Source organism: Glandiceps talaboti, chromosome 8 (assembly GCF_964340395.1).
Source record: "Glandiceps talaboti chromosome 8, keGlaTala1.1, whole genome shotgun sequence".
Taxonomy (NCBI): domain Eukaryota; kingdom Metazoa; phylum Hemichordata; class Enteropneusta; family Spengelidae; genus Glandiceps; species Glandiceps talaboti.
Genome location: NC_135556.1, coordinates 739,813 through 873,793, shown reverse-complemented (window position 1 = coordinate 873,793; position 133,981 = coordinate 739,813). Strand labels below are relative to the sequence as shown.

Below are 133,981 nucleotides of genomic sequence, written 5' to 3'. Positions count from 1 at the left end.
GTTGGTATAGTCAGGGCATGATCAGGCATAGATGTGCTGGCGCGAGTAGTTCTGCGAGTTGTGTACATATTTGGTAGCATTGCCTGGAGGTCTCTGGGACAGTGGCTGGTGTGCATCTTTGCAATATACATGATTATTTGGCTGTTACTATGGGTGTGGTCTTGTTGATAAAACAGTTGATAAAACATAATAATTGAGATTATACCTCTTAAAAATCTTTTTAGTCCCTGTGGACGAAGTCCGGAACGGGGACTTATGGATTGGGTTCCGTCTGTCCGTCCGTCCGTCCGTCCGCAGCTGTTTCTTGAGCAGCTGTTTCTTGGAGATGCCTGGACCGATTTTTTTCAAACTTGGTACAGGGGCAACATGCTATGGCATACATATGCACATCAATTTGTTTTATGATACGATCCAATATGGCCGCCTAGCAACCATTTTGTTTGCGAATTTTCCCTGTCTAAAGCCATAACTCAGACATGCTTTAACAGATCTCATTCAAAGTTGGTATTAGGACAGTGTTCTATGACATGCATGTGTATATCCATTTTCATTGTGATACGATCCAATATGGCTGCCTGGCAGCCATTTTGTTTGTGAATTTTCCATGTCCAAAGCCATAACTCAGACATGCTTGAACAGATCTCATTCAAAGTTGGTATTAGGACAGTGTTCTATGACATACATGTGCATATCCATTTTCGTCGTGATACGATCCAATATGGCTGCCCGGCAGCCATTTTGTTTGTGAATTTTCCATGTCCAAAGCCATAACTCAGACATGCTTAAACAGATCTCATTTAAAGTTGGTATTAGGACAGTGTTCTATGACATACATGTGAATATCCATTTTCGTCGTGATACAATCCAATATGGCTACCTGGCAGCCATTTTGTTTGTGAATTTTCCATGTCCAAAGCCATAACTCAGACTCCATTTTCATCGTGATATGATCCCCCATACCCAACCAATCCTTTATTGTTGGAGGCATATTCCATGTCCAACAAGCACACACAACATACCTAAGTCTGTTTGTTTTAGGTTCACAAATGTTGTTGCGTGATCAGAGTAGTGATAATTCCTTAAAACCCAATTATAGCGGGGACTATGTCATTCTCAGTGACTTGTTAATAATACAGCAGTTAAAACAGTGGAATCTTCCATAGATGTTACCACAAATGTTTTTACAAATATAGTCACAAGGTATATGGAATCTTCTACATATATTACAATGAATAATATCATACCAGTTCATTTTTGTCATTGAATCACAACAATCAGAACAATGGGATTTTCCAAAGAGTGTACCGCAAATATTTATACAATAGTGGGATGCATATTTTTGTTTACATAATTTACATACTTCCATTTTATTTTAGATTTAAATATATTTTTTTGTTAAATAAACTAATAATATTCAACCACCAGCTAAATAAATATATTGATATAATTTCATGTTTTCCAACGGTTGATAATACTCGCTGAACCGAGGTTCATTTTTAAGACGTTCAGTCTGAGGATGATATTCTTGATATAGATTTAAATTTTGGTCAGTCAGAACCAGATTTTGTCTCGCATGGACATCTAAATTTTTTTGTTTTTGCTATAAAATCCATTACTTTTTGTCTGTGTTCTAGCTATACTTCACGATCTTTATTGAAATTTTCCAAAGCTAAATCATGTCTCTTCAATTCTTTTCCATGTTCTTGTTTTGAATCACCTGTAAGTGTCTTACCTAAATAACCAGTTCCAACAAAGGCAGTTGCATTTAAAACTGCACCACCAATCATCATCGCAATTGCCGCATTATGTATGTGTATATATTTAGATATATATAAATTATTCTTTTAAATTATCCTTTATAAGGATCAACTAGTAACATATTTCTTTGTTCTAACATATCTTTCTCCAATACTGCTGCACTTATAGCTATTGCAAGATAAGCAAACTTCTTGACTGAAACACTTGTTTTATGACTGTCTGGAGCCATTTTCATAGTTTTATCAAGTATTAAACTATTAGCTATTGTTAAAGCAGATATAACTGCACCATCATAAAGACCATTCACGATCAGTTTAGTATAGTCTGTCATTGTGTATATATATAATATATATAATTTAAAAAAATAATTATTCCATTTCAAACAGAGCATTATTTTTATTATTATCCGGTTGTGGTGTCGCTAATTGTTTAGTTACTTTGTCATTTATGCCTGATTGTAAAAACTGTGCGCATGCATAAAAGCTGATGCACCCTCTTTTATAATATAAACCAGCTACCCCAACTACTAGTGAACCAAGAGTTAATAAAGTCATAGTATTATTAAATTGTGAGCTTTTATTATCCGACTATGGTGAAAACTCAGTCACCTTTATTGGCTCCATTGACTCTATCGACTCCTTTGTCTCTATCGGTTCTTTTAACTCCATCGATTTTAATTTTTTTCGTTTTTTTGTTTCAGCTGATATTATTGCTAATTTTTTACCCCATGCAACTCTACCTGGACTTTTAGTTTTCCTTTTTATAGTCACATTCTCTGCTTGAGTCTGTTCTGTATCACTCATTTTTTACACATATATATAATACAAAATATTTTTAATGTTTTTACTTTAATTTTTTGAAACTCTTTTCAACTAAGTCAAGTTCCAAGTTGTTTTCAAGATCTTGATCAAGTTCTAGAACAAGTTCTTGAACAAGTTCTTGTTCATGTTGTCTTAAGTCACTCTTTTCAACTTTATTAAATTCATTTAAGTCATTTTGCTTAGGACAAGTATGTGTTGAAAAGTTAATGTTATTTAAAATAGTGAGACCACCACTTGTCAATGCTAAAAGAGGACCATAACTGTATGCTAACTTTCCAGTAAGTTGTTTGAATTGATTCATAACAAGAAAATTGTTCTTCAAGTCATCACTTAATTTATTCACATCATGCACTGGAAGCACAAGTCCTACTAATTTACTAAACCCAAATAAAACTCCATTTACAATATTGTCACTTACGAGAGAACTGTAAGTGCTTTCATATATTTTATAATACTTTTCAATTTCTTTATCGTTTGCTTTTTCAATATATTCGAGAGTGAAATTTTTCCCCAAGAAAGCTTTTGATTGTCCAGCAGCAATGATACAAAGTAATCTTTCTCTGTACTTAATTATTGGAGACACCTGTTCTGGTGTTGTTGAGGCTGGTGTTGGTTCAACTGGTTGTAAAATATCTGTCAACGTCTGTTCCATTTTGCTATATAATATAAAATATATTTTATTTTATAGAAATAGTATATGATAATTAATGCAATAAATAGCCATAAAATATCATTGATTAACATTATACCAGATCATTACTATAAGGTTGTCTTAATCGAAACACTAATTTGCTGTAAGGAGTATATTTTAATTGTTTTATAAATTCACTAATTTCTTTTTTATTTAATTTCATCCCGTAGTTTTCAATTATCTCTTTAACATCATTTTTACTCGGTGTGTAATAGAGAACAAGCATACCAATATTTTCTCGAAATGTTTTGGCGATACTCGTAAATTGTTGCGTAAGTACCCATTCGCTAATATTATCATGACGAGCTGAAAATGCCAATTTTGTTAAAATATTGACACGAGATTTGACATCCTTTGTGAAAGCGCAGTCATCTAGTATGATTAGACTTTTTGTATTTTTATAACATTCATACGCGAGTTGAATACTTTCATTTATTTTTTCTATGTTGGGAATCATTATAATAATGTCCGAGTCTTGTAAATAATTTTTTTATCGTAAGCTTTATTGTTTATGAACATCGGGCAGATTGTGATTATGTAATCGAAGACATTCTTGTAATGCGTTTGTAACAGTTGCATAACGAACTGTTTTACCCAAACATGTCGGAGCACTGATAAGCATATTGAAAGGGGGTTCAAGCCAGATCATATTATATTAATATATAATAGATTTTAATTTAGATCCTTCAATATTAAGCTTGGCATCCCTTATGATGAAAATATTTGCAGTTATTTTTTCTTGCGGGTTTGTAGCCTCTCGTTTAATTTCCAGTTGAACTCCATCTTTTGTATTCATGACTTTCAGACCACTACCATGATACCTATTATCTTTAAAACTTCTTAAATCAATAAACAAACAGTATTTATCCAACAAAAAGGTGGCCTCAGTTACTTTCTCTAGTTTATCAATTGCTTTACCAGCGTAGCAGCAGAACTCAGGTGCCATCTGGCTTCTTCCCAAAATTTTCTAGGAGATAATCCCTGTGCATACACTTTATTTGCGATGCCTTCTATCGTTATTGCAACAGAATTAATACTAGGATTAAAGAATAGTTCGGAGTCTAAATCCTTTTGTTGCTGTGGTTTGCTGAATAATAAGAAAATTCCTTTCAAGCTTCTACGTGGTATATTAATGTTTTCGTTAATAATTGTATCTGTACCAGAGAAGTTAATTGTTCTGAAATGTTGGATATGTTCGTAGAGAAAACTTTTACCACTATTGTAGTAACCCTTAATTTCCATAGCTAACTTTCGGTCTCTTATCATCTCATATTCAAATTGAATATTTGCTAGAGTATAATCCCAACCATCTGTGTCTTCACTCACCAGGATTTGATTAACAGGAGCAAGAGTAAGCTCCCATTCGATATGACTACCTAAGCTCGAAGGATATACAGCTCCGTGACCATTTGTTATAGGATGTAATTTCGCAAGATCGATTGCATATTTTTTACCGTATGCCTTATGAAGTGCAGCCTCTCCTAAGTAAACCCCGCCACCAACTCCATCAATATTATCACTTCTCAATTTTCTAAGATTTTCTGACTGAATTCCATACAGTGTTTTATTTGTTCTATCTGAATACAGATCTTTATATGTTTGTACTAAGTTGTAGCCTGTTAAATCTATTAAGATTTCCCCTTCGAATTTTAAAACAAGTCGACTGATGACATTGGCAGACAGGTTTTGAACAACGAAGTTTTTATTATGACCTTCTAGTTTCAGATCAAAGACAAGATTGAATTTATCTGTAAGAACAACAGTGTCCTCTAATTTTGGATATATAAAACTTCACCAGGCTTTGCATGATTTGGATTATACATTACAACATGGTGAGTTCGCTCTCCTTTACTACCGAGAGCATTTAGTTTTGAGTAATCACCTTGAAGTTCTTTATTGTAAGGCATTTTCTTATACTATACTATAATAATATACTATAATAATAAAATATTTTTTTTTTTTATTTCCGTTTAAAACTCCGTTCATAAAGGTACACTGCTATTGCAGTTGCCAACAACCAGACATGCTCACCTATAAATCCTACCACTTGCCCCACTGTTTTTAAAGCAAACGATACAGTAGAACCTATAATACCCGGCAGTGCCATCGCTGCTTTATTACCGAGCCATTTCAGTGCATCCGCAACACGTTTAATAACTGCTTTGACTGGACCACCACTACCACTGCTACCGCTACCACTAGTACTACTAGATTTGGTGGGTACTCCTATTGCAATGGCTATAGCAGTTATGACTAAACCGAAAGCCATTGCCAATGAAACGATAGTAATTCCATTGCGTTTGAAAAGAATTGTTAGCTTATCTTTAATACTGAGTTCTGGGTCTTTGAGTACTTCTTTCAAAGCAGATGTCTCAGCTAACTTATTGTGCAAAGTATTAGATTCTTTATTATATTTTAGGATATGAATCTGAAGTCTGCCTAATTCCTTTTTTTCATCTTGTGATAATTCTTCGATTTTTTGTCTGTTTTCCAATTCTTTTTTTCTATCATACAACTCTTCTAAACTCTTGACTGCCGTATCAAGCTCTTTACGCATGACTGTGTATTCAGGATTGAGTTCATTCCATTCTTCAATTTTGTTTTCAACCTTATCGATTTCATCTTTGTTACCTGCAGTATCTCTTCTGAGATAGGTCTGAAAGTCTCTTAAATGACCAATCATTGGTGGTGTACGTGAGATCTCTAGCTTCAACTTCATCCACATTTAATGGCTCTTGTTTATCGTCATTTTTCGATTGATACGAAGTGGCTAAAAAAAGTCTATTAGCAGCTTCAGTACCAATTCTACCTTTTATTGTATTATAAGCTAAAAGTTTACCTTTTCTTGTAATTCGTTGATTTTTTATTTTATCATACAACTCTCCATCCTTTCCTACATATGTATTTGTTTCCAATTCACTTTGATTAACTCCCACGTCACTTTTTTTGATAACTGCGTCAATAGTTTCCAACAATACTTTAGTTTTTAATTCAGTAAGTTTATCTACTGCAGAGACTGTAGGTCCTGCCGGGTTTATGAATGATGTTTCTTGCTGCGTTGGCTCTGTTGACTCCAACGGAACCAACCAATCCGACAAATCTATCAGATCTGACATTTTATAATCTTCATTAGGGTCTTCATAATCTACGTCTTCCTTAAAAGAATCAATATCAACAGGATCAAATTCAGTCATCTTAAATAAATCCTATATAAATATGTAACTTAAAATATTACCCCGACTATTATTCCAATCGTTGAATATTCATGAACAATGTCATGCTCTGGTGTTATTATACTCGTTTCAACTGCATGGGGGCTGTCAACTGCTTCAACTGGGGTTTCAACTGGACTGTCGAGTCGTTGTACTGGATCCTCATGACCTTCCATTTCCTTTAATGCTGTTTTTTTCACGTCATTATTTATGTTGTTATAACCGAATTTCATATCTTCTGTCGCCTGTTGTAAGAAATTGTTATAACCTGCTACATTCGTATTCAAATTTATAATCATTTTACTCGGGATTAACCATAAAGAAGGAGAAATGGCTAACTTTACCCTTGTTGCATTGATCACATTTTGGTAACAGGGTATATACTATTGTCCTCGTTGATTCCTCTAATGCAACCATTTTTTGTGTCTGCTTGACTTCCTAACATACAATATAAATAAGCTTCGATTGATCGATTCAATCGTCCTAAACCTGCTTGTGTAAAACCAGTACTGTTTTCTAAAGCAAAATAATTATATGGTTTATAGTCGGCATTTTGAAATTTACGCCAATGATAACTCCTGCGGGCCTCATCTAGAGCATCAGGTAATTCAACCATTGTACCTTGAAATTTATATTGGATTTCTTTATTATGTGCTTTACCTCCCCACCACTCATATCCGATACCTATACCATTGTTTCCTGCTTTGTCATACGTGAATCTGAAATCTGTATTATAATTTAGTCCGAATTCATCACATATTCTATGATAGGTACATCGATTAAATTATCGGCTTTACTAAATGTATCAACATCATCAGGTAGTAGGCAAGAAAGCTCATTCAATATTCTTCTTATCGTAAAGTACACGTGGAATCTAAAAAATGATTGAATTTGTTTAGGAATATTTTCATTATACAGATGATCGAGAATACTAACACCGCATCCGGTCGTAGCTAACCAAACAACAAAATTTAATTGTTGGTCCCAGTAATTCATATTTGGACCTTTCAACCATTTGTTGGCACTGCCTGCATTTTTATGAATTAATATATAGTTTTTGAATATATCTCTCAGCTTTATATTGAATCGATCAGTTTCACTTACATAAACATCCATGTTGACTAGTATGTCTCGTAAATCCATGGATAACTGTTATTAAATGGTTGATGTAGTGCATATTTAGCATTTTTATTTACTGTAAATGGTTTTGGAAAATCAGGCGGTTCTGGTTGCTGCGGTGACTCCTGTTCTGACACAGCTGAAAGAGTCGAAGGCTGTTTTTTTTACTTTGTCTTCGTTGTCACTGGTAATCCTAATGTCAACATTTTTTCGGGTTTTATATTAAAGAGTCTATATTTTTTTGCTTTGCTATATAAAACATACTACTAAATTTCCATATCTATCTTGAAATATACGTCTGTTCCTAGTATCTTGTATTAATTTAAGAACCCAGTATTCATTCAAAAATCTAGCCTCTTGATTGTCCTCTGAGTCTGGAAATAGACCTACGAATTCAATACGTTTAAAAAAAAAAATTTCGACTTCTTTACAAAAGGATAAAATGATTTGATAAAGGGATGTATCTTTCAATTTTACCCCTGTATTTACAATTAATATGTGCATATTTTTCTTTCTGAAGTTATCCCATTCCAGCTCTACATTAAAACCAAGGACGTCTTTGTACTTATTTAAAAATTTGGTTATATTATGTTCTCCAAACATGTTATCCTATAAATTATATTATATTATTTTTTGAATATTTTCAATCGGTTCCCAAGAATTGAATTTATTGTCATATCCTAACCATTTTACCAATGCGTATTCATGACCTTTGATTTTTGTCTTACGTAATATTTTTTCAACTTTATATTCTTTGGTCATATCAAGTGATAATTCTTGCTCATAAAACGTGCCTTCAATGTCTTCACCCGATAGGTCCTCCAGAGTGTAAACAATAACAGGACCAAAGATAATTTGTTTGATTTTGAAAAGTTCACGTGTGTAGTTTGGTAGATATCCTTTGACAAACACGTTCTTGTATTTGGAAATTCTCACAGTATCACCAATATTAAACTTAGGAGTTCCGTAAACAGTGAGATAAGCACCGTATAAATTGTACCAAACGATGTTTTCATTCTTTGATAATGATGCTTCCTTCAGAGTCATGTGGATTGAATTGTGATAACTATTATTGTTATAACCGTCCACTAAACGATCTAGTACGTCAATCCATTGTCTAGTCTGTCTATCAGTAAAATATTTATACATACGTGATTTAAGTGTCCTGTTGAAGCGCTCAACAACTGATGCTTATTTATCGGATCGTGTACTAAACCACTCAATTTCATGGTTTTCAAAAAGGTCTTTAACATGCTTATTGTAGAATTCCTGACCTTCGTCAAATTGAATTTTATTCGATTAACGGTCTTTGAAAATTAACTCAAAGGAGTCAGCCATTTCAATACCACGTTTTGATTTGAGCGGTATCGCCCAGGCATACTTCGATAACACATCGATAACAGTCAGGATGTAACGATACCACTGGTTCCCTCGGTAATTATTCATCTCCACAATGTCAGCTTGCCACTGATCATCAATTCCATAAACAATTACTTTGCGGTAAGGGAACTTCTTAATTGCTGGTTTGTGCATAGTGTAAACTTCTTGTTGTTCCAACGATTGTTTCAATTCCTTATATTTTATTTTTTATTGTCTTTTATGATTTTATGCCACAATTTTGTGATGCCGCTGTATGCTAAATCAGAATTGTAATACAAGTCTCGCAGATACTGATCCATATTAGTAAGGTGGTAAATTATATAAAGTAAAATATTATATTTTACTATATTTCCATTTCTGATTCCTTATCTGAATAACCATTCAGTTTGTAATACTTCAAGTAACGCTCCCAAGGGGGAGTGTAATTGGCAGCTTTCTGCATTTCAAGAGACTTCATGAATACTTCTTGGATAAATTCTTGGGGTGTTTCAGAATATACATTTGCCTGCGTGCACGTTAATAATTCCTTGAAATGTTGATATTGTAACTTCAAAATGATACTTTGTCTGTTAGCTTTAGGTTTTAGTTGACAACTGTAATGACTATTGGAATAGCAGCTAATGCACTGACAAAAACTGGTATTACGGGAACTGAAGCTAGTGCACCAGCTCCTGAAACAATCCCACTAGTAATGAGTATCGCTTTATTAACACGACTTAACAATTTGTAGGAGTGTCTATATGCACTACATAATCAATCAAATCCTGTATTGTTTTAATATTTTGGTCAATCATTTTGTTCAAGTTTTTTGGTTCGGGTTTTATGTAAGTGAGATATCTCTAAGCGTATCACTTATATATGTATATATATATTTTTTAATAAGGTTTGATAATCAAATTGGAATGAAAAGTTATTTTTGAATAACGACGATCAAAGACATTAAAACTAATAGTGACTTTAACCCTTTTTGCAGTATGAAATAACCGAGACACAGATGCTGGTATAATTTGTTTGTTTAAAACGAATGTTGAATGAGATATTTTAATTTTATCATCGAATTTTATATTAAAATTAACTATTAATCTCTCGTTAATATCCTTAAAAATACCACCGGAGTCTATAAAATGTTGAATGTGATAAGTTCCTGGGTGAATAAAGTAATCATTTCTATCACTATCAAATTTTACTTTATCCGTGTTTATTATGAGAAAATTCATTTTTTTATGATCTAATTCAATTATTGCAATTTCTTCTGTTATTATAGGTTTTGGAGGTAGTATAGGTTTTAGTTTAAACATATTATTTTCATATTTAACACCTGTGATTGGTTTCATAGATTTAAAATTCCTAAGATCATTGAGAGATAAGTTTAATGATTTATTCATTGTGTATATTAAATACTAAAATATTTTAGATAAGAAGTTATTTTTGATAGTGAATTAAAAGAATCATTTAAATAAATATTTTAAAATATATTATTATAAATATATACTATGAGATATAATTGTGATACTTGCGGTAAGTCAGCGCCTGAATTCAAATGTGAAAAATGCAACAAGCATTTTAAACATAGGCATAATTTTATTGAACATGAAAACATAAAACATTCTTGCGAGAATAAAAAATGTGAATATCCTGATGCATGTCCAATATGTGATCGTGTTTTTACTGAGTTCACATGTGATAAATGCGGGTTTGCATATAAATATGAGTGTCATTTAAAAATACATCTTAACAGAGGTACACCTTGCGTTAAAGAACCTAAAAGATATTTCAGTGAATGTGGTTTAGAATTAAGTAGTTATTTTACATTGTATAGACATATAAAGAAAAGTTGTAAATTACAAAAAACCAATTGAATAAATAATTATTATAAAAAATATGAATAAAAATATATATCTTATTTATATAATATGGATAAGATTCGGAATCCACTCACCAACCAAATGATAAAAGTTGGTGGGCGTGTGTACAATAAGCTTATACGGAATGGTGATCTACAACCTATTCTTAACACAACACCTCCGAGGAAAGAGAATATTTTAGATTGGCTGGTGCCTGATAATCTTCCTCGACCATTAACAGAAGAATACATTATTAATCCTATCACTAAACGTATGGTTAAAATAGGTAATGATACATATCAAACTCTTATTAACAGAGGTTACAGTCATGTAGGTGGTGTTATAATACCACCCAAATATCATGAACTTGAAAGAGCTTTTAAAGGATATGTGAAATCATATGAAATTGATATAACTGAAAATGAACCTCATAAACAATTCACTGAAAATAAATTGTTAATAAAGAAAATATTAAAACAAACTTTACAAGATATAGATGGAATAAAAGCGATATTAACCTTGAAGATAAAATTTGTTAAAAGTGGTAAAGCCATGGAAGAAATAACAAGTGATGGTTATTTTAATAGTAGTCCTTTACAAATAATAAATACTGACCAAATAGAAGAACAAGTGAATGCAAGTTTTGAAAGAATAATTGAACATATTGCCAAATGGCTATGTGAAGGATCTGGTTGGCAAATACAAGCACTTCTTAATTTTTATATAAATATTGCGAGATATAATCCTTTACAAGGTAAATCATATATCAAATTACCAAAAGAACTACAACATCCAAAGAAAGGTCTCGTTAATATACAAAATAATGATGATGAATGTTTTAGATGGTGTCATTTAGCATATAAATTTCCAGTCAGAATTAATAAAAATAGACCAACTCGATACAGTCAACATATTAACCATTTAGATTATAAAGGAATAACATTCCCATTTACTATAAAACAAATTCCGAAAATTGAAAACCAACATAAAATATCTATTTCTGCATTTGGTTATAAAAATAAAAAAACATATCCAATTTATGTTAGTAAACAAACTTGTGAAGATCATCTTGACTTACTACTAATAACTCGGGGTGATAAAAGGCATTATGTTTGGATCAAAAATTTTAATCGATTCATGCATGGTATAACCAATCATAAAGAAAGAAAGCATTTCTGTAGATATTGTTTACAACATTTTACAACTGCAGAGATTTTAAATCAACACATTCCTATTTGTTTTGAAATAAATGGGACACAAGCTATACGAATGTCAACTGAAGAGAATAATGGTGCTATCATTTAAAAATTACCCAAAACAATTAAATGCACCATTTGTTATTTATGCAGATTTCGAACCTATAACTCAAAAAGTGAATACCTGTCATCCTAATGAAAACACAATATTAATTCACACACCATTATCAAAAACATGAAGTATGTAGTTTTGGTTATAAACTTGTCTGTTGTTATGATGACACATTCAGTAAAGAAAGTGTTATTTATAGAGGACCAAATGCATCCAGGATATTTATGGAAATGATGTTATCAGAAGTTGACTATTGTAATGATATAAAACAACAACATTTTAACAAACCTTTGTGTATGAGTAAAAATGATGAAACATGTTTCCAAAACGCAACACAATGTCATATTTGTGAAAAATTATATGAAGAAAATGACATACGAGTTCGTGATCACTGTCACATTACTGGTAAATATCGTGGTTCAGCACATGTAAAATGTAATATCGAATTTCAAGTAACGAAAAAAATACCTGTCGTATTCCACAATTTAAAAGGATATGACAGTCATTTCATTGTTCAAACTCTTGAAATGTTTGAGGAAAAAATTAATATTATTCCACATTCTATGGAAAAGTTCATGGCTATAATGGTTGGTACCCACTTAGTTTTCATAGATAGCTTAAATTTCTTAAATGCTTCATTAGAAAAACTATTAAGTAACACAAGAGATTTCAAATACACAAAACAGGAATTCCCAAATAGCTTAAAACTATTAACAAGGAAGGGTGTATATCCCTATGACTATATGGATTCCATTGAAAAATTCATTGATGTTAATCTTCCACTAAAGGAAAAATTCTATTCCATTTTAAATGACGCTGGTATAACCGATGAAGACTATGAACATGCACAAAATATTTGGAAGCATTTTCATATGCAAACGATGGGTGATTATCATGATCTATATCTTAAAACCGATGTATTTTTATTAACTGATGTATTTGAAAATTTCCGAAAGACATGTAATGTATACTATAACCTTGATCCCTGTCATTATTTCAGTGCTCCTGGATTATCCTGGGATGCGTGCCTAAAAATGACTTCCATTAAACTCGAATTATTAACGGATATAGATATGCATCTCTTTATAGAAAAAGGTCTACGTGGAGGTATCTCTTATATATCCGCTGGTCATGTAAAGGCAAACATACATGAAAGACTATGATCCAACTCAGGAAGAAAAGTACATCATGTATTTAGATGCAAATAATTTATATGGTTGGGCAATGACTCAATCTTTACCAACACATGGATTTAAATGGTTTGATTTAGATTCGCTTGATTTAAGTAAATACACCAACGAAAGTGAACATGGATTAATCCTTGAAGTTGATCTTGAATATCCTAATGAGTTGCACAATCTTCATAATGATTATCCTTTAGCACCTGAGAAATTATGTATTACTGAAGATATGTTATCTCCGCATAATAAAAAGATACATGATCTATTTAATATCAAATGTGGAAATATAGAGAAATTAACTACAACTCTGAGACCTAAAAAGAATTATATACTTCATTTTCAAAACTTAAAACAATATTTATCACTTGGTTTAAAAGTCACTAAAATTCATAGAGCCATTGAGTTTAACCAATCGAAATGAATGTCGCAATATATTTTATTTAACACGGAAAAAAGAAAGAAAGCAAGAAATGCCTTCGAAAAAGATTTCTTCAAACTAATGAATAATTCTGTCTTTGGACGTACCGTGATGACTGTACGTAAACATCGTAGTATAACATTATGTATAACAGAAAAACAAATCAAGAAATTAGTATCTAAACCAACGTTTGCCATGCAAAAAAATATAACCGAAAGTCTAGTAGCAGGAGAAAACAAAAAAGAACGATTAACCCTAAATCAACCCTTATATGTTGGGATGAGTATTCTTGATTTGTCTAAAAGTTTAATGTACGATTTTCATTATAATTATATAAAAGAAAGATATGGATCACGAGCTAAATTATTATTCACAGACACAAATTCATTAATGTATGAAATTCAAACCAATGTCTCTTATAAAGATAAAGACCTATTTGATAATAGTGACTATTCATCAAAAAGCCCATGTTTCTTTGATTATAACAAGAAAGTAATTGGTAAATTCAAAGATGAATGTGCGGGTGTATCAATGATTGAATTTATTGGGCTTCGAAGTAAAATGTACTCTTACATAACAGAGTCTGCTTCCGCACGTAAAGCAAAAGGTATAAAAAAGTTAGTTATAAAAAAGAATATAACTCATGAAGAATATAAGACAGTACTTTTTGAAAATTTACAAATGAAACATTCCATGAATACTATACGATCGATAAATCATCCGATTGGTAGTTACAAAATCAATAAAACTTCTTTAAGTTGTTTCAATGATAAATGTTATGTTCTTGATCGTCGTAACACGTTAGCATATGGTCATGTTAATTTAAGTTGATTTATGTAAGCTCGAGTTGAAACGAAATTGGATAACCATTAAAATCTATTAGTTCTTTATTTTGATTAGTTATTCAAATTCGAAGACTAGTTATATTCATTTTTTTAATGGGTACTGGAACATTAGCAGGAAATGAATAAGTGACAGCTTCTCCTATTTCACCCCGGTCCTGTAGTGTTAAAATTTGTAAATAATTAGACCTTTTACCATTGATGTAATTAGTAGGTGTATCTATAATATCACAGTAGACTACATATTCAGTCACAGGAAGAAAATCTGCTTTGTTTGGACTAATACTCGATGAAATATATTCTTTCTCTTTAAAACCAAGTATGCTCGCAAAATTCTTAGGTCTTGAAAAGTCTACTTTAACATTATCACTGAGTACCATCTGTGTTTTTCCTGTTGGTAAAATTCTCTTAAAATTAATTAATTTCGTTCTACCAATCGCTTGTGATAATGTATCTACATTGTAATTACCTGATTCTACTTTTTTAATTGACGTTTTATTGTTAGCAGTAAAAGCAATTTCATTGTTTTCTTTCGTAATATTATACCAGGAATTATATAGTTTACACTCCAACAGTCGTATCTGTTTATAACCAGTCAGCGTTTCTGTAAAAATGATAGTGATATCATTAGATTCTTTGTTTATATACAACTTCATTGTTTTTTTGTTTGTATGTATATTTATATATATTTATTATATACTTAGTATAATATGCCATCAAATTTTGGATTAGGTATGATAGCACCACAAGGATATGCACTTAATGATCTCAAAGATGTTAACACACCCACAACGTATTTAATCGAACGCAATAATAATAAAGATTTCATCTTAAAATGGAAAAATAATTCTAAATCATTTAATTTAGAACCAGTGGCAGTTCAATCACATGAGCATACAAACAATTTAGTAGATCTAAATGATATAGATGAGACAATCGAAGAATATAAAGTAATAAAACATCATGTACCATTTGGCTTTGCATATAGCAACAGAGATAATAAGTTCTATACTTTTGAATTACCACGAGATTTTGTTGAATTGATTGAAAAACCATTAACTATTGATCATGGTTTAACTGACCGAGTTCCTTATGTGTTGGTTTATAATGACAATAATAAGACATTTAGTTTAGCTGATATCAGACACTATTTACCAGAAACAGATCCTAGACTAGACCTTCTGAACTCAAAGCTGCATTTAAAATTGGATGACGGAAGATACTATTACAATAGTGAAAGAAAATAATATTTTTCGTAGAATTATAAATTCAGGGGAATGGTATTGTAGTTATAACGTTCAAGAAGGAAATGTTAACTTATTTTATGATACACAGCTTAAAATATTGGGTTTGAAACCTGACGGCGAGGCTAAATTAAATTTGTTAACTGCTAATGAAGCGATGGCGGAAGATATAAAGAAAGTAACCAGTGGTACCATTGTTATTAAATGTATTAAATTAAATACTGAGCGTGAATATGATACTCTTTTGGATGGACTTTCAATATCATGTGAACAACGTACATTATTAAGTATTAAATTTCATATTGAAAACGAACTTATCAATGTTACTATTACAAAAAATAAAGTGTTAGCTAAAATAACACAAGCAAAGTTCATAGATATCAAAACAATAACTTTGAAATGTATGATTCTTATAGATTTTAAAATATTTTAATATTAGGCTTATTTTATAGGTATATTGTTTTAACTATAAAACGACAAGACTATGATTTGTTGTCTAACTTGAGTCTGACAAAAATAAGAGAGAATAAAAAAATGAGTTGATACACTTAATAAAAGATTAGAGATATAACATTTTCAATTTAACAAACAAAATATTAATAGTATACAAACACAATGGCACATAAATTTAATATATCAAATCTAGCAAAACCAACAAGTTGTATTCCAACTCAAGAACAATTTAACATAGCAGTACAAAAACAATCTGTTAAAAAATGGAGGGATTTACCAGTACATGAAATATATAAAGTAACTGAAGTAAAAACAATTAATAGTAAATTTAATATAAGTTATATAGGTAAAATCGAAAATGATAATTGTAAAGTTTATTATTATTTACCATCCCGTATTGATAAAGATTTAGAATTATATCAGTTCCATTTTATATAAGATCAGAAGGTCTTCAAAAATCTGAAAAAACAGGTCAACAATATTTTAAATATAGTTGTGCTAATATTTAAACAAGTTATGATTAATTAAAAATTGATAAAAAAAAAACTCAGTTGATTTTGTATATTTTGTTTGTTCTAATTTTATATTGGTTTATTTTGTTTACTCAAGAAGTTTAAGTGAGAATAAAAACTTAATAAAAGGTTAGAGATATAATATTTTCAATTTAAACAAACAAAATATTAATGGTATATATACACAATGACACAAATGGCAGATGAAATGTCTGAGCAAATGAGTATCGAAGAATTGGAGAGTATCGAAGATAAAGATCCTGAAGAATTGGAGGCAATAAACCAAATACTTAATGAATTGGCAGGTGTTTTACCTCATCCTGATTACTTTAAAAAATCTACTAAGAGAATTAATAAAACAACTAAAGCATTTAAAAATTTAATCAATCAAATAAATAATAACATATTAACTAATGAACAATTTGATATTGCGTTAGTAGTATAGAAAAGGAGAAAGCCAGGCCACTTCTATTTTAATCTATTATATAGCCAAATAAAGTCTTGTTCTTATATTAATTAATTTATTAATATATCTATATAATCTATTAAAAGGCAAAATAAATCTTATACATAAAAATTGGTTAAAAAATGACTAAATTTGTTATAGTTATTATAAGTAAATTAAACGCTTAGTGGCCTCATTGTTAAACCTTAGTGGCCTCACTGCTACTCATGCTGTTATGAGTCAGCAAATCGCATACAGTAGTAAAATGTATCTGTCTAATTGAATATGTACATGCCGCCTCTTGGCTAGGTTAATGCACTTAACATGTTACAACATGTCACAAAAATATTTCACTCGTTACATACTGTTTCCAGGTCAGATTACAATGATTACCAAGGTTAGGATGTCCAATTAGAGAGATAATAATATATAATTATGTATATACATACATGACCATTAAATTCGAAATGTCAAACTACTGTTCTGGATTTTGGATTTGTCTTATACGAGAGAATTGCCTCACTTGTGGTAGGTCGGCACCAGAATTCAAATGTGTCAAGTGTAATAAACGCTTTAGACATAAACATAATTTTTTAAAACATTTAAATATAAAACATTCCTGTGAGACTAGAAAACGTGAATATCCTAATGAATGTTTAACATGCAAACGTGTTTTTCCTGAGTTTACTTGCGATAAATGTGGATTTGCATATAAATATAAATGTCATTTAAAGATACATTTAAAGAGAAGTACACCTTGCATTAAACAACTTAAGAGAGATTATATTTGTGAATGTGGTGAAGAAATTAGGTAGTTATTCTTCGTTATATATACATAAAAAATAAAAGTTGTAAGTTTAACAAGTTTTCAATGTTTATAAGATTTACAAGTTAAGAAGAAAAAAGCAATTGAACTAATAAATTTATATATGAATATTAAAATCTTTTGATTATACAATATGACAAAGATTTTGAACCCACGCACTAAGCGAATGATAACAGTTGGCGGACGTGTATACAATAAGCTTTTACAGAATGGCGATTTACAGCATTTACCTAGGATTTATATGACAAAGATTTTGAACCCACTCACTAAGCGAATGATAACAGTTGGTGGACGTGTATATAATAAACTTATACGGAATGGCAATCTACAACCATTGCCTGAGAATATCTTAGATTGGTCGGTACCTAGTGGTCTCCCCCGACCATTAACGGAACAATATATCATTAATCCTATTACCAAACGTATGATTAAAATAGGAAATGATGCATATCAAACTCTTATTAATAAAGGCTATCGTCATGTTAGTGGTGTTTTAATACCACCAAAATATCATGAACTTGAGAGAGCTTTTAGAGGCTACGTGAGGTCATATGAAATTGATATTACTGCGAATGAACCTCATACCCAATTAATTGAAAATAAATATTTAATAAAAGAACTTTTAAAACAAAATTTAGAAGATCAAGGTGGAATAAAAGCAATATTAACTTTGAATATAAAATTTGCTAAATACAACTTAAATGTAAACAATATGGATACAGAGATAACAAATAATGGTTATTTTAATAGTAGTCCATTAGTAATTACAAATACTGATCAAATAGACGAACAAATGAGTGTAAGTTTCGAAAGAATTCTTGAACATATCGCTAAATGGTTACGTGAGGGTTCGGGTTGGCATATAAAAACACTTCTTAATTTTTATGTAAATATTATAAAATACGAACCTTTACAAGGTAACTCGTATATAAAATTACCAAAAGAACTACAAAATGCAATGAAAGGCCTCATTAACATTCAAAATAATGACCACGAGTGTTTTAGATGGTGCCATTTAGCGTATAAGTTTCCAGTCGAAAATCATAAATATAGGCCATCGAGATACAGTCAACATATCGACGATTTAGATTATAAAGGAATAACATTCCCAGTAACAATAAAACAAATACCTAAAATCGAAAAACAAAATAATATATCGATTTCCGTATTTGGTTATAGTCACAATCAACAAGCATATCCAATTTACGTTAGTAAACAAACTAGTGAAGATCATCTTGATTTACTACTAATAACTCGTGGTGATAATCAAAAACATTATGTTTGGATCAAAGACTTTAATCGGTTCATGCATGGTATAACAAACCATAATGGAATAAAACATTTTTGTAGATATTGTTTGCAGCATTTTTCAACCATAGAGATTTTAAATCTGCATATTCCCATTTGTTTTGAAATAAACAAGACGCAGGCTATACGATTGCCAACCGAAGAAAATAAATGGTTATCATTTAAAAATTACCCAAAACAATTAAATGCACCATTTGTTATTTACGCAGATTTTGAATCTATAACCGAAAAAGTGAATACTACTAACAATAATACGGTATTTACGCAACATTACCAAAAGCATGAAGTATGTAGTTTCGGTTATAAACTAGTCTGTTGTTACGATGACACATTTAGTAAAAAAAGTGTTATTTACAGAGGATCAGATGCTTCCAAGAAATTTATGGAAAAGATGCTATCGGAAGTTGATTATTGTAATAATATTAAACAACAACACTTTAACAAACCTCTGCGTATGAGTAAAAATGATGAAAACTGTTTCCAAAAAGCGACGCAATGTCATATTTGTGAAACATCATACGAGAAAGATTGTACACGAGTCCGTGATCATTGCCATATTACCGGTAAATACCGTGGTTCAGCGCATGAATCTTGTAATATCAATTTTCAAGTAACGAAGAAAATACCCGTTATATTCCACAATTTAAAAGGATATGACAGTCATTTCATCGTACAAACCCTTGAAAATGTTAATGAAAAGATTAATATTATTCCACATTCTATGGAAAAGTTTATGGCTATAATGGTTGGTACTAATTTAGTCTTCATAGATAGTTTAAATTTCTTGAATGCTTCATTAGAAAAACTCGTCAGTAACACGAGTGATTTTAAATACACAGAACAGGAATTCCCCAATAGTTTAAAATTATTAACGAGAAAGGGTGTGTATCCTTATGATTATATGGATTCCATCAAAAAATTCGATGATGTTAATCTTCCACTAAAGGAAACATTTTATTCTATTCTAAATGAGACTGGTATTACTGATGAAGATTATAAACATGCGCAAGATATATGGAAGCATTTTAATATGCAAACAATGGGTGATTACCTTGACTTATATCTTAAAACTGATGTACTTTTATTAACGGACATATTTGAAAATTTCCGAAAGACATGCAATCTATACTATAACCTCGATCCCTGTCATTACTTCAGTGCTCCAGGATTATCTTGGGATGCCTGCTTAAAAATGACTAAAATTAATCTCGAACTATTAACGGATATAGATATGCATCTCTTTATTGAAAAAGGTCTTCGTGGTGGTATCTCTTATATATCCGCTGGTCATGCAAAGGCAAACAATCCATACATGAAAGACCATGACCCAACCCAGGAATCAAAATACATTATGTATTTAGATGCAAATAATTTATATGGTTGGGCAATGGTTCAATCTTTACCAACGGATGGTTTTAAATGGGTTGATGTAGATTCGCTTGACTGTGACTTTTTAAGTAAGTACACCAATGAAAGTGACCATGGATTAATTCTTGAAGTTGATCTTGAATATCCTAGCGAGTTGCATGATCTCCACAATGATTATCCTTTAGCACCTGAGAGATTATGTGTTACTGAAGACATGTTATCGCCACATAATAAAAAGATACGTGACTTATTTAATATCAAATGCGGAAATATAGAGAAATTAACTACAACTTTGAAACCAAAAAGGAATTACGTACTTCATTTCCAAAACTTAAAACAATAGTTATCACTCGGTTTAAAAGTCACTAAAATTCACAGAGCTATTGAGTTTAACCAATCAAAATGGATGTCACAATACATTTTATTTAACACGGAAAAAAGAAAGAAAGCTAAAAATGTCTTCGAAAAAGATTTCTTCAAACTAATGAACAACTCTGTATTTGGACGAACCATGATGAATGTACGTAAGCATCGTAATATAAAATTATGTACAACAGAAAAACAAATCAAAAAATTAGTATCTAAACCAACGTTTGTTACGCAAAAAATTATAACTAACTGTTGAAAACAAAAAGGAAAGATTAACCTTAAACCAACCTTTATATGTTGGGATGAGTATTCTTGATTTGTCCAAAACTTTAATGTATGACTTTCATTACAACTATATCAAAGAAAAATATGGTTCATTAGCAAAGTTGTTATTCACAGATACCGACTCATTAATGTACGAAATTAAAGCTGTTGATCCCTATAAAGATTTCTATCAAGACAAAGACCTGTTCGATAATAGTGATTACTCAACTGAGAGTCCATACTATTTTGATTTTGATAAAAAAGTAATCGGTAAAATGAAAGATGAATGTGCCGGTTTACCAATCACTGAATTTATTGGACTTCGAAGTAAAATGTACTCTTATATCACCGAAACTTCATCAACTCAAAAAGCAAAAGGTATGAAAAAGATAGTTGTTAAAAAGAATATTACTCATGAGGAATATAAGACTGTCCTTTTTGAAAATTTACAAATGAAACATTCCATGAACACTATTCGATCAATAAATCACCAGATTGGTAGTTATACAATCAATAAGACTTCTCTAAGTTGCTTCAATGATAAACGTTATGTTCTCGATCATTGTAACACGTTAGCATATGGTCACATTGATTTAGGTAAACGTTAGTAACTATACTAGTAATGGTAAGTAACTGTTAGTAACGTTAGTAACCTTTAAATTAGCTCGAGTTGAAATGAAATTGGCCGACCATTAAAATCTATTGGTTTCTCATTTTGATCAGTTAACCAAATTCGAAGATTAGATATATGCATTTGATTGATGGGTACTGGAGTATTATCGGGAAATGAATAAGTGGTAGGTTTTCCTATTTCACCCTGGTCCTCTACAGTTAAAATTTGTAAATAATCAGACCTTTTCCCATTGATGTAATTAGTAGGTGTATCTATAATATCACAATAGACTACGTATTCAGTCACAGAAAGAACATCTGCTTGGTTTGGACTAATACCTGATGAACTATATTCTTTCTCTTCAAAACCAAGTAATTTTGCAAGATTCTTTGGCTTTGAAAAGTCTACTTTAACGTTATCACCGAGTACCATCTGTGTTTTTCCCGTTGGTAAAATTCTCTTAAAATTAATCAATTGTGATCTATCAATCGCTTGCGATAATGTTTCTACATTGTAATTACCCTGTTCTACTTTTTTAACTGATCGTTTAAGGTTAGCGGTAAAAGCAATTTCATTGTTTTCTTTCGTAATATTATACCAGGAATTATATAGTTTACACTCTAATAATCGTATCTGTTTATAACCAATCAGTGTTTCTGTAAAATTGATAGTAATATCATTAGATTTTCCATTTATATACAACTTCATTGTTTTGTAATAGTATAATATAATATAATATAATATATATATAGTTATACTATTTTTAGATACTATATTTACATACTATAATATGCCATCATCACCATCAATTTTTGGACTAGGTGAGATAACACTTCAAGGACTTGGACTTGATAATCTCAGAGATCTTAATGTGTCGAATTTATCAGGACGACATAATAATAAAGGTTTTGTTTTAAGATGGAAAAATGAACTTCAATCATTTAATTTAGAACAAGCTGCAGTTCAATCACACGAACATACCAATAATTTAGCAGACTTAAATGATGTAGATGATACAATCGAAGAATATAAAGTATCAAAATATCATATACCATTTGGTTTTGCGTATAGCAACAGAGCTGCTACGTTCTATACTTTTGATTTACCACGAGATTATGTTGAAATGCTTGAAAAGCCATTAACTATTGATCATGGTTTAACTGACCGAGTTCCTTATGTGTCAGTTTATAATAACAATGATAAAACATTTAGTTTAGCTGATATCAGACATTATTTACCGGAACCAGATCCTAGACTAGACCTGTTGAATCCTAAGTTGCATTTTAAATTGGATGCTATAAGAACAATAGTGACGGCAAAGAATACTTTTCAAAAAATTATTAATTCAGATTTAGGGGAATGGTATTGTAGTTATAACATTGATGAAGGAACTATTAACATATTTTATGATGCGCAGTTTAATGTACACGGTTTTAAACCTATTGATGTGGCTAAATTAAAATTAAGTGCTCTTACTGATGCGATGATGAATAATATAAAGAAAGTAACCAGTGGTACCATTATTGTTAAATGTATTAAATTAAATACTGAGGGTGAATACGATACTTTCTTAGATGGATTTTCAATAAAATGTGACCGACGTATATTATTAATAATTAAAATTCAGATTGAAAACGAGAATATTAACGTTACTTTTACTGAAAATAAAGCGTCATCTAAATTAGCGGAAGCATTACAGGCAAATGAAGTGTTATATGCAATAACACAAGGGTTAAAGGTTTTAGATATTAAAACAATAACTTTAAAACGTATGATTCTTATAGATTTTAAAGTATTTTAAATTAGTATTTAATATAGATTAATAAAAAATGAATAAATTTATTAACTTATCTCTCAAAGATCTTAGGGATTTTAAACCTATGAAAATAATCCAAGGTGTTAAATATCAGATAGAATATGAAAATAATATGTTTAAATTAAAGCCGATTCCACCACCAAAGCCTAAAATATCGGAGCCAGAGATTGCGATAATTGAATTTGTTCGTAAACAAATTGTTAAGGTAACAGTAAGAGAATATTCTCATGTAATAAACACGAATAAAGTAACTTTTGATAGTGATAGAAATTCTTACTTTTTAGACTCTGGTTATATTCTCCCTCAGTTGGAGTTTAAAGAAAAAAATGAGAGAGCAATAGTTATTTTTTATATAAAAATTGATGATGAAAAAAAAAAATCTCATTTAACATACGTTATAAACAAACAAATTTTACCAACATCTTTGTTTCGGTTATTTCATACTGACAAAAAAGTTAAAATTAGTATTAATTTTACGGTCTTCGATCGCGGTTATTCAAAAATAACTTATCGTTCCACTTTGGTTATCAAACCTCTAAAAAATAATATTTTTAAATATATAGTATAATTTAAGTGATACCATAAAATGATTGATCAAAATATTAAAACGATACAAGACCTAGTCGATTATCTTACACGAGTATGTAGTGCATATAGACGTTCTTATAAATTATTAAGTCGTGTTAATAAAGGAATACTTATTACTAGTGGAATTATTTCAGGAGTTGGTGCATTAGCTGCTGTTCCAGCGATTCCAGTTTTTATTAGTTTATTAGCAGCTGTTCCAATAGTTGTTACAGTTGTCAACCAAAACTTAAAATTATCGGATAAAGTATCACGATTAAAAGTACAATATAAGAATTTCAAAGAATTACTAACATATACGCAAGCAAATATTTACTCTGAAACACCTCAGGAATTTATTCGAGAAGTATTTATGAAGTCTCTCGAAATGCAAAAAGCTGCCAATTATACTCCACCTTTGGAACGTTATTTAAAGTATTATAAAATGAATGGTTATTCAGATGTTGAAAAATCAGATACGAAGTCAATGAAATAATCAAAAATAGTTAAATAATGTTTACTGTATGTATACTATACTATGGATCAGTATTTGCGAGACTTGTATTATAATTCTGATTTAGCATATAGCGGCATCACAAAATTGTGGCGTAAAATCAAAGAAGACATGAAACAAAGTTTTTTTAAAAAAATTAAGTATAAGGAATTGAAACAATGGTTGGAAGAACAAGAAGTTTACACTATGCATAAACCAGCGATTAAAAAGTTCCCTTACCGCAAAGTAATTGTTTCTGGAATCGATGACCAGTGGCAAGCTGAAATTGTAGATATGCCCAATGACCAGGGGTATCGTTACATCCTGACTGTTATCGATGTGTTATCTAAGTATGCCTGGGCGATACCACTCAAGTCAAAACGTGGTATTGAAATGGCTGACTCCTTTGAGTTAATTTTTAAAGACCGTGAACCGAATAAAATACAGTTTGATGAAGGACGGGAATTTTACAATAAAAATGTTAAAAATCTCTTTGAAAATCGTGAAATTGAGTGGTTTAGTACACGGTCAGATAAAAAGGCATCGGTTGTCGAGCGTTTTAACAGGACACTTAAATCACGTATGTATAAATATTTTACTGATAAACAAACTAGAAATTGGATCAATGTACTAGATCGATTAGTGGATGGTTATAACAATACCTACCACAATTCAATCCACATGACTCCGAAGGAAGCATCATTACCGAGGAATGAAAATATCGTTTGGTATAATTTATACGGCGCTTATCTCACTGTTGAATATGGAACTCCGAAGTTTAATATCGGTGATACCGTGAGAATTTCCAAATACAAGAAGGTGTTTGCCAAAGGATATCTACCAAACTACACACATGAACTTTTCAAAATCAAACAAATTATCTTTGGTCCCGTTATTGTTTACACTCTGGAAGATTTATCGGGTGAAGACATTGACGGCACGTTTTATGAGCAAGAATTATCTATTGATAATATAGCCACTAAGGAATCGAAACATCAACCGAAGCAATATAAAATTGAAAAAATATTATGTAAGAAAAAAATCAAAGGCCATGAATACGCATTGGTAAAATGGTTAGGATATGGCGATAAATTCAATTCTTGGGAACCGATTGAAAATATCATAAATATTTAAAAAATTAAAATAATATAATGTATAGTACATTATAAAATGTTTGGAGAACATAATATAACTAAATTTTTAAACAAATACAAAGACGTCCTCGGTTTTAATATAGAGCTAGAATGGGACAACTTGAGAAGGAAAAATATGCATGTATTAATTGTAAATACAGGGGTAAAATTGAAAGATACAGCTCTTTATCAGATTATTTTATTCTTTTGTAAAGAAGTCGAAAAAAAGAATTTTTTTAAACGTATTGAATTCGTAGGTTTATTTCCAGAACCAGAGGACAATCAAGAGGCTAAATTTTTAAATGAATACTGGGTTCTTAAATTAATACAAGATACTAGGAACAGACGTATATTTCAAGATAATTATGGAAATTTATTAGTATGTTTTATATAATTGTATATAAACCCTTTAATATACATGTACCTGAAAAAATGTGGACATTAGGATTACCAGTAACGAGAGTGAACGGAGTGAAAACAAAACTAAAACAGCCGCCTTCAGCAGACACAGCAGTGTCAACATCATTGGAGTCGCAGCATTCGCTTAACTATCCAAAACCATTTACTTTGCGAGCGTTAGCACAAGGCGCAGCAAATACTAACAGTTTACACAGTTTACACTATGCACTACATCAACCATTTGATAGTATAATGTCTATGGATATACGAAACCCTCGATAAACTAATAATTCTTTTCAAACGCAATGGAGTTACTATAGTTTCATTAGCAACAGCACTCGGTTTAGTCATAACTACCATAGCTATTGCATTAGGTATAGCTAAATCACCACCCGTTGGTAGTAGTGGTAGCGGAAGCGGTAGCAGCGGTAGTAGTGGTGGTCCAGTCAAAGCAGTTATTAAACGTGTTGCGGATGTATTAAAATGGTTAGGTAATAAAGCAGCTATGGCACTGCCGGGTATTATCGGTACTATCGTGTCACTCGTTTTAAAAACAGCGGGACAAGTTGTAGGATTTATAGCTGAACATGTATGGTTGTTGGCAACTGCAATAGCAGTATACCTTTATGAACGGATTTTAACTAAACGAGCCAAAACAAATAAATAAATAAATGAAATGAAATGAAATGAAAAAAATAAATGAAATAAATTACTAATATTTTTTTGTATTTTAGTATAATAAAGTATAATATATAGTATAATATAGTATAGAAAAAATGCCTTACAATAGAGAACTACAAGGTGACTACTCAAAATTGAACGCACTCGGTAGTAAAGGAGAACGAACTCATCACGTTGTAACGTATAATCCAAATCGTGCAAAACCCGGTGAAGTTTTATATATCAGATGTCCAAAATTAGAAGACACTGTTGTTCTAACGGGTAAATTCAATCTCGTTTTTGATCTTAAACTAAACGGTCATCCTAAGAACTTCGTTGTTCAAAACCTGTCTGCTAACATCATCAGTCGATTAGTTTTAAAATTCGAAGGGGAAATCTTAATGGATTTAACAAACTACAATTTAATACAAACATATAAAGATCTATATTCAGATAGAACAAATAAAACGCTGTATGGAATTCAGTCAGAAAATCTCCGAAAATTGAGAAGCGATAATATCGATGGCACTTCATAAGGCATACGGTAAAAAATATGCGATCGATCTCGCGAAATTGCATCCTATAATGAATGGTCATGGAGCCGTATATCCTTCGAGCTTAGGAAGTCATATCGAATGGGAGATTACTCTCGTTCCCGTTAATAAAATCCTAGTAAGTGAAGACACGGATAAGTGGGATTATACTTTAATAAACATCCAACTTGAATATGAAACGATAAGAGATTCAAAATTAGCTATGGAAATTAAGGGTTATTATAACAGCGGTAAAAGTTTTCTTTACGAACATATTCAACATTTCAGAACAATTAACTTCACTGGTACGAATACAATTATTAACGAGAACATTAATGTACCACGTAGAAGCTTGAAAGGAATTTTTGTATTATTCAGTAAACCACAGCTACAAAATGAATTAGATACCGAATTATTCTTTAATCCTAGTATTAATTCTGTTGCAATAACGATAGAAGGTATCGCAAATAAAGTGTATGCACAGGGATTATCTCCCAGAAAATTTTGGGAAGAAACCAGACGTTATTTCATGTCATCCGAGTTCTGTTGCGATAAGCTAGAGGAAATAACTGAGGAAAACTTTCTGTTAAATAAATATGGTTTGTTTATTGATTTCAGAAGTTTTAAGGATAATAGGTATCATGGTAGTGGTCTGAAAGTCATGAATACAAAAGATGGGGTTCAACTGGAAATTCAACGAGAATCCACATCCACAAACCCGCAAGCAAAAATAACTGCAAATATTTTCATTATAAGTGATGCTATGCTTAAAATTCAAGAATCTAAATTAAAATCTATTATTTATTAACATTATTAACATTATTAACATTATTAACATTATTGATAGTATAGAATAACTCTAAAATGATCTGGCTTGACCCTCCTTTCAATATGCTTATTAGTGCACCGACATGTTCGGGTAAAACAGAGTTCATTATGGAACTATTACAAACGTATTATAAAAACGTATTCGATTATATAATCATAATCCGTCCAACGTTCATAAACAATAAAGCTTACGATAAAAAATGTATTTACAAAGACTCGGACATTATTATAATGACTCCCAACATAGAAAAAATAAATGAAAGTATTGAACGCGTGTATGAGTGTTATAAAAATACAAAAAGTCTAATCATATTAGATGACTGCGCTTTCACGAAGGATGTCAAATCTCGTGTCAATATTTCAACTAAGTTAGCATTTTCAGCTCGTCATGATAATATTAGCGTATGAGTACTTACGCAACAATTTACGAGTATCGCTAAGACATTTCGAGAAAACATCGGTATGCTCGTTCTGTATTACACACCGAGTAAAAATGATGTGAAAGAAATAATTGAAAACTATGGAATGGAATTAAATAAGGAAGAAATTAATGAATTTATAAAAAAATTAAAATATACTCCTTATAGTAAATTGGTATTTCGTTTAAGACAACCTTATAATATAGATTTAATATAAATATAGTATAGATTTAGTATAATTAATCTGATATAGTTAGTATAATATGTCATTAACATGTCATTGCTGTTAATCAATGATGTTACCAATATTTGTTGGTTATTTATTGCATTAGTTATCATCTACTTTTTTTACAAAATAAATATATTATTTATATTATTATATGGTTACTATAACAAAATGGAACAGACATTGTCAGAGCTCACTATTTTACAGCCGACAGCACCGGTAACAGCAACATCGGAGCCACAGGTGTCTCCAATAGTTAAGTACAGAGAAAGATTACTTTGTATCATTGCTGCTGGACAATCAAAAGCTTTCTTAGGAAAAAATTTCACTCTCGAATATATTGAAAAAGCGAGCGATAAAGAAATTGAAAAATATTATAAGATATATGAAAGCACTTACGATTCTCTCGTAAGTGACAACATTGTAAATGGAGTTTTATTTGGGATTAGTAAAATAGTAGGACTTGTGCTTCCAGTACAAAATGTGAATAAATTAAGTGACGACTTGAAAAATAATTTTCTCGTTACAAATCAATTCAAACAACTTACTGGAAAGTTAGCATACAGTTATGGTCCTCTTTTGGCATTGACAAGTGGTGGTCTCACTATTTTAAATAATATTAACTTTGTAACACACACTGTTCACACATGTCCCAAGAAAAGTGACTTGACTGAAAAGAATGACTTGAATAGTCAAATTGAAAAAAATGACTTGAATGACTTTAATAATTTGAGTCAACTTGATCAAGAACTTGTTAAAGAACTTGATCAAGAACATGAACAAGAACTTGATCAAGATATTGAAAACAACTTGAAAATTGACTTGATTAAAAATAAAATAAAGTATAAAGTAATTCAAAAATACTTGAAAATACTTGAAAAGGCTTGAAAAGGTAAATATTTTAAATATTTTGTATTATATAGTTATTATATATATATATATATATATATATATATATATATATATATATATATATATATATATATATATATATATATATATATATATATATTAGTGTAAAAATGAGTGATACAGAAAGTGTAACACAACCCAAAGTAAAAACTCAAGTAAAAACACAAGTAGAGGCTGTTACTACAAACAGTAAAACTAAAAGTCCGGGAAGAGTTGCATGGGGAAAAAAATTATCAGTAATTTCAGCTGAAACAAAAAAACAAAAACAAAAATTAAAAATGAAAGACATGATAGTCGATAACGTTAAATAATGGGTGCAGCTGTTGCGATGATAGTTGGTGGAGCTATTTTAAATGCAACTGCCTTTGTTGGGGGTAGTTATGTAGCTAAGGCAGCTTCAGGCGGCGACGATATGAAAGAAGAACATGAAAAAGAATTAAAGAGACATGATTTAGCTTTGGAGAATTTCAACAAAGATGGAGAGGTATGGTTGGAACATAGGCAGAAAGTATTAGATTTTATAGCGAAACAAAAAAATTTAGATGTTCATGCGAGACAAATCTGGTTCTGACTGATCAAAACTTAAATTTATATCTTGAATTTCATCCAGAGAGTACACAGAGTACACTCACAAGTCTTAACAGTCTTGACAGTCTAGAAAATGAACCCGAATTTAGGGACTATTACCAACCTTCTGATGATATGAAGTTATATCAATACATTTATTTAGCTGGTGGTGGAATATTATTAGTTTACCTAATAAAAAAATATAATATACATGTAATATAATATAATAAACTAATAAACTAATAAACTAACTATACAATGGAATGTCAATTATGTAAACGAAATAGTGTAGCAACTGTAGCCAGTGATCGTACTAACATTTTCAGTACACTTTGTTGTGATTTAATGAATAAAAAAATAAATGAAGTAAACAAATAAAAACTGGTATAACATCATACATTGTAACATATGTAAAAAAATCAATATACCTCGTGATGATATTTGTAAAAACATTTGTGGTAAGATCTATGGAAGGTTTCACTGTTTTGACTGTTGTAATTCATTAAACAAACCTTTAGATGAAAACTTTGAACATGATCAAAGAAGTCAAAATAAACAAAAAAGTCGAAGCATCTATAACCCTAAAAACCACATTAAAAAAGTTTAAAAAAAATATAAACTAAATTATTATCTTTTAAGAACTGTTACTATAATATTTTTATCAATTGATGAAGTTTATATAAATCCAACACGATATCGATCACTCAACTTTAGCGTAATTATAAAAGCAATTCTATTATATTTAGGAGAATATCAGGAAGCTGCGCTAATACCAGAGTTGAAAATGGAAGCATTTTCGCAGAATCAAATTTTTAAACGATTTTGGGATATTGGAATGCAGAATATCCAGAGATAGTGAGATTTAGTTGGTGGCGTTTACGATGGCGTCAAATCTTTTTAAAACTGAAGTTAAATAAACCAAAAAATTAATATTTAATTAGATGAGAGAATGATCAATAAATAATAAAAAATATGATATAACTATTATTTAATTATTGTTTAACTGTTATTTAACATTTTTTTTCCATTAATTTTTGTTTTACTACATTAAAATCCATTAGAGTATAATTAAAATATGAATTATTTGGATTTGTCGTAGATTTTTTTAATCCACGTGAAACAACTATTAATGGGAGTTTTTTTGTATTTGTAAGAATCTCATCTATCATTCTGCTAGGAGCGTAAGTACAATAAAGTTCGTTAAGAGTTATTGGATTATTAAGCCAAATCAATAATCCAGGACCGTAACGAGAATTGAACTTCTTAAATCGAGTAATCAAAAATGGTTTTTCTATTGGAACTTCTCTCCATTTGATTGTAGGAATTTCTTGGATATTTCTTTTTTCATTTAAAATATCTAATAATAAATCCTCATCATTCTCTGAAGGATTAGCAATAGCAGGATCAAGCAGAGAACTAAGTGGACTTGATTCGATTGTGTCGTCTTCAAAAGTGATTGGTTTTTGACTGTGTTTGTTTGACATTTTGAATTTATGGTACACTTGTATGTATATACATATATATTATTATCTCTCTAATTGAACATCCTGACCTTGGTAACTATCGTAATCTGACCTGGAAACAGTATGTAACGAGTGAAATATTTTTGTGACATGTTGTAACATGTTAAGTGCATTAACCTAGCCAAGAGGCGGCATGTACATATTCAATTAGACAGATACATTTTACTACTGTATGCGATTTGCTGACTCATAACAGCATGAGTAGCAGTGAGGCCACTAAGGTTTAACAATGAGGCCACTAAGCGTTTAATTTACTTATAATAACTATAACAAATTTAGTCATTTTTTAACCAATTTTTATGTATAAGATTTATTTTGCCTTTTAATAGATTATATAGATATATTAATAAATTAATTAATATAAGAACAAGACTTTATTTGGCTATATAATAGATTAAAATAGAAGTGGCCTGGCTTTCTCCTTTTCTATACTACTTGCGTTAACAGAGCAAACTGTTAAAAAATGGAGAGAATTACCTGTTAATGTTATTTATAAAGTGATAGGTGTATATCAAATACAGAGAAGATTAGTTTTATAGGGACTTTTAATGTGGAAACAGTAGGTCTCTTGGGTACCGGTATGATGCACGACTTTTTCCAAATATTTGGAACATAACAAGTATCTAATGATGATGTAAATAGCCTACAAAGAACAGGTGACAGCTGATCAGCGCACAATTTTAGTACTTGTGCGGAGACACCATCAGGACCTGAAGCATCGTTAACTTTCAGCCGCTTCATTTGACGCTTCACATCTTCAGTACTGATAGTAATTCTAGAGTTAATCCCATCAGTAGCCTTATGAAGTCAACTACATATAGAGTCTGGATTCAGTGAAAAATTGTGACAGTTAAACCGGGCATAGAAATCATTTAGCTCATCTACATATTTTTGCCCTTTCACTTCAATTTGATTACCAGACCCTCCCTTCCCTTTATATCCAGAAATTAACTTCATGCCATCCCAGACTGCTTTCATATTAGTGGTTTTGAACTTTTGTTCTAATTTCCTCTTATATGTATCTTTTCCCCTCTTAATACAATATTTTAGTTCTTTCTGAAGTTGCTTTATTTTCGCAACATCTCTCTCCCTAAAAGCCTGTTTTTTCCTATTGATGACATCTTTGATTTCGTTTGTTATCCATGGTTTGTTATTAGCAAAACACTAGACAGTTTTCATGGGAATTATATTATCAACACAGAAATTGATGTAGTCAGACACAGTCACCACTTGTTCCTCGAGGTCGATGCTAGAATCCACAAAGATGTTCCAATCCGTAGACTCAAAGCATCCACAAACTCCTCGCATGCCTCATTTGTCCACTGTCTAATAAATTTTTCCTGTACTGGTTCACGGTGGACGATAGGTCTATAGTGTGGTAACATATGTACTAGATTATGATCAGATTGTCCAAGTGGAGGTAATGACAGACTGATATATGCGTTCCGTACGTTTGTGTAATACAGATGAAGTATTTGGTCGTTTCTCGTTGGACAGTCTATGTGTTGTTGATAACCATGCAAAACGGAAGACATTGAACACCTGTTGAAGTCGCCCGTAATAATTTTCAACACATCAGGCGACCCTGTCTGTAATTCGTTGATGAATTTCGAAATTATATCAACAGGAGTAGCTGTGTCTTTGGAAGGTTGAATATAAACAACCATTAGTATAACAATTAACATTAGAAAACTCACGTGGTAAATAGTAAGGACTTAAAGTTAATGCAATCAGTTCAATTTCAGGTGAGCAGAATCTCAGCTTCACTGATACATTATTTTCATGACACCGCTTTTTGTTCACGTAGGCACATACACCTCCGCCTCTTTTCTTTCCACAATTTGTGTCCCTATCAGTCCTATAAACTGAGAAACCCTCCATCGAAATACAAGAGTCAGGAATATTGTCATTTAACCAGGTCTCGGAGAAACACAACAGGCTGCACTCACAATATGACCGTTGATATCTTATGTTGGCTTGCAGTTCATCAGTTTTATTGAGTGAGCGGACATTTCCAGTAATTTACTGTTGGCAACACGGGTTTATATCCCTTCTTCCGATTCCTCTGACGGACCCCTCCTCTTCTCCCTCTTTTCCTTGGCTTCATTTTGGGTGGTAGTATAAAATTACCTGGAAGTCTGAGACAGGTGGATCGAAAACTCATCAGCTCCGCTGTATCTGTAGGCCACACCCGTCTGACCATGATGTCCATTGGCATACCAAAACACGACCAAAAACATTACCAAACAGATAAACGTACTACATAATCTTCCGGACATCTTGACGACAATAACGAATGAAACAGCAAAACTGATGAAAAAAAGACAGGTTCTTACGGACGAGTAAAATAACTGGCAGCCGGTCGCTAACAAAGCAGCGCCCTCAAGGCGTGCACATGTATGTCATAGAACACTGTCCTAATACCAACTTTGAATGACATCTGTTCAAGCATGTCCGAGTTATGGCTTTGGACATGGAAAATTCGCAAACAAAATGTCTGCCAGGCAGCCATATTGGGTCGTATCGAGACGAAAATGGATATGCACATGTATGTCATAGAACACTGTCCTAATACCAACTTTGAATGAGATCTGTTCAAGCATGTCTGAGTTATGGCTTTAGACAGGGAAAATTTGCAATCAAAATGGCTGCTAGGTGGCCATATTGGATCGTATCATAAAACAAATTGACGTGCATATGTATGCCATTGTATGTTGCCCCTGTACCAAGTTTGAAAAAAATCGGTCCAGGCATCTCCAAGAAACGACTCTGGACCCAATCCAATAGTCCCTGTCCTGGACTTCGTCCGGCAGGGACTAACAAGCACATCTTGTGACTTCTGTTCGCTGTATTGCTAATGAGTGATAAAATATAATATGTGTTTTCCAATCAGGGGCAACCTTGTAACAGCACATCTTCCCACTAAGCAACACATCATTCTCTGTAGAAACAGACTGACCACATTTTTATAATCATGTAATTTTAATATGAATGCAAGAGATTTGGAGTTCACACACAAATACAATGTATAATACCCTCCCTATACTGTAGCAAAACAAAGTCTTCACACACATTTAACAACAGCAGCTACAACATGGTCTTCACTGGACAATGAATGTTTTTATTCATCGTTAAAATATTATTGCTGTTACAACTAGATCATGATACTAGGCACACTTGAACATTATTTATTTTTTACAAGATATTTCAATTGTTACCACGTCTACACAACATGCAACCCTTTAAACATACTAGGAGTGGCAGGTTTGTTGTACTTATTGTCTTTGAGGATAAAGAATTTTTAAAAATTCACTAGTTGATAGATATATTTCACCACTTCCACATCATGCACTAAGAGTTCTAAATGAAATACTAGTGTTTTAGAGTGTACATGTATGCCCTACACAGGAAAAAGTTTGTTTTCTTAAGAGCTATAACTGTCCAGTACAATGTACACATATACTCGCTATAACTGACCAGTACAATGTACACATATACTTGCTATAACTGACCAGTACAATGTACACATATACTCGCTATAACTGACCAGTACAATGTACACATATACTCGCTATAACTGACCAGTACAATGTACACATATACTCTCTAGAAGTGACCAGTACAATGTACACATAATTTTACTAGCTAAATCTGACCAGTACAATATACACATAATTTTACTAGCGAAAACTAACCAGTATACTGGTGATATGAAATTTCAATTTTGTAGGGTCAAAAGTTTGAGAAGCATAACATAATGTCTATAAAAGGGTCATAAAAAGTAATGCTGTGTTGGTTACCTATTAGTGAGAAGTACAATATCACACTGTCCCTTTCTTAACAGTGTGTGGTACAATATCACACTGTCCCTTTCCTAACAGTGTGTGGTACAATATCACATTGTCCCTTTCCTAACAGTGAGTGGTACAATATCACACAGTCCCTTTCCTAACAGTGTGTGGTACAATATCATACTGTCTCTTTCCTAACAGTGTGTGGTACAATATCATACTGTCTCTTTCCTAACAGTGTGTGGTACAATATCACACTGTCCCTTTCCTAACAGTGTGTGGTGCAATATCACCCTTTCCTAGCAGTGAGTGGTACAATATCACATTGTCTCTTTCCTAGTACTGAGAGGTATAATATCACACTGTCCCTTTCCTAACAGTGAGTGGTACAATATCACACTGTTCCTTTCCTAACAGTGTGTGGTACAATATCACATTGTCCCTTTCCTAACACTGGGTGGTACAATATCACACTGTCCCTTTCCTAACAGTGTGTGGTACAATATCACATTGTCCCTTTCCTAACACTGGGTGGTACAATATCACACAGTCCCTTTCCTAGTACTGAGGTACAATATCACACAGTCCCTTTCCTAGCAGTGAGTGGTACAATATCACACAGTCCCTTTCCTAAGACTAAGTGGTACAATAACACATTGTCCCTTTCCTAGCACTGAGTGGTACAATATCACATTGTCCCTTTCCTAACAGTGTGTGGTACAATATCACACAGTCCCTTTCCTAGCAGTGAGTGGTACAATATCACACAGTCCCTTTCCTAAGACTAAGTGGTACAATAACACATTGTCCCTTTCCTAGCACTGAGTGGTACAATATCACATTGTCCCTTTCCTAGCACTGAGTGGTACAATATCACACAGTCCCTTTCCTAGCAGTGAGTGGTACAAAATCACACAGTCCCTTTTCTAGCACTGAGTGGTACAATATAACATTGTCCCTTTCCTAACACTGGGTGGTACAATATCACACAGTCCCTTTCCTAGCACTGAGAGGTACAATATCACATTGTCCCTTTCCTAACAGTGTGTGGTACAATATCACACAGTCCATTTCCTAGCAGTGTGTGGTGCAATATCACACTGTCCCTTTCCTAACACTGGGTGGTACAATATCCCACAGTCCCTTTCCTAGCAGTGTGTGGTACAATATCACACAGTCCCTTTCCTATCACTGAGTGGTACAATATTACACTGTCCCTTTCCTAACAGTGTGTGGTACAATATCACACAGTCCCTTTCCTAGCACTCAGGTACAATATCACACTGTCCCTTTCCTAACAGTGTGTGGTACAATATCACACAGTCCCTTTCCTAGCAGTGAGTGGTACAATATCACACAGTCCCTTTCCTAGCACTGAGTGGTACAATATCACATTGTCCCTTTCCTAGCACTGGGTGGTACAATATCACACAGTCCCTTTCCTAGCACTGACAGGTACAATATCACACAGTCCCATTCCTAGCAGTGAGTGGTACAATATCACACAGTCCATTTCCTAGCAGTGTGTGGTGCAATATCACACTGTCCCTTTCCTAGCAGTGAGTGGTACAATATCACACAGTCCCTTTCCTAGCACTGAGAGGTACAATATCACATAGTCCCTTTCCTAACAGTGAGTGGTACAATATCACACTGTCCCTTTCCTAGAACTGAGTGGTACAATATCACATTGTCCCTTTCCTAACACTGGTTGGTACAATATCACATAGTCCCTTTCCTAACACTGGTTGGTACAATATCACACAGTCCCTTTCCTAGCACTGGTTGGTTCAATATCACATTGTCCCTTTCCTAACACTGGTTGGTACAATATCACACTGTCCCTTTCCTAGAACTGAGTGGTACAATATCACATTGTCCCTTTCTTAACACTGGTTGGTACAATATCACATAGTCCCTTTCCTAGCACTGAGAGGTACAATTATTACACTGTCCCTTTCCTAACACTGAGTGGTACAATATCACATTGTCCCTTTCCTAGCTTGTACTCAAAGCACAAAATGGTTTATCTCAGAGTCATACAGACAGTAGGTTGCTTCAATTGCAAGAACTTCATGCACTCCCCTTGGTAGGAAAGCTGTCAACGTCCTTCAAGTATGCTGGTCCAGGAATAAATTGGATAGCAGTCAAGGAAACATGGTTATAACTGACCTTACCCATCACAACCAATTGATGAATTGTGTTTCAGAGACCTGACTGCCTTCGAGCAAGTAAGTACAAGCTCGGAATGAAAGACATCTACCAAATTCAGCAAATTTTAACTTTATTTTGACTAGAAAAAATCTTGCTGGAAAAAAATTCAAAGGGATTTTATTTCAGCAAAATGAAACTCAAAGAGCTTATAAAGAATCTGGCCTAAACTTTTATAACCTTCTTGAGTCCATTATAAGAAGTTTGGGTGTACTTTTTGTGATGAATATCTCTCAGAAGAGATTATAAAGTTTTCTCTGATTAAAATAGACTATACAACTACATAGAACATCATTCTGTATGCATTGCATAGACTATACAACTACATAGAACATCATTCTGTATGCATTGCATAGACTATACAACTACATAGAACATCATTCTGTATGCATTGCATAGACTATACAACTACATAGAACATCATTCTGTATGCATTGCATAGACTATACAACTACATAGAACATCATTCTGTATGCATTGCATAGACTATACAACTACATAGAACATCATTCTGTATGCATTGCATAGACTATACAACTACATAGAACATCATTCTGTATGTATTGCATAGACTATACAACTACATAGAACATCATTCTGTATGCATTGCATAGACTATACAACTACATAGAACATCATTCTGTATGCATTGCATAGACTATACAACTACATAGAACATCATTCTGTATGCATTGCATAGACTATACAACTACATAGAACATCATTCTGCATTGCATAGACTATACACAGAGAAACGTACAATCAAGTAACAGTCAGTACAACAATCATAGCTACATCATAATATGTAGGTTTAACATAAAAATTATTTACAAACATTTTCTCTAATCCCCTTCATATTGTTCTTGTCCCTTATCGCCATTTTTTAAAAAATCTCTAGCCTATACTACTAACAGCATATACACAGGTATATAACCACTTTGAAAGTTCAAACTTCCAGGTAACTAAGTTTAAAGAAAATCCTTGGTTATAAAATGACCCTCTTGTGTTAAAATTTACAGAAAGGAATTCTATTTCCCTGCAGCTACCACATATTCTTTTGTCACATCAAGGCTAATATACAGGTGTATACAGAACATTTCTTTCTGCTTTTAAATTACACATGGTGAAACATCATTACAATAAATATTCTGGTTTGTGAACAGTTTTTTTTTAACAATTGTAGTACCTACATGTACCCTAAAATACAGTGGAGAGCACAGAAATATTGAATATGCACTTTGAAGTTCACACCTGATTGAATTTATGTATACTTATCTACAAGAACTTTTTGTTGACTTTTCAAACCATATGATAATGCACAAACTAGTTTGTATGACTTTTTCTGTATAGTAACAAATTCTACTTTTCCTGTCTTTGGAGGTTTTTGGTACATGACTTACTAATCACAAACTGGCAGATGCCCAAGAATTTGTTACATATAACTTTCAGCAAAATATTTTGTCTCTGGTAGGGCAAACCTTTTACTTAATCAACATCAGTGAAAACAATTAACAATTACAAAGAATTAACTGGCACATGCATGAACTCTCGGAGCTGAAAATACCTTGGAACTGAATGAGCAAGGTAATCAATAACATTGAAAACATGACACAATGAAGAAAAGATGAAACTTTCAGACAGGGTTCTCATATTTCTGTAGGAAGTCTGCAGTTTTGTAAAACAAATGATGACATTACAACTGATATAAGTCACCTCAAGTTGTTAGATATTATGCAATATTATTGTTATCTGAGGGTTGTAAAAATAGCAATGACTTGGGATATATCTGCCTATATGTTGCACAACACAAAGTCATGCATTTGTGTATCAAACTATTATTATTTTGACTTTTTTGAATATGAAAATAGTGCCAATGGCACTGTGGCACAACTGTACAGTTTTTAAAATTGTTCATCCACCTGCTCATCCATGCTAGGTATATGTGTTCATTTGCTGATTGATTATCCAGTTGCCTTCCAGCCCTGTTGTTATCTTTGCAATATGTGGGATCATTTGGCTAGTGCTATGGGCATGGTCATGTTGCTAGACTTATTTGCAAACATTTTTGTAATGTTCGTTCACTTGTCTATGAATCCCTGATGTTATCTTTGTGATACACATCATTCGGCTGTTGCTATGGGCATGATCTTGTTACTAGGTATATTTGCAAACATTTTTAGAATGTTTATTCATTTGTCTATTGATCTCTGTTATCTTTACAATAATACATAATAGTTGGCTGTTGCTATAGGTGTGGTCTTGTTGCTTAGCAAATCAACATTTTTGTACATATATCTTTTTGAATGTTTCTTCACTTGTCTATTAATCCCTGTTATCTTTCAAATATATGTGACAATTTGGCTGTTACTATGGTGTGGTCTTGTTGCTAGGCATATTTGCATACACTTTTTTAATGTTTGTTCACTCGTCTAAGAATCCCTGTTGTTATCTTTGAGAAATACACCATCTTTTGGCTGTTGCTATGGGTATGGTCAAAATGTTTTAAACAAAGTCTACAGAAAAACACTTCTAGAAACATCTCACCAAACATCACTCTCATTGGCCACTTATTTTTTGAGATATAAATTTTTGACTAAAATTCATTTTTACACCCAATTTGCATATCGTTGATGAGATCATTATATACTAAAATATTTCATCTATGCACCCCCAGATGCATCCCCATTAAATTTCCACCCAATCTGCTCAATAGATTTGGAATTAAAGATTTTTTACCAAAACACACATTTTTAGCCCTAATTTGCATATTAGTGATGGAATCATCATGTCATGAACAAATCTTAATCTACACATCCCTAAGAATGTTCCCTCTAAATTTCAGAACAATCTGCCCAGTAGTTTTAGAGTTTAAGTTTGTTTGACCAAACATCACACACCAGTGGCAAAATCATTTTGATTTGAACAATTTCCCAACTAGATACCCAAAGTATTACACCAAGCAAATATCATGGCAATCAGTCCAGCAGTTTTTTACTTTTAAGTTGTTTACGCACACACATCAACAAACACACACACACACACACACACACACACACACACACACACACACACAGACAGTCACCCTGCCTATAGCACTACTGAACCTTCTCAGTTCAGTTGTGCTAAAAATCAAAACAACTATTCAGGGCTTCAGCTGCTTATGAAAATAAAAGATAACAGTTTGCATGTATTTCTACAAGGCTCCACAATTCCAAAAGACAAAGTGTACTTAAATACAGTCCCATTGGGTATGTTTTGTTCCATTGAATGTTCAAGTTTATAGATTTCATTATGCAGCAAAGACGAATATACTTGTAGATATGATGAGATGAGTCAATTCTTGTTATGTTGTTACTGTTGGTTAGATTCACTTTCAAGGAAGGATGGCATGTTCTCCGAAGGTGGCTTCAATTTAATGCTGAACTGTTTGAGGGTTGCATCCAATGCTTGTTGGTTTCCGGAGAAGTATGCTGATATTGCATTGTGGAACAAAAGTAGCTGTTTATGCATGACTTTGACCTGCAAGCAAAACACATGTTGATGATAACTTTATCAAATGTAGTTGTATATAAATCAGGGTTTGTACACTTAACGTAAAACAAAATTCCAGGACTTTCCAGGGGTATTCGTATTGATTTTGGCCATTTTGCAGGGGTGTTGAGCACCAAAGTATATTTTTTGAATGACATCTATTTGTCTGATGTGGACAAGAAGAAATTAACAAGGGTTTCCATAATATGTCACAAAACATTGGTCTTGTTGCTAGGCAAATTTATATACATTTTGTTATCTTTGTGAAATACATCACCGTTTGGCTGTTGCTATGTGGTCATGGTTGCTACGGATTAGCATACATTTTTTGAATGTTAACTAACTTGCCTACCAGAAGATGTTGTTATTTAACCAAAATATACTGCCATTTGGTTGTTGTTAAGGGCGTGGTCATGGTTGCTAGGGCAAATTTTGTCAACATGTTTTGATGAAAATCTGTAGAAGAACACTTTCAGAAACATCTCGCAAAGTTTCAGACTCGTTGACCAAGTACTTTTTGAAATATGTTTTTGACTAAAAATGAACATTTTCACACTTAATTTGCATATCTCTCGTGGAATCATTGTATCTTCGTCCATACATCCCTAGATGTATTCCCATTAAATTGCAGCCCAATCTGCTCAGTGGTTTTGGAATTACAGATTTTTAACCAAAAAGACACATTTTAGCCCTAATTTGCATATCACTGATGGGACCATCATATCATGAGCAATTCTTAGTAAAAACAATTTGAAGAATGTTTCACCCAAATTTCAGCCCGATCTGCCCCATAGTTTTTGAGTTTAAGTTTTTTGACCAAAAATCACATTTTTTGACCCAAATCACAAACCGGTGGTTAGATTATTTTGATTTGAACAATTTCCCAACTAGACATGCAAGGTAATGGACCCACCAAATATCATGACAATCGGTTCAGCGGTTTTTTACTTTAAGTTGTTTACACACACACACACACACACAGACAGACAGATGCCAGGCAATCCCTATAGCACTACTGAACCTCAGTTCAGTTGTGCTAAAAATTATTACATTGATTGTGTAACTTTGCCATTAACTATTGACGTATTGTAAGATTTTATCAGGAGTACTTACATTCATCCCAACAAAGTAGCAATGACATCCTTAGTAGTTTTTTCAAGTTATCCAACATGAATTTTAGTATGTAAGTTTTGGAAACACTTGGGGATTGTCATTAGTGTGCTCAAGAGGAATTATCATTTTTACATGTCATTGATTGAAAATCATTACTTCTATGAAAGACTTTTCTTCACTGTAAACTTGTCAAAATAATCCACCAGACAACATGTAAACATTTCTAGACCTCACAGTACTCCTTTGGGATTTACTGTATAAAAGTAATAATGTAAACATTGGTAACATGCCTTGCATGTGTACAAAATTAAGACTGTCTTGGTTGACCTTGCAGTACAGTATACATTACCCGTCTTCTGTAACTTGTAAGTGTTGTTGGCAATTAGACTGTCGACAGTCGCTCGTGCCTTTCTTTCCTACGTTTCGTCTAAACTTAAGATGTCACCGCACTCCGATCAGGCACAATACTACTATAATTGCATTCGGCCCTCAATATCAGTATGCGATTATAGTAGTGTTGCGCCGGATTGGAGCACGGCGACATCTTAAGTTTCGATAAAACGTAGGAAAGAATGGTACGAGCGACTGTCGACAGTCCAGTTGGCAATAGCAGCAAGATGTTGCAAAATGTGGACACCAACAAACTGACATGTACATTCAACATTCCAACATTGAAAGTTAGAAACTATTAAAATGATCACTGTTCCTTTTGCAGCATTTTGTACAATTTTTGTAACATTCATGCAAGAAATCTGTGTTTATGACACAAATGAAGCTTGTAAAAAAGACTGTACTGTATAGGCCTTTGCCAGCAGGAAGCTGTGATAATTTCGTTTATGGCACATGTGCAATGTACAAAGAACGTCTTCCAAGGTCATGGGTCATGAAAGACACAATACCATTTTGGAGTCGATCATTTCCCCGATGATACAACTGATTTAAAGCTGAAAACTGGTCACAACAATTTTTTTTAGAGGAATATAAACTGACATTTGTAAGCATAATATTAAAAGTTATGGAAACATTCTGAGCTAAAATTGCAGCAAAACCTACCCATCTAGTTGGGCAGGTGTTTCTGAAATCTTCCTGGTGTAGCCTGAACATTGACCAGCCAGGTCGCAAGGTTTATTACCATGTGGTCAGATGACAAATGTAGGTCATGAAGTCAGTTTTATGCTAATTGCATGTGCAGAACTCAGTTGGCGGTATTCGCACAACTAGACATACGTGGATGATACATATTTAATTACAAATTGCATGTCTGATGATTTGTCAGACTGCATATATACTGAAAGGGATTTTCCATAAGGAACCATTAGACTCAATCATGTATGATGAATCCCCTTATATTGTCAACTGAGCCACAGGTATTAGACCACTTTTTTGATCTAGTGTATACTTTCTAAAACTGTACCAGACAACTGTTTTTTTATGTTAAATTTCAATTTCAATGTGAATCCAGCATTGGCCTTTAATTAAAATGATATCAATGTCATTGCATTGATGCCATGAAATCCTAGAAAAAGGGATTATAAGCTTACCTTGTTTTCCTCTAAGAACTTCAATTTGATTGCTACATCTCCTCTAAGTTTGTCAAACTTTTCTTTGTGTACTGAGTATTTACGTTTAGATTCTTCCACCTTGGCAACTGTTGCCGAGTCTCTTGGTTGTAACTGAAGTGCCTCCATATCTGTTCTATATGCATCATACTCCACCCTGCAACACAGACAATGTACAGGTCAATAAAATCATACTCCACCCTACAACACAGACAATGTACAGGTCAATGAAATCGTACTCAACCCTACAACACAGACAATGTACAGGTCAATGAAATCATACTCCTCCCTACAACACAGACAATGTACAGGTGAATGAGATTATACTCAACCCTACAACACAGACAATGTACAGGTGAATGATATCATACTCCACCCTACAACACAGACAATGTACAGGTGAATGAGATTATACTCAACCCTACAACACAGACAATGTACAGGTGAATGATATCATACTCCACCCTACAACACAGACAATGTACAGGTGAATGATATCATACTCCACCCTACAACACAGACAATGTACAGGTGAATGAGATTATACTCCACCCTACAACACAGACAATGTACAGGTGAATGAGATTATACTCCACCCTACAACACAGACAATGTACAGGTGAATGATATCATACTCCACCCTACAACACAGACAATGTACAGGTGAATGAGATTATACTCAACCCTACAACACAGACAATGTACAGGTGAATGATATCATACTCCACCCTACAACACAGACAATGTACAGGTGAATGAGATTATACTCAACCCTACAACACAGACAATGTACAGGTGAATGAGATTATACTCCACCCTACAACACAGACAATGTACAGGTCAATGAAATCATACTCCACCCTACAACACAGACAATGTACAGGTGAATGAGATTATACTCAACCCTACAACACAATGTACAGGTGAATGAAATCATACTCAACCCTACAACACAGACAATGTACAGGTGAATGAGATTATACTCCACCTACAACACAGACAATGTACAGGTGAATGAAATCATACTCCACCCTACAACACAATGTACAGGTGAATGAGATTATACTCAATCATACAACAGACAATGTACAGGTGAATGAAATCATACTCCACCTGCAACACAGACAATGTACAGGTGAATGAGATTATACTCAACCCTACAACACAATGTACAGGTGAATGAAATCATACTCCACCCTACAACACAATGTACAGGTGAATGAAATCATACTCAACCCTACAACACAGACAATGTACAGGTGAATGAGATTATACTCCACCCTACAACACAGACAATGTACAGGTGAATGAAATCATACTCAACCCTACAACACAATGTACAGGTGAATGAGATTATACTCAACCCTACAACACAATGTACAGGTGAATGAAATCATACTCCACCCTACAACACAATGTACAGGTGAATGAAATCATACTCAACCCTACAACACAATGTACAGGTGAATGAGACATAATAGATGTATGCATGTTGCAGTCTAAGACTAGAGGTGTCGAGTGTCCAATGTGTGGCTCACATCACAACAAGATTGATGAAAATACAGGTTAATGTAATTGTAAAAATAAAGCATTAAAATTGTTCAATGTCATTTTTTTCAACAACATCTGTAAAATAAATAAAGTTCTTTTAAAAAATACATGGTCTTTGTCTCATTCCGTGTGTTAAATTTCAATAGTGAACCGTCTAAAAGTTAAATGTGACAGCAGTTTCTGTTTCAACGGAATCTCAACTAGTACTCTCCTTTGATGTGGTTTCCGGACGACCTGTGACCCAATGACGTTATCATTTATGTATGAACAAGTCGTTGAGAATGACATAGTCCCCACTATGATTGGGTTTTAAGGAACTGGCAGTTTATGTTGTCATTTTCTTGATATCACTACTCTGATTACGCAACAACACTTGTGAACCTAAATCAAACAGACTTAGATATGTTGTGTCTGCTCGTTGGACATGAAACATGCCTACTCATGTTGTGTCTCCTCATTGGACATGGGACATGCCTACTCTTCAAGATGACGTGATGGAATAAACCATTCAACAATAAAGAATGGGTCGGCTATGGGGGGGGGGGGGGGCTGTTCAAGCATGTCTGAGTTATGGCTTTGGACATGGAAAATTCGCAAACAAAATGGCTGCCAGGCAGCCATATTGGATCGTATCACAATGAAAATGGATATGCACATGTATGTCATAGAACACTGTCCTAATACCAACTTTGAATGAGATCTGTTCAAGCATGTCTGAGTTATGGCTTTAGACAGGGAAAATTTGCAAACAAAATGGCTGCTAGGTGGCCATATTGGATCGTATCATGAAAAAATATTGACGTGCATATGTATGCCATTGCATGTTAACCCTGTACCAAGTTTGAAAGAAATCGGTCCAGGCATCTCCAAGAAACGGCTGCGGACGGACGCACGGACAGACGGAACCCAATCCAAAAGACACATTTTAGCCCTAATTTGCATATCACTTTAAGTTGTTTACACACACAGACAGACAGACGCCGGGCGATGCCTATAGCACTACTGAACATAGATGCATATTATTATAGTTGATATTATGTACCATATTATATGAAATTTGAAGCTTGCATTTTTAAGATATAGCCTAATTACCTAAAATCATTAATTATCATTTTATTATGCAAATTATTCATTACAACTGTAAACTATAATACCTCAACAAATTTTACAGGACATGTGCACTCTGTTTTGTTTAACATATGTACTAAATTGTATTGAAATTGAAGTATGTAGTCTTAAGATATAGCCTCAGATATAAAACCATTAATTATGGAAATAATTCAGTAACACCATAAGGTACATCAACAAACTTTATCGGACATATTAGAGTTGTTATGGTTAACGTATGTACTGAATTGTATTGAAATTGAAGTATGTATTCTTAAGATATAACCTAATTACCGAAAATAATTAATTATACAAATTATTCATTAATACTGTAAGGTACAGCAACAAACTTTATAGGACATATGCATTTTCTAATGGTTAATGTAAGTAGTAATCTAAAATTATATTGGAATTGCTTATTTAGTTGATTTCATTGACATGTGAATTTCCCTAATTAATATGAATAGATCTCAATCAAAAACTAATCAGGTCTAGCCATTACCCAAAACATTATATGTACCAAATTTCAGTATAATTGGGCCAGCCGTTTTTAAGAAAATGATGACACAGACAGACAGACACACACACACACACACAGATAGACAGACAGACAGACATACAGACAGACATACATCCCCCTTTTAATACCTCCCGTACCCTTATGTTACGGGAGGTGAAAATGATACTCTAATGTCTGTGCGCCTATTTTTTAAAATTTATCAAAAAAGTACATTTTTGATCATTTTGGGGTGAACATTTTTGAAAATTTCCACATTTAAAAGTGCTACAATTTTTGAATGGATGAACCAATCATGAAAATTCAAAAAAGTATTTTGGTTTTAAAAGTAACATCTTCTTTCAGATGAAAGAGAAAGTAAAGTAAAACTTTAGAGTATTTCCAAGTTAAATTTTTTGTGTGACCCCCTACTAAGACAGAGACTATTTTAATTTGTTTAATGTAAGTCAGGAAATTCTACCCAGTTTCCCCCAATTCTTTACCAGAGTATCCCACCAAAATTACTGTACAAGATATATATTAATCTATGCCAGTTTTGCCAGATTCAAAAGTATCCATGCACTGGTCCTCCACCTCATCCCCAATCCATTACTGCTGGGGTTTACAAATAGTGACAAAAAGAGTGCCAGTTTTTCATCAGTTGTCAGGTCAATTTGCCAAAAACACGACATGACCATAAATGCCCTATCAAACTAGCAAGGAATATTTACAGAACATTTAACAGAAACTTTGTCTTATCACAGACAATTACATGTACTCTCATTCTAAGCCTAGTTCTGGTACATCACTGCTGTTTTAAGCTATGCACACTACTAAGAATTGAACAGCAACATAGTGGCTGCAATAGATCCTTTACTGGTCTTTGCTTAGTAAAATGTTGTCTTCCAGCAAAAATAAATATGTGTTAACCTTCAAAATGGCATTCATATTATTTTGTCATCAATTGTTAATGTCATACTATCAACATACTACCATCCACTCCTAAACTAAATACTACTATCCTGCCATAAAACAACCAATCTTACCTGGCTGCCTCATACTGTCGTATTGTGACAAGACTATCTTCCATTGTTTTGTTACATAGAGTGTTCACATTAGATGTGAAGAAATTCAAAGCTCCTAGCAGTGTTTCACCATTCTTGCATAGGTTTCTCTGCGTCTCAGCATTATATGTGAACTCATCCTGCAATTCGGGTGACTTCACTGCAAGATCTGTAAATGCATCTCCAAGAGCACGCTGTGTCTGCACCACTTGGTAGAAGTGATTTGTAAGAGCCCGAGAGAGACGCAGGATGTTGGCATACTTCCGTTGGGTATCCCTAAGAACTTCAATCTGTGCTTCTAACTGGAGGTCCACTGTTCTGGACCCTCTGCCTAATTTCTCCGAGATGATTTGCCTTGTACACTTGTAAGTAGAAACACTCCAGTTCTTTAAAGCATCAATCTTAGATTTGGAATTTTCTAAGAATCGTTGACTTCCTTGCATACCTGATGCTGGTATTGTGCTACCTTGTTGACTGCCATAGGCTGTACCACTATTGTACATGGAGCCAGGGCTAGGTGTGTATGCACCAGTGTGACTTGCTGGTTGTGATGCTTCAAAATAAACAGAATTAAGTCAGTAAAATTTGTCACTCAACTAGTATGATTCCTTTACAAGGAAATATTTTGTACCATTATAACAGATATGATGTTAAGCTAGCTATAGCAAAGTTCCCACTCAATGGACATTATGTAACAAGTCTTTGTAGAAGACACAGCCTTTAAATACTATACTTTACTTCTGTGTGACTGAATGGTGACATTTTAAAATAAATTCATGGTGACAAATAAATATTAAAATGTGTGATATACAGGAAAATGTTGGATTTTGATAACTGACCCTGAAGGCGAGATTCAAGGTCAAGGGTAAATGACTCAAAAGAGATAGTACACCTACCTTGTAATAATATAGGGATAGACAGGTGAATAACATTTCCATTGAATATTAAAGTTGTTGAGTTATGCAGTAAATCATGATTGTTCAATTACAAATATGGCCACCAGTTAATAGCTATGTGAGCACCAAAAGTAATGCATGTATCACATATATCTTATTCTTCATAACCTTTAGACATCATTTTGAAATAAAAGTGCCAGTGGCACAAGTGTTGAGAGGAAACTTTGATTTTCTCCTATGATTATGTAGTCTTGTTGCTAGGCATTTTGTATACATTTTTTGAAGATTTATTCACATGCCGACCAACCCATAGTGTTATATCTGCAATATACACTATAGTTTAACTGTTGCTATGGGCATGGTTTTGTTGCTAGACACATCTGCACACATTTTTGTAATGTTTATTCACATTCCTTTCCCTTCACTGGTGTTATATTGGCATTATATGTCATCTTTACCTGTTGCTGTGGGCGTGGTCTTGTTGCTGAGGATATTACTATATTTTAAAATGTTTATACAATTGCCTACCCATCATTTGACTGTTGCTAAGGCCAATTACATAATTTTAGGAACTACCCCTTTTAGAAGATAGAAACATTACCAACTTTCATCCCCAATAATTGAGAGGTAAAGTTTGATACCAAATTCACTAACATATTTGACAAAGAGTACTTACCATACAAAATTGAAAGTCTAGAAAGATGAAATTAAACTACTGTATAGAGTATTGAAGTTTGCATATAAATGTTTTCTTGTGACATTTTGGAAGTGCAAAGTATGTACTTGTACACAGTGTTCGGAAGAATGACGTGTGTTCATGTACATGCATGTAAACATTTGTAACATATTTAGTGTACATCTGAAATACATGTAGTGTGCATGCAAGTTTAGAAAAGACGCATTGCAATGGGATTTTGACACTAATTTTGGTAGGAACGCGTCCCAGGGACGTATCAGAAAAAAAGTGACTGCAACCTCTGAATCTTGCTTGCAAAGATATGTTGGAAATGCTCTCCAAGGCAAACAGAGTTTTGCCCACAATGCCACACATTTGCCCACAATGCCACACATTTGCCCGCAATGCCACACATTTGCCCACAATGCCACACATTTGCCCGCAATGCCACACATTTGCCCGCAATGCCACACATTTGCCCACAATGCCACACATTTGCCCGCAATGCCACACATTTGCCCGCAATGCCACACATTTGCCCGCAATGCCACACATTTGCCCGCAATGCCACACATTTGCCCACAATATCCACACATTTGCCCACAATGCCACACATTTGCCCGCAATGCCACACATTTGCCCACAATGCCACACATTTGCCCGGCAGTGATCCCTTTCAATCTCCCTTTTGTTATCCCCATTGACACCTTGCATTCAACTAAATGACTTCGCCCGTGACAACACAGTAGTGATAATCTCATGAATATTCCATGGGCGGCCAAGCGTTTGCAAGGGCGGTTTTGGACATCCGGTGGCAACACAGATGATTACCTTCATCTTGAATATGATCACCTCCCTTAGAAAGCTTACCTTTGCTAATGTGATGGTAGACACTTGAATGGTGTCTGTATAACTCTTGCATAGAGATAAGAGGCAAAATGTGCTTTTTTATATATTTTATATATTTTATATATTTACATGACAAAGTTGCAAACTGAAGAAACCATGTGTCATGATTAAAATATAATCGTAAAAAATTTGATGAATACGCTACATGTAATACAAAGATAAACCAAATTTAGCTGTATGACTTTGAAGAAGACTTTTGAGGTCAAAGGTGAAAGCCTCGAAAGAAAGCTCCTTTTGACACCGAGTGTAGGCATTTGAATGGTATCTATGTGTTACATCTACTCACTTATGATGTACAGTGTGAAATTTAACAACAAATATGGCTGCCATTCAGTTTGATCAGAAAACAATGTTACGTGTATATGTCTCACATGTAGTATGTTACCTTTGTCCCAAGTTGGGTTAAAATCAGTTAGGGCATGCCTAAGATATGAGGGTGAGTGAACCCATGGATGGATAGACACATGGACAGAACCCACTGTAATTGCCCCTCCAGGCAGTGTCTGTTGGGGCAAATGGAAAAACACATGGACAGAACCCACTGTAATTGCCCCTCCAGGCAGTGTCTGTTGGGGCAAATGGAAAGACACATGGACAGAACCCACTGTAATTGCCCCTCCAGGCAGTGTCTGTTTGGGCAAATGGAAAAACACATGGACAGAACCCACTGTAATTGCCCCTCCAGGCAGTGTCTGTTGGGGCAAATGGAAAGACACATGGACAGAACCCACTGTAATTGCCCCTCCAGGCAGTGTCTGTTGGGGCAAATGGAAAAACACATGGACAGAACCCACTGTAATTGCCCCTCCAGGCAGTGTCTGTTAGGGCAAATGGAAAATCACATGGACAGAACCCACTGTAATTGCCCCTCCAGGCAGTGTCTGTTGGGGCAAATGGAAAGACACATGGACAGAACCCACTGTATTTGCCCCACCAGGCAGTGTCTGTTGGGGCAAATGGAAAATCACATGGACAGAACCCACTGTAATTGCCCCTCCAGGCAGTGTCTGTTGGGGCTAATTATTTTTCAACAATTACATTTTGTAATTTTTATTTGTCGAGTACATTGGTAAACTCAAAAGTGAATAACTGCAGATAATGTGAAGAGTGAACTGTAATTTGAGTAGTGAGGTTGGGAAGTTGGCAATGGGTCACTTTTACTGTAGGTTATCAGGACATGCAACAAGACAATAATAAATACATGTGCAGATGTCTAAAGTAGTATATATCATTATGATAGAATAAAGTATTATATTTCTACTACATACTTGCAAAGCTGTCGTCTTCTAACCACACCAGCCATAAGTTTATAGAAAAGGAAAGTCACATGGGTTAGCAAATCTCATTCAGATTCATATATGTACATGTATAACATACATGTATAAAATAAAGACACACTGAAGCAATGTTAATTCAAGACATTAGTTAGTACATGTACACCTAATTATTGAGTTTACAGGAGAAATTCAACCAACTTGTCAATCTGCTCTTTTATTCTTCTATGCAATAACAAGAACTTTTAATGCCTTTAACAGCAGTTTTACTCCAACATACACATTTGTACGTACGGTACATGAAATCTACATTGCAGTCCTGAAAATCTGGTCCTTTTCTTCTACTATACACATATGTAATCACGAAATAAAGAACCTAAACAAGAATTTCAAAATGAATGATTTGTTTTTTTACAATGTACACACTGCACAGATAAATGTACAGCACACAAATCCTGTTTATTGTTATAAGTATTTAAGTAAGCCTTCATTGGCCTGTTTACAGTATATTCCATTCAATCTGCCATACATGTACCTCACTTGTGACTACAATTGCAAACAATTGATATAACATTTCGAAAATCTCAACATATAATTGCCCAATCAGCTTGTTCATTACCCTGGGGTGTCGTATATGATCATTCATATGAAGTGCTACACAGATGAGCACACACAGAAATGAGTGCACATTAACAAACAAATAATACAGCTCAAAGTCTGATGTACATACATCATCAAAAATACTGTAAATACATGTATTACCTCTCAGTGGTTCTTGGTCAATGTGGTGAAAGGATGAAAGATGGCCTTGTGTTCATAGAGGAATAGTACTCTGAATGGAACACAGATGGCAGAAATTGGAAGAATGGCCTCCTTTACAAGTATAGAGCCTTGTCCATCTCAGCTACACGTGGCACACACTTCATGTGAATGATCATTCTGTGACACCCAAGGGTGAGGAACAAGCTGATTTGGCAATTATGTATGGAGATTTTCAAACTGTATTACGAGTGGTTTGCAATTCTAGTCATAAGGAAGTTGTGAGATTGAACAGATACAAATATACTGTAATTGCCGAAAACAGGCTAAGTAAGTCTACATCATTGAGTAGATTTACAAATTTTGAGGTAAAGCCTTTCAAAACATAAAAGTGCCAAGGGTGTTGTAGCACAACTGTTTACAGTACATTTCAATTTTCTGTAATGATTAGGTGGTCTTGTTGCTAGGCATATTTGTATACAATTTTACAAAGCTCATTCATTTACCTTTTTGTCACCGATGTTAGTTTGGCGTCATTGTTTACCTGTTGCTATGGGTGTGGTCTTGTTGCCAAGGGTATTTACATATTTTAAAATAATGTTTATTCAATTGCCTACCCATTCCTGTCGTTAGAATTGTAGAAACAACAAGCGACCTATCGGTCAGAATAGCTCCGCTGTTTTTTTATGTTTTTTTATTTTTTATTTTGGTGACACGTAGAAGTGGTTCAGTTCTTCAGCTCTTCACTATGCAGTTTTGTTTTAGCGATGCAATAAAGTGGTTAGTGGTTCATATGATGTCTCACTGTAAAACACATTTTACACAGAAGTTGGTAATGTATTGTACTTTTATACCATAGTCACCATTTTATAACAAAAATCTACTGTTATGAAAAATTGCACAAAATATCAGAAAAAAAATGACTGGGAAATGCACACAAGAAAAAGAAAAAAAAGAGGATTTTGAGGTTGGTTATAAATAATTCCATTGTCTTACAGCTTTAACCCTGGAAAATTTTAATGATGAATGAAATAAACTGGGGATCTAAAATAATTTTGAGGCAATTTGAATTTGAATTTTCTAACAAATTTACCAAGTCAACAACATTCAACTTGTACAAGTTGTAGTAGATATATATAGGGAAGAAATGTATTAATCGCCATCTTAGTTTCCGGACGGCGACAATCCCCGCCAAGTACCCGAAAGGGAGTCATTCTGGCAGCCATACGTTACAGTGGTAACACTCGTTCATGTTCTATTACCTTTCATAAAGAAAACACAACGAAATGGTTGAAGTGATCTTTTTTTTAAATTTCTTTTCATCACAACAACAAAATCTGCGTGATCAAAAGTGTTGTAAACTCAACCAGAAAGAATTATCGGACTGGCTAAACTTCCCGATGAACTGGAGTAAGGTCCAAGTCCAAGTAAGCCTCGATAGTACGTGAGAAAATCGTCTCAAACTAGCGATACAACTTTCAAAATATAACTTGACATGTCTTCATTTGTTAGATTTATTCAATTCAAGACGCGTTTTCACTCGAAAACAACAATTCTGTGAATAATGACACTCTGAACGCAGCGATTTCTCGGACGATGTTACCACTGTAACGTATGGCTGACAACGACTTGCTTCCGGGTTAGTCCCTCGAGCATCCGGGTATCTGGGGTTGTCGCCGTACGGAAACTAAGAAAGATGGAATTTACAGTGATTCTTGTGACCGGCGCGGCGCCTGTCAGCAGACTCGGACATTTTTTTCATCATTCTATTGTATTTAAACCTTGTACTTGACATTTCGCAATATTTATAATTCTCAACAAAATACCTCAACATGCCTCACTTCGCTCGTACTCAAAGCAGCCCCTCGCGGTATGATCACTGATGACATGACGAGAGAACCTTTTCGGATTTACATGTAAAACGGGGAAAGATACGCAAAACATAATGCAAAGTCTGAAGCCAAATTAAAGTTGTGATTATTTTAATTATTTTTACTTGCCAAATATTTGTATTTTGGAAATGGCAAGACACGTTCATGTCGTTTAACTTTACATGTGAACTGTCGGCCAATAAACAAAATTTGGTTGATTCACAGTCGTCCGCAGTTAGACTGCTCTTGCATAACTTCAACCGCATGCCTTCCTTACGCAAGTTGTCTTAATTCCGGTTCACTGTCACTCCAAATTGCACGACAATATAGAATTAATCACAAGTTACATGTTATGTGAAAACATCACATTTTTATAGTGGGTCTGAAGTGAGATTTTAGTGAGTACCAAGAACGTCCTGTGTTGTTACTTGCTGTGGAAAATCGCCCGGTCAAATGAGGTCAGCTTCAGCTTCTGGTCGAATCAGGATAGAGTATGCAAATAAGGACGTTGCGGACTGGCTGATTATGTAGAAGGGGTGCAGAATTTGGATTTGAAGTTTACAACCTTGTTTCGAATAAACGCTTGTCACTTCATGCATTTGGGCGCCCAATGCGTAGAATTATGACTATAGCACATATTACATTGCTTGTTTGACGTCAATAGTGTCTTTTGAAAAGTGGCAGTTTACTTAAAGTCTCGTCGACTGATTTCCAATATGGCGTCGGTCATTATACTCATTAACATATTCATTTTTTTTTCAAATTACAAAAAAAAAATCATAAAAAATAAAAATGAAGATGTGCTGACTTGAAATTAACAAACCTGAGTAAGCTACCCCCTGCGCATCAACACACCAGATATCAAAGCAATCTGACAATAAGTTTTCACGGAGATGATGAAAATGACATTTTATGAAAAAAAATCATAAAAAATTGAAAATGGCACAAATCAACTTGGCATGAACAAATCTGAATAGCCTCCCCCCAGGGAACATGCACACCAAATATCTAAGAATACTGACTGTTACTTTCGGAGAAAATAACGAAAATATAAAAGTTTGACGGACATCTATGATTCACTCTACTCTCTATACTCTATACAACCTATACCTAAAGCTACGCTTTCAGCTTTCGCTGACAGCGGAGCTAAAAAAACTGAATGCCTTCAAGTTCCATATGGGTAGTCTTGCAATTTCATGATTTATGCAAGAAATTTAGCTCTATTATGTAGTTGTCAAAAATGTTGTTAAAATGCCCGCTGCCTATTCTCAGCACAGGAAAGCTTGCCATCCTAACTTCACTCAGCTTTCATGATCCCCTACAAACCAGGGATATGTAAACCTATTTCCACAGCAAATAATAAACAAAACTCAAACCCTCATAACATTGCTATTACGCATCAGGAAATTACAGACTTCATGGTGAGCATCGTAACTGTTTAACAACTTTAATACAGTGAAGTGATATGGTATTATTGCCCTACTTCATCCCTGGGTAAAGTGTATACACTCCTGTTCCAAATCCAATAAGTTCATGTTTCCAACTTTCATCAACTTTGTAACATAGTTTTTGTCGCACTAACACCATCATCGGCATGTGCGTGTTGAACTTCCTTCTGTCCAACTAAATTCACCACGACTTTACAAGTTGGTTTGTCTATTCGCCACATGTAGACTATTTCACACTCCTGCACAGCTCTATCAGTTTCACCGTCAATCAAAATAGAAATTTAATATTAGCTTCATTTCTGATATCGTTAGCCAAGTCATTCCTGATTTGTCCAGCAATTGTTTCGATCATCTCTGGGCATTTGTGAGTGTTATCATAGGTTGGATTTAATACCAACACCATTTTTTCTGAGCAGTAGCGGTAACTCAGAAATAGTGACAAGATTTAAACTGAATAGTAAGGGCAAAATCATAGATTTTTGGGCCTACACACATTGTTGGAATACAAAATTCTAAATTGTAGCTATCATACATGATGTACCACTTAATTGGAAAATTAATTATATGAAAGTAAATAAAATTTTAAGCTTCCACAGTTAACATAGTGTCTAATTATTAAAAATACCGCCAATGGCATTGTAGCACATCTGTACAGTTTTAAAAAATGTTTATCCATATGCTAGTCCATGCTAACAATAGGTGTTCATTTGCTGAATGACTATCCAGTTGCCTATCCAACCATGTTGCTATCTTCACAATATATGTGATTATTTGGCTGTTGCTATGGGCGTGGTCTTGTTGCTAGGCAAATTTACATACATTTTTTGAATGTTTATTCAATTGTCTATTAAACCCTGTTGTTATCTTTGTGAAATACAACACCGTTTGGCTGTTGCTATGGGCATGGTCATGGTTGCTAGGGTATTTGCATACATTTTTTGAATGTTTACTCACTTGCCTACCAGATGATGTTGTTATTTGACCAAAATATACTGCCATTGTGGTTGTTGCTAAGGCGTGGTCATGGTTGCTAGGGCCAATTTCATCAAAATGTTTTGAAGAAAATCTGCAGAATAACACTTTCAGAATAACATCTCACCAAGTTTCAGACTTGACCAAGTACTTTTTGAGATAAAATTTTTTTTTGACCAAAATGAACATTCTTACACCAAATTAGCATATCACTCATGGAATCATTGTATGCTTAATACTTCTTTGTCCATACATCCCTAGATGCATTTCCATTAAATTTCAGCCCAATCTGCTCAGTACTTTTGGAATTATAGATTTTTAACCAAAAAGACACATTTTTAGCCCTAATTTGCATATCACTGATGGAATCAAATCTTACTTTACACCCCCTTAAGAATGTTCCCATCAAATTTCACACTAATCTGCCCAGTAGTTTCTGAGTTTAAGTTTTTTGACCAAAAATCACACTTTTTGACCCAAAACCCACATCTCTGATGCAATCAATTTCATTTTAACAATTTCCCAACTAGACACCAGAAGTAACATGACCACTGAATATCAAAGCAATCGGTCCAGCAGTTTTTGACTTTAAGTTGTTTACGCGCACACACACACACACACACACACACACACAGACAGACAGACAGACAGACAGACAGATAGACAGACAGACGCCGGGCGATGCCTATAGCACTACTGAACCTCAGTTCAGTTGTGCTAAAAATCGAATGAATTTTACTGTGAACGTGAATTCGTATAGCCTGTATTTTGAATTCTGAGCTCCATAATATACCTAACAATAACACTTTCAGAATCATAACCAGATTTCATCTCCCAGTAGTTTAAGAGGTAAAGCTCAATACCAAAATCACTCTCATCATCTGCAAGACAGACAGACAGATAAGCATTTTACCTTGAACCAACCTGTAGCTCAGTGTTAATGTTTGGTAGAAAATGTTTCCAAGCAACCTCAAGGAGAGATTAATTCCACTGCCATTCACACACAATTGTTATATTATCATTTATGTTACTAAGTAACTCATAACAATTTTAATAGTTTAATGAGATCAATAAAAATAAATTCTGTACACTAAATATTCCTGATAGACATTTCACCAAGAAATAGCTTTAATTTGTATATTGCTAATGGGATCATCACGTAATTTAAATCACTTGATCGGTACATCCCCAGAAACATCTTTGTGAAATTTCAGCAAAATCAACCAAGTACTTTTGGAATTATAGACTTTTGACTAAAAAAACCCAACATTTTTAGCCCTTATTTCCTTATCACTGATGGATCGTGTTATGAACAATTCTTAATGTACACACCCTAAGAATGTTCCCATGGGCATGGTCTTGTTGCTTGGCAAATTTACATACATTTTTTGAATGTTTATTCAATTGTCTATTAATCCGTTATCTTTGTGAAATACACCACTATTTGACTGTTGCTATGGGCGTGGTCATGGTTTCTAGGGATATTTGCATACATTTTTTGAATGTTTACTCACTTGCCTACAAGTTTTGACCAAAATATTTTTACACCTAATTTGCACATCACTGATTAGATCATAATATGCTTAATATTTCTTCATCTATACACCTCCAGATGCATCCCCATTAAATTTCAGCCCAATCTGCCCAAAAGTTTTGGAATTAAAGATTTTTGACCAAAAAGACACATTTTTAGCCCTAATTTGCATATCACTGATGGGATCATCATTTCGTGAACAATTCTTAATTGAAACACCCTTAAGAATGTTCCCACCAAATTTCAGACTGATCTGTCCAGTAGTTTTGGAGTTTAAGTTTTTTGACCAAAAATAACATTTTTTGACCCAAATCACTCACCGGTGGTAAGATCATTTTGATTTGACCAATTTCCCAACTAGACACCCAAGGTAATACACCCACCAAATATCTTGGCAATTGGTCTGGGCGGTTTTTGACTTTAACAGTCAATTAAATGGTGTACGAATTTTAATATGTTAATGAGATTTCCCTTCAAATCCGAGACGCCATGCAGTGCACTGCAGTGACTGTTGGAGAGCCTGACATGTTTTTTTTCGCTCCAGAAATAGAGGATTTTATCAGTCGTTACAGCATTTTAGGTTATTGACTGTCATTTTTATGAAGGTGGGTATGTTGTTATGTAAAATTTGAACATGAATAGAGCGTTTTAGTGACTTTACATGATCTGCTCCGTGTGTGCTAACTCAATTTTCGGTAAATTGACATCTGTACGAATTACAGAATCATGGCCCCTATGTTTCAAAATTTGAATTTTTTGAACATTTACGTCATATATTTATTGCTTTTGTTTGATTTTGGTCGTTTCAAGGCATAATTCCATGAAAACCGGCCAATACACAGTGTTTTTGCTAAGGTTTGGGAACCCCGGTAACAGAAAGGGGGAAAGAGGTAAAACTGGTAGTGCTTCCCATGCAATGTATCATAGTTTAGGTGGGGAACCCCGGTAAAATGATGTGGGAACCCCGGTAGATTTTACCTACTTACCGCCCTTAAATAAAACACTGATACAAATCACTATAGTTCACACTTGCAATAATCAATATGGCCGTCAACCTCGCGTATATTACACTGTGCCACTGACATATTTTCCGGAGAAAAAAAGAGCTAGATTTTAGCACAGAATCTCATGTAATCAACATCTTATTTTTTGTAAATTTACAAACGACCAAGAAATATATTTTAAAACACCCAAACAAGCCCTGAATGCATGTGTTTGTGAAGTTTCTTATTTGGGTGGGAAAATACAATGTGACTCGTTTACATTACATTCATGACAATCACTGGATCGGGGCAAAAATGAAATCGAAGTTCGTGTATCACTGTATTACCTAGTTCGAGAAAAAATACAACATCATCACTCCACACACACACTCGTTTGGCAGTTTTGGTATAAGTTTTTGCTCTTCCTTTTTTTCAGGAATGGATACTGTGGAAGGCTGTGATCCTGTTGTTGACTTACGTTGAGTTACTCAAAACACAAAACAGAAATTACTAAACAGAAGGAAAACACACACCCATGTACACCACAGAAAAACAAAAAAGATCAGTGAGTAGTCATATGAAGAAAGAAAATTAAAATCAATAAAAATTAGTTTGACAAGTTCAATACAGTATTTTACGATCCCTTACTGATGCTTACAAATACATTCAAGGCCATAGAAGACCAACCTGTACTACCGTACGTACGCACACGGTACATTGTTACATCATAGGGTTTATGGTTACACCCAAGTCCAAGTAATTTTCTAACTACACGTCAAATTGAAATCCATACGATTTAAGGACCACATAAGGTAAAGACTCCAAATTTGGCACAGATAATGGATATAAACTGAAATTTTAGTCTTCAAAATTTTGTGTTGTTTCTAGTGTTACAAACCCACTTTGCCAGCCACAGCAAATTTAACACAGACATACGTATGTACCCATAATCATTAACTTGAGAATTTGCAAGGTCAGATTGAAATCTGTACGAAATATAGACCACATAAGCTAGAGATACCAAATTTGGCACAGGTAATGAATATAAACTAAAATTTTAGTCTTGAAAATTTTGTGTTGTTTCAAGCATTGCAACGCACCTTGTCGGCAGGGCAAAGTTTGACACAGACACAACACAGCTACAATCATTAGCATCGACCGTAATTTGACAACTTGCAAATTTCCTGCTATAACATTTATTCAATATAAATACACATTGTAAGGGTTGATTAATACATTTAGAAAAATTTACCTTGGAAATTTAGTTAAAAAATTATTTAGGGGGTTGTAAGCCACGGAATCTTCCATGTAGTCCTCACACAATGTTGACAAGGCCGCCATCGTGAAAGCATACGCCAGAACGAGGCTCTGCAGCAAGACATTATTACGTAATTTGCTACCCAGTCTTTAGACTGTTAAGTTGTTTGCACACACACACACACACACATGCAGACAGACACTTTGCCATGCCTATAGCACTACTGAACCTTATCAGGTCAGTTGTGCTAAAAATCATATTCAGATATTCATTTCGAAAGTGTGAACACTAAGTAAGCTCAAAGGCTTAATACCAAAACATTCATTATTTTCCAACATTTATTGGACTCAGGACATTTACGTAATGTTTAAAAAAATTTGTAGTAGTCATCGTTAGCCAAGTCATTCCTGATTTGTCCAGCAATTGTTTCGATCATCTCTGGGCATTTGTGAGTGTTATCATAGGTTGGATTTAATACCAACACCATTTTTTCTGAGCAGTAGCGGTAACTCGGAAATAGTGACAAGATTTAAACTGAATAGTAAGGGCAAAATCATAGATTTTTGGGCCTACACACATTGTTGGAATACAAAATTCTAAATTGTAGCTATCATACATGATGTACCACTTAATTGGAAAATTAATTATATGAAAGTAAATAAAATTTTAAGCTTCCACAGTTAACATAGTGTCTAATTATTAAAAATACCGCCAATGGCATTGTAGCACATCTGTACAGTTTTAAAAAATGTTTATCCATATGCTAGTCCATGCTAACAATAGGTGTTCATTTGCTGAATGACTATCCAGTTGCCTATCCAACCATGTTGCTATCTTCACAATATATGTGATTATTTGGCTGTTGCTATGGGCGTGGTCTTGTTGCTAGGCAAATTTACATACATTTTTTGAATGTTTATTCAATTGTCTATTAAACCCTGTTGTTATCTTTGTGAAATACAACACCGTTTGGCTGTTGCTATGGGCATGGTCATGGTTGCTAGGGTATTTGCATACATTTTTTGAATGTTTACTCACTTGCCTACCAGATGATGTTGTTATTTGACCAAAATATACTGCCATTGTGGTTGTTGCTAAGGCGTGGTCATGGTTGCTAGGGCCAATTTCATCAAAATGTTTTGAAGAAAATCTGCAGAATAACACTTTCAGAATAACATCTCACCAAGTTTCAGACTTGACCAAGTACTTTTTGAGATAAAATTTTTTTTTGACCAAAATGAACATTCTTACACCAAATTAGCATATCACTCATGGAATCATTGTATGCTTAATACTTCTTTGTCCATACATCCCTAGATGCATTTCCATTAAATTTCAGCCCAATCTGCTCAGTACTTTTGGAATTATAGATTTTTAACCAAAAAGACACATTTTTAGCCCTAATTTGCATATCACTGATGGAATCAAATCTTACTTTACACCCCCTTAAGAATGTTCCCATCAAATTTCACACTAATCTGCCCAGTAGTTTCTGAGTTTAAGTTTTTTGACCAAAAATCACACTTTTTGACCCAAAACCCACATCTCTGATGCAATCAATTTCATTTTAACAATTTCCCAACTAGACACCAGAAGTAACATGACCACTGAATATCAAAGCAATCGGTCCAGCAGTTTTTGACTTTAAGTTGTTTACGCGCACACACACACACACACACACACACACACAGACAGACAGACAGACAGACAGACAGATAGACAGACAGACGCCGGGCGATGCCTATAGCACTACTGAACCTCAGTTCAGTTGTGCTAAAAATCGAATGAATTTTACTGTGAACGTGAATTCGTATAGCCTGTATTTTGAATTCTGAGCTCCATAATATACCTAACAATAACACTTTCAGAATCATAACCAGATTTCATCTCCCAGTAGTTTAAGAGGTAAAGCTCAATACCAAAATCACTCTCATCATCTGCAAGACAGACAGACAGATAAGCATTTTACCTTGAACCAACCTGTAGCTCAGTGTTAATGTTTGGTAGAAAATGTTTCCAAGCAACCTCAAGGAGAGATTAATTCCACTGCCATTCACACACAATTGTTATATTATCATTTATGTTACTAAGTAACTCATAACAATTTTAATAGTTTAATGAGATCAATAAAAATAAATTCTGTACACTAAATATTCCTGATAGACATTTCACCAAGAAATAGCTTTAATTTGTATATTGCTAATGGGATCATCACGTAATTTAAATCACTTGATCGGTACATCCCCAGAAACATCTTTGTGAAATTTCAGCAAAATCAACCAAGTACTTTTGGAATTATAGACTTTTGACTAAAAAAACCCAACATTTTTAGCCCTTATTTCCTTATCACTGATGGATCGTGTTATGAACAATTCTTAATGTACACACCCTAAGAATGTTCCCATGGGCATGGTCTTGTTGCTTGGCAAATTTACATACATTTTTTGAATGTTTATTCAATTGTCTATTAATCCGTTATCTTTGTGAAATACACCACTATTTGACTGTTGCTATGGGCGTGGTCATGGTTTCTAGGGATATTTGCATACATTTTTTGAATGTTTACTCACTTGCCTACAAGTTTTGACCAAAATATTTTTACACCTAATTTGCACATCACTGATTAGATCATAATATGCTTAATATTTCTTCATCTATACACCTCCAGATGCATCCCCATTAAATTTCAGCCCAATCTGCCCAAAAGTTTTGGAATTAAAGATTTTTGACCAAAAAGACACATTTTTAGCCCTAATTTGCATATCACTGATGGGATCATCATTTCGTGAACAATTCTTAATTGAAACACCCTTAAGAATGTTCCCACCAAATTTCAGACTGATCTGTCCAGTAGTTTTGGAGTTTAAGTTTTTTGACCAAAAATAACATTTTTTGACCCAAATCACTCACCGGTGGTAAGATCATTTTGATTTGACCAATTTCCCAACTAGACACCCAAGGTAATACACCCACCAAATATCTTGGCAATTGGTCTGGGCGGTTTTTGACTTTAACAGTCAATTAAATGGTGTACGAATTTTAATATGTTAATGAGATTTCCCTTCAAATCCGAGACGCCATGCAGTGCACTGCAGTGACTGTTGGAGAGCCTGACATGTTTTTTTTCGCTCCAGAAATAGAGGATTTTATCAGTCGTTACAGCATTTTAGGTTATTGACTGTCATTTTTATGAAGGTGGGTATGTTGTTATGTAAAATTTGAACATGAATAGAGCGTTTTAGTGACTTTACATGATCTGCTCCGTGTGTGCTAACTCAATTTTCGGTAAATTGACATCTGTACGAATTACAGAATCATGGCCCCTATGTTTCAAAATTTGAATTTTTTGAACATTTACGTCATATATTTATTGCTTTTGTTTGATTTTGGTCGTTTCAAGGCATAATTCCATGAAAACCGGCCAATACACAGTGTTTTTGCTAAGGTTTGGGAACCCCGGTAACAGAAAGGGGGAAAGAGGTAAAACTGGTAGTGCTTCCCATGCAATGTATCATAGTTTAGGTGGGGAACCCCGGTAAAATGATGTGGGAACCCCGGTAGATTTTACCTACTTACCGCCCTTAAATAAAACACTGATACAAATCACTATAGTTCACACTTGCAATAATCAATATGGCCGTCAACCTCGCGTATATTACACTGTGCCACTGACATATTTTCCGGAGAAAAAAAGAGCTAGATTTTAGCACAGAATCTCATGTAATCAACATCTTATTTTTTGTAAATTTACAAACGACCAAGAAATATATTTTAAAACACCCAAACAAGCCCTGAATGCATGTGTTTGTGAAGTTTCTTATTTGGGTGGGAAAATACAATGTGACTCGTTTACATTACATTCATGACAATCACTGGATCGGGGCAAAAATGAAATCGAAGTTCGTGTATCACTGTATTACCTAGTTCGAGAAAAAATACAACATCATCACTCCACACACACACTCGTTTGGCAGTTTTGGTATAAGTTTTTGCTCTTCCTTTTTTTCAGGAATGGATACTGTGGAAGGCTGTGATCCTGTTGTTGACTTACGTTGAGTTACTCAAAACACAAAACAGAAATTACTAAACAGAAGGAAAACACACACCCATGTACACCACAGAAAAACAAAAAAGATCAGTGAGTAGTCATATGAAGAAAGAAAATTAAAATCAATAAAAATTAGTTTGACAAGTTCAATACAGTATTTTACGATCCCTTACTGATGCTTACAAATACATTCAAGGCCATAGAAGACCAACCTGTACTACCGTACGTACGCACACGGTACATTGTTACATCATAGGGTTTATGGTTACACCCAAGTCCAAGTAATTTTCTAACTACACGTCAAATTGAAATCCATACGATTTAAGGACCACATAAGGTAAAGACTCCAAATTTGGCACAGATAATGGATATAAACTGAAATTTTAGTCTTCAAAATTTTGTGTTGTTTCTAGTGTTACAAACCCACTTTGCCAGCCACAGCAAATTTAACACAGACATACGTATGTACCCATAATCATTAACTTGAGAATTTGCAAGGTCAGATTGAAATCTGTACGAAATATAGACCACATAAGCTAGAGATACCAAATTTGGCACAGGTAATGAATATAAACTAAAATTTTAGTCTTGAAAATTTTGTGTTGTTTCAAGCATTGCAACGCACCTTGTCGGCAGGGCAAAGTTTGACACAGACACAACACAGCTACAATCATTAGCATCGACCGTAATTTGACAACTTGCAAATTTCCTGCTATAACATTTATTCAATATAAATACACATTGTAAGGGTTGATTAATACATTTAGAAAAATTTACCTTGGAAATTTAGTTAAAAAATTATTTAGGGGGTTGTAAGCCACGGAATCTTCCATGTAGTCCTCACACAATGTTGACAAGGCCGCCATCGTGAAAGCATACGCCAGAACGAGGCTCTGCAGCAAGACATTATTACGTAATTTGCTACCCAGTCTTTAGACTGTTAAGTTGTTTGCACACACACACACACACACATGCAGACAGACACTTTGCCATGCCTATAGCACTACTGAACCTTATCAGGTCAGTTGTGCTAAAAATCATATTCAGATATTCATTTCGAAAGTGTGAACACTAAGTAAGCTCAAAGGCTTAATACCAAAACATTCATTATTTTCCAACATTTATTGGACTCAGGACATTTACGTAATGTTTAAAAAAATTTGTAGTAGTCATCAGAAACATATTAGCACATCATTGACAAGCTGGTTAAGAGCTTTTGCTGTAAACTCTGTACATAATAATTATTCGAGAATGATTATTCATATGGTTGTCTGAGGGAAGGTTTTTTTCACTGGAAGAGTAGCTGCCAGGGTGGCTGAGGTGAATGCGGCATGGCACGGGTTTGCCAGCACATTTCTTTATTATATATTAGTTGTCATAATGATGTCTGGCTATTTGTGAGTTTTAAACAGTGTTAGTACTAGTAGTAATAAAGCTACTACTGTTTACATTCTACAATTTTACTTTTACCGGAATGTATCAACTACAAAGAACACAGGTACATGTAGAACTGATTAAACAACAAAAGTGAAATGAAATGGGAGGCAATATTTACATGAGGAAGAGGCAAGACTTTCTCTGTTTTATTTTTTTGGGACCATGGTCAATTTTTTGAAATATGTAACAGATGTCATCTGTTATTTCCAACACTAGGTAAGTCTGCTTACAATATTGAGCAAATATTGTATCTGTTATACACACCAAAATTTCAAGTATGGTGGCTGTCCTGATTAGTGGAAAATGTCTGGATTTGAAACTGTGCATAGATTGTAATATTATGGTTGAATGTCTGAGAAATTTCATTACATTGACAATACATGTATATATTAAATGTCATAAATAATCATACAAATCTGTATAAACAATAATATGTTTGTATGACTATGAGTATGAGGCATGTATGTATGGCCTGTTTATTGTACAATTATTATTATATAGGCACATGCAAAACTGAGAAATTTCTTACCCTAGCCTCTTGTTATCATATGGGTTACCTCAGACCCTGTTATGATCAAGAAATGTTTCTGTAATAATGATGTGTTATGACAATGTACAAATGTAAATGTATGTATGTATCAGTTATACATGTATATTGGAATGTTGTAACTCATGATTGTGTGACATGCTCCTTCTGAGATGAAAAGATGGGAGACAATAGCATAATAATATATGGACATGTACTTCCAAATATGTAGAAAACAGAAACACATCACATAAGACATAGTTACAAGTATCATGTTTTCTTTCTCTTTATAGTCTCAGCAAAGGTGTCAAACTATTGTATATGCTCTGCGCATCTATAAAGCCATCATCTATGACAATATAATACCTTCGCCACCCTTTGGATTGGCCAAACGACTGGCAGCAACATCACTGGGGGTAATGGCAGGTGAAGGTTTGGAGGGGATAGTTGTGCGAGGTGGACTAGTGAGGTCTATACCGGTGAACTGACCACTTGGTGAGTGAGGGGCACCACCCTGCACTGTGGCTGCATTATCTGTTAGATTTGGTCCATCTCGTAACATGTCCTGCAAATCTTGCTCAAATGTGTCATTGGGATCAGTTCCATTAGGTGCCTCGCCACTGCCGGGGTGAATGTTTGGATATCCTACATCAGACATCATGAATCACAGTATGCCTATAAAGAAAAAGATTTTAAATATAAGTATACTGAACTTTCCTCAGGACATCACATACCATCTTCATTGTACAATACATTTACAGTTAAAGATCAAGGTCTTAAAAGAAAGTGCATATTTGATAATACATGTGGGTGTACATGTAGGCACTTGAATGGAGTCACTACATTTATACATATTACACCTACAATGTTTTGATGCATATTGTGAATTTAACAACAAATGTGGCCACCATTCAGCCATACATGTATTTGATCAAAATACAAAGTGACATACATTTTTCAACATGATCATATTCACAGTGTTGCAGCCAGCCTTTTGAAAGAGTGGGAGATTGTGTCCCGAGACTTTCATTTTTCTGGGTTATTATAAATTTTTGTGGGACATTAAAAAATTTATTATAATTCAATACACATACTGATATAACACCAATTTGAACACATAAATATATTGAATTCTAATACTTTTGCATATTTTCCTATGAAAGATCATGTTTGGTTAAACTGATTATTAAACATTAACATCACAAACTCTTATAGTTTCAAAACAGTGTAGTATTTTTTACACACTCAACACAAAATTCCCTTTTCTAATTTGAATCTTCTTTGGAATATTCAAAATGTTAGGTGTCTTTGACACAAAATATTTATTATACCTCGTTATCACGTACTTTCAGGATCATGTGAGAAAGCATTGTGCGTCGCAAACTTCAGTGTGTTCTTGGCTTTTGCACAGGCAAGACGTGTTGTGTACCGGCAGCTTGTATAGCAGCCGTATCGTCATAACTTCAGGTAAATTCTGTACACACTACTAATTTTGACGTGAAGTTTGTGTAGGGGAATTGTGTGATAATTATTGAACATTGTGCAGGTTTCACCCAACATGGAACTGTGTACATGTACATAGGTAGTATGTGACACACAAAGCCCACGTTGTACATAGTGTAACATGATGGAGGACACCATCTTGTATGTTGATGCGGGTTCACCCGTACAGTTGTCCAACCCTCAAAGGACTGAAAAGGCTAATACAACAGCACAACAAAACGGCCAAGGTACCTCGACCACTTATAGGAAGTCTTCAAGTAGTGGGCTCAAAAATAAATACCACCAATGGCATTGTAGCACAACTGTACAGTTTTTTAAAATGGTTATCTATATGCCAGTCCATGCTACTAATAGGTGTTCATCTGCTGAATGACTATCCAGTTGCCTATCCAACCATGTTGCTATCTTTACAATATACGCGATCATTTGGCTGTTGCTATGGGCGTGGTTATGTTGTTAGATATATTTGCATACATTTTTGTATGTTTTTATTCACTTGTATATGAATTCCTTATATTATCTTATATATGTGATCATTTGGCTGTTGCTATGAGTGTGATCTTGTTGCTAGGCACATTTGTATACATTTTTTGATTGTTTATTCATTTTTCTTTCAATTTATCTTTGAAATATATGTGATTATTTGGCTGTTGCTATGGGCGTGGTCTTGTTGCTAGGCAAATTTACATACATTTTTTTGAATGTTTATTCTATTGTCTATTAATCCCCGTTATCTTTGTGAAATGCACAACCATTTGGCTGTTGCTATGGGCATGGTCATGGTTGCTAGGGTATTTGCATATTGCATGTTTTGAATGTTTACTCACTTGCCTACCAGATGATGTTATTTGACCAAAATATACTGCCATTTGGTTGTTGTTAAGGGTGTGGTCATGGTTGCTAGGGCCAATTTTGTTAAAATGTTTAGAAGAAAATCAGCAGAATAACACTTTCAGAAACATCTCAACAAGTTTCAGACTCATTGACAAGCTATTAAATGGGGTACAAATTTTAATACGCCATGCAATACACTGCAGTGACCGTTGGAGAGCCTGACATGGTTTTTTTCGCTCAAGAAATAGAGGATTTTATCAGTCGTTGCAGCATTTTAGGTTATCTTCTGTCGTTTTTATGAAGGTGGGTATGTTGTTATATAAAATTTGAATATGAATAGAGTGTGTTAGTGACTTTCACATGATCTGTTCCGTGTGTGCTAACTCAATTTTCGGTAAATTGACATCTGTACGAATTACAGAATCATGGCCACTAATCACTATGTTTCAAAATTAGAATTTTTTGAACTTTTACATCATATATTTATATGCAATAATCAATATGGCCGTCAACCTTGCATATATTACACTGTGCCACTGACATATTTTCCCAGAGAAAAAGAGCTAGATTTTACTATTTTTAGCACAGAATCTCATGTAATCAACATCTATTTTTTTGTAAATTACTAGCAATACCAAAAACCAAGAATCATATTTAAAAGCACACAAACAAGCCCTGAATGCTTGTGTTTGTGAAGTTTCTTATTTGGGCGGGAAAATACAATGCGACTCGTTAAAATTACATGCATGCAAATCACTGAATCAGGGCAAAAATGACATTGAAGTTCATGTATCACTGTATGTATCTAGTTCGAGAGAAAATACATCATCACTCCACACACTCATTTGGAAGTTTTGGTATAATTTTTTGCTTTCTTTTTTTCAGGAATGGATACTGTGTGCAGCTGTGATCCTGACTTACTCAAAACACAAAAACAGAAATTACTAAACAGAAGAAAACACACCCCATACACATTCTCCACAGAAAAAACAAAAAATAGATCAGATTAAATGCATTCTCCATTACAAAATGTATATCTACATCTTTGTACAAATATTTCCTGTAGATATTTCTAGACAAGGGCATCATGGTACAAATACTCCCAGGAGATTTATATCTGCAAGGGCATATATACATGTACATTACCAGTCTTGTTTATTTTAGAATCTGACCTCATCCCAATGTCCTTATAAGTCTAATCTATGTTACAATCCAAAATACCACACTCTGCAAGGCTTTAACACAGTTTTATAAACATTGTACATGTTAAGATGTTACTTACACTGTAGTGTCTTTTTATATGAAATAGACAATTATTTGTGAACATTTTGAGGTGCTTTCTTTGTTGTTTTGTAGAAAACTGTCTTTCAACTTGATTTTATTCATGATAAAGAAACATGCTGTGTACATGTACTTTATCCCTACACTGACATGTACGTACAAATGTACATGTACGTAGATTCTACAAGACACTTTTTTTACATGTATGTAATTTTGAGAAAAAAATTCCTAATCAACTTTGAACAACTGTTGAAGACAAAACTGACCTTATTCTCCAGGAATGTGTCAAAAATGGATTAACAAGTCATTGAGAATGACATAGCCCCCGCTATGATTGGGTTTTAAAGATTGGCAGTTTATGTTGTCATTTTTTTGATATCACTACTCTGATCACGCAACAACACTTGTGAACCTAAATCAAACAGACTTAAATATGTTGTGTCTGCTCGTTGGACATGGAACATGCCTACTCATGTTGTGTCTCCTCGTTGGACATGGGACATGCCTACACTTCAAGATGACATGATGGAATAAACCATTCAACAATAAAGGATGGGTCGGGTATGGGGGGGGGGGGACCTGTTCAAGCATGTCTGAGTTATGGCTTTGGACATGGAAAATTTGCAAATAAAATGGCTGCCAGGCAGCCATATTGGATCGTATCACAATGAAAATGGATATGCACATGTATGTCATAGAACGCTGTCCTAATACCAACTTTGAATGAGATCTGTTCAAGCATGTCTGAGTTATGGCTTTGGACATGGAAAATTCGCAAACAAAATAGCTGCTAGGCAGCCATAATGGATCATATCACGACAACAATGAATATGCACATGTATGTCATAAAACACTGTCCTAATACCAACTTTATTTTGAATGCATGTGTTGTAACATTCTGTACATGATGCACACTAAAATTACATACTTTCCAATACATACTATGCTACATATTTAGCTACCAACTTGAGGTAAGTACTTCACATACAGAAGTTCCGATTGACGGTTCACTATGTGATCATGGAGGCTGCCATATTTGTTTACATTCTCACTACTGTAAAATACAATTAAAACCTCGTGCCAACATCATCGGGAACTTTACATCTGTCTAATACAAAACATATAAACATTCATAAAAATGCAGTACTAAAGTTGATTTGTGTTGATCATACATGTAAATGAAAAATTACCGATCACATGGGTGATTGCTGTTCTTAGTGGAGATGTTTCGGAGAAACTCGATTGTGTGAGGTATCGGAGTAAAGAAAAGCTTCATGGTTGTGATCGATGTGATGCAGATCTAAGTTCTGTCTGCCTTTTAAAGCTACAAACTCCATTGTCGAATCAAAGTCTTTTGGCATGAATAAAAGTGGAGATTATCGCATGGAAATGCTCAACAAGTGTCAAAATGTACAAAAATTGCAACATATTTCCCATGCTTGCCGCCATGTTTGATGACATCACCACCAATGGAAAATCCCAGCATGCATTATCACTACATGTACGTAAGTGTGTCGGCATGAGTGAAGGATACTGACGTGATGTGTATGATCAGTTCACACATTCTTTGCTCATAAATTACACTTTCACACATCTGGTGTTAGATCGGTCTTTTTCTTTTCCTTGTTTGATCAGACTTTTTATTGTCTTTATACAAATGTATAGACTTTCTCATTTGAAGTACATTGTTACACTGTCACCATCATTGAGCATAGATAGTGATGGGTCCCATGGACCCATTGATGAAAATTAAAGTGGGTTCCATTCAAATGCATTAAGTCCCGGATGCAGAAGATAACGTGTTAATGCGAACCCTGATGTAATAATAATAATCTTTATTTATACTGGATAGTTCATTTAAACACTTGTCTCCCAAGAAGTCCAGTGAGGGCCATCCCAGTTCAGTGTTAATGCAGGAGGAAACCGGAGTACCCGGGGAAAACCTGCGTTGTTCGGTAGAGTCAAACTGAACGACACTCTTCTTACTTACAGCGTGGTAAATTTAATCGAACCCTGACTGGGGTTCGAACCCCGACTGCAGTGGTAAGAGGCAAGTGGTTTAACCACTTGGCCACCGACAACCCATGTATGTTCAAAATATGACTATATAGTATATAATATCAAACATCTACTACCAATGATGTACATGTAACGTTCTTTCAGGAAGATTTTGACACCAGTAGAAATGTAATTTTCACAATGATGACTTGGACATTGTATTACACACTCACTAAAAAATTGTATGCTATGCTATAGTATGAATATTAATTAGGCCATATTATCTAGGACTCCTGTTTAAAATAAAAATACCGCCAATGGCATTGTAGCACAACTGTACAGTTTTTAAAAATGCTAACATGCTAACAATAAGTGTTCATTTGGTGAATGACTATCCAGTTGCCTATCCAACCATGTTGCTATCTTTACGATATATGCTATCATTTGGCTGTTGCTATGCACGTGGTCTTTTTGCTCGGCATATTTACATACATTTTTTGAATGTTTATTCAATTGTCTATTAATCCCCATTGTTGTCTTCGCAATATATGTGATCATTTGGCTGTTGCTATGGGCGTGGTCTTGTTGCTAGGCACACTTGCATACATTTTTTGTTCATTTGGGCGTGGTCTTGTTGCTAGGCACACTTGCATACATTTTTTATTCATTTGTCTTCTATTCCTGTTGTTATCTTTGCAATATATGTGATTATTTGGCTGTTGCTATGGGCATGGTCTTGTTGCTAGGGCCAATTTTGTCAAAATGTTTTGAAGAATAACACTCAGAAACATCTCACCAAGTTTCAGACTCGGTGACCAAGTACTTTTTGAGATATAAGTTTTTGACCAAAAATGAACATTTTTACACGTAATTTGCATATCACTGATGGAATCATCCTGTCATGAACAAATCTTACTTTACACCCCCTTAAGAATGTTCCCACCAAATTTCGCACCAATCTGCCCAGTAGTTTCTGAGTTTAAGTTTTTTGACCAAAAATCACATTTTTTGACCCAAACCACACACCTGTGATGCGATCATTTTCATTTGAACAATTTCCCAACTAGACACCCAAGGTAATGGACCCACCAAATATCGTGGCAATCAGTTCAGCGGTTTTTGACTAAGTTGTTTACACACACACACAGAGACAGACAGACAGACAGACGCCGGGCGATCCCTATAGCTCTACTGAACCTATGTTCAGTTGTGCTAAAAACAACACTTTATTGTGGAGAGAACTTTTCAGTACCCACAGAAACTTTCAAAGTGACATTTTTTTGATAACAGTGTTTTATTTAAGGGCGGTAAGTAGGTAAAATCTACCGGGGTTCCCACATCATTTTACCGGGGTTCCCCACCTAAACTATGATACATTGCATGGGAAGCACTACCAGTTTTACCTCTTTCCCCCTTTCTGTTACCGGGGTTCCCAAACCTTAGCAAAAACACTGGATAATAAACAAAAGAAAGACCAATTAATTACAACAGTGCATTTGTAAGGAACAAAAAATACCCCACTATTTGGAATGGGCAAGCACTTTTTGATTTGGGCAAGTACATTTTGTTTTCTACTTGCCCAGTGGACAAGCGGAATTATTTCATTATTTCGACCCCTGCACACATATACATGTATGACAGACAGACAGACAGACACGTCTCCTTTTAATACCTCCCATACCCTTACAGGGGGTAAAAAAGTTCAAAATCAGAACTTTTCCAGTTGCGGCTGTAATTTCAAATGCCGCCAGATTTGATTGGGATGTCCACTCGGTCATCGTATGTAAGGCAGAACCCTGAAATTTCAGGATTTTTGGTCCTCAGAACTGGGACTTTTTTTGTAGGTAAAATTACTAAACAGTTGATTTATGGCTAATATTTAACCACAGGGTGCATTAATTCTTTAGTTGTCAGCATTTCTGGTAAGCCCTGGTTTCACGGCTGGCTAGTTGCAGGGCAGAGAAGGAAGGGACGACATAATAATCTTTATTCGTCCAAATAAATTCGGAAATTTGTTGAATGGTCGCCGCAAGAGCAGCGCCCTAGTGTTGAAGAACAAGGAGGAAACCGGAGTACCCGGGGAAAACCTGTGTTGTTCGGCAGGGTCAAACTGAGCATCACCCTTCTTACATACAGACCTGGTTAAATTTTAAATCAAACCCAGCCGACACCAGGCGGGTTTGAACCCAGACTGCAGATGTACGAGGCATACGAGCTTACCGCATGGCCACCGACAACCCAACTTAGTTACATGTACTCCGTATGCTAATCTCGCTGCTAGACCTCAGGCTTTCTTCTCAACACTCTGTTTCTGAAGGTGGCACACAACAGAGGGCTGTCACCTTCACTAACGACTTTCGGTCGCCTTGACAGTGAGCAGAAAAGCCTAAGGGGTTTAGCAGCAAGACTATCCGTATGCAAGCAGGACTACATTTGTACTTTCCCACAACCATGATATTGGTGGTGGATCCATGCTTGTGTCAATGATGCACATCACATGGTGATATACATTGTAGTGGAAACCATCAACGCAATCATCAGTAGGACGGAAGCACTTCCCCTATGTACAATGTAGTGTGTACCTGTATGATTTACATACACATCATTACATGTTATTACATCTGGACGTTCTTACACAAGCTGTCATTGGTCAAAATCGAATCACATGACCTACTATAAATAGACTATTGCCCGCGCGGTGATATAGCCCACACGTGCACAGACTAATGCCCAGCACTATTGCCCGCTCAATTTATTTCGACCCCTGCACATCTATTCTGCACGTTTTCCAGTTTTATGCGCTCGAGATGGCAAACTAACCAGTAAGTCACACAAGTTTATTTCTTGCAGAAATTTGAATAAATACAATATTACAGATTAGCTCCTACAAATAATGCATGCCTTGTCCGTATTCAATGCTTAACTGCAAGTACAATTTGGAAATGCACCTTGAAAGGGGAAACTTTTCTATCGATCACAATGATGAATGAAGAGTAGCTATGTGAATGATTGGATAATGATGAATGGACGGTGTAATAAAATCAATAACAAAATGCACTCGGCCAATATCACAATTTAGTGCCTGCCCTCGGGCTGGCACTCTTTACCTTGAATTTTGATGATGCCCAAGCCGAACAAAATTTTGAGGTATGTAATTCGCCCAAAACTGACCAAGTACGGGCAGAGTTACGAGCTCGTAAGTCTCAAGTATGAGTGACGTCTGAACTTGTAATTTCCATATACGGGCGACGTCATACATGTACTCTTGTAGTTGGCCTAATTTTCGATGAGTACGCAGAGGACTCACGTTTGTCGTATTCTGCGAGTATGTGGCGAAGAACTGACTACGTGTCCCCCGAAAAAATCTATTGTTCTGATATCAAAGTAATGTTTCGGTAAAAATTTGATGAATGACGATCGACTTGTGAATGAGCGCGGTTTGTCTTGGAGCTACAGTGTGTATTGTTTGTAAACAATCACTGTCCACCACTTGAATGACGTGATGTTAATGACGTACGGTAAAACAAAAGACGACTACATCTAGTGCACTGGAACGATCACACCTTCAATAACATCTCAATAAAGTTGTTCTCCTATTGACCGCCCCGTTTTGTATGATTCATAAAAGATTTGAAATGATTGTGAAATGGTGAGAACGGCATGTCACATCACACTCTGACTATAGTGGCGACTTTCAAACAACTTGTCGGCATGAGATGTAACGCAATCATTGATGATTGACTGTGATACCGAAAAGATGATTGTCGGTCAGAAGTGAAAGGAGTTTCGTTTCTTTTTCAAATAAAGATTTTCAAAGGTGTAAAACTTTTTCAGCTTCGGCCTACCAATAAATCTGCGATGTCTAGGAAGGAATCCTCACTCCATCGTGAAACTTAAGATAAAGTTGAAAACGATGTCCTGTGTGAACCAGTACCATTGCACTGCGAAGTGGCAGCTATGCTTTCTCCGTGTTTGTTATGGCTAGAGTCACAGCCTGATTGTGAACCTACCCAGTTGTTATTGCTCCGTAGTTTACACAGAAAAGCAGCAGACAACTGTGCAATGAAACATGACTTCGTTTTTCTGAACTTTATTTTTTTTCTCATTGAGTGGCTAAATTGCGGACACATCGTTTTATACACATTGAATTGATACAATTTGATTACATTTACATTGTCAGTGCACACTATTTATAGATGCAACCATGACAACAATGCGTTCTTATTAGCTGTCCAACACGTCGTCGTCTTTCTTGTAAATATGTTTTTTGATTTCTTCTACACATATTCAATTTGTTTTCCTATTATATTCAACTCTTTATTTAGTTTTAGTATTAAATAAGTACAATTCATTAAAGAGGTTTCTATGTAGTACGGTACGTTTCATTTGTCTGAGAGTGCATGTAACATGTGTAAATGTGATATGCAGCGTATGTGTACGTTCATTCTGTATGAGTGCGACCTTTTGACCCCGCCCGTCCCATCTCGATGCAGATCGCATATCCGAACTGACCGCATATCCGAACTAAATGCATGTCCCCGTAAGCAATTGGATAATCGACGTTACTCGTATTTCAGACTTACGAGCTCGTTACATCACCCGTATATACGTTCAAACGTCACTCGTACTTGAGACATGTGAGCTCGTAACTCTGCCCGTACTTGGTCAGTTTTGGGCCAATAACTTACGTGAAATTTTGGTAAAGAGTGCCAACCCTTGTGCAGGCACTAAATTGTGATATTGCACTCACTGGCATGTATAACTTATTATTCAATCGTTGTCCAGTGTTCTCCCCAGAGGATTTTCACGTTTCCTGATATCGTTTAATTTTTGCCGATACACTATCAGATTGTTTAGGGTTCGGTAAATACGGCGTATGCCGGTTATTGAACTTCCGGTTGTTTCGCAGGAAAGTATCGCGAGAGGGCGCACTATATCTGACAAAGTGAGGGCCAGAATTTTCGTCATGTTGAAGCTGTCAACAAAATGGGCGTAAAAGAACTCCGTGCATTCATAAAAGAGTGGAAAATTACTACTTCTAAATCTACTAGATATCGCCAGAAATGCTGTCAACCTTGGTCTTGAAACACTAGAAAATGATAATTTTCTGAGAGAACGGAAGAGGAGACGAATAGTGGATGTCAAGCATCAAAAGATAGAAGTAATCGACAGCGGAAACATTGAAAGTTGGACGGAGGACCTTCGAAATATACCTGATGTAGACATGATAAACATATTTCTTTACCTTACTGGTGTCTGTTGCTGGTCAAAAGAACGATTAGAAAATTACAAATCTAACAGCTTCCAATCTGATTAAAATCCGATGTAGATGTTGGCTGATCGTTCATTGCTATTTTACCTTCGTTATTTTGCCTGAATTGACCTTCTTGGTACATGTTTACATTTTTTAGCCTGCCTGATCGCCTCCTCTACGATCAGGCTAAAAAATGTAAACATGTACCAAGAAAAATAATATCAGGCAAAACAACGAAGGTAAAATAGCAATGAACGATTAGCCGACATCTACATCGGATTTTAATCAGATTGAACAGCTTCCAGCTACAGTCATTGCAATATTGAGAGTTCGGTCGACAATTACCAAGCCACATGTTTATATTGTAACTGATGTCGCCGCATACTTAGGCCTTTCTTGTTTATTAGAACAGTGGTGTAGCACCACGGGTGAAATCATAAAACTTTGTCCGGAAAAAAACATTTCATGTACTGGTTATAAGTTGGCATAAACATATTTGTATTGATATACTCAACTTTACTATCACACTTTGGTTAGCGTGCTATTCTTCATTCAGGACCATCAGTGTATAAAAAACCCCATTGAAGTCGGCAACGAATCATAAATATTGTTATTGTGATTGATGTACCACACCGCCCACCCCTTCAATGAATCGGCCTTCCATGTAACGTTTACGTGGTTCACTCATCATACCATGTCTTATACCGATCTGATTAAAATCCGATGTAGATATCGGCTAATCGTTCATTGCTATTTTACCTTCGTTATTTTGCCTGAATTGACCTTCGTGGTACATGTTTACGTTTTTGTCCTGATCGGTAGAGGAGGCGATCAAACATGTACCACGAAGGTCAATTCAGGCACAATAACGAAAGTAAAATAGCAATGAACGATTAGCCGACATCTACATCGGATTTTAATCAGATTGGTTTTATACAAGCTGCAATAACTGTAGCGTATATTGTGATTTTGAGGGTTCTTTCCTCTGTTTTTGTACCTTCTTCCGTTCCGATGTTTGACTGGAAGCAATCGCTACAATTTCTCCAACGGTAACGCAAATGGACGAGGTCACACTGAAAACGTGAGTGAGATGTCAGTGTACTACCCGTTTCAAAATGTTGCTACTTTTGGGTTTTCCTCACGTTCGAATTGCAGAGCCAAACTTGCGCGAAATATTAGGAGAACGAGAGGTTAATTTGCTATTTCGTTATTTGATGGGCGATAATGCAATATTATAGCGTAAAGTTACGGGGAATGACAGAAAATCTTTAGTCAGTGGTTACGATGCCTATAGACGCTATGCTTTGCAACAATGCTCTACAATTCTGGCCCTCACTTCCGGTTCTAAAACAGCGCCCCTAGTGGCCAAACAATCATATCTTTTATCTTTTCGGGGCTTTTTCGATAACCGGAATACGGCGTATTGCACGTTACATTGTTCATCTGTCACTCTGTCAGCTGACATCTCTGTTGTTTCACACATAAGCGGCAAGTAAAACTAAAGAGTTTCTAATTAGTTCAAACGACTATTCAACCCTCTACCACTACCAGACAGATTGCACTGAAGTTTGCCGTCAGTATTGTTTTCGATAGGAATAAAATGCGCAAACCCGCTTATGGTAGTGTGACGGTACAACAGCTTTCAGTAAATCAAAAGCAAAACCAGCATATCTGGACTAACACGATGTCTGCAGGTAGCTAGCTGTACACAAACTTTTCATGTTTCGAAAGTCTAATTTATCTGTGGACATTTAGATTGAAATAGTTTCAGCTTTCCTATAGAGTAATAATCAAAAACACTGGTTTCTTATTGGTGCTAATAATTTGTAGTAATACACTGTAAATTGGCCTTCAACTTTCCTTTGGCCACATATACAATCTACTTGTTTGATATCATGATGTACTTTGATTTTATCATTAAGTTACTCAAGAATATAATTATTTTGTCATGTAAATTTATGCTATTTTATGCTAATGTCAATAGCCGATATCCTATCAACAAATCCTGGGGAGAACACTGTTGTCAGTGCACTAGTGATGTCACCCACTGGATCAAATGACGGTGTATGTCAAATTCGTTAAAAATCAGAAAATCGGGGCTAAATATAGCATCACTCCATGTATGTTTCTAGACTGTTTCAATCCTCAAATTAAAACACCCACGTGGAACCTCAAAAATAAATTTTACAATGAAATCTAAATTCTAATAAAATCGAATATTTCACAGTGGATTGTCGTGGTTCACATCGATCTCGGTCAATATTTCCTAAATTTGCCACTTACTGTAACTCCAAGTGCAAAAACCTGGGGTTTTAGTCCCTCCTTTAGACTTGCACAACCGTGGTATTAAAAGGGGTCACTCCTGTCGTTACCTTGATCATACGCCCTACAAAAACAAGTATTTTGCACTGTGAATGAATTGAGTGTGACCACGTATCGATCCCGTCTGTGCACTTGTCTGTGTGTCGAAACATCCGGGTATTTGACTACCCTGTTGAGAAATAACGTAAAATCTCGTGTTTTATCGTTCATTCGACGAGCCTACGAGAATAGGATCGGATTGTGAGCCTGTGATCCACGTTAACTAACACTACTAGACTGGTCAAATTAATTTTGAATTTTTTTGGAGCAATATGGATGAAAAGGCTGCAGTTAGAAATGTAAGTAAATCAATCTCAAAGTTCCATCACATAATCACCATGGAAGTGTAGAATGTTGTGGGGATCGATGCTTCCGTGTTTCACCCGTACCCGTGGCCCCGGTACCCAGATAAGTTGCAATAATATCATGTAAATGGTGACATTGATGTAGAGTGTACAGAACACAGGCACTCGAATCAATCTGTATGATTTGCGAGAGAAATGTATAGTGAATAAGAGTTTTTCCCCCAAATCCTATAGATTGATTCGAGTGCCTGTGGTACAGAACACAGGGGCGCGCGGCGTGTAATATTTCATAGATTGTTGTTTTCTTATTGCTTAGAATGTCGTTTTCTTAGGAAAATATCGTACGAATCTTGCTGCTACAAATATATCAATCTCTATACTACTAAGAAATCTTCTCCTTGCATGTAGGAATATATATTAATCAAAAGGTTGTTATATTTAGTCTGTAGACCTGGAAAACAACAATCTATGAAATATTACACGCCCCTGTGGTACAGAATATACAATACCAGATTTAAACTGAATGCCTTCCGTAAGAGTATAGTCTTGCAATTTCATGATTTATGCAAGAAATTCAATGCTATATATGTGATTTTTCAAGTCCCCATGAAAGTTAGGGAGCCTTCAGTCTTTACAGGTGGGAGGGCCGGAGGAATCGGGGCGGGGGGGGGGGGGGGGGGGTGGTCACATTTTACAAACCTGTTCTTGGGGGAGGGTCATATTTCGCATTACAATGTTTGGAGGAGGGTAACATTTTACAATCCGTAGTTTTGTGATCAAATCGAAAATTCGATTGTCAATTTCTTTTGTGTGTTTTGAGATGTAAAAGTGAGATGAGAACTCAACATTTATTTTTACGAGTACTTTATATGCCAAAATACATATATCGTAAGAAAATTGTTTTATAAAACAATGCATTTTGTTGAGTGTGCCATCTCACCTTATCACTCACACTATCCGTGAATGTTGTTAAAATATGATGGTGATGGTAACAGTCATGATGATGATGATGATGATGATGATGATGATGATTATTATTATTATTGTTATTATTATTATTATTATTACAAGTGGAGGGGTTTAAATAGTATATAATAATAAAGCATTGTGTGAGAGACAATTTAGAGGAATGGTGCCTGTTGGTCCTATTGTCAATAAAATACGAAATACCCCCCGATATTTGTCTGAACAGCTCGCATCGTGACCAAGCAAGGTTAATAGGCCACATACATTGTTCTGTTATGATTTATAATGTTGCCGATAACATTCCCTGAAAACAATATTTGCAATGAGCCTTACTATATTTGTAATATTATTTATTTATTATTCCCAAATCGCTGCTGTTTTCAAAACATCGTAGACTTTGACAACATTCTGTAACAAATATCCCTCGCCGGCCGTTCAATAAATTCATGTAACATAATGTAATACAATGTACAGTCCAAAGTAATTATATTATTCCACGAAGTGTTTAGTAGTAGTATTTCTACTACATTGACAGGTACAATTATTTTGATTATAGTACAGTGTTGCAAAGTTTACTGAAAAGATTATCGATTTTTTCCGACACCCTGCAGGCGCTCTGAGCTGTGCGAGTGTGATAAAATTTGAGGCAGGTTTTTGAGCTATTGGTACTTATTTTACTGTTCACAATATATTTGTGTGCCATTGTGGTGGTGTCAAATGATGTATCCATTCGTTGCAAAACTTGGCCTCAGATTTCTGTTTGCTATGAAGACAGGTGTACTTGATATTTAAGGATCATTTACAGAAATAATAGTTACAGTCTATCAGTGTCACATTTTGCTTCTTATCTTCAAGATGTTTTAAGAAAATGAAAATAGTCATTGTCTGATCAACAGAATTTCTCTTCCACTGAAGTTTAGACAACATTTAGTTGTATTTTCATGTAAACATTGTTGATCATGCATGATATGTCACACTGACCTCGTTTCCTTCGACATCTGTATGAAACTACATGTAGGTCAAGGGTTAAATTCACTGAGAACGAACACTTTCGCTACATTGCTAGTCTTGTTTTGCCGCGTAATCATCAAATATTTTCCAGATAATTATGAATAAATTTCTTATTTTACACTTTGGGCTTTTCAGTTTTGTCTGATAACCAGCCACCTTGAATACTATGTACTCACTTTATTTCACTTTCTCTTGATTGGGTTCGTACTGAAGACTTACTGTACATGTGGCGTGGTGTATCGTTTACAACTATATTTGCCTTGTATTAGATGTAAAATGAAATAAAATTTGAACATGCTGAACAGAACTATGGCCAGGCATGTCTTATTTTTGTTTTATTTATTTATTTTTTTGTTTTGACGTAACTGTACTGTGTTGTGTCTATATGAACCTGTGTTTGCCATTTAATTTTCCATGTAGACACAAAAATGGCAACACTGAATTGCAACATCAGTACAGCGTTACGTCTTTTTATGTTGATTTCGACAATGATACATGCTATGTATCAAAATAAAATCAACTTTCCGTAGTCTGTTTGAAAGCAAGACAGACAATCGGACTACGCATTATTGTTCAAAAACAAAAACAAAACAAAATATTATCATGAAGCTGACTTGCCTTCTTTATATCAGTTCAAACACAATTTTTGATTTCACTTTGATCATGAGCCACAACCGGGGAACTCCTAAATTGGTCAGGGAACTCAGTTATATTTACATGCTTACTGGCTCGGTAAAGGTTATTATTGTGATGGGCAAGTATAGTGTGTATACTAGTATTTTTTTAGAGTGTTGTGTCTTTTGGTTCATTGTGCACGATTGAAATAGAAACAGGTGAAATGCACATAAAATCGTAAGTGCTAATTCGTATTGGGGTAGGAAACGAGGTCAAGTCAAGTAATCTTTCAAAAAAACTAACCAAAACAGTGTGTCATGGTGCCGTATATCGTCTACCACTATTTTTGTCTCGTAAAATAAAATAAAATTTGAACATGCTGAAGAGAACTACAAAAAGTATGGCTAGGCATGTCTTACAGTGCAATTTTTAGCTCTGCTGTCAGCGTAGCTATAGGTATAGGTTGTATACATGTAGAGTATAGAGAGTAGAGTGAATCATAGGTGTCCGTCAAACTTTTATATTTTTACTATCTATTCCGAAAGTGACAGTCGGAATTCTTCGATATGTGGTGTTCATGTTCCCTGGGGGGAGGCTATTCAGATTTGTTCATGCCAAGTTGATCTGTGCCATTTTCAATTTTTTATGATTTTTTTTCATAAAATGTCATTTTCATCAACTCCTTGAAAACCTCTTATTAGATTGCTTTGATATCTGGCGTGTTGATGTGCAGGGGGTAGCTTACTCAGATTTGTTAATTTCAAGTCAGCACATCCTCATTTTTATTTTTTATGATTTTTTTTATGTAATTTGAAAAAAAAATGAATATGTTAATGAGCATAATGACCGACGCCATATTGGAAATCAGTCGACGAGACTTTAAGTAAACTGCCACTTTTCAAAAGACACTATTGACGTCAAACAAGCAATGTAATATGTGCTATAGTCATAATTCTACGCATTGGGCGCCCAAATGACAAGCGTTTGTTCGAAACAGGGTTGTAAACTTCAAATCCAATTCTGCACCCTTCTACATAATCAGCCAGTCCGCAACATCCTCATTTGCATACTCTATCCTGATTCGACCAGAAGCTGAAGGTGACCTCATTCGACCGAGCGATTTTCCACAGCAAGTATCTTGAGTATCAACACAGGACGTTCTTAGTACTCACTAAAATCACACTTCAGACCCACTATAAAAGTGTGATGTTTTCAGATAACATGTAACTTGTGGTTAATTCTATATTGTCGTGCAATTTGGAATGACAGTGAACCAGAATTCAGACAACTTGCGTAAGGAAGGGCATGCCAGGCATGCGGTTGAAGTTTAAATATGGCCGACAGTTCACATGTAAAGTTAAACGACATGAACGTGTCTTGCCTTTCCAAAATGCAAATATTTGGCAAGTAAAAATAATTAAAATAATTACAACTTTAATTTGGCTTCAGACTTTGCATTATGTTTTGCTTATCTTTCCCCGTTTTACATGTAAATCCGAAAAGGTTCTCTCTCATCATGTCATCAGTGTCAGTGATCATACCGCGCGGGGTAGTCCTCGGGTGCACGAGTCTATATTACTGACTTGACTCTTAAACACCGGAGGGGGAGGGACAATTGTCAGAATCGAGTCCCGAATTCCTCCGTATGCAAGCAGGACTACGCGCGGGGCTGCTTTGAGTACGAGCGAAGTGAGGCATGTTGAGGTATTTTGTTGAGAATTATAAATATTGCGAAATGTCAAGTACAAGGTTTAAATACAATGGAATGATGAAAAAAATGGCAGAGTCTGCTGACAGGCGCCGGTCACAAGAAACACTGTGAAATAAAATATCAGACGATGTACACGTATGTATTAATAGCCGACAATCCACCCGTATGCACGAGGGACTAACCCGGAAGCAAGTCGTTGTCAGCCATACGTTACAGTGGTAACATCGTCCGAGAAATCGCTGCGTTCAGAGTGTCTTAATTCACAGAATTGTTGTTTTCAAGTGAAAACCAGTCTTGATGAATTGTATAACTCTAACAAATGAAGACATGTCAAGTTATATTTTGAAAGTTGTATCGCTAGTTTGAGACGATTTTCTCACGTACTATAGTACTATCGAGGCTTACTTGGAAGTAGTAGGACCTTCCAGTTCATCAGGAAGTTTAGCCAGTCCGATAATTCTTTCTGGTTTAGTTTACAACACTTTTGATCACGCAGATTTTGTTGTTGTGATGAAAAGAAATAAAAAAAAGATCATTTCAACCATTTCGTTGTGTTTTCTTTGTGAAAGGTAACCGAACATGAACGAGTGTTACCACTGTAACGTATGGCTGAGAATGACTCTCTTCCGGGTACTTGAGATTGTCGCCGTACGGAAATTAAGATGGCGATTAATACATTTCTTCCCTATATATATCTACCACAACTAGTACAAGTTGAATGTTGTTGACTTTGTAAATTTGTTAGAAAATTGAAATTCAAATTGCCTCAAAATTATTTTAGATCCCTAGTTTATTTCATTCATCATTAAAATTTTCCAGGGTTACAGCTGTAAGACACTGGAATTATTTATAGCCAACCTCAAAATCCTCTTTTTTACTTTTTCTTGTGTGCATTTCCCAGTCATTTTTTTCTGAGATTTTGTGCAATTTTTCATAACAGTAGATTTTTGTTATAAAATGGTGACTATGGTATAAAAGTACAATACATTACCAACTTCTGTGTAAAATGTGTTTTATAGTGAGACATCATATGAAACCACTAACCACTTTATTGCATCGCTAAAACAAAACTGCATAGTGAAGAGCTGAAGACCTGAACTACTTCTACATGTCACCAAAATAAAAAATTAAATTAAAAAAAAAGCAGCGGAGCTATTCTGACCGATAGGTCGCTTGTTTTGTAATTTAAAGAAAAAATGAATATGTTAATGAGCATTATGGCCGACACCATATTGGAAATCAGTCCACGAGACTTTAAGTAAACTGCCACTTTTCAAAAGACACTATTGACGTCAAACAAGCAATGTAATATATGCTATAGTCTTAATTCTACGCATTGTGCAGGGCATGTCTTTTGAAAATGGCAGGAGAGCTAAACATCACTCTCCTGAAACCATCCAGGTGAGTGGTAGGCGAGTGATTTAATACCTCTCCTGAAAATAGTCAGGCGAGTGAAGAAAAAAAATTCATTTTCATTTCTATTTGTATTTTGGCCAGTCAGCTCCAAATAAATAAAATAGAATAAAAAAACACACACATTTAAAAAATGTATGCAAAAATATATTTATAAGTAACAGTTCGTTTGGTTATTTGTACAACAATTATTATTGCAACAATTTTGTTAAGTCTGTGCACATCAAAATCTTGAAAAAATATTAAGTTTTTTGTAGTGACTACAATACAAAAATATTTTTTTAATTACAAATTCTAACTGGTCTTGTTTTCTTAGAACGTTTTTATAATAACATCCTACCTGAATATCTCCTCCGGAACAATTTATAGTCGCTACAAAGTACATGTTTTGGAGGGCATTGTAGAAACCACCACTTCTATTTCGCTTAATTAATGCAGCTAATTCAAACTTGAGATTGTTCAAAACTACAATGAATTGACAAAAACTAACGTACCCCAGAGATGACAAATGCCTCCTGATGTTGAGCTTTGACGTTGACGTTAAATTGCTTGCTAATTTGTAATCATTTACTCGATCCGAGACAATAAAACACGTAACCCCACCTAGTACCTGCACACGGATCCGACGACCGGTGTCGCCGACTAAAGTAGCGAGATCCATTCACGTCTAAGCAGCAGACCTACTTTGTTTTAGAAATCACGACAAGGCGAAAATTCGAGCAAATATTTTATATGTTACAGCAGTCGATAAAGTCATGGAGGTAAAACAGACGTGGTCGGCAGTTGAATAGATCATCGGACAAAAACAATGAAACTGCGTGTTGGAGATTATGAAATAAAAACCCGAGAATTTCTCTGAAAACTGCACGAGAATAATAAGATAAGGTGGGAAAAATATCGACAGCTTATTTTTATTTTTATTTTGTAAAATAATCGATCTTATTTTATTGTCATTTTTTCAATGCCCTCCAAAACATCGCCAAGCTATCCTATTGTCGGAACTCTGGGCATGTACTTTGTGTAGCGACTATAAATCGCAGTTGTTGTTCATGTTCCGGAGGAGACATTCACGTAGGATGCCGGATGGTCTCCAAAAACCCCGTTCTAACAAAACTAGGGCGATCGGAATTTAAAACTAAAAACTCATCGATGGATTGCTGAAAATGAGAACTACAAATAGTCATCGTATCAATCGTAATTGCACAATTTGCAATGATGCGAAAGTTGAAATCTCCACGCATACTGAGCTGATCAATATTCATGATATACCATGACATCATGCATGTCCCGCTTCGAATACGTCACTATTTTCCCCATATAAGGGTAGTGCAATGCAAATTTCAGATACATATATAGGTCATGAATGACAGCGCTGACTTCAGCTGGAGATCGACGATTATGAACATGGAAGTGTTCCACGCTCCTACCACGTAATTTTACCGAATAAACGTTGATTTTTATGGTAACCACATATTGAAAAATGATATAAAATAACATCAGGCTGTTGTACAGGTTCGTTGGGGCCCAGGCGAGTGGAAAATCGCTCTCGTGGATTTTAGTTTGCGCGAGTGGTAGGCGAGCGGAGCGATCGCTCGCCTCAAAAGGCATGCCCTGATTGTGCACCCAAATTACAAATATTTGTTCGAAAAAGGGTTGTAAACTTCAATCCAAATTCTCTACCTCTCCTACAGAATGGTTCATTCCAGTATATGCACCTCACGATCAAGTGAGAGGTTACTAAAAATGCCCATTGCAGGTAGTCCGACGGGATAGTGTCTTTTCGATAGGTATATTAGGGAGCTCAGAATTCAAACCACCGGTTATGTGAATTCACGGTCATAGTAAAATTCATTTGATTTTTAATTTGCTATTTTGACCAACTCTATTCGCGATAAAATTACGATTAGTTTGGAAACGGGGTAGATTTTCTATGATTCCGTGTCATAAAAGCTTATCATGTGTTGTGTAGTTTTCGAAAAGCACACCCGGTGGGAAAGTCGCCCAACAGGCGATCTCGCGCCATTGCTGTACTACGTGGCACTTTATTCTGGCGGGGTGTCTCTTGAAAACGGGAATAGCGAAGGGTGAGCCAATCAAGTGAGACCTTTCAAATGTAGCTAATATTATAGCCAATAAAATTAGTTGTACCATGATATGTGTATAATAAGGGTAAGGCTGGGCTCTACACTGTAACAAGAAATCTTTGTCGCACGATTTCGTATTTATGTACGGATGCGTAGTCTTTCTAAACAGTAATTTTTAGATCAGTTAGTATTTAAACTACGTTTCTGAGTTAATTATTCGGTAGGTTATTGGCGAGCTCCCTTCGTAAAAACACTGTACAAATTGGATGTCAGCGCAGCTATCGCCCGGGCTCGGCCACGTTCAGCAGAACCATGGATGTACTAATACATCCATGGCGAACTAAGTGAAGCTCAATCATAATGGTGGCTGTCAAAATCGAAGACGCAATTTGACCGTATTGTTATTTCAGTGAGTTTATTCAGCAAGAAAACAACGTGTTCTATGTTTTTGTACTTCCAACATGATGTGATGATCGTCTTTTTTACCGGTACAACTTACAGCCTACAATGAAACTGATAACTTGGCTAGTAACACTGACACGATTCTGTGTTCCGTGTTCATGTTTTGGGGCACATTTCTAAATACACGAAACCAGTTATTGAATGTGTAGTGGATATTGATATTCAGTTTGAAAAATTAAAATCCTGAACTTTATTTTGCAAACGGTTTTGTCATTTCTTAGTAATTATAGGGCCGACTGTATCACGTTTAACGTTTATGTCAACCCGGAAGTACATAGACACGAAAATAGACGAAGTGACTTGTACATGTAATTAGTAACAAAATTTTGCTGTAACTGCTGATAGCCTTCAAATTTATTTATTTTTATGTTGTAAATACATTCTAATATGCACTAAGGACAACACTATAAAGACTTGCTCTATGTAAGGTAATTTTTTGTCTTTTAAAAATGCAATAGTTAGATCAATGTGTACCAGAAATGTTATGTAGTATTTAAGCTAGAAATAAGACCACATAACATCTTATTACTCCCCCCCCCCCCCCAATTAAGACAAACTACTCACAGAAAGCAACAAAAAAAGAGAAGAAGCTCCAAAACATAAAAAAGAGAATAAAATTACAGTAAGGACAACAACTACAAAGAAATAGACAGTTCAATTACAACACACGGTTTGAAATAAATATGGGGTTTGGAAAAGTAAATTAGAAGTAGAGCAAAAACTAAGAGAGATGAAGAGCCTAAGTGAACAAGCGAAAGCACTTAAAGATAGGACCACCAAATTTTTCGCAGGACTACTACGTTATCAATTTTCCTAGTCCTGTGGGATAGTGACTTTTTTACTCTAGTGTCGAACCCTGAATTGGCTGAGAATGACTCTCTTTCGGGTACTTGGGATTGTCGCCGTGCGGAAACTAAGATGGCGATTAATACATTTCTTCCCTATATATATCTACTACAACTAGTACAAGTTGAATGTTGTTGACTTGGTAAATTTGTTAGAAAATTGAAATTCAAATTGCCTCAAAATTGTTTTAGATCCCTAGTTTATTTCATTCATCATTAAAATTTTCCAGGGTTAAAGCTGTAAGACACTGGAATTATTTATAGCCAACCTCAAAATCCTCTTTTTTTTTCTTGTGTGCATTTCCCAGTCATTTTTTTTCTGAGATTTTGTGCAATTTTTCATAACAGTAGATTTTTGTTATAAAATGGTGACTATGGTATAAAAGTACAATACATTACCAACTTCTGGGTAAAATGTGTTTTATAGTGAGATATCATATGAAACCACTAACCACTTTATTGCATCGCTAAAACAAAACTGCATAGTGAAGAGCTGAAGAGCTGAACCACTTCTACATGTCACCAAAATAAAAAATAAAATTAAAAAAAAAACCAGCAATGTAATATGTGCTATAGTCATAATTCTACGCATTGTGCACCCAAATGACAAGTGTTTGTTCGAAACAGGGTTGTAAACTTCAAATCCAAATTTTGCACCCCTTCTACTTAATCAGCCAGTCAGCAACAAACCACATTTGCATACGCTCTATCCTCATAATAATTAATATGCTCCAGATAGCGACACTTTGAATGGGCCTTATTTTTCGGTATTTTCAACTCGCCGTAACTTTCACTAGAGTTCCCCATTTTAGATACTGAAAACACATAAACCTCAACTGATATCTCTTCTTTCGTGCCAGCAAAAATTTTGGCATTACATTTAGGAATACTGATTTTCCGACGAATTCGGGACGCATACTTGAGGCCCTGAAATTTCGACCCAGTTTTTCGCTCATAGCATGGAAGTATAACCCTCCATGCTCAGTTTCCTCAATATGGACCGGAAAGTTTACAAATTTCACAAAAAGGTGGATTTTTATGTGTTTTTAATAAGCATGGCAAGTAAATTTAGTAGGATCCTTGTGTAACGGTCCCGACCGTTCAAGAATTTTAGGTAGAAGATGACTGATTTGACCTGGAAGCTGAAGATGACCTCGTTTGACGTCCGGGCGATTTTCCACAGCAAAAACACAAGAGTTCTTGGTACTCACTAAAATCACACTTCAGACCCACTATAAAAGTTTGATTTTTTCAGATAAACTGTATCTTGTGATTAATTCTATATTGTTGTGCAATTTGGAGTGACAGTGAACCAGAATGAAGACAACTCGCGTGTAAGGAAGGCATGCCTTGGCATGCGGTCGAAGTTATGCAAGAGCAGTCTCACTGCCGACTGTGAATCGACCAAACTTTGTTTATTGGTCGACAGTTTACATGTAAAGTTAAACGACATGAACGTGTCTTGCCATTTCCAAAATGCAAATATTTGGCAGGTAAAAATAATTAAAATAATTACAACTTTAATTTGGCTTCAGACTTTGCATTATGTTTTTCGTATCTTTCCCCGTTTTACATGTAAATCTGAAAAGGTTCTCTCTGGTCAGGCCAGTGGTTAGCCCTGCTTACATACAACAGGTGGTGCACATGTCTATGTTGCTGACTTGACTCTAAACAAATAGTAGGGACAATTGTCAGAATCGAGTCCCGGATTACTCCGTGTGCAAGCACGACTCGTCAGTGATCATACCGGGACTGCTTTGAGTACGAGCGAGGTGAGGCATGGTGACTATGGTATAAAATACATTACCAACTTTCAGTGTAAAATGTGTTTTATAGTGAGACATCATATGAAACCACTAACCACTTTATTACATCGCTAAAACAAAACTGCATAGTGAAGAACTGAACCACTTCTACATGTTACCAAAATAAAAAATTAAATTAAAAACAACAGCGGAGCTATTCTGACCGATAGGTCGCTTGTTTTAATTCAGCATGACAAACTACCCTTGGTAGTGGGGCCAATGTGCAAATAAAAAGATATTTATCGGATTTATAATGTTATTTGTGAGATGTATGCGTATGTAATGAAAACATAATTTTCACGTCCACCTTATGTTTCCATGGAAACAGCCATCAAATTTTATACAGTTTATGTTACACCAGGTAGCACTAACTGATACATGTCTAATACAAGGGCATTTTTTCACTGTATTATCTTTTTTTTCAATGTTTTATGTCAAATTTTGGAAAAATGATTAACATATTATGGTGATTTTGGTTACCATGGCAACAGATGTTCATAAAATTACCCCCTTTTTTGAACTCAGCATACAAAACTACCCCAGGTATGGTGGTTAATATTGATATAAACCCGATTATTACAAGTGAAGGGGTTTAAATATTATATAATGATAAAGCATGTGTAAGAGACAATTTAGAGGAATTGTGCCTTTTGGTCCTATTGTTAATAAAGTATCCATATATACACCGATTTCATAAAGAGGGCGCTGTTCGAAAAATGATGTCATCGCGAACCGAGAACGAGGCCAGTAGGTCAGCTCAGCAGGTCAGCAATGTAAAACAAGAAGGCTGCAGACGACGTGATCGATCTGAAAAAGTTTGGTTAGCAACGTTTATTTCGCTGATCGATACGTGTACGTGATTTGTTTACCTTTTAATTTTACCTAAAAATAGCGAAAACCTCTCCAAAAAAGCCAACAGTCCATCTCACAAGTAATATCCAGCGACCGACTTGAGTGACATTCTTGATGCAAGTTTCACAAATTTTAGTACCATTGAGTTCTAAAACAAGCAAATGCTTGAATGTTGTCTTTTAAAAATGAATACTTTACCTTGCTAGTTATAGTCCAAACTTTTTCAGATCGATCACGTCGTCTGCAGCCTTCTTGTTTTACATTGCTGACCTGCTGAGCTGACCTACTGGCCTCGTTCTCGGTTCGCGATGACATCATTTTTCGAACAGCGCCCTCTTTATGAAATCGGTGTATATACTTGTATAAAATGTGCAATGACAAAACAGAAAAAGTGTGAAAAATCTTCACGAATCCACTAGAGTTTGTTTGAACGTAAATTATTTATTTCTATATGCCAGTGTAACTGACTGTGACTTCACATGTTTCGGATTAGTTTGACTTTTACCTATACAAATGTATTTCTCCCGTGGCAGAACCAGTTGCCATCTCTGATAGGGGTGTGTCATCAGTGCAGGAAACCCTAGGCCCTAGGCCAAATTTTAGACCCACTTTGACCAAAAATCAATATCCCATTTTAGGCCGTTAATTTACAGGTTTTTAAAAGCATAAAGTTTAGACAAAATTACATTTTCCCGGCTTAGGATGCAACATTTTGGGGCAATTAATGGCAATTACAATTTGGCAAAGGACAAACGGGCACATTTTAGACCAAGCATAATCTAATATAATGCAAAGTGGACCCGTTTTAAACTCTTTAGTTCGAAAAAACCTGACAACTCGCATCACAACCGAGCAAGCTTAACAGGCCAAATACATTGTTCTGTAATGATTTATAAAATTGTTGATGACATTCCCTGAAAACAATATTTGCAATACACCTTACTATATTTGTTTTCATCATCGTAGACTTTCACATATGGCAACCGAGGAGGCTAATGATATCACATATCAATTTTGATTTTAAAAACGAAAAAAAGGAAGAATGAGCCTCCTCGGTTGCCGTATTTACAACATACTGTAATAAATATCCCTCACCGGTTGGTCAGCAAATTCATGTAACATAATGTAATACACTGTGTGTCCAAAAAATGTGTCATTCCACGAAGTGTTTAGTAGTAGCACTTGTACTATGCAGCAGTACATTGACAGGTACAACTATTTTGATTATACAGTGTTGCAAAGTTTACTGAAAAGATTATCGATTTTTTCTGACCCACTGGGCGCTCTGAGCTGTGCGAGGGTGATACAATTTCAGTCAGGTTTTTGAGCTATTGGTGCTTATTTTACTGTTCAGAATATCTTTGCGTGCCATTATGGTGGAGTCAAATGATGTATCCATTCATTGCAAAGCTTGGCCACAGATTTCTCTTTGCTATTAAGACAGGTGTACTTGATATTTAAGGATCATTTACAGAAACAATAGTTACCAATGTTAGATTTGTTTACGAATTACGTCACTGTACCCATCATCGCTTATCAGATGTCACACTAAATGATTGTGTGACACACAGATGGACAGACAGACAGACATCCCCCCTTTGAAGTTTTAATACCTCCCGTACCCTTACAGGAGGTAAAATGAAAAAAATTATTTCTGCTGCCCTTAATATTTTGTGGAACAGCACCCTCTGTGGCAAAAATAAGCAAGTGTCTAGATTGTCAATGTCATCTATAACTTTTGCCAGTAATTTATATACTAACCAGATTTAAACTGAATGGCTACCGTAAGGACAAAGTTTTGAGATTGTCGTTCCTACAGACAATTTATTGTTGGAATACAACAGAACATATGCAATAACTTATTTTTACTCATTGATTGCTATTTGCCCATTGCTATTAGTGATCTCCTGGCCAACCACAACATGTAACGTGAAGCTTTATAGAACGTTGTAGCATAGCACTCATTCAGTTCCGTAAGCCAATTCAGTCTGCAGACGAAAGGGAAAACACAAAAGTAACTCTCCCTACATTAATTGCCACTTCAATGAAGACAACTGCAGAACTAATCATGAACTAGCCCATGACATGCCCAACATACACACTTGCTGTAAAGTACTAAATATAAAGAACAGTAACTGCAATGATAAGTAGATTGATTAACATTTGTTGAGAATGTAAAAAAAAATAATCACATCGTCGCACCACTTCAGACAACATTTCCTGACAAGAAACTATGTTTTCCTTTTTACATACATACATACATACATACATACATACATACATTCATAACCTATATTTTTGGCACAATAACAACACGACCTATATTTTTGGCATAATGACAACGCTTCATGTTGTAATATTACATGGAAAATAATCTATTCGTTCTCGATCGATTAAAGAAAATGGCGTCCATCATGACATATTAGGCTGTACCGTACGTACATGTACCGCTGTGACCTTGCACTGTGGACAAAAAGGCGATTGATTTGATTTGTAACGTTCAAACGTTGAAGTCGTTCATCTTACATGTTGTTGCAAGTAACACTATAAATAATATGTACGAGTACTTACCAAATGCTCGAAATATGACGGACTCAGTGTATGAGTGCAGACGCTGTGCTAAAAACTTGTTCGATATCTTCACTTGCACAACAACGACCGTTGAGGGCGTCCTTTAATGTCCATGACGATCTTGTGTACAATGTACCGAAAATATGTCAATATCTTACTAAAACTAAAAGCTACATTAGTAATATTTTCAGGACAGATGCGCTTTGGTATCGTAAATGTGTGAATTTGAAGCGTGCATTCTTGAGATATAGCCTAATTACCGAAAATCATTAATTACGTAAATTGCTCATTAATATTCACAGGATTTTTACCAAAACCTAATCAAGTCTTGCCATTACCCTACGGAATACGTCTTCAAAATTTCGTTTGAATTGAACAAGCCGTTATGGAGAAAACGATGACACAGACAGACAGACACACACACACACACACACACACACACACACACACACACACACATACTTCCACCCATAAATATATCTGTTCCTTACGGAAGAACAAATTTTTCCATGTTTAAAGTTAAAACACAGATCCCATGTATCTAATGTCTTTGCAATGAAGTCAAACAAAATAAACAACCTTTTTCTTTTACTTTGCAGTTCAGAGACTTTCTAACAGTGTACAACACATTTACAGAGAAATGTTTTAATCACTGTGTATCAAACTTGAACTATAGAATACTGACACCAGAAGAGGTAAGATATGTACAATCAGATTCACAAATATTTTGTCCCAATTTCAACTCATCCCATTATTAAAAGGAAAGGTCCAATCAAATACATTTGCACTTTTAGATAGCTCAACATTGTGTTTTGAACTGATATGTATGTGAATTTTCGAAATAAAATGATCAACTTCTTCTCCAGCAGGATTCAGTTGCAATGAGCATACTCCATGTTTAATAGTTAGCAAAGTCTTACATGTTTTCATTACATTACTACTAAGCTGAGGCAGGACTAGTTCTCATTTATGTATACACTACAAACACATCAATCATGACAGAAAAGTGGAGATAAACTACCATGGTATTGATTGAGATGGTCTTAATTGTAAGTTCTATTCATTTCTATACAAACTGCTTGCCAGAATAATATTACAAACATACACATCCAAAAATAAAATACAAGTAGTTTGTTAAAATAAGGAAGCAATGAAATTAACTTGAAGCAAAACTGAAATCTGAAAGAAGAATAAAAATGGTCTTTGAATGATTTGATCAAATCAAGTCTACTGTTTCTTGGTGTGTGTACTTTGACTGCTGTAGTTTTTGTAAAATGTATGCAAATATCCCTAGCAACCATGGCCACGCCCATGGCAATAGCCAAATCATTGTGTATTTCACAAAGAGAACAGGGATTAATAAACAAATGTTCAAAACATTGTGAAACAACTGGCCCTAGCAACCATGGCTACACCCTTAGCAATAGTGAAATGATGATGCAAATTACAAATATAACACCAGGGATTGGGAGGTAAGTGAATAAAGAATTTTTAAAAATGTACATAAATATGCCTAGCAACACACCCATGCCCAAAGCAACAGCCACATGACGGTTTATATTGCAAATATGAAAACTGGGATGGGTAGACAAGTGAATAAAGATTGAAAAAATGTATGCAAATATGCCTAGCAGCAAGACCACACTCATAGCAACAGCCAAATACAGTTGTGCTACAACACCATTGGCTGTATTTTTAGCTCCGCTGTCAGCGAAAGCTGAAAGCGTAGCTTTAGGTATAGGTTGTATAGAGTATAGAGTGTATAGGTGAATCATAGGTGTCCATCAAACTTTTATATTTTCACTATCGTCTCTGAAAGTAACAGCCAGAATACTTCGATATTTGGTGTGCATGTTCCCTGGGGGGAGGCTATTCAGATTTGTTCATGCCAAGTTGATCTGTGCCATTTTCAATTTTTTATGATTTTTTTTCCAAAAATGACATTTTCATCAACTCCTCATAAACTTCAAGTCAGATTGCTTTGATATCTTGTGTGTTGATGCACAGAGGGTAGCTTACTTAGATTTGTTAATTTCAAGTCAGCACCTCTTCTCTTCTATTTTTTATGATTTTTTTTTTGAAATTTGAAAAAAAAATGAATATGTTAATGAGCATTATGACCGACGCCATATTGGAAATCAGTCCGCGAGACTTTAGGTAAAGTGCAACTTTTCAAAAGACACTATTGACGTCAAACAAGCAATGTAATATGTGCTATAGTCTTTATTCTACGCATTGTGCGCCCAAACGACAAATATTTGTTCGAAAAAGGGTTGTAAACTTCAAATCCAATTCTCCACCCCTCCTACAGAATGGTTCATTCCAGCATGCCTGAACTGAAGTGTATGGAACGATTTTTGACAGAGTCAGTCATCAATAAAAATGACAATACTCTTTCTAAAATTACCACATTTTGAAAGGGAAAGTACTATGTGGTTCATTTATGGAGTTTTGTTTTTGTACGATCAATATTCGTGGCAAAATTACAGCATCAAAATTGCCGATGTGGTAATGCACGACTATCCCAAGTACCCGGATGCACGAGGGACTAACCCAGAAGCAAGTCGTTGTCAGCCATACGTTACAGTGGAGTGGTAACATCATCTGAGAAATTGCTGCGTTCAGTGTCATTATTCACAGAATTGTTGTTTTCGAGTGAAAACCCGTCTTGAATTGTATAACTCTAACAAATGAAGACATGTCAAGTTATATTTTGAAAGTTGTATCGCTAGTTTGAGACGATTTTCTCACGTACTATCGGGGCTTACTTGGACTTGGACCTTACTCCAGTTCATCGGGAAGTTTAGCCAGCCCGATAATTCTTTCTGGTTTAGTTTACAACACTTTTGATCACTCAGATTTTGTTGTTGTGATAAAAAGAAATTAAAAAAAAAGATCACTTCAACCATTTCGTTGTGTTTTCTTTATGAAAGGTAATCGAACATGAACGAGTGTTACCACTGTAACCAGGAGGGTCTATGCTGTAACGTATGGCAAGGGTTCGACATACACGCTGGTCCGCTATCCTGCGAGTCTAGTAACTTTCTGTAAGGACCAGTAAAGGTTACTAAAATGCCCATTGCAGGTAGTCCGACGGGATAGAGACTTTTCGATAGGTATATTAGGGAGCTCAGAATCCAAACCACCGGCTATATAATGAATTCACGGTCATAGTAAAATTCATTTGATTTTTAATTTGCTATTTTGACCAACTCCGGTTGTGTATTCGCGATAAAATTACGATTAGTTTGGAAACGGGGTAGATTTTCTATGATTCCGTGTCATAAAAGCATGTGTTGTATAGTTTTCGAAAAGCACACCCGGTGGGAAAGTCGCCCAACGTTTCTGAGTTAATTATTCGGTAGGTTATTGACGAGCTCCCTTTGTGAAAACACTGTACAAATTGGATGTCAGTGTTCGCCCGGCCACGTTCAACGGAACTAAGTGAAGCTCAATCATAACAATGGTGGCTGTCAAAATCGAAGATGCAATTTGACCGTGTTGTTATTTCAATGAGTTTATTCAGCAAGAAAACAACGTGTTCTATGTTTTTGTACTTCCTACATGATGTGATGATCATTTTTTTTACCGGTACAACTTACAGCCTACAATGAAACTGCTAACTTAGTTAGTAACACTGACACGATTCCGTGTTCCGTGTTCCGTGTTCATGTTTTGGGGCACATTTCTAAATACGCGAAACCAGTTATTGAATGTGTAGTGGATATTGATATTCAGTTTGAAAAATTAAAATCCTGAACTTTATTTTGCGAACGGTTTTATCATTTCTTAGTAATTATAGGGACGACTGTATCACGTTCAACGTTTATGTCAACCCGGAAGTACATTGACACGAAAATAGACGAAGTGACTTGTACATGTAATTAGTAACAAAATTTTGCTGTAACTGCTGGTAACCTTCAAATTTATTTATTTTTATGTTGTAAATACATTCTAATATGCACTAAGGACAACACTATAAAGACTTGCTCCATGGGAAGGTCATTTTTTGTCTTTTAAAAATGCAATAGTTAGATCAATGTGTACCAGAAATGTTATGTAGTATTTAAGCTAAAAATAAGACCACATAACATCTTATTACTCCCCCCCCCCCAATTAAGACAAACTACTCACAGAAAGCAACCAAAAAAGAGAAGAAGCTCCAAAACATAAAAAAGAGAATAAAATTACAGTAATAAGTTGATGATGCACAAACAACTACAAAGAAATAGACAGTTCAATTACAACACACGGTTTGAAATAAATATGGGGTTTGGAAAAGTGAATTAGAAGTAGAGCAAAAACTAATAGAGATGAAGAGCCTAAGTGAACAAGCGAAAGCACTTAAAGATAGGACCACCAAATTTTTTGCAGGACTACTACGTTATCAATTTTACTAGTCCTGTGGGATAGTGACTTTTTTACTCCAGTGTCGAACCCTGTTGGCTGAGAATGACTCTCTTTCGGGTACTTGGGGATTGTTGCCGTACGGAAACTAAGATGGCGATTAATACATTTCTTAAAATTTACCAGGGTTAAAGCTGTAAGACACTGGAATTATTTATAGCCAACCTCAAAATCCTCTTTTTTTAATTTTTCTTGTGTGCATTTCCCAGTCATTTGTGTGTCTTTTAAAAATGCAATAGTTAGATCAATGTGTACCAGAAATGTTATGTAGTATTTAAGCTAGAAATAAGACCATATAACATCTTTTCTAACAAATTTACCAAGTCAACAACATTCAACTTGTACAAGTTGTAGTAGATATATATAGGGAAGAATTTTATTAATCGCCATCTTAGTTTCCGGACGGCGACAATCCCCGCCAAGTACCCGAAAGAGAGTCATTCTGGCAGCCATACGTTACAGTGGTAACACTCGTTCATGTACTATTACCTTTCATAAAGAAAATACAACGAAATGGTTGAAGTGATCTTTTTTTTAAATTTCTTTTCATCACAACAACAAAATCAGCGTGATCAAAAGTGTTGTAAACTAAACCAGAAAGAATTATCGGACTGGCTAAACTTCCCGATGAACTAGAGTAAGGTCCAAGTCCAAGTAAGCCTCGATAGTACGTGAGAAAATCGTCTCAAACTAGCGATACAACTTTCAAAATATAACTTGACATGTCTTTTTTTTTTCTTTTTTTTTTTAAGTTTTTTATTTCGAGAGAGACAAATTACATCAACACAATTTCAAAAAATAACACATGGCACCAATGAGAGCATCTAAAATAAGTTTTAAAAAAAAGGTACAATGCAGAGGTAGGGAACCAAAATTCATTTAAACTTCAAAATTGTCCCATTTTGCATAAAACTTCGGGAGACAGTCTTTTCTTTTGGCAATATGGCATTCAATCCTTTTTGCAAGTCTTACATTTAATTTCACAATATTAAAGGATGGTATAGTTTTTGATAACTTACATTCATAAATGGTCTTTTTTGTTATCAATATAATGTGGTTCAACAGTTTTGAAAAGGACTTGTCGCCTAAAAGAATCTGTTTGGCAGACAACGATGATGGAGTTTGTAGGGCCACGCCCCACAGTGTCAAGAGACTACGCCAAATAATGTTAGTACATTCGCATTCCACAAATAAATGAATAAGGGTTTCGTCCGTTAGGTTACAAAACGTACAGAGACTACTATTAACTCTAGGTGGATTCATGTGGTGAAGAATAGTATTTGTATACAAAATATTGTGGTTTATCTTCCATTGAAATTCCTGTAATTTTGACTCTATAGTAACTTTAAAAGGCAGTAAAAAGTAATGGACCCAATCACCGTTGCAAATATCGAGAAAGCCAGAAAAGAAAAGCTTGCTTTTCGGAGGAATGAAATAATCTCCTGTTATACGTTTTCTAATAGTTTTGACTTGACACGTTTCAAGTGGAACCAATTTTCCCTTGGAGATAAAACTAATCGGTCTTTCTGGCCTAATGAGCACTGGACTACCTCTTTTCCAAAGAAAAGGGATTGCATGCAGAATTCCTCTCCAGAAGAGAAAGTGATTAAGATTACATCCTAAAGAAATAAGGTTGTCCCAGTCTTTTAACTGATTTTCATCATTAAAAATATCTGCTATATATACAATGCCTTTCTTATATAAAAAAGAACTGAAAACTGACTTATTATTAATGAGAATATCTGAATTGTTCCACAAAACTTGTTCTGAGACACAGAGCGAACTACAGGGATTAACTTCACTCCAAAAAACAAGCATTTCATGGTAGAATTTTGACAGTGCAATTGGAAGCAATTTAACCTTGTAATTGCACCGAAAAACAAGCTTACCCCCAAGTGGCTTTAAAAAGAAATTTGCAAGTAACTTCCATTGATGTTTAATTTCTTCTGAAATGAAACGCTTTATCCAAGAAATTCTAAAAGCTTTGTAAAGTGCAAAAATGTCAATCATTCCCAAACCACCGTCTTTAATATCACCAATTAAAGAATTTCTACTAACTTTGTCTGGGCCCTTCCAGATAAATCTGTGGATTGCACTATTAATAGCTTTGATGTCACCCATCTTGATATGAATCATATTGAACAAATAAATAAACTTTGGAATAACAAGAGTTTTCACAATAAGAGTTTTTCCTATCAAAGTCAGTCCTCTACAACTCCATAGGTTGAGCAGGCCGTTCATGGACTTGAAGGAACCTGAAATATTTTCCTGATAAGCCCTAACTGAGTTATAGGAAAAGAAGATACCGACAATCTTTACAGGCGATTTCGGCCAATTAATACCAAGTAAATCTCCAACTACCCAGCCACATGGCCTCTGTTTTACTTTTATTTTTGAAAGACCTGAAGCCCGCTGAAAATCTTTGAGAAGGGCTAAGAGATTGGAAGCCGATGTTTCATCGGCTAGGAAACAAGTCAAATCATCAGCAAAGGCAGAGTTTTTGATATCCTCGCCCCAAACCTTGATGCCGTTAATAGCATTACTTTGCTGAATAGAGACCAATAGCACTTCTAAAGCAATAATAAAGAGGGCAGGGGAGAGAGGGTCGCCTTGGCGGACTCCTCTCTTAATATCAAAATAACCAGTACTTCGTCCCCGATTCATCACACAACTAGAGGGATTGGAGTAGAGAGTGCGAATCCAATTTTGGAGTGAGGGGCCAAATTCAAATTTACTAAGCGATGTTAAAAGAAAGTCCCACTCCAGACTATCAAAGGCCTTCTCAAAGTCGATAGCCATGAGGATTCCAGGGAGGTTTTCATTTTTTGTATACTCCATTAAGTCTTCTATAAGACGAACACAGTCTCCAATTTGACGACCCTTTAAAAAGGCTGATTGGGTGGGCCCAATAATATTTGGCAGAACCTTATCCAATCGAAGGGAGATACATTTGGCACCCAGTTTATAGTCAACATTTAGAAGTGTAATCGGCCTCCAATTCTTGATAAGCCGTTTATCTTTGCCTTTCTTGTCAATCATCGTAATCACTCCCTGACTTTGGCTGGGACCCAGTGTACCGTTTTCAAACCCAGCATTCAGTGAGTTGACTAAAAGGTGACCAACTATAGGCCAAAATTTGATGTAGAATTCACAGGTAAGCCCATCATTTCCCGGGGTTTTATTTTTTGGCATACTAGCAAGTGCTTTAAAGGCCTCATTCAATGTAATTTGGCCTTCACAGTGTTCCCGATCAGCATTACTTAGGGCGGGCAAGCTCACATTTTGAAAGAAATCAGAAACTTGGACATGTCTACTACTATAAAGGCCCGAATAGAAAGATTTAATTTCTCTTTGAATCTGTGCAGGGTCAGTTATGATCTGACTATTTTCATTGATAATCTGAGTAATTTGCGATTTCTTTGCGTTTGCTTTTTCTAAACCTAAAAAGTATTTCGTATTCTTTTCCCCAAACTCGTACCATTTTGCCCTTGAACGAATAATACTACCTTCAGTTATATAGTCAAGCTCACATTGAAGCTCCTTACGAACACCAATAATTTCCGCTTTCACACTATCTGTGGGAGCGGTAGCCAACAGATTTTCTAAACGGCTTAACTTCTGTTCCAAGTCATACGTGGTATCCCTTCTCTCTCTTGCTTTCTTTTTGCCATAGGCAAGTGAGACTACCTTAATCTTAAATTTCAAATATTCCCAAAGAGGAATAGGGTCATCCGTGTGATACTCATGTATCCAGGAATTGAGGTTTTCAGTGATAAGACTGATATACTCATCTTCAAAAAAGAAACTATTATTTAGCTTCCAATAGGAACAACCAAGATTTGATCGACTATCCCCGATGGAGAGAGTGATGGCAGAATGATCAGAATAGACAAAAGAGATAATATCTGTGTCTCTAACTGTTTGCTGAAGCGAGCTGCTAATTAGAAAATAGTCTATGCGACTCTGGATTAAAGCAGGGCGGAGCCTACGCCAAGTAAAGCGATTTACTAAAGGGTTACGAACTCTCCAGATGTCACTGAGATCCAACTCTGAACGAATATTTGAAAGGGTCCTCAAAGCGTTCTTCCAAATCAATGGGTTACCCCCCTTCCTATCTAAATTGACCTCAAGAGCTACATTGAAATCCCCTCCCCAAATAATTTCTCTGTCTGGTTCTATTTCCAAGTCCTTAATCATAGTAGCCAACTTAAGAAGTGTAGAAGTGTGGTCCTTCTCTACGTTTGGAGCATACCAGTTAATTAACAAATATGGTTTCCCGTATATATCAACAGAGATTATGATGATCCTACCCTCGTTATCCGTTCTCATGATTAATATCAAAGTCTAAATTTCTAAGGATGACAGCTACCCCCCTACTATTGGAGTTGCCATGAGAGAAAACAAAATGGCCCCGGAGTTCATTTGGCCAGACGGATTCGTCTTTAAAAACAGTGTGTGTTTCCTGAAGAAAGATAATATTTGACTTTTTCCGTGACAGCCACTGAAAAATACCCCTTCTCTTTTTAAAGTTTCCCATACCTCGCACATTCATTGACATTATATCAAAAATCTCAAGCATATGCTCATTATTACGCTGTCATGACTGAGACAAAAACAAAAACAACAAAAACATGGTGCCGAACAAAAGGGAAGAAAAAACAATTCGAACGCAGTTATAACTTGAAACTCTCGCATTTTGAGAAGAAAAGGAAAAAAAAGGGAAAAGGAGCACATGCCAGAATCTACAACGATTCTGGCAAAAAAGGAAGGAAAAAAAATGCAAAAGGCAAAATACCAAGAAGAAAATGCCAAAAGGCAAGCAGCAAACAAAAAACCAAAACCTCCGAAGAAAGACGCACCCACAAAAAAACTCACCAAGGAGGGGAGTGCTCACCAAAACTTGACATGTCTTCATTTGTTAGATTTATACAATTCAAGACGCGTTTTCACTCGAAAACAACAATTCTGTGAATAATGACACTCTGAACGCAGCGATTTCTCGGACGATGTTACCACTGTAACGTATGGCTGACAACGACTTGCTTCCGGGTTAGTCCCTCGTGCATCCGGGTACCTGGGGTTGTCGCCGTATGGAAACTAAGAAAGATGGAATTTACAGTGTCTCTTGTGACCGGCGCGGCGCCTGTCAGCAGACTCGGACATTTTTTTCATTATTCCATTGTATTTAAACCTTGTACTTGACATTTCGCAATATTTATCATTCTCAACAAAATACCTCAACATGCCTCACTTCGCTCGTACTCAAAGCAGCCCCTCGCGGTCTGATCACTGATGACATGACGAGAGAACCTTTTCGGATTTACATGTAAAACGGGGAAAGATACGCAAAACATAATGCAAAGTCTGAAGCCAAATTAAAGTTGTGATTATTTTAATTATTTTTACTTGCCAAATATTTGCATTTTGGAAATGGCAAGACACGTTCATGTTGTTTAACTTTACATGTGAACTGTCGGCCAATAAACAAAATTTGGTTGATTCACAGTCCGCAGTTAGACTGCTCTTGCATAACTTCAACTGCATGCCTTCCTTACGCAAGTTGTCTTAATTCTGGTTCACTGTCACTCCAAATTGCACGACAATATAGAATTAATCACAAGTTACATGTTATCTGAAAACATCACATTTTTATAGTGGGTCTGAAGTGAGATTTTAGTGAGTATCAAGACCGTCCTGTGTTGTTACTTGCTGTGGAAAATCGCCCGGTCAAATGAGGTCAGCTTCAGCTTCTGGTCGAATCAGGATAGAGTATGCAAATAAGGACGTTGCGGACTGGCTGATTATGTAGAAGGGGTGCAGAATTTGGATTTGAAGTTTACAACCCTGTTTCGAATAAACGCTTGTCACTTCATGCATTTGGGCGCCCAATGCGTAGAATTATGACTATAGCACATGTTACATTGCTTGTTTGACGTCAATAGTGTCTTTTGAAAAGTGGCAGTTTACTTAAAGTCTCGTGGACTGATTTCCAATATGGCGTCGGTCATTATGCTCATTAACATATTCATTTTTTTTTCAAATTACAAAAAAAAAATCATAAAAAATAAAAATGAAGATGTGCTAACTTAAAATTAACAAACCTGAGTAAGCTACCCCCTGCGCATCAACACACCAGATATCAAAGCAATCTGACAATAAGTTTTCACGGAGATGATGAAAATGACATTTTATGAAAAAAAATCATAAAAAATTGAAAATGGCACAGATCAACTTGGCATGAACAAATCTGAATAGCCTCCCCCCAGGGAACATGTACACCAAATATCTAAGAATACTGACTGTCACTTTCGGAGAAAATAATGAAAATATAAAAGTTTGACGGACACCTATGATTCACTCTACTCTCTATACTCTATACAACCTATACCTAAAGCTACGCTTTCAGCTTCCGCTGACAGCGGAGCTAAAAAAGAGAATAAAATTACAGTAATAAGTTGATGATGCACAAACAACTACAAAGAAATAGACAGTTCAATTACAACACAGGGTTTGAAATAAATATGGAGTTTGGAAAAGTGAATTAGAAGTAGAGCAAAAACTAATAGAGATGAAGAGCCTAAGTGAACAAGCGAAAGCACTTAAAGATAGGACCACCAAATTTTTTGCAGGACTACTACGTTATCAATTTTACTAGTCCTGTGGGATAGTGACTTTTTTACTCCAGTGTCGAACCCTGTTGGCTGAGAATGACTCTCTTTCGGGTACTTGGGGATTTTCGCCGTACGGAAACTAAGATGGCGATTAATACATTTCTTCCCTATATATATATCTACTACAACTAGTACAAGTTGAATGTTGTTGACTTGGTAAATTTGTTAGAAAATTGAAATTCAAATTGCCTCAAAATTATTTTAGATCCCTAGTTTATTTCATTAATCATTAAAATTTTCCAGGGTTAAAGCTGTAAGACACTGGAATTATTTATAGCCAACCTCAAAATCCTCTCTCTTTTTTCTTTTTCTTGTGTGCATTTCCCAGTCATTTTTTTTCTGAGATTTTGTGCAATTTTTCATAACAGTAGATTTTTGTTATAAAATGGTGACTATGGTATAAAAGTACAATACATTACCAACTTCTGTGTAAAAAGCTGAAGAACTGAACCACTTCTACATGTCACCAAAATAAAAAATTAAATTAAAAAACAAACAGCGGAGCTATTCTGACCGATAGGTCGCTTGTTTAAGTATGCCGAGGACATGGCAGTACAAGAAGCAGTAAAGAACCCCCCCCCCCCCCCACACACACACACACAATATATATATATATCACTCTCCCCTCTGATGTTTTCTAGACCACACCTAAACTACAAGTTGACTCTTTTGTGTATTTTTACTACAGGAAATCTGTGTAGACAGATGTGCAAGCAAATTGGTTAATGTCAACCACCGACTTATAGGAACATACATGGAAGTCAGTCCATTGGCTAAAATGATGGGATCAGAGGACCAGGGACAAATAGCTGCTTCTCAGGCAGAACAAATAATGCAACAACAACAAAGTCTGGAAACTGTTCAAGCGCTAAATGTAGCAGAACTGAAAATGGAAAACAGTGTTAGCCCAATAAATCCAGACAGTGATGCTGGTGTGGTCACCAATAGCAGTTCAGAAGAAATATCAGAAACTTATAATGAGACATTATAGTATTTCATTGTTTTGTTTTTGCAGTATGTATGTGAATGATAGGATTACATGCATCCTTCAGATTTGTATGATGTCAGTAATGTTGAACCATGTGCTTGAGTTATTATGGTTGAGACTTGTTACACAGCTGACTACAGTTATGTCATCAAGCCTATTCACCAATGATTCACTTATTGGCTAACACTATATATGGTAATTTATTGAAATGTTGTTTATTTGAGTACTGGTAATTCAATATGTAGCCTTAGTTGCCTTGTCATATAGTACCATATAACAGAATTATGTTACCATTAAAATGACATACATATACTTGCAGCATCAGAGGCACATATGGATGACAGGCAATTAAATAAATGAAGATATGTGTCCTATTGTTATCTTAACTCACCACTGTTTTCACAGGTGTAGTTTCCCTTATTACAATACATAGATTTAATGTCTGTGATGTGGTTAGTGTGATACATATATATTATTTGCCAAATATTATTCTGTAATTATTCTGATTCTGATTCTGATTCTGATTCTGTATCTTTCTGTGAGGAATCATTTTTAGCACAACTGACCTGATAAGGTAGAGTATGCTGAAGACATCATGCGGTGTCTGTCTGACAAATGAATAAACTTTCAAATAATGACTGTATGCAAATATATGTAGCAACAAGACCACACCCATAGCAACAGCCAAGTGATCACTATATTGCAAAGATAACATCAGGGATTCATTCATAAACAAGTGAACAGACATTTAAAAAATGTATGCAAATATGTCAAACAACATGACCACGCCCATAGCAACAGCCAAATGATTGCATATATTGCAAACATAACAAGATGGTTAAATACAATAGGCAACTGGATAGATGAACACCTATACCTAGCATGGATCAACATGTGGATAAACATTTTTTTAGTACAACTAAACAGATAAGGTTCAGTAGTGCTATAGGCATGGCAAAGTCTGTCTGTCTGTCTGTCTGTCTGTGTGTGTGTGTGTGTGTATGTGTGTGTGTGTGTGTGTGTGTGTGTGTGAACAACATAAAGTCAAAAACTGCTGGGCCGATTGCTTTGATATTTGGTGGTCATGTTACTTCTGGTGTTTAGTTGGGAAATTGTTCAAATGAAAATGATTGCATCAGAAATGTGGGTTTGGGTCAAAAAATTTGATTTTTGGTCAAAAAACTTAAACTCCAAAACTACTGGGCAGATTAGCATGAAATTTTGTGGGAACATTCTTAGTCTTAGGGGTGAGTAAATTAAGATTTGTTTATGATATGATGATTCCCTAAGTAATATGCAAATTAGGGCTAAAAATGTGCCTTTTTGGTCACAAACCTATAATTCCAAAACTACTGAGCAGATTGGGCTGAAATTTAATAGGGATGCATCTGTGGGTGTATAGATGAAGAAATATTAAGCATATAATGATCTCATCAGTGATGTGCAAATTAGGTGTCAAAATGAAAGTAGAGGGAGCTGATATTACAAACCCAATGGAAATTGTAAATTCTTTTAACAATTTTTTCACAGATATTGCAAATCACTTTTAAATAGTGCAGATTTTCCTGTTTCAATCACAGACTTTGCAAAACTCAGAAATTATGTTCATGACAATTTGGATCCAGAAGTGTATTTCAAAATTCCTCCAGTAAGTGAAGAATTTGTGATAAAAGAATTGTCAAGTTTAAAGACATCCAAAGCTACTGGACTTGATCAATTAAGTCCAAAGATTCTCAGATTATCAGCAACTAAAATAGCCAGGTCACTGTGTTACATCTATAATTTAAGCTTAAAAACGGGCGTATTTCCTGATAGATGGAAAAGAGCAAAAGTTACTCCATTGCACAAATCTGGATCCTTAGAAGACTGTGGTAATTTCAGGCCAGTTTCAGTACTTCCAGTTCTTTCAAAGATCTTTGAAAAACATGTTCATAGTCATTTATACAAGTTCTTGAAACCCCTGATAAATGACTGACAGTCAGGTTTTCGCAAAGGCTTTTCATGCGAGACTGTGTTATGTAAAATGGTCCACACTTGGTCAAAAGCTATGGATGATGGTAATCTAAATGGTGTTATTTTTGTTGACTTACATAAGGCTTTTGACTTGGTGAACCATGAATTACTTCTCAAAAAACTTGAAATCTACAAATGTGATACCACCTCTTTAGACTGGTTTAATTCATATCTCTCAAATAGGAAACAAGTAGTGCACTTTCAAGGAAAGATTTCGGATGCCCTACCAGTATGTACAGGGGTTCCTCAGGGTAGTATCCTTGGGCCTCTTTTTTTCATATTATTCCTTAACGATTTACCGATGGTTGTTAGCAATCCTATTGAAACGTATGCCGATGACTCTACAATTATGGCAAAAGGAAAAACTCTCACTGAAATTGAAAAACTCTAAATGATGACCTTGAATCAGTTAGTCATTGGTGCATGCAAAATAAAATGGTTGTAAATACAAGCAAAACAAAGACCATGCTTATAACCAAACGCCAGAGATTGTCACATTTACCAAGAAACACACTTCATTGTAAAATTGGTCGGGATACTTTGCAGTGTGTAAATGAAGAGAGACTTCTGGGAGTTGTTGTTGATCAACACTTAAACTGGAAGTCGAACACTGATTCCATTTATAAAAAGGTCAATTCACATGTTGCATATTTACTCAGACGTATAAAACGTTATTTACCAGTCAGCACTAGACGAACATACTATATTGCCTACTTACTTCGTTATTTGGGCTATTGTTGTGGTGTATGGGGAACAAGTGCAAATTTAAACAAGTGGAACATGCTGTGCATGTTATGATGGACTTCAATTACAACTAATGGTCATGAATTGCCAGTTATGAGTATGACAGCAATGTCTAGGCAAATAGAACAGGATATGCCAGTAGTTTTTGGTCTGGTAAATGGTCAGAAATCTAAAGTCTTGCGAGACAGTGGCTGTAATGCAGTAGCAGTTAGAAAGGGACTAGTTGACAATAGTCAGATGACAGGTGATGTGCGTACATTTATCATGATTGATAGGACATGTAGAAGGGTGCCAGTTGCCAAGGTTACAGTGGACACTCCTTTCTACTCGGGAGTAGTAGAAGCTTTGTGTATGGAAACCCCATTATATGATCTAATCTTAGGAAACTTTAGTGGAGTTAGACAACCTGATGATCCTAATCCTGCCTGGCATTACCATGAAGTGAGCAAGCTAAGCCAAGGGGATGGAGAAGTGAGTATTTCTCCTAGTGGTGAGGTTGTTGATTGTAAGGTCAGTGGTGAAACAAAGAGGGAGGCTAGTCCAGAAACTGTGATACAAGCCGTTCAAATTAGAGCACAGGTAGCTGCAGAAAACAGGTCAGTTCGTAAGTTAGTTGTCCCTGATATTGCAACAGAAACTGAGCCAGTGACTGCACAAGGGTTGCAGTTGGAGCAGCAGAAAAACGAAACATTAGAGGTAAAGAGGTTCACTCTGGTCGTCATAATGTGGCAAAGTTTATCAGTAGGAAAGGTTTAATTTATCGGGAATTTCAGTCCCCTAATATAGACCATGGTCGGGTGTTCACTCAGCTAGTTGTACCATTAAAGTTTCGTCAGAATGTGTGATTGGCTCATGAGTCGATAGTGGGAGGTCACTTGGGGTCAAAGAAAACACTTGATAGGATTCTTACTCAGTTCTATTGGCCAGGAATTGATGATGACGTAATGCGATACTGTCGGTCTTGTGATATCTGTCAAAAGACTAGTCCGAAAAGTAAAGTTAGCAAAGTACCCTTAGGTAGCATGCCACTAATCGATACACCATTTAAGCGAGTAGCTGTAGATTTAGTTGGACCTTTACATCCAGTAAACTGACAGAGGTAACTGTTATATATTAACCCTAGTAGACTATGCAACACGTTATCCAGAGTCAGTAGCTCTGAAACGAATTCAAACTGAGGTAGTTGCAGAAGCACTAGTATCTATGTAAGTAGTAATATATATGATAGTTTAGGATCACTTTTTTACAACCTCCACTTTTTACCTTTTTACGTTAAATAAATGGTTTAATTTATATTAAATTTGTGTAAACACCAAAAATAACACGTAATTTTACTGTTATTCATTGTCGTTCCACTGTGGAAGGGTTTTTGAACCGTGTAGAATGTCTGTGATATGACAGTACACGATAGTACGAATGACAGTACACGACAGTATTACTATCGACGGTCTATTAATACACTTACCCATTGTCTAATTGAACGTATTGGTAGTCTTACCAGCCTCAGGCAGGTTTAAAAATAGACTCATGACTCATCATGTGTGTATGACGTCATTGTGTGTGGCGTTTACGTCTTCGACATCCTTCACCTCTATGACCCATGTGACCTGTGTGACCTTTGATACGCTCAATTAGACAATTGTATTGTTACTAGCATATACATTACAATGCGAGAGAATTGTACTACTTGCGGTAGGTTGGCACCAGAATTCAAACAAACAAAGAGGCAGGTCTATATACAGTAGAGCAGCAGTTTTTATAAGTTTTTATTTAAATAACGGTAATTTTTTTCAATGATTGTTTTATTTTCAATGATTGTTTTATTTTTAAAACAGATTTGACGCCAACGTAAACGCCACCAACTAAATCTTATCTCTTGATATTCTGCATTCCATTTATCCCAAAATCGTTTAAGAATTTGGTTCTGTGAATGTGCTTTCGTTTTCAATTCTGGTATTAGAGCAGCTTCCTGATATTTTCCTAAGTATAATAGAATTGCTTTTATGATCACACTGAAGTTGAGTGATCGATATCGTGTTGTCTCTACATAAACTTTATTGATTGATAAAAATAGTCTCGCAACAGTTGATAAAAGATAAAAATTGAGATTATACCTCTTAAAAACTATTTTAATATGGTTTTTCGGATCATAAATATTTCGATTTTTTCTTTGGTCATGCTCGAAGCTTTCATCTAAAGGTTTATTAAACGAAGTACAGCAGTTAAAACAGTGAAACCTTCCATAGATGTTACCACAAATGTTTTTACAAATATCAACACGAGGTATATTGAATCTTCTACATATATTACAATGAATAATATCATACCAGTTCATTTTGTCCCTTGCTACTGAATCACAACAAATAGAACAATGGGATTTTCCAAACAGTGTACCGCAAATGTTAGTACAATCACGGGCTACATCTGGTGCAACTTCCCGTTTACATAATTTACATATTTCCATTTTATATATTTAAAGGTGATTCAAAATGCTCACATTCACTATCGCTAATTTGCTAGACGACATGTTTGTGAAATGCACTCTGGTTTTAAAACTTTTCAAAAGCGTCTGCAAACACCTTAAAATGACCCTTTTTCAGTCACTTCCCTTCGGATTTACTTCGAGAGTTTTCGGGTATTTCCGGTCCCACTAGGTGAATAAAACTCAACAGCATTGTGAAAAAATACATTGCTAGTGGTTGTAACAGACATCAGTAAACAAAAACTACACTCTACATGTCTTATTAACCAACATTTACCGATATTTACTCACACTTTCTCACTTAATCTCGTCCGAGTCTGAAACCCATATAAAACCTAAGAAACTCGCATTCGGATCGGACAGAACAGAAGTAGGTCTCATCGACTTATTGGGGACTCGAATTATTGCTTGTTTTTATCACGGTATACAGGTGATTATTATATATTGGTAGAGGGGTAGTGTTGTCAAGTTTTGTGCGGTCACCGCGGCCGCGGCAGTAAGCTCATACTAGGATAGTTCCGCCGAACAAAGCTGAAGCAGTGTATGTACAATGTACGTATGGAATCGGGAGAGCACAGCGCACATTCGTTTCGGGTTAAATTTATCCACGTGTTGATGTAATCCATATTTATCAATCCGATATATTGTAAAATTCTTCAAGTCGTACACAAATAACGTCTCTAACTTCAAAACAAACCCTGAGAAACGGGACCGGACGTGGCTAGCCAAGTATCTAATTGCAGGCTTTCTTTCATAACCATGTGCTGGGGTCACGACCTTGATTGCCGACGTCAATATTGTCCAATCATATTTGATATCATGAACACATCGCGATATTTGATTTGTTGGTTTCCTAAACTGTACACTTCGAATACCATGATTCGTTACAGAATTCTTCTAATGAATATTAAATAGGCTTGTTGCATTAAATTAAGTGATATCGCAACAAGGGAAACCATACAAGTTTTCTTCCAGACGAGTTGCTAATGTCATGTAAATGACAACACTAAACTCACGAAATTTCCTCAATTCTTTACAATTTTATTGCTGATGATATGGCAATCTAATAGCTAGTATATTTATTCAAGATAAATATGTTTACTTTGTTGCTAATGCGCCGTTCAAAAGGCGACATCAGTGAGTATAGTCGAGTATAGTGGGCTATAATATGCTGTCGACGCCATGCCTGTCGAAGATATTGTAATGCTTCTCCTCGGCAAATAATAAAAAAACATAAATAAATTGAAACATGCGAGTGACATTAAAAGTGTTTATGTATATCTACACTGTAGTCTAGCCGTTTTGATTTATTTTGCCATAATATGGGGAGATAATATTTTAGCATTTATACCCACAGACACTGCCAATTAGTCAGAAAGTGTGAGTAAATATCGGTAAATGTAGGTTAATAAGACATGTAGAGTGTAGTTTTTGTTTACTGATGTCTATTACAACCACCAGCAATGTATTTTTTCACAATGCTGTTGAGTTTTATTCACCTGTTGACTACGCTCGTCATAGGCTACGTGCTAACCATGTCTCCTTATGATGTCATAAAATCCTGTGGTCTAGGTGGGACCGGAAATACCCGAAAACTCTCGAAGTAAATCCGAAGGGAAGTGACTGAAAAAAGGTCATTTTAAGGTGTTTGCAGACGCTTTTGAAAAGTTTTAAAACCAGAATGCATTTCACAAACATGTTGTCTAGCAAATTAGCGATAGTGAATGTGAGCATTTTGAATCACCTTTAACAATGGTGGAATATAGGCACATGTGTTACCCCTCCCAAATTTTTGTTTCTTGTTTAATTAGTAAATTGTTCTGGTTGGTAAAACATTGCATGGATGTTTCTTCAAAACAGGAATCACATTGTGTCTAGGACCTCTGTAAGTACTGATACGAGGTGTATGAAATGACATATAGTATGTATTGCTATAGCAGGTCGAAGATGCATAGTATAAGGCCTGTGCAATTAAAACCCATGTATATTTCAGGTTGCTATTTTCACAGTTAATATATCAATAAGTGTAGTCTGTACTAGTAGTAGTAGCAAGATTCAATCTACCTCTGCTTTGAAAAAAAGATACCCATTTTAATATGACGCCGTATTGCCTGTGAATGGCTCCCAAATTGAACAAAAATGAACACCAGAAATCATATTTATGCAATAGACTCAGACTTAATATTCATTATCTGCATCATGAACATTAATACGAGTAGGTCAGCACAAAAAACCGCATGAAATTCCATACAAATATGCCTTTTAAAAATTAAATTTACTTTCCCTCATAAGCTCCCATGTTAAGGAAATGTGACAAAAAATTAAATTAAAAAAACATATTAAAATTGATCATGAGAACATGACATGTATACTGTTAGTCAAGCTTTCTGACATGAGTAGTCCAATATAAAAAAAATCAAAAAATTTAATCAGAAAGGTACAAAATTAGCCTATTTTGATTTAAAAATACGCCCCCTAGTGGCCACATTTACGTACAAAAGTCCTCTTGTTTGGCGCATTTTTGAGAAATAAGCAATGTACAATACCCAAGATAGGACATCAAAAATATACTTTATTGTCAATGTATGCTCATGAAATGTTCAGGGTACATTGCCAATCGACACATATACGTGTCACAGGAATTTAAGGTCAAAGGTCAAAGGTAGAAATAGTGAGAACGCGTGCTGAACTTAGCATGGAATGAATATCTTTATTTCGAAACAGAGGCAGATTCAATCTTGCTACTACCACTAGTACAGACTACACTTATTGGTGTATTAACTGTGTAAAAACCAATCTGAAATATTCAGGGGTTTTAATTGCATGGGTCATAAAGTATGCGTCTTTGGCTATAGCTGCCATATATAGCAATGTATACATAGGGAACATACATGATACGCGTCATATTAAAATGGGTAACTTTATTTCAAAGCAGAGGCAGATTGAATCTTGCTACTACCACTAGTACAGACTATACTTATTGGTATATTAACTGTGTAAAAAGAAACCTGAAATATTCAGGGGTTTTAATTCCATGGGTCATAAAGTATGCGTCTCTGGCAAGTTGCCATATATAAGCAATGTATACATAGGAAATATAGATGATACGCGTCATATTAAAATGGGTAACTTTATTTCAAAGCAGAGGCAGATTGAATCTTGCTACTACCACTAGTACAGACTACACTTATTGGTGTATTAACTGTGTGAAAAGCAATCTGAGATATTCAGGGGTTTTAATTGCATGGGTCATAAAGTATGCGTCTTTGGCTGGCTGCCATATATAACAATGTATACATAGGGAATTATACATGATAAGCGTCATATTAAAATGGGTTACTTTATTTCAAAGCAGAGGCAGATTGAATCTTGCTACTACCACTAGTACAGACTATACTTATTGGTGTATTAACTGTGTAAAAAGCAACCTGAGATATTCAGGGGTTTTAATTGCATGGGTCATAAAGTATGCGTCTTTGGCTAGCTGCCATATATAACAATGTATACATAGGGAATTATACATGATAAGCGTCATATTAAAATGGGTATCTTTATTTCAAAGCAGAGGCAGATTGAATCTTGCTACTACGATTAGCACAGACTACACTTATTGGTGTATTAACTATGTAAAAAGGAACCTGAAATATACAGGGGTTTTAATTGCATGGGTCATAAAGTATGCGTCTTTGGCTATAGCTGCCATATATAGCAATGTATACATAGGGAATATACATGATACACGTCATATTAAAATGGGTAACTTTATTTCAAAGCAGAGGCAGATTGAATCTTGCTACTACCACTAGTACAGACTATACTTATTGGTATATTAACTGTGTAAAAAGAAACCTGAAATATTCAGGGGTTTTAATTCCATGGGTCATAAAGTATGCGTCTCTGGCAAGTTGCCATATATAAGCAATGTATACATAGGAAATATAGATGATACGTGTCATATTAAAATGGGTAACTTTATTTCAAAGCAGAGGCAGATTGAATCTTGCTACTACCACTAGTACAGACTACACTTATTGGTGTATTAACTGTGTGAAAAGCAATCTGAAATAATCAGTGGTTTTAATTGCATGGGTCATAAAGTATGCGTCTTTGGCTATAGCTGCCATATATAGCAATGTATACATAGGGAATTAATAGATATGATACGCGTCATATTAAAATGGGTATCTTTATTTCAAAGCAGAGGCAGATTGAATCTTGCTACTACCACTAGTACAGACTACACTTATTGGTGTATTAACTGTGTAAAAAGCAACCTCAGATATTCAGGGGTTTTAATTGCATGGGTCATAAAGTATGCGTCTTTGGCTGGCTGCCATATATAACAATGTATACATAGGGAATTATACATGATAAGCGTCATATTAAAATGGGTTACTTTATTTCAAAGCAGAGGCAGATTGAATCTTGCTACTACGATTAGCACAGACTACACTTATTGGTGTATTAACTATGTAAAAAGGAACCTGAGATATTCAGGGGTTTTAATTGCATGGGTCATAAAGTATGCGTCTTTGGCTAGCTGCCATATATAGCAATGTATACATAGGGAATATACATGATACACGTCATATTAAAATGGGTAACTTTATTTCAAAGCAGAGGCAGATTGAATCTTGCTACTACCACTAGTACAGACTATACTTATTGGTGTATTAACTGTGTAAAAAGCAACCTGAAATATAAAGGGGTTTTAATTGCATGGGTCATAAAGTATATGCGTCTTTGGCTATAGCTGCCATATATAACAATGTATACATAGGGAATTATACATGATACGCGTCATATTAAAATGGGTAATTTTATTTCAAAGCAGAGGCAGATTGAATCTTGCTACTACCACTAGTACAGACTACACTTATTGGTGTATTAACTGTGTAAAAAGCAACCTGAAATATTCAGGGGTTTTAATTGCATGGGTCATAAAGTATGCGTCTTTGGCAAGTTGCCATATATAGCAATGTATACATAGGGAATATACATGATACGCGTCATATTAAAATGGGTAACTTTATTTCAAAGCAGAGGCAGATTGAATCTTGCTACTACCACTAGTACAGACTACACTTATTGGTGTATTAACTGTGTAAAAAGCAACCTGAAATATTCAGGGGTTATAATTGCATGGGTCATAAAGTATGCGTCTTTGGCAAGTTGCCATATATAGCAATGTATACATAGGGAATATACATCATACGCGTCATATTAAAATGGGTAACTTTATTTCAAAGCAGAGGCAGATTGAATCTTGCTACTACCACTACTATAGACTACACTTATTGGTGTATTAACTATGTAAAAAGCAACCTGAAATATTTAGGGGTTTTAATTGCATCGGTCATAAAGTATGATTCTTTGGGTAGCTGCCATATATAAAGCAATGCATGATAATTGGCGTCATATTAAAATGGGTATTTTTTATTTCAAAGCTGAGGCAGATTGAATCTTGCTACTACAACTAGTACAGACTACACTTATTGGTGTATTAACTGTGTAAAAAGCAACCTGAAATATTCAGGGGTTTTAATTGCATGGGTCATAAAGTATGCGTCTTTGGCTAGCTGCCGTACAATGTATACATAGGGATATGATACGCGTCATATTAAAATGGGTAACTTTATTTCAAAGCAGAGGCAGATTGAATCTTGCTACTACGATTAGTACAGACTACACTTATTGGTGTATTAACGGTGTAAAAATCAACCTGAAATATTCAGGGGTTTTAATTGCATGGGTCATAAAGTATGCGTCTTTGGCTATAGCTGCCATATTTAACAATGTAGTGGACGTGGAAGTGAACGAGTTTAATGCCACTTTGCGGAAAAGATCAGGTAACAGTAAAAAACGGGGCTCTAGAGGCGGTGTAAAGAACAGGATAAAGAGAAGAGGGTGTCGACTTCCCTTACCGGCGATAACTTTCTCAAATATTAGATCATTGCATAATAAGATGGACGAACTTTCTGCCCAGGTGAAATATGACGGGGATTATCGAAGGAGTAGCTTGTTGTGTTTTACTGAAACATGGTTAAAAGAAGATTCACCTGACATAGATCTTGAGGGGTTTACTTGTATTCGCCATGATAGAGACAAGGAAAAAACTGGAAAAAGCATAGGTGGAGGACTTTGTATTTTTGTTAATGACAACTGGTCAAACAACTACACTATTCGCGAAACTGTGAGTACAAAAGATCTTGAAATCCTAACAGTTTCATTCAGACCCTACTATTTGCCCCGGGAATTCGGACAGGTGACGGTAATACTTGTGTATGTACCTGGTCCAGACAATACAGCAGCAGCCGAGCGCATAGCGCAGAGTTATAATGCAGCTGTTAATCGATCAGTCGACCAACCCGTCTTCATTCTCGGCGACTTTAACATGTGTGACATCAGTAGTCAACTGCCTAATTTGCAGCAATATGTAACATGTTCAACACGTCTGAATCGCACCCTGGACAAGTGCTACGGTAACATCAGTGATGCCTTTTCTGTCAGAAGTGCGCACCCACTTGGTCGGTCTGATCATGACGTCATCCATCTTCTTCCAAAATACAGGCAGAAATTGAAGACTTCAAGACCAAAGACAAAGGTTATAAAACATTGGACATCTGATAGTGTAGAAATACTGCAAGCATGTTTTGAGTGTACGGACTGGTCAATGTTTTTCGACAGTTGTTCAGATAAAGAAGAACTAAGTGATACCATAATTTCATACATTAAATTTTGCGAAGATTCTTTCATTGGAACAAAAACTATACAGGTGTTTGCAAATACCAACCATGGGTACGTAAAGATCTGCGTAGTCAATTGGCAGAAATTAGGAAAGCGTTTAAACAGAGTGATACGATTAAGGTCAGAGAACAACGTAAAGTGTTTAGAAGTATGGTTAAGCAAGCTAAAATTGATTACAAGAATAAGGTTGAAGACAATCTCAGTAAAGGTAAAGCAAAAGATGCCTGGAAAGGCCTTAATACGATTATGGGTAAGAATCAGAAGACGAAGGGAATAAGTACTGATGACCCCCTAGGTTTTGCAAATGAATTGAATCAATTTTATGCCAGATTTGATATACATGATTTTAGGAGTGAATGTGATACTATTTCTCAATCTCTTACTCCATCGCCAGTAACTATCGAAGAGAGAGAAGTTGCTTCTTGCTTTTTAAAACTTGATCCTTCCAAAGCCTCTGGACCAGATGGCCTGAAGGGTAAAGTTTTAAAAACATGTGCTTGGCAGTTGAGTGGAGTGTTAACCCGTCTATTTCAACTACTTTTAAACACTTGTTTCGTACCCAGATTATGGAAAATATCTAACATAATCCCTGTCCCTAAAAAAACAAATCCGAATCAATTGAATGATTACAGACCAGTTTCACTGACATCAATCCTTGCCAAATGTATGGAAAGGCTAGTTAGTAATCAGCTAAAAACGTCTGTGGCCGATCGCTTGGACCCTTTACAATTTGCTTACAAGCCCAAAAGAGGGGTAGAGGATGCTAGTGTGACTCTTATAAATCTAATTGCCAGTCATCTCGATGACGCCTCAAACTACACTCGAATTCTATTCATGGATTTTTCTTCTGCCTTTAACACAATCCAACCCCATCTGTTGATTAAGAGGCTAATACACTTACAGGTCAATCATACAATCGTGCTTTGGATTAGGCAGTTTCTAAGCGATCGACCACAGCGTGTCCTTGTAAACGGGCATATGTCTAGTGAACTAACGTTAAATACGGGTGCTCCACAGGGATGTGTCCTGTCACCCATGCTGTTTTCAATTTACACAAACGAAGTCAGTATTTCGAATACATTGTTAACTTTAATCAAATTTGCCGATGACATGGCGTTAGTTGCGAGACTGAAAGATGAAGATTCCTTGTCAAACTACTTCCTTGAAATAGGTCATCTTTGCTCTTGGTTCAAAGATAATTTTCTTACGTTGAATATTGCAAAGACAAAAGAATTAGTTCTTGATAATCGTAGAAAGTCAGATACAATTGTACCCATTAATATTGACGGTCAAAATGTGGAAATAGTGTCATCGTTCAAGTATTTGGGTTCTCACTTAGATCAGGACCTCAATTTCAGGATAAACACCGATAGTATATACAAAAAGGCTCATCAACGCCTTTTTCTTTTGAGGAAACTCAAGAGCTTCGATGTTAGCACACATATTCTAGTTTCTGTTTATCGCTGCTGTATTGAGAGTGTTTTGACATTTAATATTGTCTCTTGGTTTGGTCACCTTTCCGTTAGAGATAAGACAAGACTTTCGAGAATTGTGAATATTTGTAGCAGACTTGTCGGGGTAAGGTTCACTGAGCTTGGAGATCTGTACAAACAGGCTCTCCGTAGGAAAGGTCTGTCAATTCTAAAAGACCCATCCCACCCATTATATGACAGATTTCAGTATCTGCCTTCAGGTCGCCGGTTGCTGGTGCCTAGGGCAAAGAAAAATATATTTAAGAAGTCGTTTGTCCCATCTGCTGTCGCTGTTTTAAACGCAAATATGCCTAAATCACTGACAAGGAGCAGGGCTCCAACACCTGTCAGTCGAGACTTTTAGTCAGTCTTGGACAGTTTATATTCAATTTGTGTGTGTTCCGTCTTTTTACTCTGCTGTTTCTGTAAGTTGTTTTTGTCGTTATTGTCATTGTAGCCTGGTGCCGAAGGCAAATTTCCATTGTATTGGATAATAAAGTATATATTATTATGTATACATAGGGAATTATAGATGATACGCGTCATATTAAAATGGTAACTTTATTTCAAAGCAGAGGCAGATTGAATCTTGCTACTACCACTAGTACAGACTACACTTATTGGTGTATTAACTGTGTAAAAAGCAACCTGAAATATTCAGGGGTTTTAATTGCATGGGTCATAAAGTATCCGTCTTTGGTTAGCTGCCATATATAGCAATGTATACATAGGGAATATACATGATACGCGTCATATTAAAATGGGTAACTTTATTTCAAAGCAGAGGCAGATTGAATCTTGCTACTACCACTAGTACAGACTACACTTATTGGTGTATTAACTGTGTAAAAAGCAACCTGAAATATTCAGGGGTTTTAATTGCATGGGTCGTAAAGTATGCGTCTTTGGCAAGTTGCCATATATAGCAATGTATACATAGGGAATATACATGATACGCGTCATATTAAAATGGGTAACTTTATTTCAAAGCAGAGGCAGATTGAATCTTGCTACTACCACTAGTACAGACTATACTTATTGGTGTATTAACTATGTAAAAAGCAACATGAAATATTTAGGGGTTTTAATTGCATGGGTCATAAAGTATCATTCTTTGGCTAGCTGCCATATATAAAGCAATGCATGATAAGGCGACGTCATATTAAAATGGGTATTTTTTATTTCAAAGCTGAGGCAGATTGAATCTTGCTACTACAACTAGTACAGACTACACTTATTGGTGTATTAACTGTGTAAAAAGCAACCTGAAATATTCAGGGGTTTTAATTGCATGGGTCATAAAGTAAACGTCTTTGGCTAGCTGCCATATATAACAATGTATACATAGGGATATGATACGCGTCATATTAAAATGGGTAACTTTATTTCAAAGCAGAGGCAGTCTGAGGTTGAATCTTGCTACTACCACTAGTACTGACTACACTTATTGGTGTATTAACTGTGTAAAAAGCAACCTGAAATATTCTGGGGTTTTAATTGCATGGGTCATAAAGTATGCGTCTTTGGCTAACTTATATATATTGCAATGTATACATAGGGAATATAGATGATACGCGTCATATCATATTAAAATGGGTAACTTTATTTCAAAGCAGAGGCAGATTGAATCTTGCTACTACGATTAGCACAGACTACACTTATTGTTGTATTAACTGTGTAAAAATCAACCTGAAATATACAGGGGTTTTAATTGCATGGGTCATAAAGTATGCGTCTTTGGCTATAGCTGCCATATTTAACAATGTATACATAGGGAATTATACATGATACGCGTCATATTAAAATGGGTAATTTTATTTCAAAGCAGAGGCAGATTGAATCTTGCTACTACCACTAGTACAGACTACACTTATTGGTGTATTAACTGTGTAAAAAGCAACCTGAGATATTCAGGGGTTTTAATTGCATGGGTCATAAAGTATGCCGTATTTGGCTATAGCTGCCATATATAACAATGTATACATAGGGAATTATACATGATACGCGTCATATTAAAATGGGTAACTTTATTTCAAAGCAGAGGCAGATTGAATCTTGCTACTACCACTAGTACAGACTATACTTATTGGTGTATTAACTGTGTAAAAAGCAACCTGAGATATTCAGGGGTTTTAATTGCATCGGTCATAAAGTATGATTGTTTGGCTAGCTGCAATATATAAAGCAATGCATGATAAGGCGTCATATTAAAATGGGTATTTTTTATTTCAAAGCTGAGGCAGATTAAATCTTGCTACTACAACTAGTACAGACTACACTTATTGGTGTATTAACTGTGTAAAAAGCAACCTGAAATATTCTGGGGTTTTAATTGCATGGGTCATAAAGTATGCGTCTTTGGCTAGCTGATATATATTGCAATGTATACATAGGGAATATAGATGATACGCGTCATATTAAAATGGGTAACTTTATTTCAAAGCAGAGGCAGATTGAATCTTGCTACTACGATTAGCACAGACTACACTTATTGGTGTATTAACTGTGTAAAAATCAACCTGAAATATTCAGGGGTTTTAATTGCATGGGTCATAAAGTATGCGTCTTTGGCTATAGCTGTCATGTTTAACAATGTATACATAGGGAATTATACATGATACGCGTCATATTAAAATAGGTAACTTTATTTCAAAGCAGAGGCAGATTGAATCTTGCTACTACCACTAGTACAGACTACACTTATTGGTGTATTAACTGTGTGAAAAGCAATCTGAAATATTCAGGGGTTTAAATTGCATGGGTCATAAAGTATGCGTCTTTCGCTAGCTGCCATATATAGCAATGTATACATAGGGAATATACATGTTACGCATCATATTAAAATGGGTAATTTTATTTCAAACCAGAGGCAGATTGAAGCTAGCTAATACCACTAGTACAGACTATACTTATCGGTGTATTAACTATGTAAAAAGCAACCTGAAATATTTAGGGGTTTTAATTGCATCGGTCATAAAGTATGAGGCGTCATATTAAAATGGGTATTTTTTATTTCAAAGCTGAGGCAGATTGAATCTTGCTACTACAACTAGTACAGACTACACTTATTGGTGTATTAACTGTGTAAAAAGCAACCTGAAATATTCTGGGGTTTTAATTGCATGGGTCATAAAGTATGCGTCTCTGGCTAGCTGCCATATATAGCAATGTATACATAGGGAATATACATGATACGTGTCATATTAAAATGGGTAACTTTATTTCAAAGCAGAGGCAGATTGAATCTTGCTACTACCACTAGTACAGACTATACTTATCGGTGTATTAACTATGTAAAAAGGAACCTGAAATATTTAGGGGTTTTAATTGCATCGGTCATAAAGTATGATTGTTTGGCTAGCTGCAATATATAAAGCAATGCATGATAAGGCGTCATATTAAAATGGGTATTTTTTATTTCAAAGCAGAGGCAGATTGAATCTTGCTACTACGATTAGTACAGACTACACTTATTGGTGTATTAACTGTGTAAAAACCAACCTGAAATATTCAGGGGTTTTAATTGCATGGGTCATAAAGTATGCGTATTTGGCTATAGCTGCCATATATAACGTATACATAGGGAATTATACATGATACCCGTCATATTAAAATGAGTAACTTTATTTCAAAGCAGAGGCAGATTGAATCTTGCTACTACCACTAGTACAGACAACACTTATTGGTGTATTAACTGTGTAAAAAGCAACCTGAAATATTCTGGGGTTTTAATTGCATGGGTCATAAAGTATGCGTCTTTGGCTAGCTGCCATATATAACAATGTATACATAGGGAATATACATGATACGCGTCATATTAAAATGGGTAACTTTATTTCAAAGCAGAGGCAGATTGAACCATGCTACTACCACTAGTACAGTCTATACTTATTGGTGTATTAACTATGTAAAAAGCAACCTGAAATATTTAGGGGTTTTAATTGCATCGGTCATAAAGTATGATTATTTGGCTAGCTGCAATATATAAAGCAATGCATGATAAGGCGTCATATTAAAATGGGTATTTTTTATTTCAAAGCTGAGGCAGATTGAATCTTGCTACTACAACTAGTACAGACTACACTTATTGGTGTATTAACTGTGTAAAAAGCAACCTGAAATATTCTGGGGTTTTAATTGCATGGGTCATAAAGTATGCGTCTTTGGCTAGCTGCCATATATAGCAATGTATACATAGGGAATATAGATGATACGTGTCATATTAAAATGGGTAACTTTATTTCAAAGCAGAGGCAGATTGAATCTTGCTACTACCACTAGTACAGACTAAACTTATTGTTGTATTAACTGTGTAAAAAGCAATCTGAAATATTCAGGGGTTTTAATTGCATGGGTCATAAAGTATGCGTCTTTGGCTATAGCTGCCATATTTAACAATGTATACATAGGGAATTATACATGATACGCGTCATATTAAAATGGGTAACTTTATTTCAAAGCAGAGGCAGACTGAATCTTGCTACTACCACTAGTACAGACTAAACTTATTGGTGTATTAACTGTGTAAAAAGCAACCTGAAATATTCAGGGGTTTAAATTGCATGGGTCATAAAGTATGCGTCTTTCGCTAGCTGCCATATATAGCAATGTATACATAGGGAATATACATGTTACGCATCATATTAAAATGGGTAATTTTATTTCAAACCAGAGGCAGATTGAAGCTAGCTAATACCACTAGTACAGACTATACTTATCGGTGTATTAACTATGTAAAAAGCAACCTGAAATATTTAGGGGTTTTAATTGCATCGGTCATAAAGTATGAGGCGTCATATTAAAATGGGTATTTTTTATTTCAAAGCTGAGGCAGATTGAATCTTGCTACTACAACTAGTACAGACTACACTTATTGGTGTATTAACTGTGTAAAAAGCAACCTGAAATATTCTGGGGTTTTAATTGCATGGGTCATAAAGTATGCGTCTCTGGCTAGCTGCCATATATAGCAATGTATACATAGGGAATATACATGATACGTGTCATATTAAAATGGGTAACTTTATTTCAAAGCAGAGGCAGATTGAATCTTGCTACTACCACTAGTACAGACTATACTTATTGGTGTATTAACTATGTAAAAAGCAACATGAAATATTTAGGGGTTTTAATTGCATGGGTCATAAAGTATCATTCTTTGGCTAGCTGCCATATATAAAGCAATGCATGATAAGGCGACGTCATATTAAAATGGGTATTTTTTATTTCAAAGCTGAGGCAGATTGAATCTTGCTACTACAACTAGTACAGACTACACTTATTGGTGTATTAACTGTGTAAAAAGCAACCTGAAATATTCAGGGGTTTTAATTGCATGGGTCATAAAGTATGCGTCTTTGGCTAGCTGCCGTACAATGTATACATAGGGATATGATACGCGTCATATTAAAATGGGTAACTTTATTTCAAAGCAGAGGCAGTCTGAGATTGAATCTTGCTACTACCACTAGTACTGACTACACTTATTGGTGTATTAACTGTGTAAAAAGCAACCTGAAATATTCTGGGGTTTTAATTGCATGGGTCATAAAGTATGCGTCTTTGGCTAGCTGATATATATTGCAATGTATACATAGGGAATATAGATGATACGCGTCATATTAAAATGGGTAACTTTATTTCAAAGCAGAGGCAGATTGAATCTTGCTACTACGATTAGCACAGACTACACTTATTGGTGTATTAACTGTGTAAAAATCAACCTGAAATATTCAGGGGTTTTAATTGCATGGGTCATAAAGTATGCGTCTTTGGCTATAGCTGTCATGTTTAACAATGTATACATAGGGAATTATACATGATACGCGTCATATTAAAATAGGTAACTTTATTTCAAAGCAGAGGCAGATTGAATCTTGCTACTACCACTAGTACAGACTACACTTATTGGTGTATTAACTGTGTGAAAAGCAATCTGAAAGATTCAGGGGTTTTAATTGCATGGGTCATAAAGTATGCGTCTTTGCTAACTGCCAAATATATCAATGTATACATAGGGAATTAATAGATATGATACGCGTCATATTAAAATGGGTATCTTTATTTCAAAGTAGAGGCAGATTGAATCTTGCTACTACCACTAGTACAGATTATACTTGTTGGTGTATTAACTGTGTAAAAAGAAACCTGAAATATTCAGGGGTTTTAATTGCATGGGTCATAAAGTATGCGTCTTTGGCTATAGCTGCCATATATAGCAATGTATACATAGGGAATTATACATGATACGCGTCATATTAAAATGGGTAATTTTATTTCAAAGCAGAGGCAGATTGAATCTTGCTACTACCACTAGTACAGACTACACTTATTGGTGTATTTACTGTGTAAAAAGCAACCTGAGATATTCAGGGGTTTTAATTGCATGGGTCATAAAGTATGCGTCTTTGGCTATATATAACAATGTGGATACATAGGGAATTATACATATGATACACGTCATATTAAAATGGGTAATTTTATTTCAAAGCAGAGGCAGATTGAATCTTGCTACTACCACTAGTACAGACTACACTTATTGGTGTATTAACTGTGTAAAAAGAAACCTGAAATATTCAGGGATTTTAATTGCATGGGTCATAAAGTATGCGTCTTTGGCTATAGCTGCCATATAACAATGTGTACATAGGGAATTATATATGATACGCGCGTCATATTAAAATGGGTAACTTTATTTCAAAGCAGAGGCAGATTGAATCTTGCTACTACCACTAGTACAGACTATACTTATTAGTGTATTAACTGTGTAAAAAGCAACCTGAGATATTCAGGGGTTTTAATTGCATGGGTCATAAAGTATGCGTATTTGGCTATAGCTGCCATATATAACAATGTAAACATAGGGAATTATACATGATACGCGTCATATTAAAATGGGTAACTTTATTTCAAAGCAGAGGCAGATTGAATCTTGCTACTACCACTAGTACAGACTACACTTATTGGTGTATTAACTGTGCAAAAAGCAACCTGAAATACTCTGAGGTTTTAATTGCATGGGTCATAAAGTATGCGTCTTTGGCTAGCTGCCATATATAGCAATGTATACATAGGGAATATACATGATACGCGTCATATTAAAATGGGTAACTTTATTTCAAAGCAGAGGCAGATTGAACCATGCTACTAACACTAGTACAGTCTATACTTATTGGTGTATTAACTATGTAAAAAGCAACCTGAAATATTTAGGGGTTTTAATTGCATCGGTCATAAAGTATGATTGTTTGGCTAGCTGCAATATATAAAGCAATGCATGATAAGGCGTCATATTAAAATGGGTATTTTTTATTTCAAAGCTGAGGCAGATTGAATCTTGCTACTACAACTAGTACAGACTACACTTATTGGTGTATTAACTGTGTAAAAAGCAACCTGAAATATTCTGGGGTTTTAATTGCATGGGTCATAAAGTATGCGTCTTTGGCTAGCTGCCATATATAGCAATGTATACATAGGGAATATAGATGATACGTGTCATATTAAAATGGGTAACTTTATTTCAAAGCAGAGGCAGATTGAATCTTGCTACTACCACTAGTACAGACTAAACTTATTGTTGTATTAACTGTGTAAAAAGCAATCTGAAATATTCAGGGGTTTTAATTGCATGGGTCATAAAGTATGCGTCTTTGGCTATAGCTGCCATATTTAACAATGTATACATAGGGAATTATACATGATACGCGTCATATTAAAATGGGTAACTTTATTTCAAAGCAGAGGCAGACTGAATCTTGCTGCTACCACTAGTACAGACTAAACGTATTGGTGTATTAACTGTGTAAAAAGCAACCTGAAATATTCAGGGGTTTTAATTGCATGGGTCATAAAGTATGCGTCTTTCGCTAGCTGCCATATATAGCAATGTATACATAGGGAATATACATGTTACGCATCATATTAAAATGGGTAATTTTATTTCAAACCAGAGGCAGATTGAAGCTTGCTAATACCACTAGTACAGACTATACTTATCGGTGTATTAACTATGTAAAAAGCAACCTGAAATATTTAGGGGTTTTAATTGCATCGGTCATAAAGTATGATTCTTTGGCTGGCTGCCATATATAAAGAATTGTAATGCATGATAAGGCGTCATATTAAAATGGGTATTTTTTATTTCAAAGCTGAGGCAGATTTAATCTAGCTACTACAACTAGTACAGACTACACTTATTGGTGTATTAACTGTGTAAAAAGCAACCTGAAATATTCAGGGGTTTTAATTGCATGGGTCATAAAGTATGCGTCTTTGGCTAGCTGCCATATATAACAATGTATACATAGGGATATGATACGCGTCATATTAAAATGGGTAACTTTATTTCAAAGCAGAGGCAGATTGAATCTTGCTACTACCACTAGTACAGACTACACTTATTGGTGTATTAATTGTGGAAAAAGAAACCTGAAATATTCAGGGGTTTTAATTGCATGGGTCATAAAGTATGCGTCTTTGGCTATAGCTGCCATATATAGCAATGTGTACATAGGCAATTATACATATGATACGCGTCATATTAAAATGGGTAATTTTATTTCAAACCAGAGGCAGATTGAATCTTGCTACTACCACTAGTACAGACTACACTTATTGGTGTATTAACTGTGTAAAAAGCAACCTGAAATATTCAGGGGTTTTAATTGCATGGGTCATAAAGTACGCGTCTTTGGCTCGCTGCCATATATAGCAATGTATACATAGGGAATATACATGATACGCGTCATATTAAAATGGGTAACTTTATTTCAAAGCAGAGGCAGATTGAATCTTGCTACTACCACTAGTACAGACTACACTGATTGGTGTATTAACTATGCAAAAAGGAATCTGAAATATTCAGGGGTTTTAATTGCATGGGTCATAAAGTATGCGTCTTTGCTAACTGCCATATATATCAATGTATACATAGGGAATTAATAGATATGATACGCGTCATATTAAAATGGGTATCTTTATTTCAAAGCAAAGGCAGATTGAATCTTGCTACTACCACTAGTACAGACTACACTGATTGGTGTATTAACTGTGTAAAAAGAAACCTGAAATATAAAGGGGTTTTAATTGCATGGGTCATAAAGTATGATTCTTTGGCTGGCTGCCATATATAAAGCAAAGCATGATAAGGCGTCATATTAAAATGGGTATTTTTTATTTCAAAGCTGAGGCAGATTGAATCTTGCTACTACTACTAGTACAGACTATACTTATTGGTGTATTAACTGTGTAAAAAGCAATCTGAAATATTCAGGGGTTTTAATTGCATGGGTCATAAAGTATGCGTCTTTGGCTAGCTGCCATATATAGCAATGTATACATAGGGAATATACATAATACGCGTCATATTAAAATGGGTAACTTTATTTCAAAGCAGAGGCAGATTGAATCTTGGAACTACTACTAGTACAGACTACACTTATTGGTGTATTAACTGTGTAAAAAGCAATCTGAAATATTCAGGGGTTTTAATTGCATGGGTCATAAAGTTTGCATCTTTGGCTAGCTGCCATATATAGCAATGTATACTTAGTGAATTAATACATATTATATGCGTCATATTAAAATGGGTATCTTTATTTCAAAGCAGAGGCAGATTGAATCTTGCTACAACCACTAGTACAGACTACACTTATTGATATATTAACTGTGTAAAAAGCAACTTTAAATATACAGGGTTTGGATTGGACAGCTCAAAATATATGCATCTTCACTGCCCCATTCATGCTGGGTAATATAATGGTACCACGCGTCAAATAGAAATGCCTAGCCAAACTTGACAGTAGATACTGATTGAATCTTAATACTGCCACTACTACATACTACACTTACTGATACATTAACTATTAAAATAGCAACCTTTAATATACAGGGGTTTTGATTAAACAGCTGATAATATATGCATCATCGCTCTCGTATAGTAATACATGGGTAATTCGTATGTATATGTAAGGGTGCAGACGGGTCATACAGAAATGGGTATCCAAACTTGACAGTATATACTGATTGAATCTTAATACTGCCACTAGTACATACTACACTTAATGATATATTAACTCTGAAAATAGCAACCTTAAATATACAGGGGTTTGGATTGGAAAGCTCATAATATATGCATTATCGCTCCCGTATAGTAATACATGGGCAATTCGTATGTATGCAGAGTGGTCATACAGAAATGGATATCCAAACTTCACAGTAGATACTGTTTGAATCTTAATACTGCAACTAGTACATACTACACTTAATGATATATTAACTCTGAAAATAGCAACCTTAAATATACAGGGGTTTGGATTAAACAGCTCATAATATATGCATCATCACTCTCCCATATAGTAATACACGGGCAATTCGTATGTATGCAGACGGGTCATACAGAAATGGGTATCCAAACTTAACAGTATATACTGATTGAATCTTTTTACTACCACTAGTACAGACTACACTTATTGGTGTATTTATAACTATGTAAAAAGCAACCTGAAATATTCAGGGGTTTTAATTGCATGGGTCATAAAGTATGCGTCTTTGGCTGGCTGCCATATATAACAATGCATGATAAGGCGTCATATTAATCACAATTTTTGACCTGAAATTAGCCCAAAATAAAAAAAAAGGAACAGCGCCCTCATTGGTGGTTTAGAAACACACCTTCCTCTTTATATACAAAAACAGCCCAAAAAAAGGTGTTCCTGATGGAATTTCAAAACTAAATTTACAGAATATAATCTCTATAGGACAATCATAGTTAGTGTAAATTTTAGGGGTCAAAGGTCACCAAATGTCAAAATCCGACTTTTGGGTCAAAAAATGAAATTTTTGGAAAAAATAGTGCAAATTCTATCAAAAACAGTTTGGAAAAGTGTTCAATTACATTAACTTAGACTACTCTGCAAAAATGAACCATGTAGACACAATTTCAATTTTTGGTGTTTTTTACCAAAAAACGGGTTTTCGCGATAACTTTTGGTTCCATGGCAACAGAGACTTAATTTTTATATATGTGTTAGTTCTTGCAAAGACCTTTGTAACTATATATCACATTTGAAAATCGAAGGAAAATAAGATACTAACACTAGTTAAAATCATATCCAGCTATTTCAGGTTTCACCAGAAACTTAAAATGAGTTGTTAGCCATACATGAAAATAGAAATTTTTTCCGTCAAAACTTTCTCCAAATTTAAAGTTAATAGATCAAAAGGGACTTGTGCAAATATATACTGAACTCAGTGAACAGATATTCTGTGCACAAAAATTTGCCAAAAAATCCATATATTTTCTGACTTAGCCCAGAGTGGTCTCTACTTAACCTGAGCGTCATATAAATATGGGTAACTTTATTTCAAAGCAGAGGCAGATTGAATCTTGCTACTACCACTAGTACAGACTACACATATTGGTGTATTAACTATGTAAAAAGCAACCTGAAATATTCTGGGGTTTTAATTGCATGGGTCATAAAGTATGCGTCTTTGGCTAGCTGCCATATATAGCAATGTATACATAGGGAATATACATGATACGCGTCATATTAAAATGGGTAACTTTATTTCAAAGCAGAGGCAGATTGAACCATGCTACTACCACTAGTACAGTCTATACTTATTGGTGTATTAACTATGTAAAAAGCAACCTGAAATATTTAGGGGTTTTAATTGCATCGGTCATAAAGTATGATTATTTGGCTAGCTGCAATATATAAAGCAATGCATGATAAGGCGTCATATTAAAATGGGTATTTTTTATTTCAAAGCTGAGGCAGATTGAATCTTGCTACTACAACTAGTACAGACTACACTTATTGGTGTATTAACTGTGTAAAAAGCAACCTGAAATATTCTGGGGTTTTAATTGCATGGGTCATAAAGTATGCGTCTTTGGCTAGCTGCCATATATAGCAATGTATACATAGGGAATATAGATGATACGTGTCATATTAAAATGGGTAACTTTATTTCAAAGCATAGGCAGATTGAATCTTGCTACTACCACTAGTACAGACTAAACTTATTGTTGTATTAACTGTGTAAAAAGCAATCTGAAATATTCAGGGGTTTTAATTGCATGGGTCATAAAGTATGCGTCTTTGGCTATAGCTGCCATATTTAACAATGTATACATAGGGAATTATACATGATACGCGTCATATTAAAATGGGTAACTTTATTTCAAAGCAGAGGCAGACTGAATCTTGCTACTACCACTAGTACAGACTAAACTTATTGGTGTATTAACTGTGTAAAAAGCAACCTGAAATATTCAGGGGTTTAAATTGCATGGGTCATAAAGTATGCGTCTTTCGCTAGCTGCCATATATAGCAATGTATACATAGGGAATATACATGTTACGCATCATATTAAAATGGGTAATTTTATTTCAAATCAGAGGCAGATTGAAGCTAGCTAATACCACTAGTACAGACTATACTTATCGGTGTATTAACTATGTAAAAAGCAACCTGAAATATTTAGGGGTTTTAATTGCATCGGTCATAAAGTATGATTCTTTGGCTGGCTGCCATATATAAAGCATTGTAATGCATGATAAGGCGTCATATTAAAATGGGTATTTTTTATTTCAAAGCTGAGGCAGATTTAATCTAGCTACTACAACTAGTACAGACTACACTTATTGGTGTATTAACTGTGTAAAAAGCAACCTGAAATATTCAGGGGTTTTAATTGCATGGGTCATAAAGTATGCGTCTTTGGCTAGCTGCCATATATAACAATGTATACATAGGGATATGATACGCGTCATATTAAAATGGGTAACTTTATTTCAAAGCAGAGGCAGATTGAATCTTGCTACTACCACTAGTACAGACTACACTTATTGGTGTATTAACTGTGGAAAAAGAAACCTGAAATATTCAGGGGTTTTAATTGCATGGGTCATAATTAGTATGCGTCTTTGCTAACTGCCATATATATCAATGTATACATAGGGAATTAATAGATATGATACGCGTCATATTAAAATGGGTATCTTTATTTCAAAGCAGAGGCAGATTGAATCTTGCTACTACCACTAGTACAGACTACACTTAATGTTGTATTAACTGTGTAAAAAGCAACCTGAAATATGCAGGAGTTTTGATTGCATGGGTCATAAAGTATGCGTCTTTGGCTAGCTGCCATATATAGCAATGTATACATAGGGAATATACATGATACGCGTCATATTAAAATTGGTACCTTTATTTCAAAGCAGATGCAGATTGAATCTTGCTACTACCACTAGTACAGACTACACTTATTGGTGTATTAACTGTCTAAAAAGCAACCTGAAATATTCAGGGGTTTTAATTGCATGGGTCATAAAGTATGCGTCTTTGGCTAGCTGCCATATATAGCAATGTATACATAGGGAATATACATGATACGCGTCATATTAAAATGGGTAACTTTATTTCAAAGCAGAGGCAGATTGAATCTTGGAACTACTACTAGTACAGACTACACTTATTGGTGTATTAACTGTGTAAAAAGCAATCTG

General features: G+C 35.1%; 4 protein-coding genes across 7 annotated transcripts; 3 read left to right on the top strand and 1 right to left on the bottom strand.

Moving 5' to 3' along the window:
• The first annotated feature begins 16,970 nt into the window (after positions 1-16,970).
• On the top strand, positions 16,971-21,073 carry LOC144438679 (uncharacterized). The gene is made up of 2 exons (XM_078127821.1): positions 16,971-17,088; positions 19,572-21,073. The coding sequence occupies exons 1-2, from the start codon at positions 16,971-16,973 to the stop codon at positions 21,071-21,073; spliced, it is 1,620 nt and encodes a 539-aa protein (XP_077983947.1).
• A 20,045-nt stretch (positions 21,074-41,118) lies between these two features.
• Positions 41,119-80,375, bottom strand: LOC144439092 (arfaptin-2-like). 4 transcript variants are annotated; one of them, XM_078128349.1, is made up of 6 exons: positions 80,217-80,375; positions 67,430-67,738; positions 52,222-52,239; positions 48,455-49,025; positions 44,237-44,411; positions 41,119-41,570 (listed from the first exon to the last, which is right to left on the bottom strand). In XM_078128349.1, exons 2-6 carry the CDS (start codon positions 67,722-67,724, stop codon positions 41,403-41,405), a joined length of 1,227 nt encoding a protein of 408 aa, XP_077984475.1. In that variant the 5' UTR covers positions 67,725-67,738; positions 80,217-80,375; the 3' UTR covers positions 41,119-41,402. The 4 variants fall into 4 exon arrangements, with proteins under 4 accessions (XP_077984475.1, XP_077984478.1, XP_077984479.1 ...); XM_078128352.1 differs by having other exon boundaries at positions 67,541-67,738; XM_078128353.1 differs by having other exon boundaries at positions 67,553-67,738.
• A 99-nt stretch (positions 80,376-80,474) lies between these two features.
• On the top strand, positions 80,475-107,445 carry LOC144438817 (uncharacterized). Its single transcript, XM_078127995.1, has 3 exons — positions 80,475-80,593; positions 95,534-95,629; positions 106,701-107,445. Exons 1-3 carry the CDS (start codon positions 80,567-80,569, stop codon positions 107,001-107,003), a joined length of 426 nt encoding a protein of 141 aa, XP_077984121.1. The 5' UTR covers positions 80,475-80,566; the 3' UTR covers positions 107,004-107,445.
• Positions 107,446-118,204: 10,759 nt separating this feature from the next.
• Positions 118,205-120,822, top strand: LOC144438678 (uncharacterized). Its single transcript, XM_078127819.1, has 2 exons — positions 118,205-118,898; positions 119,015-120,822. The coding sequence occupies exons 1-2, from the start codon at positions 118,205-118,207 to the stop codon at positions 120,820-120,822; spliced, it is 2,502 nt and encodes an 833-aa protein (XP_077983945.1).
• The last annotated feature ends 13,159 nt before the right edge of the window (positions 120,823-133,981 follow it).

Excerpts from the sequence above, each read along its gene's own strand:
- LOC144438679 (XM_078127821.1), top strand. The coding sequence starts at position 16,971 with ATGACACAAATGGCAGATGAAATGTCTGAGCAAATGAGTATCGAAGAA. Across the intron at positions 17,089-19,571 it reads AATACTTAATGAATTGGCAG|ATTTTGAATCTATAACCGAA; the intron begins GTGTTTTACCTC and ends TTATTTACGCAG.
- LOC144439092 (XM_078128349.1), bottom strand. The coding sequence starts at position 67,724 with ATGATGTCTGATGTAGGATATCCAAACATTCACCCCGGCAGTGGCGAG. Across the intron at positions 44,412-48,454 it reads CGACAGTATGAGGCAGCCAG|GGTGGAGTATGATGCATATA; the intron begins GTAAGATTGGTT and ends TCTGTGTTGCAG. Across the intron at positions 41,571-44,236 it reads AGTTCTTAGAGGAAAACAAG|GTCAAAGTCATGCATAAACA; the intron begins GTAAGCTTATAA and ends TTTTGCTTGCAG.
- LOC144438817 (XM_078127995.1), top strand. The coding sequence starts at position 80,567 with ATGGATGAAAAGGCTGCAGTTAGAAAT. Across the intron at positions 80,594-95,533 it reads AAAAGGCTGCAGTTAGAAAT|TTCAGAGACTTTCTAACAGT; the intron begins GTAAGTAAATCA and ends TTTACTTTGCAG. Across the intron at positions 95,630-106,700 it reads GAATACTGACACCAGAAGAG|GAAATCTGTGTAGACAGATG; the intron begins GTAAGATATGTA and ends TTTTTACTACAG.
- LOC144438678 (XM_078127819.1), top strand. The coding sequence starts at position 118,205 with ATGGACGAACTTTCTGCCCAGGTGAAATATGACGGGGATTATCGAAGG. Across the intron at positions 118,899-119,014 it reads ACTGCAAGCATGTTTTGAGT|GTGTTTGCAAATACCAACCA; the intron begins GTACGGACTGGT and ends AAAACTATACAG.